Here is a 121,896-nt window from a genome sequence, read left to right as displayed (position 1 = left end):
CTTTTGAACTTGAAAACCCTCAGCCAGTTTTGAGTAAACCGGTTGCTAACGGAGGTGAGAGAGCAACGTCCAATCAGCCTTCGAGTTCCTGAACCGTGAGGCCCGGGCCGTGTGCAGTGCAGACAGTGCCGGGAGTAGCCAATCAGCACTTTGAAAGAGTTCCCGCCTTTTGGATTATAAACCGGTCACCCCACTTTGAGTAAACCGGTTTACCGGAAAGTGGGAGAGCACCGTCCAATCAGCCTTCGAGTTCCACAAACCTGAGGCCTGGGCCGTGTGCAGTACTAACGGTTTTGGGAGAGTAGAGAGGAGACACTCTATCTCGCCCTATCAGGCGAAAGCACGTGAGAGCAATGTCCAATCAGCCTTCGAGTTCAGCACTTTGAAAGCACTTCCGCCTTTTGAATTAGAAAACCATCTTTGAATAAACCGGTTCCTACTGGAGGCGGGAAGAGCAACGTCCAATCAGCGTTTGAGTTCCTCGAACCGGGAGAGTAGAGAAAAGGCGCTCTATCCCACCCTGCTCAGGCGGAAGTGCGCAGTCTCACTTCCGGCGCCAGAGCTTTTTCTAGAACTCCCGCCCGTTAAACTGGCAGTTGAAGGCGCGGCGGCCGGAAGGTGCGGGTGGCCGCCTGAGAGCATGGAGAAGGCTGGCCAGGATAGCCACCCCATTGAAATTGGGGCTCTGGGCAGGGTTCTGGCCCGATGCCCGATACGAGGATTGCCATGCTCGCTGCTGCCGACCACAGCCGCCAAAGACACCTTGGTCACAACTTCGAAGCACGGTGGCCGGCGTCGCGCCCTGAGGGCACTGTATGTGTACAGCGGGAGGGTCCAGGACCGCGAGCTGGAAGACCCTGAAGGGGACAACCCCGAGGCCGGGGCGCGGGCTTGCCTGAGGAAGGCCTGCCTGGCCCACGGGGCCCGCCTTGGCTCAGTGCCCTTAGAGGAGCTGGAGCTCGGCGAGCCAAGCCTGCTCAACGCCTTCTACGCGGCAGGTAAGCCGGGTGGCCGCCCCGACGAGTTCCCACTTTCCTCCCCTCCCCCAGTTGCGGCTCCCCGACACCACTCAGGACCGAGGCCAGCAGGACCTTTTTTTCTTTTTTTAAACTGATGGGAAAGTAGAGACCGGGGCCCTCAGGCGTCGTCCTTCTACTGGCGCTCCCCTCTGTAGGGGCCTTCCAGAGGAGAATAAATCCCGCCGCCGCTGCTGGAGCCCCCTTTTCAGGAGTGGCCCCGCTTTTCCGTCCTCACCTGGGACTGGGCCGCTCCCGCATCCCAGCCCTGGCCACTCTTTCCAGCCACCTGAGGAACTTGGGAAATTTGCGTATCCCCGAGTACCTCAGGAAGACCTTGCTGAGGCGTTTTAATGACGTTCTGGGGATCCCGCCCGGCGGTCTCAAGGGGGCATGCGACGGTCGCGTGTGGGTCCGTGGGGGACCTCTACGGGTCGCGTGTGGGTCTGGGGGCGGCTTCTACGGGTCGCGTGTGGGTCCGCGGGGGCTTCTACGGGTCGCGTGTGGGTCTGGGGGCGGCTTCTACGGGTCGCGTGTGGGTGTGGGGGCGGCTTCTACGGGTCGCGTGTGGGTCTGGGGGCGGCTTCTACGGGTCGCGTGTAGGTCTGGGGGCGGCTTCTACGGGTCGCATGTGGGTCCGCGGGGGTTCTACGGGTCGCATGTAGGTCCGTGTGGGCCCGTTTGGGTCTCATGGCGACCAGTACGGGCTATTGTGAATTGGCGGTTGTGCCTCTGGGTTGCACGTGGGTTCGTAGGGGCCTCTGTGGGTCGTGTGGGGGCTAGTGGGGGCCGCTTTGAATTGGCGTTTAGGTTTCTGGTTCACGTGTGGGTCCGTGCGGGCCTCTACAGGTTGTGTGTGGGTCCGTGTGGACCCCCTGTGGATCGCGTTTGGGTCCGTGTGGGCCTCTACGGGTCGCGTATGGGTCTGTGGGGTCCTCTACGGGTCGCATGTGGGTCTGTGGGGGCCTCTACGGGTCGCGTGTGGGTCCGTGGGGGCCTCTATGGGTCGCGTGTGGGTCCGTGGGGGACCTCTACGGGTCGCGTGTGGGTCTGGGGGCGGCTTCTACGGGTCGCGTGTGGGTCTGGGAGGGGCTTCTACGGGTCGCGTGTGGGTCTGGGGGCAGCTTCTACGGGTCGCGTGTGGGTCTGGGGGTGGCTTCTACGGGTCGCGTGTGGGTCTGGGGGCGGCTTCTACGGGTCGCGTGTGGGTCCGCGGGGGCTTCTACGGGTCGCGTGTGGGTCTGGGGGTGGCTTCTACGGGTCGCGTGTGGGTCTGGGGGCGGCTTCTACGGGTCGCGTGTGGGTCCGCGGGGGCTTCTACGGGTCGCGTGTGGGTCTGGGGGCGGCTTCTACGGGTCGCGTGTGGGTCCGTGGGGGCCTCTACGGGTCGCGTGTGGGTCTGGGGGCGGCTTCTACGGGTCGTGTGTGGGTCCGTGGGGGCCTCTACGGGTCGCGTGTGGGTCTGGGGGCGGCTTCTACGGGTCGCGTGTGGGTCCGTGGGGGCCTCTACGGGTCGCGTGTGGGTCTGGGGGCGGCTTCTACGGGTCGCATGTAGGTCCTTGTGGGCCCGTTTGGGTCGCATGGCGACCAGTACGGGCTACTGTGAATTGGCGGTTGTGCCTCTGGGTTGCACGTGGGTTCGTAGGGGCCTCTGTGGGTCGTGTGGGGGCTAGTGGGGGCCGCTTTGAATTGGCGTTTGGGTTTCTGGTTCACGTGTGGGTCCATGTGGGCCTCTACAGGTTATGTGTGGGTCCGTGTGGGCCTCTACGGGTCGCGTGTGGGTTTGTGGGGTCCTCTACGGGTCGCGTGTGGGTACGTGGGGGCCTCTACGGGTCGCATGTAGGTCCGTGTGGGCCCGTTTGGGTCGCATGGCGACCAGTACGGGCTACTGTGAATTGGCATTTGTGCCTCTGGATTGCACGTGGGTTCGTAGGGGCCTCTGTGGGTCGTGTGGGGGCTAGTGGGGGCCGCTTTGAATTGGCGTTTGGGTTTCTGGTTCACGTGTGGGTCCGTGCGGGCCTCTACAGGTTGTGTGTGGGTCCGTGTGGACCCCTTGTGGATCGCGTTTGGGTCCGTGTGGGCCTCTACGGGTTGTGTGTAGTTCTGTGGGGTCCTCTACGGGTCGCATGTGGGTCTGTGGGGGCCTCTACGCGTCGCGTGTGGGCCTGTGGGGGCCTCTACGGGTCGCGTGTGGGTCCGGGGGGGGCCCTCTACAGGTCGCGTGTAGGTCCATGTGGGCCTGTGTGGGTCGCATGGCGACCAGTGTGGGCTATTGTGAGTTGGCGTTTGTGCCTCCGGGTTGCACGTGGGTTCATAGGGGCCTCTGTTGGTCGTGTGGGGGTGAGTGGGGGCCGCTTAAAATTGGCATTTGGGTTTCTGGTTCACGTGTGGGTCCGTGCAGGCCTCTACAGGTTGTGTGTGGGTCTGTGTGGACCCCCTGTGGATCACGTGTGGGTCCGTGCGGGCCTCTACAGGTCGTGTGTGGGTTTGTGGGGGCTTCTCGGGTTGTGTGTAGGTCCATGTGGGCTTCTGTGGGTCGCATGGCGACCAGTATGGGCTACTGTGAGTTGGCTTTTGTGTCTCTGGGTTGCATGGGAGTTCTTGGGGGCCTCTGTGCATCGTGTGGGGACGAGTGGGGGCTCCTTTGAATTGGCGTTTGGGTTTCTGGATCATGTGTGGATCCATGCGGGCTTCTGTGGGCTGTGTGGGTGCCTGTGTGGCTACTGTGAGTTGGTGTTTGGGCTTCTGGGTTACGTGTGGGTTTGTGTGGGCCCCTATGGGTCACGTGTGGATCTCTGCGGGCCTCTATGGGTCTCGTGTGGGTCTCTGCGGAACTCTGTGGGTCACGTGTGGATCCGTGCAGGCCCCTCTAGGTCCCGTGTGGATCCATGACGGCCTCTATGGATTGCATATGAGTCCATGGGGGGGTCTCTGTGAATCACGTGGGGGTCTGTTTGGGCCACTGTGAGTTGGCGTTTGTTCCTCTGGGTTGCACGAGGGTTTATAGGGTCCTCTGAGTCGTGTGGAGGCAAGTAGGGGTCACTTTGAATTGGCGTTTGGGTTTCTGGGTCATGTATAGGTCCATGGGGGCCCCTGTGGGTCCCCTCTCCTTCTGGATATGCATTGACCCACTTTAAATGTCCATTTCTCTGCTCAAGCAGAAGTGATAGTTGTGTGACTTAAGCTAACTTTTTGTGTGCACAGTGTGTATACTAGCTGCATCTTTTATTTTTTTGTAACCATTTTTTTGCACTCAGGACATTACACATGCAAAATGGAAGGAGTGAACTCTGCTCATAAACCAGCTCTTCACCCCTCAATATCTGTCTGTCTGTCATCCCGTTGTTCATCGATTTGTTTGAGCGGGCACCAGTAACTTCTCTCATTGAGAGACTTATTGTTACTGTTTTTGGCATATCCAATACACATGGGTAGCTTTCCAGGCTCTGCCGTGGGAAATTTTAATCAAATCATTCTTGAACTTGACCTAAAAAGTGCATTGTAGAAATACATATTTCTGTAGCTTCCTATTACTGAAGATTAAAGTGTATACTATGATCTTTATCACCTCCTTGTCTTTTTGTCCATTGTAGATATTGCTATTGCAGACATGAGTGATGTCTCCAGACATTCCTTGATTTTCTACTATCTTGGAGTCCGTGAAAGTTTCAACATGACTAATAATGTGATCCTTTACTACAACGCAGACATTGAAACAGCTGTTTTACTGGAGGTAAACTTACAGTCTCCTTATTATTGCTTTGTTTAGGAATGTAGTTCAGTGCATTTGCAATGGACATGCAGTACATGGGATTGTAGTCAAACCATAATGATATGCTTTTGTCAAAACATAAAGATTTGGAGTCAAACCATAACAAGTAACTTTTTCCCACTCCAGGTTCTAGCACATTTAGATGACTTCGTGACAACTGTGTTGATCATTTGTGCTCAAGATTTTTAGGCAACATGATCATTTCTAGGGAAGAACAGGCAAAAGTATTTCTGTTAATTTCTGTTGAAGCGAACATACCACTCACATTCCCTTAATTGCAGATTTTATCTATATATTGAAGAATAAATTCTTGATGATCGAAGAGATAATACAGGTATTAAGGTGCTTTCCTTGCATGTTGCTTACCTTGGTTCAATTGCTGGTACTGCATTTGGTCCTCTAAGCATAGCCAGGAGTCGTGCCATTCATCACTTCTGGGTGTGGCCCTCACCCCAAAAGACAACAAACAATAACTTAGAAATCACTTATCAAACTTGGATATTAATATGAAAACATTTCATAGTAAGGTAGTTATTCTTAAAAATATTTAAAACTAAGAAATGCAAAAAGATACTTATTAAGACATTTTCTGTAGGGGATGCCACACTTGTGCTCAGGGCTTACTCCTAGTTCTGTGCCCAGGGATACTTCTGTCAGTGTTCAGGAACCACATGTGGTACTGGATTCAAAATAAAGTCAGTCATCTGCGAAGCAAGTTCTTTATCTGCTATGCTATGTCTCCAGCTGAGAAACATGAAGTTTGAATGTATATTATTTTCAATTCAATACTTGTGTTTTTCACTGTGCTTCATTGAACTCCTGCCAAACGTCCCATGATCTAAGTAAGTTCTAATTATGAATATTGTGGAAAACCTTATGATAAAATGGTGATAGGTAGTTGCATCTGCTCCTGAAGAAGCAATCTGCACTTGTAATCAGAAAAAAGAAATTACAGAACATGTAAAGCATATTTTGCAAAGTAGCTGTTTAATAGCATTTTTTTCCTGTGTAGATTGGCTTTTAAGGCATGAATGGTATATATAATCAGGGGCTGTAGAGCCATCGTGATAAGTTAAATATAACTGTTGTCATTGAAATTGAAAATGCCTAGACAGCTATAATGAGGTGTCGTGAATTCTGCCAGCAATACCCCTTCTATAGAAAGGCTGACTGGAGGTATCCTACAGATTTTGGTGTATTGAAGAAATAATTTAAGAACAGATATTGATACTAGTGTTTCTATACTCTTGTTTGCCATCACTGATATTCACTCAGTTTGAAAATATGAGTTGCAGGCATTCAGAGCCCTATACTTGAATGGCAGAATATCTTTAGAAAGAAAGAATTGACATTTGTCAAATCTTTATAACCATATATGCCCCCAATATTATAAAGCTAGCCAGTAGTGGTCACTTTTACTTAGAATGTTAATTTTACAACGTTTAGACGTTCTTCCAGTATGAAATTCTTCGAAGGAGCAAGTTCCTAGTGAGTAGTAACTTTTGCTCTGAAGTGGGTGTTGGACAATAGAGACAGGGATGGGCACACAGCACTTGTTAATGAATATGGAAATGCAGTGGCAAAAATGCAGTGTTTCCAGCAATTCGGCTTCTTGGCATCACCCTCCCCCACCAGACAAAAACATGAATTCAAAAATATACATGCACGACTATGTTACAAAAGCCATGGTATGTAAACAACCTACATGTCCCACAAAACAGATGAATGGATAAAGAAGTTGTGTTAATCCTACTGCTGCTGCCATGTAAGCTCACTACCAGCCCTGTTTCAGAGTCTCATAAAAAATCTCAAAAGAGATCAACTAGCTACAAAAATTTCTTGGATACCAGTTCCAGCTGACACGTATGATATCAAGATGAGAGCAGGTCAAGTTTCTGCCCCACCAAAGCACCAGCAGCCACAGTCACACCCCAACAACTGCCACCATGCCTCTGCAGGACTTGAAACTCTAAACTGTACATCTACAAACTCTACAGTACTAACATCCCAGTAGCACTCCAGATTGGATGGGAATGTAAAGTAGAAGCCAACAAATCTCAATTAACAAAAAACATTAACACAGAAGGCTTAACTAGCAACAACACCTTAGTAAACCCTCAGACTTAATGAGCACCATTAAGTACCACTGGGTACTTAATGTACTCATCATGAAATATAAGAATTTTCACAAATTTTCTTTCACTGAAGTATTCTTTAATCATTCCATTAGCCATTTAATTGTAAAAAGCAATATAAAATAAATTATTGTGAGCCTGCTATGGGGCAGGGAAAATGTTAGGAAAATGAGACAATGTGGAGGGAAGGTGAGAGTGGTGGTGGGATTGGGGTTGGAGTATTGAATGCCTATAGCAAATCCTCATGAACAAGTTTGTAAACCACGGTGTTTAAACAAAATGGGGAGGAGTTGTATTGTAAATGTGTGTGTAATGGAATACTGTATAACAATAAGAAAAGGTGAAATCATGCAGTTTGTTGCTACTTGGATAGAACTATAATATATTTGAAGCAAAATAAGTTATGGGGAGAAGGAAAAATACCAGATGTCACTCATCTGTAGTATATATAGAGATACAAGAAAAGGAATGGAAGATATTAAGTGGTTGCTATGCCTTGGCCCTGGATTTACAGAACTGAGAATGTCAGGTTAGGTGAGGAGTAAATGGGAGGTATGATGAAATGGTCAAGGGTCTTGGACACTCTGGTGGTGGAGAGATGAGGTACATCAAAACCATAAGCATTAACACTGAACATGTGACTAAATTATAATAATTAGATTTTTTAAAAAAGGAGATTGCCAGGGTTGATGGTTGTAAGAGAACTTTGAGACATTGATGAAGGGAATTGACACTGGTAGTAGGTATGAAGTTGGAACATATATTCCTGAGCTTTATTTTAACATTATTGTAAACCATTCCAGAAAATTAATGAAGTCAAAAATTATTTACTAAAAATAAAATGTGAGTTTTAAAAATAGGTGCATTTATTTTTTCTTTTTCTTTTTAGGATTTTGTAACTTGGAAAAACAAAGTAAGTACTACACTTTCAGAATTTTTAAACTTATAGAAGAAAATGTGTAAAATGCTTGCATGAAAATTCCAGAGAGCAAAGCTTATGGGTTGTATTTTTTTATTTTATTTTATTTTATTTTGCTTTTTGGGTCACACCTGGCGATGCACAGGGGTTACTCGTGGCAGTGCTTAGGGGACCATATGGGATGCTGGGAATTGAAGCCGGGTCGGCTGCATGCAAGGCAAACGCCCTACCCGCTGCTGTGATATCACTCCAGCCCCAAAACAGATTTTATTTGGAGGGTTTTTGAAGGTGTGGAGGGGGAGAGAATGAATGGGGGGGGGAGAGGGAGAGAGAGTAATGCGTTCAAGAGAGAACACAGGCTTCTCCAAGGGCAGAGAGAGCCCCTACACACATCCCAGCATTAGACAGGAAAGCATGAAAGTACACATCTCAAGAGGGGAGATGTGGGCGACACGTGTGCTCAGGCACCACATGTGCTCGACTACGGGGGCGCAAGTAGCACACAGGCTCGGGCAGCATATGCGCGTATGGGTTGTATTTCTGAAGGACAGCTGTAGTTACTTTTTCCTAAGTTTTCCTAACTGAAGTTGAGTCTTCAAAATCGTTTCTGTTGTTAAGGTCTAGAGTGTATCACTATGTTTTCTTCTATGTATTTTATGATTTAGGTTCTAAAATATAAATCATTCATTTCAGTTCATTATAATGCTAAACTGTAGTCTAGTTTAAATTTTTTTTGCACTGGCTATGCAGTTCTCTCAGTACCATTTGTGAAGTGTTTTTCCTTTCTCTGTTATATAGACTTGGTTACTCTGTCATAGCTTAATTTCCCATTAAGATGTGGGTTTATTTCTGGTCTTTGCACCCTATTTTATTGATCTATATACTTGCTTTCCCTAGTACTGTGCTTTAAAAATTATATAATATAATATTGTGTGAAGACATGATGCCTCCAATTTTCTTTTCTCAGTATTTCTCTGGCTATTTTGGGTCTTAAGTAGTCCCTGTAGAAATTTAAGAATTGTTCAATTTCCTTGGGGAAAATGCTTTCAGTATTTTGTGTGGATTGATTAAATTTGAACCTTGTTTTAGATTGTCATTTAAAAATGTTTAATCATCCAATCTTTAAACACAGGATATCTTACTATTTCTTTGCTGTCTTCTATTTCCTATAATAATAACTTAAAATTTTCAGTCTTCCACCTCCTTTGTTAGAGTCACTCCCAGATAGATGTTTTACATTTTTTTGGTTTTGGGGCCATGCCTGGCACTGCTGGTTACTCCTGGTCCCGCACTAGGAATCATTCATGGTGGGCTCTGGGGACCATATGGGATGCCAGGGATCAAACCTGCTGTACTCTCTCTCTCCAGACCCAGTGTTTTTACCTTCTTACCTGGGTTTTGTTTTTCTTCTCAATTGCTGTGCTCAGGAGATGCAAAACAAAACCTTTTCTCTGTACTTAAGTAACTCAGCAGTAACTAACTCACACTTAGTGGGACCAATTTCAAAACCAGAATATAAATACTATGCTTACCAACTTAGTAAGACTTTGGTGGCCATGATACTCATTTTCTTTAAATTGAAATATAGTTCATATACCATAAAATTTGCCACTTATCTGTATGATGACTTGGGCATTTTGTGCATCATAGTCCAATATAAGGATATTTTAGAATTAAGCTGGATTACAGTAACAAAAATCCTGTGAAGGAAGGGGAAGGCTATGAGATCTGTCTGACTCTGGTGTCATCTCGGGGCCACTTGGTTAGCCTGGCTAGAATTTGCTTTCCTCATATATAAAATGAAGATATTAGCTGATTTCAGGGTCTGTACCAGCTCTGAAATAATATGATTACTTTATGAGAGCCATTCAGTTTGAAGAAAACAGATGAACACTTAGAATAGTACAGTTGGCACTACATAGCATGTTTTCATCAAGGATATCTTCATTTACCTTTAAAGATCCTATTACCTGATTTTACAATTTAAATTGTTGTCCAGAGTTTGAGTATTTGATTATCTTCTGACCAGGTAAATATAAAAAAGTAGCAAGTAGAATGTTATTCGCATTGACTTTTAAAAAATATAATTGTGGGGGCTGGAGTGATAGCACAGCGGGTAGGGCGTTTGCCTTGCACACGGCCGACCCGGGTTCGATCCCCGGCATCCCATATGGTCCGCCTAGCACTGCCAGGAGCAATTCCTGAGTGCAAAGCCAGGAGTAACCCCTGAGCATCGCTGGGTGTGACCCAAAAAAGCAATATATATATATATATATATATATATATATATATATAAATAATTGTGTTTTCCTTGATGTAAATGTACACTGATTATTTTTCATTCTTCTTTAAGTGACTTTGAGAAATCTGTTAGGCTTAGATCTTGTCATATTGTCATTAGTTTTTTTTGAACAGTATACTTTTTGAACTTAATGAATTGACTGTCAAATGTGAACATAGTAAATACACTTTTAGAAATTATGGTTCATGTTTGCTCATTTACTGCTTAAATTTCTTTGAGAACAAACTTCTGTGCTACTTTCACTTCAGTTTTCACTAGGAATTTTGCAAACCTTTTGTGTTCAAGCTTCAAGTTCCAAAGTACCACACTCTGATAACAATCAAGACATGGTTTTACTACTAAGAAATCACTGTTTTGGGTAGTATTGAACAATCTTCCATTTTGTCTTACATGGTCTCTCATTTTCACTACATGATTTTCTGAATAATTAAATTTTTGTATCATTATTTTATAGATATTTCCTAGGGCCAGAATGATAATACAGCAGATAGGGTACTCGCCTTGCACATGACCAACTAGGTTTGATCCCCAGCACCACTTATGGTCACCAGAGCCTGTTAAGTGTGCGAGACCTAAGCAGTTAGGCATAAGCCCCTGGGCACAGAAAATTAAAAAATATTTTCTATACTTTCTAACTGTTGGAAGTTTCATTATGGAATCTGTTTGGATAAATTCTTCTGCAGTTTATCTTCTCTGAAGCTTGCAGTTTATAAAGTTTTTGCTGTTATTGACCAACTTTGCTGTATGCTGCCAGCATAAGTAAAAGGTACTCAACTAAGCAAGCCATAATCATTTCCACCCTGGCCTTCTTAAGCCCTGAAAATTTTTGTCCTAGGTAACCATAGAGGATCCAACTGAGGGGTGGTCTTAATTGTCCTTGTTCTTGATAAAACCCAGTGAACAATTAGGTTGACATCTTGATGCACTCTGTTTACCTAGATTGCCGGTAAAATACCAACACCTGTTGGTTGACAGCAATTGTATTGCTATTCATGGGTTCTTCATATGTGATGCTCACTGAAGAACCTCTAATATTTTGGGGTTTCAGAATATTCCAGGAGTTCATAGAACGCCCTCTTAGATTTATAGGTTATAGTGCCACTTTGTTAGTGTGATGGAGATTATGGAACCTTTGATAGAATATCTTTTAAGATGTGTCAGTGATGGAGGGATTGCTTGGGATGGGAGATGGGTTGAAAGTAGACAAAGGACCAAACATGGTGGCCTCTCAGTACCTGTATTGCAAACCATAATGCCCAAAAGTAGAAAGAGAGTTAAAAGGAAAGTGTCTGCCATAGAGACAGGGGTGGGGTCGGGTGGGGTGGGGGTGTCGGGAGGGATACTGGGGACATTGGTGGTGGAAAATGTACACTTGTGGAGGGTACATTTGATCTTGTATGACTGAAACTCAATTGTGAAAGCTTTGTAGCTGTATCTCACAGTGATTTAATGTTTTAAAATGCTTAAATTCAAGAGACAGATGACACTGAAATATAGTTAACAAACATTTTTTAATATTTTGTGTTATAGTTTATATGCTTCATTAATTTATTAAGATTAATAGTAAGTCTGAACACTATCAATTTTTGGAACAGTGATATTATAAAAGTGTTTTGGGGGATTTCTGTAGGAACTGTAATGGGATATGAAAATTTTGTGAGTTCTTTTGGTGAAAAAGTTCCAGGTCTCATTCAAAGTACTGTCACATTTCAATTAAAAGTGAATTATGTCAGAGATGCAATTTTTTATTAATCAAGACTCCTAAGAATTAATGGATCCCTGGCTCAGAACTCATGGTCTAGTATAGAACTATCAAATATAACTCATACTTATTGACTGCACATTATGTACCATGGTCATATGTTAGCCTCCGTAACCTAATATCATTGATCGTACTGTTGTCCTCATTTTGAAGATGAGAAAACTTATGTTCAGGTAAGTACTTTTTCATTCACCTCAATATAGGGTACAGTTGGGATTTAGTCCTTGACCATATGAGTTCTCTGCTTTCTTACAGTGCTTGACATGGTATGTTCTATTTCATGTGAATTTTTTTTCATTTTGGTCTTTGGGCCACACCTGACTATTCTCGGGGCTTGCTCCTAGTTGTGTACTCGGGGCCATATGTGATGCCAGGGATGAACCAGAGTCAGCCATGTGCAAGACACTTGTTTTATTTATCCCTTTATTTTTATTTATCCCTTGTGCTATCTCTTTAGCCCTCTAATTTTATTAGCTATGACATTTTTTCACCTAACATAATAAATGTGAAAATAATATTTCCCAACTCTGCTAATGAAATGGAAATGCCCTTGTACACTATAGCTGGAAGTATAATCTGTTCTGTTTTGAGAGCAGCTTGACTGCACATATCAGGAACCTTTACAAACTTTGATGATTTCACTCCTGGAAAGCTACTCTTAGGAAAAGATGGAAGTATAAAGATGCCATATACAAAGTTGTTCATCTTAATGTATAGTAAAAAAAATTTCAAGGGGCCAGTAGGTAACTGAAAGGGCTGTGGTTACTAATAGGCAACTCAGAGGGCTTTCATGCGAAAGTCCTAATTTTCAGTTGCTGGTACAGCACAGTATGGTCCTCAGAGTACCATCAGAAGTACTATGAAGCATCACTAAGTCACTTTTCCGAAAAAATTCAAAATTGAAACCTAAAGGCAAGAGAGATAGTACAGGAGTTAAGGCACTTACGTCGAAGCCAGGCCCACTTTGATCCCCAGTACCATCAGCAGTGACTGCACAGATCGTGGAGGTAGGAGTACATAGATGTGGTTTAAAACCCACCCTGCAACATTGCTAGCTCGTACTTCTCTGCTGTAACTTGCCACTTGGTGATTCAATAAAAATAAATAAATTAAAAAAAAATAAAACCCACCCTGCAACAGAAATTAGTTAGGTAATGGGAGGATAATTCCATGTGCTATATATTCACTAGATAACATATTAGGCATTAAAAATGATGACATTTTACATTATGTAATTAGATTTTGTAATAAAAATTTTCTCTTTTGTGTGTTGGAGATGGAACCCATCTGAAGCATTCGCCCTACCTCTGAACCATATCTACCCAACCCATCTAATGTGAGACTTTTAAAAAGCATGTGTTATTTAAACTAATTGAACATTGAACAAGCTGTTCATGTTTGTGATTTTTAGAGGTGGTAGTACTAGAAATTTCTGTTACTAAAGTAAAAACTAAAACTTTGAAGGAAAGATCCCTCCACTGCTTTCCCCAAGGTATCAGAGGCCATTGGTTTTTACTGTGCTTTCTGATATCTCGTACTATACCAGAATTACCCTTTTGGAAAAATTTTTGTTTGGTTTTTGGGCCAAACAATGTGTGCTCAGGGCTTACCCCTGGCTCTGTGCTCAGTGACCAGTCCTGGCTGTGCCTGGGGTGCTGAGGATTAAACTTGGATTGGGCACATGCAGGGCAAGCACCTTACCCACTGTACTATCAATCTCTAAGGCCCCTCCTTTGGGAAATATTTGAAGAGTATTTGAAAATAAGAGTTTACATATCAGTATGTCTAGGATACTAGTTCTTATACCCTTTGATGTAACAAACTAAATGTCTTTTGTTAATTTTTTAATTAGCTAGATTAAGACATTTTTATAAATGTAACAATTACAGAAAACAATGACAAATAGCCTAGCTGTCTATTTAAATAGTATTATGCTAATCAACGTTTTCCTTTTTAATTTCTAGTCTCCCCACCACCAAATCTAAATTTGTTCTATCATTTGGACATGGTTGGACCTATTTTTAAAAAAAACAATAATTCAGCATACAAGAGCTGGTACTTTTATTTGAAAGTCTATGCATCACTCTGAAATATAGTCATTACCAATGGTACCACCATTTTTTTCTATAAAATTTCTTAAACTTTAATATACTTAATGAAAGATTATTATAAAGGACTCATTTTTACTTTCCCATGAATCCAGATTCATTAGCCTTGCTCAGTTGCTTTCAGACTTCATGAATTACCTTTTTCCTCATTTTTATCTGAGGCTGACTATTTGGTTCAGATTCCCCATGGAATCCTCATCAGCCTTTGCCACTGCTTCTGAATATAGCATATGTTCCTTAATCAGGATTTGAGTAAGACTACAACAAAGTGTGCTTCGTTGCTATATGGGAAGAATTAGTTTCTTTTAGGAAGAAGGTAAACAAGACTTTAGTAGAAATAATTTGTTGGGAAACAATTTTAAGACAATGATTCTATACAAATGGGTTGGATTATTACACCTTTTATGGAAACTCAAGATTATTTGTAAATATTTTAATTATTTCTCTTTATCATGTTTTATTTTTATTTATCTATTTATTTATTTTTGCTTTTTGGGTCACACCCAGCGATGCACAGGAGTTACTCCTGGCACATGCACTCAGGAATTACTCCTGGCGGTGCTCAGGGGACCATATGGGATGCTGGGAATAGAACCCGGGTCGACCACGTGCAAGGCAAATGCCCTACCCGCTGTGCTATTGCTCCAGCCCCCTCATGTATTATTTTTTAAAGAAATTGAGGATAATTGCGGAAATATATTTCTAGAATTTCTGGCATATTTTTGTTATATTAATTAGCGTTATCATCTGGTATTATTCAGTAAAGTTTATAATAGTTCACCTGTACTTATTAAGTAACATGCCTGTACCAGCCACACAGAAAGATCATACACTTTTGCTTGATGATCCTTGGTGATTGATCTCTAAGGATCCATAGTTGGGGACACAAAATAAAACAACGTGATTTATTTCCAATATTTAAAGGCCTAACATCTTTGCTAATGAAATTTAGAAATATCTATTGATCAGTTTAACATTCAACACCAAAGATTTTATTGTCATATATTCCATATGTTAAATGGAACAGTTTCCTGTTTTGTGTCCTCCAGATTTACAATAACATGGTATAATTCATCAACAGACTTCTTCTCCTTCCCTGTCCTACTAGACTTCTGTGCCAATCTTCTGCTCCCCTTCTTCATCAATGACTGAGCATAACGTATGTGTGTTTCTTGTTCTCTAGGTAACTAGCGGAAACTATTATTTCATCCCGTACATTCTGACACCATGTGCTGAATATTTTTGCTGTGAGAACAATATCCAGAATAAGGCTTCTGAGTACCTACAACCCAACTGGTACACCATTCTCAGCCCACTCTGTGTACCCCTGGTGGACAAGTTTTCTAGCCTCCTCATGGACATCCACTCGAAATCATGGTAATTCTAATTAGACATCCACAATCCTGTGAGTTTTGTCAGAATTTTTCCTTCACACTCATGTTAGCAGTATACCCTCAAAAGATCATAGTTCTCCAGGCAGTACATTTAAGTCCTCTTGGAATCCCTTTCTACCTTACTACTTGAGCCACTGAAGCTCAAGTTTGAGGGCAAGTTTGAGCTTGTATCTGGCTGATTCCCTATGTGACCTTGATAAAGAATCTCCTCTGGAATCTAATTTTGTCTAGAAAATAAGTTAAGTCACTAATTTCTCTTTTGGTTTTGCTTTTATTTGGGGGGAGGTTCACACCCGGCGATGCACAGGGGTTACTCCTGGTTTTGCACTCATGAGTTACTTCTGGCAGTGCTCAGGGGACCATATGGTATGCTGGGAATTGAACCCGGGTCAACCGCATGCAAGGCAAACGCCCTACCCGCTGTGCTATCACTCTGGCCCCATAAGTCACTAATTTCTGTACAGTTCCCATTCACTGCTAAGAGTCTTTGTTTCAAGACATTTTAATATGATCTCCCCACTCCTTGACCCCATCCATTGTTGAGATTGTTTAAGTGCCTCAGCAAGATTATTTTGACTTTTAAGTTATTTCTAATTTTATACAAAGCATCCTGACCTCAGGATGTGATGTTTCTTTTATTTACATTATGTCAGACATGTGTGTGGTATAGTGACTCAGAGGTAGACAGATTGCAGTTGGAATTCTAGTACGTGTGATTCCCTCATGGTATGGCTTTGTAAAGTCATTTTACCCCTTGGAACCTCAGGGTTCAAGAAAATCATACCTGAAAATCTCCTAAAAGTTGAAGGTAGAGAACCTGTTCTACCTACCTAAAGGATCCAATTATTTTGCTTGCAACAAAACAAACCCATTTCATTCCCTAGTGTCCCAAATACCCCTAACCACCCCCTGCCCCCATGTAACTCTGTTCTAAAGACAAAATCTTCAGTTTTGCTTATTGTAACAAATTTCTCCCTTACTATGCTTTTTTTGATATCATATTTGGGATGGACCTTTTTTTCAATTGTGGAGGTGGTGACACCTACACACATATAGTGAATGAAGCTAAACTGGAATTTCACAAGAGAATAAATTAATAAATTGATAAATATTTTTCAAAATATTTTGAAAAACCTATTAACTAAAAAACTAAAAACTACGTAAGGTATCTCAGCTTAAACAATTTATGAATAATTCTGTGCTAATACATTTTAAGATTTACATGAAATAGATAAATCCTACACATGCAAAATTAGTAAGAGTGAAGAGAGTTAAGAAAAATTCAAGGGGAGAATCTGAAAAGGCCTATAGAAATATAGAAGTGTTTTATCCTAAGAAGGGTAATATTTGCTGAAATGTTAGTTATTGCAAATGTAAAACATCCTAGCGGGACGGGCATAAACAAATTTGTAGAGGTCAACCAAAAGCACTGAGCGAATGCCATATTCATTGCCAAATGCTAAGGAGTTTGTCTTTCCTTTTGTCTTTTGGGGCGGTGGGCTTTGGGTCTCACTCCACAGTGCTCAGAATTGACTTCTAGCTCTACACTCAGGGATCATTCCTGACAGGGCTTGAGGATTGGGGGCCATTTGGGATCCTGGGGATTAAACCCTGGTTGGACATATGCGAGGCAAGCACCCTTCCCACTGTACTGTAGCCCATTGTCTTTCCTTTCAAAGAATTTCATTTAATGTTTTTTGCAAGACTGATTTTGAGGTTATGAATTTCCTAAGCTGTTGCCTGTCCCTAAAGCTCTCTATCATTTTTTTCAAATCTGAATGATAATCTAGCTGGATAAAACATTATTGGTGATATGTTCAGCTTGTTGAATTTTTGTATTATATACCCTCATTCTATTCTGTCTCATAAAATTTCATTTGATCACTATGAATCTTGTGGGCTTTTGTTTGTATGTAAGGTCCTTTTTTTGAACTTGCTGCTTTTGATATTGTTTTTCTCTTTGCCTTTTGTCATTTTGCGTACTATTGTGGTGTAAGAGTTGCCCAAGAAATTTCAAACATACTTTATTGCCAAATTGAAGAGCCTTCATTAACCTGCAAAGGCTGCCCTGCCTGGAAACAAGAGTCCCATTCTGCTGAACAGCCCCGAGCCTGGGTCTCTACAAGGTTTATGAGCATTCTTTATCACATCCTGTTTTGGCCACATCAGTTGACTTTCAGCTAAAACAAGCAAACAATCAGGCATATCTTTAGTACAGAAGCCAGATGTTTTTGCAGTTAGCCTTGAATGTTTTTTAAAAAATTGAGTGGGGGGCAGCTGAAGAGAGCACTACATACCTATATTGTCTAAATGGAATATGTTTCCATATGTTTCCAGGGCATCCTGTCCCTACATCCTTAGAATGTCCTGATCTGCTTTTACTGATGTCTCCCTGGGTTAATTCATAACATATGTCTTGGAGTTTTCCTATACAAATCTATTTTTTCTGGGACTCTATGGCCCTTTTGGATCTGCATCCCTGCATTCCTCTATTTGGAGACATTCTTATCTGTGATTTCTTTAACTATTGTTTCTTCATTGAATTTGCCTTCCTATTCTTCAGGGACTCTGATGATTCTTACATTATTCCTCTTGAACTCATTCCACGGTTCTGTGGTATACTATTTATTTCTTTCCAGACGATTTTCCAACTTCTTAATTTTCTGGAAATTTCCCTCAATCTCATCTTGGAGTTCCTTTATCATTTTTTCAGCTGCCGTTAATCTGATGCTGAGAGCTTCTATTGAGTTTATTTCACCTACCATACTCTTCATTTCTCCTTGATTTATTGATCTGATTGATGTTGATCTGGAGGCTCAATATTTTATTCAACACCAACTAGATCAATAAATCCTCAGAAAATGACTTTAGAGCCTCCTTTGTTACTACTGTGCTCATTGTGCTTGTTTAGCCTCTAAGAGTCTTCCCCATTGATTTTGCTGTGCTTCTTCTTTGCTGAGGGTAAATTTTTGTAGTTTGTCCCCCTTGGACTCTCTGAGGAATCAAGATAGAAATAACTGTCCATCTTCTCCCAGTTAAGGGATGTATGACTGTGAGCAGTCTAAAATTTGATGAGGAGCTCTTGCGCAGCCACATATGCTGGGGCTCTCCCTGTTGAAATGGTGAAAGTCAGGTATGGAGGCTGTTGGGCCTAGCCAACGGGAAGCAATATCCATCTGCTCCCATTCTAGAAAAGACCTCAGAGTTGTGAGTTGGGAGATCAACCTACCTGATAGGGTGTGGCAAGGAGTGGAGGTTCAGGAGCTGTGGAGCTAGGCCCATTGGAAAGTAATGATGAATTGATTTTAAAGGTGGTGTCCCTTTACTCTGTCTCAGGGCTTTGGTACTTTCACTTGACTCTGAGAATCTCTTACTAGCCAGGGTAGTAACTGTTATATTAAAGTACCTTGTGACTAAACTCAGTTTGAACCATCTCAGAAGATGGAAATAATAGGTAGCTAGTCCTATTTGTCATCTGAGTACGAGTAATGTCTCTCTGAAAGTATTTTCAAGGTTTTCACAAAGTTATTATTTTTCTTTGATACTTCGCAGTTAGTTGCTTTAAAATATGACCAACAAGTATAACATGTCTCCCTTTGGCCTACTATATAGAAGTGCAGATTTGGTCTTAGATCCTCCAAGTGTTAGTTTAAATTGTATCAGTGAAAACCATGTTTGTTAGAGCTACTCAAGTGTCCTGAGTACAGGGAGGTGTTACCAGAGATTTTTCTTTTTCCCCCAGTGCTTACTTCAAACAAGCATTATTAAATGACATCCAGAGAACCAGAGGAAGATATCAAGGTGATGAACTGGTGAGGGAACTGACTCGGATCAAACTCCGCACAGATAGCATGGAGATTCTGACCTCAGACATCATTGATGGTTTGCTGAAGTCCTACCGTGATGTTCAGGTATGGCAATCTCTTGAGATTTTTCCTTGACTTGAGGAATTCTTTACAGGCAATACTTTTATCCAAGCTGTATGGTTAGACAGCTTGGATATTATGGGGGAAATGGACAGGTGGCTAGGTTATTAGGTTGCCCACTGTATTTGTTGGGGTGGAAATATCGGAAATTTTGTTCTGTCACAAAGTCACTCCAACAAAATCTCCCAGACAGTACTGTTCAGTGAAGGAGACATAGAATGGAATGGTTTCTGTGCCCTTCATACAAGCCATTTTCCCAAGCTCTTTGAAAATCCAGTTATTTCATCTTTCCTTTAAGCATGTTTTGTATATGCTCTGATCACCCCTATTTACAGAGAAGATAAGCCACTTTGCAGAGGTTAGATAGCAGTTGACGAATTGCAACTGAGACAACCAGCTCTATCATGCTTGGTCTTGACTCATCTGCTGTGCTACTTCCCTTAGCATAGATCTTAGACTTCTGTCATTTCTTTCTTTGTTTTCCTACCACTCATCAGTGATTGAGAGAGAAGGAGGGGTAGGAGCACATCCAGGATCCAGAGACTGCTGGTATAAAATATAAATATCAGAGACTCCTGGAGAATTCATGACACTGGAATTAGTGGAATATGAAATTCTGAAAGAAATCAATCATTTTATTCCTCCATTTTAAATACCACTAAACTAATTCTTTTTGTTTGTTTTGGGACCACACCTGCTGGTGCTCAGGGCAGACTCCTGGCTCTGAGGGAACACTCCTTGCTGGCTTGGGGGACCATAAGCGTTCATAGATTGAACTGGGTTTGGCCACATGAAAAGCAAATGCCACATGCTACTCTTTCTGCTAGGCCCAGACTATAACTTGCCAACATGCTATCGGCCAGCTAGTTAGGAGCACTGTACTAATGCTCCAGACCCACTTCTTAACTACTTCTAAGAATGTCCTACCTTCCTCCCATTTTGGAGGATGTACCTTACCTGCCAGATTCTGCAAAACTTATGCGCCACTGGCTAAAGACCTCCAAATCAGAAAGGTCACTTAAAACCTCAACTGAGAATAGTCAGTTAGTGAGTAGTAAATCAGGCCACCAGTGCTAAGCAGAGTGTCTATTTAATCAAATAACAGGTGTTATTAGGAATTAGGTCATGGTTTAATCCTGCCCTGTGGGGCAAGAAATGCAGAACAGCGTTTTTTGTGAAGTCTTCCCCTTAAGCTGCTGGCTTCCTTCTTTCTGTTCTTGCTTGCATGCATCAGTTCTTTTTATAACTATATGGATGAATTTCTCCTGCTCAATAGTAAGCCACAAACTTCTGGGAATGTATTGCTTTCCCTTAGCAGCAGCTCCAAGGTGCCGAGCACAAAACAGGCATGGAATTTTGTGGGAAGTCCTTCTTCCCTAATTGGCTGACAGCATGCTGGCCAGTAACGGTCTGGGCCTGGCAGAAAGGGTAGCAAGTAGCACTGCACGCTGGACCCCTCTAAACACTGCAGTAGTGCTTCTGAGGTGATAAGAATTTCAGAGTATTGGTTTTCAGTCAGGAGACTTTTGATGATACCTGGTTCTCACAGGTCTGAGAAAGGGAAAGTGCCACTGACATCTAATGTGTGGAGGCTAGGAATGCTACTCAGAATTCCACAATGCAGAGGCTAGTCCCCAGAGCAAAGGAGCAAAACAGTACCAAGGTTGAGAAACACTGTTTCAGATTAATTTAATAATTCCTTGCAAAATAAAGGTCTTCCTATAGGTGAGAAGGAACTGTAAGATTTTGTCCTGTTACCAGCTCCTTTGAACCTGTATTTCTACTATTGGTGGGAAATCCTGTACACAAAATGTTCCTTATGTATATCTTAGCTGTTTGGCCCATTAGCTTTCTTTTGTGGCCTTTGCCTTCAAACTCCGTTTTGATTCTTTTGTGGATTCTGATGCAGGGAATCTTTTTTACTGTCTCTCGTAGTCATCTTATTTTTAAAATATTATTTCTGTTCTATTAAAGGCTATAAGTAATTTGACAAAAGGCTAGCTATGGAGAAAGACATACATTGAAATGCCAAAGCTAGCCTGTGTTTATAAATGTTCAGGAGAATTGCTTTTTTTGGCAAGGGGTGGGAGGATGCTGCTATTACCTTTTTCTCACCTTACATAAATTTCCCAACAGGACTATGATGCTATGATAAAGCTCATAGAAACTGTGGCGATGAGTTCTAAATGTGACTTGAGTGACCAGAATATTATTAGATTCCACTACGCATTTGCACTGAATAGGTAAGAATGATGATATATATCAAGAGGGGTTTGAGACATGCCATCTGCTTAGTTCTGTTTCCTTCTTTCATTCACCCCTCTTGATGATGAGCCCTATCATATACTCATTGCTAAGATTATTGAAATGGGTAAGGCAGCAACTTGGTCTTCAGGTACTTTGAAAATAGATTCTAGCCTTGGGGTAAATTCCAGTAGGTCAAAATGGTAAATTTTGTATCTTACTGAAAGTGTGTCCAAACTGCTATGGGAGCATAACAGAATCTATTCTGCTTGCATGTCAAATATACTTTTCTGAGATCTTTGGGGCAAGCCCCAAAGATTTTAAAGAGTAATTATCTCCTGGGTAAGAGTGTGTGGGATGGTGGTGGTGGAATGGCCAGTATAGAAGCGTGTACATCAGTATTTTTTGTACAGGGTGTATTCAGAGAATATTCAGTGTTACTAGAACAGAAGAAGTGAATCATACCGTTATGTGATTGGAAGAGAAGGTATTATAGTTCAGAACTTCAACATATAGATGACAGGGCCAAGTTAGAACATTGAGACTCGGAAATTCCTTCCTTCTTGGACACCAGAAACCTCCAAATCTTATACACATGCAAGAAATACTTGCTAAAATGTTATAACACCAAACCCCCAAACGCAGTAATTAAATCTAGCTTGAACTTCTTTTTCCACATAGTCTACAGATGAGTGTACTGGAGGAATAGCTCTAATTATTGAGGAACCTAAGTTCTGATCTTTTTTTTCTTTTTGCTTTTTGGGGTCATACCCAGAGATGCTCAGGAGTTGTTCCTGGTTTTGCACTCAGGAACTACCCCTGACGATGTTCAGGTGACCATACGGGATGCTGGGAATCAAACCCGGGTCGGCCGCGTGCAAGGCAAACGCCCTACCTGCTGTGCTATCGCTCCAGCCCCAAGTTCTGATCATTTCATAGCTGACAGTTTTCCACCTCATAGTTGAAGCTTGATGACCAGTATTCTGGGTTCCAGACTACGAATGAGGGAGAAAGAGTCCAAGGCAAGCAGTTTCCTTTAAAGCAAATATAATTTGCACATACCATCTATACTGCATTCTTTTGGTGAGAGTTTAGTCACATGATCTCCATCTAACTTGAAGGGAATCTGGGAAATGCACTTTCTCGCTGGATAGCCAAATACCCATCCAAAGTTCTGAAATTTTGAAGGACAAGTGTGAGTTTCATGCATTAAATCTCATAAAATTACAGATTCATAAATTTCTTTGTCCTACAATCTCTCTTCCCTCACTGATAAAGTATTGGGAAGAACAGCAGCATTAGGACCATGTCAGGGTACATTTCCTGTTGGGCCTCTTCTCTTTCACAATGAATCATAGTGAGCCATGGAAAAAACTATGGAAGGTACTCAAACTTGGCTTGAACGTTAGAGAGTTCTGGTACCCCCTTACTAACCTTCCTTGGCCAATATCTTCTCAGAGAACGAATAAAGTGAGAGAGATTACCTGAGTTAGCGGACCTTTAAAAGATCTGTTTGCTCAGAGACTGTCAGCATCTACACTAACTTGTCACTAGCTGCATTTGTAGGACAGATATTGACAAATTAGTCTGTGGTTCCAGGAGTCTGCTCATACATATGAAATAACATCTACTTCATTTTAATTTAAATAAAAATGTATAGGCAGTAGAATGTGTAAGTCTTAAGTATTTATCTGTATTATTTACCATGGGAACATCCGTGAGTTTCAGATCCGTGGATTCAACCAACCATGGAGATAGGCCTGTAATAGCTGTGTTAGTACTGAACATGTACAGACCTTTTTGTCATTAATCTATAAATAATATAGTATAAAATTATTTATGTAACATTTGCAACATCTGAAGTATGGGAACTCTAGATGTAATTCACAGGAGGGTCTTCATAGATTATATGAAAATACTGCAACATTTTATAAAAGCACATTGAGTATCTTCTAAATTTGGTATCTGCAAGTATTTAAGTATTTACCACGGGGATATAGGGATGTATTATTTACCATGGGAATATCCATGAGTTTCAAATATGGTATCTGTAGGGATCTAATAGCATGTCCAAACTGGAAAGCTATTTGGTGGTTTGGTTTTTGTTTGTTTGGGTTTGTTGGGGAGTCACAGCTAGTGATGAGCAGGGATTTCTCCTGGCTTTGCACTCAGAGATCACTCCCACCTCACTCCTGGTGGGGGTCAGGGGACCATATGGAGTACCGTATGAACCTGAGTTAGCCGTATGTAAGGCAAGCTCCCTACGTGCTGTCCAGCCCCATAGAAAACTTTGACTTAAATTCTAAAGACAACCAAAGTAAGTGTGGATCTTTTGGAGTTGGAGGCCCATCCTTTTCTATATGCTGTTTTGTTGTCTGTGATTAAAGTATTGTGTAATAGCTGGATATTAAAGATACTTTCATAACGCATACCTATGTTTCTCAGTGCCAGGGATAGAACCCAGGGCCTACACATGCACAGAGCTATACTGCTGAACCACACACCTATTCCATAAAAAAATGCTTGCTCATGCTGAAACGCCAGTTGCCTTCTTTTATTTTTCCTGAGAATGGGACCAGCTCCATATCTTTGGAATAGTAAACTTGACAAATAAGATATATTTTCTTTGTGAAAAATTTCTACAAAGGACTTATATTTCAAGGCCAGAGAGATATTAGAGAGGTTAAGGCCCTGTGCATGCCTGACCCTGGTTTGATCCCTGGCCTACATCTCATACCTCAAGCACTGCTAGAGGTGATCCTTGAGCACAACTGGTGTAGCAAAAAATGAAAAGAGTGAAAGAATAAGCAGTTGGATTTTCTCAAAATGAATACATGTATACTCTTGTATCTTGATTTCAGCTCTCATGATCTAATAACACACTCTCTTTCTTGAAAGTAATAGGAAAATGTTTATTTGATAACGACAAAAATAAAAGAATATTGGTAAAAAAAGAATATTGGTAAATAGCTACATATCTGTTGGACTGGAGTGATAGCATAGTGGGCAGGGCATTTGCCTTGCATGCGGCCAACCCAGGTTTGATTCCTCCGTCCCTCTCGGAGAGCCTGGCAAGCTACCGAGAGTATTCTGCCTGCATGGCAGAGCCTGGCAAGCTACCCATGGCATATTCGATATGCCAAATATAGTATCAACAAGTCTCACAATGGAGATGTTACTGGTGCCTGCTCGAGCCAATCAGTGAACAACAGGAAGACAGTACTACAGTGCTACATATCTGTTAAAAGCAATACAAAATATGTATCATTATTAAAGGTAAATAAGATCTTGAACAAGTGTAAAGTCATACAGAAATACAGGTATGAAAGAAAAAAGCAGTCTAGACACTTGGTTGCTGACCTGGCCATCTTATTCCTGTCAAAGACATAAAATTTCATAGAATAACCAGATGAAGCTCCTCTGTTGCCTTGAGAAAATAAACTTTAGAATAAGAATACTGCCAAATCATATCTGAATATAAACAAAACATGCTATACAGATATTAACATTAACACAAACTCTCTTTACAGGAGAAACCATGGAGGTGACCGTATAAAGGCTCTGCGAGTCGTGCTCCAGATTCTGGAATACTGTGAAAATCCTTCCCCAGACTTGTTCTGCCTGTGTGGGAGGATCTACAGAGACATATTCTTGGATTCAGAATATAAAGATTATGAAAGCCGAGACAGCGCTATTGTGTGGTAAATCCTTACTTAGCCTTAGTCAGTAGCAATACATCTCTGCAAAGACAGAATTACAGAGGCAGTAGGATAGAGTGTGACCAGAAGAAAACCTCCTTTCTAAGGATTTCCAGTTGTAAAAAGGAATCTGTATACTGAGGAAGTAAAAAGGAATCTGTATATTGAGAAACCACATTTATGACTTTTTTTTAATTGCTGGCAATGGGCAGATACAGGAGGGAAGCCCACTCTTCCCCCAAGTTCACTCATAGGACTCATCAGGCTTCTTCCAAATCTGGAATCATCTTTTATCCACATTGAGCCATTTTTTTCTCAGTAAGCTATTCATTTTTTCAATAGATACTTAAAGATCTACTTGAAAAAAAACCTTCTCAAGTGAGTTTTTATGAGAAGTTGGTTTCATTATTTATACTTTTTCCTTCTCTTGTAATAAGCTGACATAATAAGAGTTTGTTGATTCTATAATTACAGGTATCGACACGGTTTTGAGCTTCAGCCGAGTCTTTATTCAGGAACCAACCTTGCAGTTCTACTGATAATTTCTGGGCAGCACTTTGAAAGCTCTTTGGAACTAAGGAAAATAGGTAAAGCTATTTATTATTGCCAGTGTTGGTATTTTAGAAACATAAGTTTAACAATAAAAATTGTAAGAACTGGGTAAATAAGTTGAAGTGCATGCTTTGCATTCAGGAGTTTTAGGTGCGATCCCCAGTGCCACATTGTTCCCCAAGCACCAATGGAAGCCACCCCAAGCAACACTGCAAATGCCCCAGAAAAGAAATATCCCAGGAGCTGGGGTATAGTGCATGTTTCACATGGGTGTTGCCCTTCATTACATCCCTAGAATCCAAAGTAAATGTTAAAAAATTATCTTCACATAACATTACATTTCAGAAGAAACAGTTCCTTTCTGATAACAGGACTAATGCATTTGCCAAAACAAAATGCCCACTTTCCTCTCTATTGAAAAGTCCACAATGTCTTATAGAAATGGCAAAGTTTTTTTATAACTATCTAAAATTCACATTCTTAAGGTGTCCACTTGAACAGTTTGTTGGGAAAACAAGGGAGCTTGGATAAGATGAACAGATACTGGGATGTAGGTCAATTCTTCAAAGTCACCATATTGATCAGTGATGTCGGGAAGGCCGTAAAGGCAGCAGAAAGGTTGTTCACACTGAAGCCTCCAGTCTGGTAAGTTATCTGTGCATTATCAGCACCCATCTCTTATCTGATACTGTTCCAAAATGTTGTCCCCAAGTAGAGAAGATATGAATCCATACAACTGTATTTGTTGTCATGCTTCTCCTGACATTTGTTAAAGCATGGTTAGGGCAGAAAGAAGAGTTTGCAAGCTGATTTGGTTTTATGTGAAGGCAAGGGCAGGCACACACTCCCTGAGAATTTATTCCACCATTCAATATCCCCAAGACTAAATTCTCACATCTTTTTATTATGTATGTATTATACTTTTATGGAAAACATTAGTAAAGCTAAAAACGCACACTGGGAAAATGATAATCTTAATAAATGTAAATTGAAACTACTAGAACTAAAAGATCTATTGTAGATGGTGTCAAAAAATGGTAACAAATCAGTGACCAACAGGTTGCCTATTAGATATCCATTGAAAATATGTGAGAAAATGCTTAAAACATTAAAATAAATATTGGGATTATCATAAATATGAAGAGCCAGTTGTAGCATATGTCTTTCTCTGTAACTGTGATTATAAAACTTTAGCCTATATCACAATCAAACATAGATTACTGTCAGCCTACCTCAGATTTCTGAACCAGATGGAGCATAAGAATTCACATTTACAAATGGCAGGATGATGCTCCCAGTTAGAGGACCACACTTTAATAATGGATGATTTCAATTGACTCATTTAAATTCAAAATAAGTTTACTACATGACTCAGTTAAAGGCCTTGGAAAGGTGGGATAATATCTCACCTCCCCGGGAGACGTTAAGCTTCATTATACTTGTGATTATCTTATTGATTGCTATAATGTCCTAATATATACTCATATATATATATATATATATATATATATATATATATATATATGGGCTGGAGTGATAGCATAGCGGGTAGGGCGCTTGCCATGCACGAAGCCAACTTGGGTTCGATTCCTCTGCCCCTTTCGGAGAGCCCGGCAAGCTACCGAGAGTATCAAGCCCGCACGGCAGAGCCTGGCAAGCTACCCGTGGCTTATTCGATATGCCAAAACCAGTAACAACAAGTCTCACAATGGAGGCGTTACTGATACCTGCTTCAGCAAATTGATGAAATATACTCATAAACATTTGTGTAATGGAAATATAATTGATGAATTTTCTGAAAAATGATGACTAATTTTCTCAAGGATGAATTACTGTAAGAAGCTTCAATCTAACTTTTTCCGAATCACTGTTTTCTAGTATTTTGAATATATATTTGGATCCCTTATGTAATTAAAATTTCCAACTTTTGGAGCTAGAGAGAGAGTGCAGTGGGTAAGGTTCATGCAGCACCAGGATTTGATCTCCAGCATTACAGGTGGTTTCCTCAGTGATCCCTAGCATCACATGTGGTTTCCTGAGCATGGTCTATGGCAATCTCTGAATACAGAGACAGGAATAAGCGCTGAGAATAGCTGGGTATGCCCCTTCCACACATCTTTTTTTTTCATTTTTAACAATTCTGTTTCCGAGAACCATCTTGAACTTCAAGGATAGAAATCTCTTTTGTGGGGCCGGAGCGATAGCACAGCAGGTAGGGCGTTTGCCTTGCACGCGGCCAACCCGGGTTCGATCCCCGGCATCCCATATGGTCCCCCAAGCACCGCCAGGAGTAATTCCTGAGTGCAAAGCCAGGAGTAACCCCTGAGCATCGCTGGGTGTGACCCAAAAAAGCAAAAAAAAAAAAAGAAATCTCTTTTGTTATATCTATCTTGAACCCATTTCTTCCCAGACTAAATGCCTTAATTGGGTGCCCAAACCAAACCTCTCTGAGGTAGAAAGAACAGAGCCATGTTGATACTCCAGCCTTTTAAATGCCTTTCTCTTGAGTCCTGATTTTAAGATGCATTGCTGCCTCTGGATCAGCCAGAGCTGAGTCCATGGAGAAGGGAATGGAAGGTCAGATACATTCTCATTACATCCTCACATGGACTAATTTATAGATTTGGTCCCTATTCCTGAGGAACTGTACCACCTTCCGGTCCATGACTTGCTAGACAGCCTGTAATAACTCACTGTTAGAGTTTATTTCCATAAAAGCATACAGATTAAATTCAACAAAGGCAAAATTCAGGTAGGGCAAAGTCCAGGGGAAGTCATATTGAAGACTCCTCTTGTCCTCTCCAAGTGCATTCTTACTGACAGTACTTAATTATCCCAGCAATACTTACACAAAGTATTGCCAACAAAGAGAGCTCATGAAGCTTTAGAGTTCAGGGGACTTTAAGGAGTCAGTATTAGGCAACATATACTTGGAAGTAAGCTTCCAGAAGGCAGTCAAGGACCAGATCTTTCTTTGTAATGTGCAGTTAGGACAACACAGGCCACCGAGTTAATCCTTTACCATGTTGTACCCAAGTCATTCAGATGATATATAGCTTACATGTTTTATCTTCACAAATTAGTTCCAGACTTTATCCTCAAAAGGCAAAATAGTACTTTGATGCTCTCAGCTGAAGCATCCTTTTCACTACCAAAGAGTTGAGTCCCCACTGCTTGGCAAATATGATTCAAAATTTTATTTCTTGGCAGATGATAATGATGCTAAAGATGATTCTGGCACTGAAAAAAAGTCAGTATATAATATGAATCTAAAGCTTTGGGAAAATTTACATTTGAGAGGGAATAGATTGAATTTTTTTTCTTTAAATACCTAATTCATTGGTACTTGTGATTTTTTTTCCAGCTACCTGAAAACATTATTTCAGAACTTGTTACTAATTCACCACTTTAAGAAAACTGTGATTGAATATTCACCAAAGCAAGAACAGCTTAATTTCTGGTTAGACATCCTTTTTGAAGCACTAAATATAGTTCCCAGTGGACTCAGATTTCCGGTAAGATATAGTCAACCTCTTTCTTTAAAATGAAAAAGAAAAAGAGTATTAGGTATTGAAACTATCAAGTAATTGAATATTCTGAAATGAAGAAAACTGTAAGATAATTGGAGGTGTTATCTTAAGGTTTTCCATTAGTTCTGTACAGAATTAACCAGTTTTAGATCATCTCCCTAGAAAAAAAAAGTTAAGTGTCCTCTAAAAAAGTAGTACTCAATGAATATGTCTCAGAGGACATTTGGCACTGTCTAGAGACATTTTGGCTTCACAGCTGTGAAGCAAGTGTTGTTACTTGTTGCTAGTGGGGTTCAAGATGCCTTCAGACCTTGCACAATGTACAGGACAAATATACATAAACAGAATTATCCAGCCCCAGATATAATTAGTGTGGAGAAATCATGCTTGCAGACAATGCAGTGCAAACTTAGATTTCAAAATTATTTCCTATTGAGCTTTGATTTGCCTCCAGTACCACTATTTAAAAGCAAAATTGCATTTAGCTTTCCACTGAAATTTTGTTTCAATTTTATAACCATCTTAGAAGATGTTCTAAGATTGCCAAGCATCCAGGAGGCTGAACTTTAGGAAATTGTATTTCATACTTAATGCTATGAGTTGATGAACATGCAGTGCTCAGCCATTTCATTAAATAATAAAAGATTAAACCATTTGAATAAAATTTTTATAATTATGATTTTGTTTCTGGGTGGTAAGTTTTAAAATCATGTTTCAATTAGGAAATATTTCAAACCTCACAAAAGCTACAAAAGAATAATGGAACAGATATTCATGTACTCTCTTCACAATTTCTCTGTATATGTTGCTTGACTTGCTTTGGAAATTTATTCTGTCGTCCCTGCCAACTTCTTTCCTTCCCTTCTACCTTCCCCCAACAAAATGAAACATTACTGACAGAATGTCATCATCCTTTCTATTCCTCTATGTTTTATTTTTAAAGACTTGTTACTTACTTGGAGATCATCGATTCTCTTCCTCATTTCTCTCAAAATCTCCCTTCTCTATGTCACCTGTCTCCAGGTAGGCATTGCTCTCTCTGTTATCTTATTCAAAGAACTTTGCTCTCCCAGTTCATTGATGTAATTGTGTTGGCACATGGTGGGTATGTAAGCATTTGTGGAATATCAAACTTCCCACTTCCTCTCTGAAAAGGGTACCCCACATCTTCCAGTGTACTATAGAAAATTGTTCTTCTTCTAGGTTCTAGTGATAGAACATACCAAAGTGTACCAGCCTTCTTATGTCTCTATAAACAATGAAGCTGAGGAGAAGACTATTACTCTGTGGCACGTATTACCCAAGGAAATGGTAAGAAGGAAATCACAAACATCTTTCTTTTCTTTGTTCTGTATGATTTAATCAACAGTTCAATTTTTAAATAGGAGAGTCATACATTTGAAAGAACAGACACCTCGTGGATAACTTCTGAAATGTAGGAAAGTCTGAGAGTATAACAGATGAAAGAAAGAAAAAGGTTTTCTCCCTTGTGTGTATGTGTGTGTGTATATATAGAGAGAGAGATAGATATAAGGTGTGTGCATAAGTATATGGATATTTACATTTATGTATATAATTGTATACTATTGCATATGTGCATATTTATGGATAGGTAAATATATGAATTAATATAAACTTATTTTTAAAGTTAAACCATGAGAAACTGGAAATAGACGCAGGAGAATATCTCTTTAAATACCCGAAACCCAGGGTCCCCATTCTCATGACCAAGATTGATGGATGGATTTTTTTACAGTTCAGCCTTAATGTTTATTTTAAAATATTTTATAGTTTTTATTTGAATAATCATGATTTATAATACTATTGATGATAGGGTTTAATGCAGAGTATTCCAACACTATACCCTCCAATAGAATATCTGCTTCCCTCCACTTCTGCCTCAGGATCCCCTGCCATCCACTCTTGTTGGTTAACTAAGTTCTGTCAAGTTCTGTTGCCCTTGACAATTTATGAGTCCCATACTGTTTTTATAGCCCACATATGAGAGAGATCAGTCTGTCTCTGTCCTTCTCCTCTGACTAATTCACTCAGCATGATACCCTCCAGTTTCATCTACATAGCAGCTTGGATAATTATGTTTTATTTAGTTTTTCCTTATAGCCAAGGCAGTCTTGCATTGTGTATATAGACCACAGTTTCTTTATCCAGGTATCTATTCTTGGACACTGGGTTGTTCTCAGATCTTGGATATATATAGATAGATAAATTGAATCTTATGGGAGATTCTTTGTATGCATGTAAGTTCTTTGTATGTAAGTTTGTATGTAACTTTTTATGTAAGTTCTTTCTTTGATCTTGATGTTTTCACTATTTTGTCTTTGGCTTTGACTTTTGTCATTCTGATTATACTATACCTTGGAATTTTTCTGTTTGAATTTCTTTGGGCTAGGACCCTTTGAGCTTCTTGAATCTGGGTGTATGCATCCCTCATCTCTGAGAAATTCTTAGTTATGATTTCTTTGATTAGGAATTCTTTGATCTCATCTCCATGTTCCTTAGAGACTCCAGTGATTTTATATTATTCCCCTTGAACTCATTTCATAGATATATGGTGTGCTGTTCATTTATTTTCAGACCTTTCCACCTTTTTTATGTTTGGGGGCCACACTTAGTGGTGATCAGGGCTTACTCCTGGCTCTGTGTTCAGGAATCACTCCTGGTGGGTTCAGGGAACATTATGGTGAGCCAGGGATCAAACCTGGGTAGGCTGCATGGAAGGCAAACACCCTACCCACTGTACTACTGCTCTGCCTCCCCTCCACCCCATTTTGTTTTTTAGAGGTTTGCTGCATCTCATCTTGGGTGTTACTGATTTTTTTCATCTTTGTTATTCTGATGCTGAGACCTTCCATTAAGTTTTTTATTTCACCTGTCATACTCTTCAGTTCTGTCACTGTCACTGTCACTGTCATCCCGTTGCTAATCGATTTGCTCGAGCGGGCACCAGTAACACCGCCTCTGTGAGACTTGTTGTTACTGTTTTTGGCATACCGAATTCACTGTGGGTAGCTTGCCAGGCTCTGCCATATGGGCAGGATACTCTCGGTAGCTTGCCGGGCTCTCCTAGAGGGACAGAAGAATCGAACCTGGGTCAGCTGCGTGCAAGGCAAACGCCCTACCCGCTGAGGACTGGACTTCAGTTCTGTCACTTCTAATTTAAATTTTCTCATTTTCTTCATCCATGTGCTTCATTAACTGCTTGTACCACAGGTTTGTTTTTCTTTTTTTTTTAGTTCATTAACTATCCTCATCAGGATGTCTGTAATGTCATTCATTACCTGCATATCCCACCCTTCTAACTACAAGGGACTTTGGGAAATATAGTCTAGCTCTGTGCCCATGAGGGAAAATAAAGTGAGGAACACTGATTAGTGTGTGCCACATTCTTGCTTCTACACACGTTTTCAGTTCTCTCAACTTAGGCAGAATGTTTCTAAACTTAAGAGTTTTCCTGATAGGTTAACAGAAGAGAAAAGGCCACTCATTGTGTTCCTATTGATACATAGTAGGCACATATTGTTGTCTTCTTAAATTTAACTCATTTCAAATTGAGATTATTTACTGTAAACTGGATTAGATACGAAATGAAGTTATATTATACTTTGGAAAATGTTTCTGATGTTACACAGCATATAATATTTCTGCCTATCCTATTTTAATTTTTATCTATAAATTTTTAATATTTCACTCCAATGAGATTAAAATAGCAGTTATTATTGACAATAAAATTAAGCAAAAATTGTTTTGTCTTGTAATAAAATCAAATTACTACTTTTATATCTCCAGAAACAAATCTATGAATGGAATTTCACATCTTCTTCTATTAGAGGACTAAGGTAAGAGCAGAAGAGAAAATGGCAAGCTACCCGTGGTGTATTTGATATGCCAAAAACAGTAACAAGTCTCACAATGGAGACGTTACTGGTGCCCGTGCAAGCAAATCGAGCAACAGGACGACAGTGCTACATGAATGTGCAAAGGATTTAAAGTCATTTAGGCCCTGGGGTCAGTGTGACACGTAGAACACATGTGCTAGGCAACAAACTGTTATCATTTCTTTTACAGATAGATTTTCAAAATATCCTCACTAGTTCCTAGTTTGTATTGTTTTTGAATTGTTTTTAAAGCTATTACTGTTTCAATTGCGTTTCTCATGTAACACCTAACACATGAATATTGGTTAAAGAAATTGCAGCTCCAAGGAAAAAGGTGACTTAGAAACAAGCAAGATAGAGTAGCTTCATTTGTGTAAAGAATTAATTATATGCTCCTTTTCCATGGTGCCATCTAACAAAATGAGAACCATCAGCCCATTGTAGGTAAAGAACTTTCTAGCAGTAGGCTACCAGCAGATGGAGTATGATGATTTTCTGTCAATTGTTTATGTCCATGCTGGAAAAATATATCCTATTTGAGGAGAGCAGTAGATTCAGATCTAGATGTTGAGTGGGGATGAACCAGATAACTTTTTATGCCACATTTTTATGCCGATTTAAATGCCACATTTATTTCTGTTTCCCTTATGTGAGCACAAATACTGTGTCCTGATATTTTTTAAGCCTTGAAATTCCTTTGATATCATAAAAAATTATTTCACAAATAACTTCCCAGTATTTTTTTGTTAAACCATAAACTCCAGGGCCGCAGATCACACTTTGTTGGCTTTTCTCCTTCCCATATTTATCAGTGATCACTGAATATCAATTCCTGACAAGTTAAAACTTATTGATGAGGAAAAATTCAAACCTAAGTCAGATAAGTGTCCCTACTATTTAAATTTCCTAGGGAAAAATGGAAGTAACATTTGGGAGGTATTTTTTAAAACATTAGTCTTTCAAGCTTGTAAGATATTAATATTTTTCTAAAAAGTTTGAAGTTTATAGTAAGACATATAAATATACATTTTGTGTTTTGAAATTCTATAGCATATCCAACGCTGATGAGCGGTGTTGTTTTCTTTACATCAATGATAATGTTGATGACTTTCAAATCTGCTTTTCTACCAAAGAGCAGTGTAAGAGGTGAGTTACAGCTGATTTGGGATTTTAAGTCTAATTATGGTGAGGCATATTTAAAGGACTTTTGTTGTGAAAAATACTTATTTTCTATCCTAAGATTCCTGAAAATTTAATTCATGGAAAATTATTTTATAGCTTTGAAATAAAATTAATATACTGTACACTTTGCCCATTTAAAGGGCATAAATAAAAATTTTATATTTGCAGTTTTGTAGCTATCACAATTTAATTTTAGAATATTTTCATTACCCCCCCCAAAAAAATCTAATATCCATTAACAGTTATCTTCCTTTGGGGAAGGGGCATACATGGCATACATGGCAGTGCTCAGGAGTTACTTCTGGCTCTGAATTCAGAAATTACTCCTGGCAGTGTTCAGGAAACCATATGGGATTCTGGGGATTTAACCCAGGTCAGTCATGTACAAGGCAAGCGCCTTACCTGTTGTACTATCTATTCAGCCCCCAGTTGTTTTACTGTACCTGTTAGCTTTAACAATGTCTCCTGTGTCTGAAGCCAGGAAATCATTGTAGGGGAGGAAAAATAGTACTCAATAAATGGTCAGTGTACTGTCTTAGGGCTGTCAAGGCTAGCTTGCAACCTGGAAAGCAACAGCTTCTGTCTGTGTTATTCTTTGTGACTGACCCTGCTGGACAGGGGCCAGAGGGGCCAGTTTGATTGACTTTTTATGATAAAACACCACAATAATTTATTTTGAGTTCATCTTTGCATTTTATATGAGGTAGAGATCTAGATTTATGAGGACTGCTTTAGCTGAACTATATCAGCAGAATTACATGATACAGTTATTTTATTTTTATATTATGGAGGATATTATGGAGGGGTCACACCCAGAAATGCTCAGTGGTTCCTCCTGACTCTGCACTCAGGGAATACTTCTGGCAGTGCTGGGGTACCATATTGGATGCTGGGGATCAAATCCAGGTTGGCTGCGTGGAAGGCACATGCCCTACCTGCGTTTTTGCTCTGGCCCCGATACAGTTATTTTAATTGAAATACATCATGTTCTTCTCACCCCTCCCCTTATACAAGACTTGTTTCTCACTAATAACTAGAGCGTTTACCACTTGAAAGGTGATATTCCCACAATCCTGAACACCAGTTAGATTACCCTAGGAATGCTGAGTCTCTGGACCAGATTTTAGAATCATAATATGGGGACAAATTTGAAGAATTTCCTGCTAGTGGAATGACTCACAAACAGTTCCCATGGAAATAATGCTGGAACAAGTTTTATAAGGACATAATAGATATATGTACATTTCTAGTGGGCTGCCATATACAAAAGTTATTGATTCTATTTTTTGTTTATTCTTTGGGGCTATACCCAAAAATACTCAAGGTTTACTTCTGGCTCTGCACTCAGGAACTATTCCTGGCAGGCTCAGTGAACCATATGGGTCTGGGGATTGAACCCAGGTATGCCACATGCAAGACAAGCACCCTACTACTGTACTATCTCTCTGGCCCCCCAAAAGTGATTAATCCTAAACAATACATGGACGTAGCCCACATAAGAGAACCATTTAGTTCATTATCAGTGAAGCATTTCCCATAGAACTCTCCAAAGAATAAATTGCCTTGTGAGTTCCCTGTCATTGGACATGTTCAAGCATCAATTAGTTAATCACTGAGTGGAAATACTATATAGTGGGATTCATATGCCGTGTAGGTACTTAGACACTTTAAATAACTTTCAGAGCAGTGTTCTTCAGCCTTTTGCACCTGTGGATTGGCAGCTGTCCTGCAAACAATTTCACGGACTGGCAATTATAACTCAGCTGTTAGACTAGTGGTTATTAACCTTTCAGCACCAGTCTGTTGGCTGCTGGATGGAGAATTCCGCTTTAGAGTACCATGTCAAATCAAGGGGTGAAGTTATAAGAGCTTGCTTTATATTTAATCACAGTCTGATGCATTAAGGTAAAGCAAAAGGGTGATCATAATTCGCATCTTTGTGACATTTGCTGTCCTAGGTTTTACTCGTTAGTCAGAGATATGACAGCAACAGGCCATATAGTGGAGCTGGAGGAAGACATTGATGAAGCCATTGTAGAGGTAAGTCACAGAAAACCTGGAAGATGAAGAAAGTTATTCAGAATGTGTCTTTGATACATTAGAAGATATTTCTGGGGCTAGAAAATTAGTGTGACTGACCCAGATTCAATCCCTGGAACTGCATCTGGTGTCGCAAGCACTTGCCAGGATTGACTCTTGAGCACAGAGCCAGGAATAGATCCTGAATGCCAATGGTGTGGCCCAAATGCCCTCCCCAAATATATATTTTTATGTAACAGTTATTTATAGGCATATTTTAAAAACTCATTTATGAACTAGCACTATAATTCATAACTTTCAAAAATCAAGCTTAATGAATTTATGTAGAAAAACTCATTACTCTGGAATCCTTACAGTCAGAATGTTTTAAAAAATGATGGCACAGCCTACACTGAATTTCCTTTTGTGTGTAACTTATGAGAAGGGTTTTTTCTGAACTAGTTAATGTTTGCCAAAATAAGAGAAATAACTAATTGGAGCAAACTTTTTTCTTTTCATGCTATAGAGGATCAAGTTCAGGTCTTCAGGTGTATATGTGTGTGTGTGTGCTCTACCACTGATCCATATTCCCCCAGCTCATTTAGACAGCACTTGGAATACACAGTAACTGCATATGCTTGGCTAGGGAGTAACACTCTGCAGATTCATTTAAATCTTGTACAGATCTTCAGGTTTGAGTCCTCCTAAAAGTTACAGTTTAATGAGATTTTTACTATTTCAAGTTAGATTGAAATTAATTCCTTAAGGTTTCTTTAAGAAAATAGAAAAACAGCGGGTAGGGCATTTGCCTTGCATGTGGCCATCCCAGGTTTGATTCCCAGCATCCCATATGGTCCCCCGAGCACCGGCAGGAGTAATTCCTGAGTGCAGAGCCAGGAAAAACCCCTTAGTATTGCCAGATGTGACCTAAAAAGCAAAAAAGAAAATAAAATAGCAAAGGGGGGATTTTTTTTGGTTGTTGGGTTTTGGGGAGCAACATCTGGCAGTAGTAAGGGGTTGCTCCTGGCACTGTACTCAGAAATCACTCCCGGCAGTGCTCAGGGGACCATATGGAATACCAGGGATCAAACCTGGATCCAAATAAGGCAGCATGTAAGGCAAACGCCCTGCCACTGTACCAGCGCTCTGGCCCTGCAAAGGGGTTCATTTTAATAATGGATTTGGGGACTCAGACTCTTGGCTTAGATCTAAAATTCCCTGTGGAAATGAACTGAGGGACACATTTTAGAGCTAAGAAATGGGATCACAGAGAAAGGTGTGATGTAAAAAGCCTTTTGTACCTTGCAAGCTTGAGGCCACAAGTTTGATCCCTCACATATCAAATGCACTCCCAGTGGCTCTGCTGTTTGAGATTCCTGGTGGCACAACAGAGTATGTGATATCCAGCAAGTCAGGCAACCAACTGTGTAATCCATCTCCCAGTACCCATTCCCCTGCTGTTACAGAAAATAACAAAGATAAGGGAGGGAGGAATAAGCAAGGTACAGCAGGTCTTCCTTTAACATTGTCATCAAGAAATTGCGACTTTAAAGAACACAATACCTCAAGACAAAATTTACTCTTAATGGGTATCAACAGAAATTAACTTCTTTCAGCATATTTCCTGGTCATGAAAATATCACTTGTATATACAGGGGCCAGAACAATATACAGTGGGTAGGATGCTTGCCTTGTACAGAACCAATCCAGGCTCAATCCCTAGTACTCCATACAGTCCCCTGAGCCCTGCCAGGAGTAATCCCCGAGCGGAGAGCCAGGAGTAAGCCCTGAATACAGCTGGGTGTGGCCCTAAAACAGAAGTTGTATATACAGACCCAAATACCTCTACTTTTCAACGATCATGTGTCTTATTTCCCAACCCGCTTATTCCAGTTCAGGTTCAAGGGTGACCATTGTTTCCTGGCACTGCTTGGGATCCCAACTCTAGACAGAAAATCCTTCCATCTCAGGATACACAAACACTCAGAACACCAAGATATGCCCCCTGAACCTCCTGTGCACATATTCAAGCTGTGGGAGAACATCATAGTATCCCAAGAAAGACATGCAACCCTGAAAATATATACACCACACAGACAGTGGCCTCAGTTTGGAGTCAGTAATTTTTTCATCAATATGAAAATACTGTTGGTGCCCACTCAAGCAGATCGATGAATAACGGAATGACAGTGATACCAGGAAAATACTTCCTTTTCCAAGGACATGCTGTCATTATTTCATGAAATATACATAGCTTAAATATCATGACGTATTCCTCAAACTATATTTTGGTAATTTTTAAAATATTTGAACAGTTTGGGGACATTTTAGGGGCTCTTCCAGCATGAATTGTATGCTTCTTAAATTGTTACTCTTCTTTCTCCAGTACATATATGAACTTGATGCCAATGGCCAACGAATTGTGCTGGGAAAAGGAACCTATGGGATTGTGTACGCTGGAAGAGATCTGACCAAGCAAATGCGAATCGCCATCAAAGAAATCCCAGAAAAAAATAGCAGGCAAGTAGGACACTCCTCCCAGGCAGAGGCTTCAGTCACCACTTCCAGCCCCCCTGATCTGTATCCACCACTGACAGTTACAGGGGGGTATAAAACATGAAATTCAGAATATCCAGATTTTGTCTGGTACTGAGGATGATTGACTTTTGTCCTCTGCATATTAGAAATAGGTTGAAAAAAACAGAAAATCTTCACTTAGAGCTATGTGGCTTGTGGAAGGTCATCTTTTTCTCTTTCTCTGAAGCGGGGCTCAAACATTGCTCAGGGGTGCTACTCTTGGGTGATATTCAACCAGACCAGGTGGTTCAATGCTAAGATCTTATGATGTGATACTGCTCTGACCCGGAGGGCTTGCAGGCTGTCTAGGATATGCCCAATGGCAGTTGAGGGACTGTGTGATGTCAGTTTTGAATTTGGGTCCTTGCATATACAAGGCATACACCTCTGACCCTAGAGAGATAAGATTTTGGAGAGAAAACTCTATTTGTGTTTGTTTATTTTGGGGCCACACCTGGAAGTGCTCAGGGTTTCCTCCTGACTCTGCACCTATTGATCATTCCTGTTTGGGTTCTTGGGACCATGTGGGGTACCAGGGATTTAAACCATGTTGTTCATGTGTAAAACAAGCACCCCACTTGTTGCACTATTACTCTGGCCCCTGAGAAAACTTGATTTTTAATTCTACCCTTCAGCTAGGTAAAAAGTTGTATGTGTTTGTCAGCTAGATGTTTGTGTGTGTATATTGGCTTTTTGGGCCACACTCAGGGTTCTGGGTTTTGTTGCTGCTGCTGCTGCCGTTGTTGTTTTGAGGCCACACCCAGCAGTGCTCAGGGGTTACTCCTGGCTCCACAATCCTAGTGGTTCTCAGGGAACCATATGGGATGCCAGGGATCGAACTTGGGTTGGCTGCTTGCTAGGCAAACACCTTATTCACTGTATTATTGCTCCAGGGCCAGGGATTCTATCTAAATCTGCACTTGGGTTCACTCCTGTTAGTGTTCAGGGGACCATGTGTAGTGCCAGAGATTGAACCCGAGTTGGCTGCTTGCAAGACAAGTGCCCTACCTGCTGTACTATCACGCTAACCTGAAAATTTATCTTTTTTCAATACAGACTTTTATGCAGTGTCCTTCAACGTCACTTGAGATTTAGGGGGCTGTTTTTCTTTTATTCTTCCCCCCTTCTCTTATTTCCCCTCCCTTACTCCCTTCCTTTTAGGACCATCACTACTAACTCATTTCTTCGATATTTTTTTAGGGTCTAATTAAATATTTGTTCCTTTTTCAACTTACACCTCATCTAATTCTAAATGAGAAAATGGCAGATACAAGCATCCTGTGCATCTTGTAGAGAAGTTACAGATCTTAACTCTCTGCCCTGCAGACATGTTCAGAACACGTGTGCTGCCTTCAGTGTAACCCCATGGCTGTGCATTTCGCTCTTCTGCCTGGTGGGCAGTAACTTATTCGTCATGGGTTTCCAGTGATTTCAAACAGGTTTTGATGCTTAATTTATTCATTTTAGCTTTGTTGAGGAGATGGCCTCCCAGAAGTTTTGGGAGTCCAGGATTCATTTCTGGCCAGGGTTTAGCTATATGAATGAGTGTGATCGATCCTTTGGTGATGCTTGGGCCATCAGGGACACACCTGATGGTATTTGGATCAGTCAGTGGTCTCTAGGAGCCACAGGGGGGTAGGGATTAAATTTGGGTCTTCTTTGTGCAAGGCTCCATCCCTTTGAGTCCTCTCCTCTGCCACTGTTCAATCGGGAGGGTTGGTAGGCCCTCATTGGTACTCAGTGGTCTCTCTCTGGGGTGTTCCAAGGTCAATGCAGTATCAATATCAAACTTAGTCCCCATGCAAGTGAAGCTTGTGCTCCAGACTATTTATCTATTCCAGTCCCAGTCCTGATCATTCATTTTTAATGTGATGAAGTATTGTCATATAAGAATGATAAGATCCAAAGTGAACTGGGTTTGTTCAACCAATAATAAAACCAAAACTGAGGAAAATGAAATGAGTTCTCCTGAAGAAGCAAGCCTAGAATCACAGTCTCATGATTACTTGTTCAGCATTTTCTTTTATTCTTAGGGTGGAGAAGGGGTGTCCATATTGAGAGTATATATGGAGGGGGAAAACTGGCAAGTACCACATCCTTCAATTGGTTGCAATTTTTATTTTAGATTTTCATTACTGATTAATATTTCTAGGGTCTTCTCTAAACATATAGGATGATTGTAAAATATTGGACTTTTTCTCTGAGCCACATTATGGACTGGCACTGAGGAACAAAGGATAGCTATGGCACTCCCTTTAATCCAGGTATAGAATGCAGAAACCTTCCAGGGAATCAAAGTGATGGGTGCAGAGTATCTTTTAAGCATAAGGGAGGAATGAATTGCTTTTCCTGGTAGAGTGTGGCAAATTTGAGGATTAAATAATCTTCGAGCTGTTGTTTGAGGGTTGCATAGGATTTTGGCAGAAAAGGAGACCATAACCTTCAAGTGCTGAGGGAAGACCTGATTTACTGAACCACAGAATATGTTCAGAGAATAATAGATTGTCTGTTGTGCTCTGAACATAGGAGTTAGGACCATAAGGGAATTTGAGATGAGGTAAGAAGTCTGAAAGGTGTATTCTGACCTGAGCTGGAAAGAACCTTTGTACCACATTAAACCATGTGGTCTTTCTGTGGATTTCATGAAGGTGTTATGAAGTGTGTGTGTTTAAGAAGGGGCAATAGGATTAAAGAGGCCCCAAGCCCTGGTTTGAGATTCATTCAGTAGTAGTTATTAGAGTTTTCAGAGCGTTACTGGAAAGCAACTGAGGATTGAAACTTCTAAAACAGCACCTGTCATGGGAAGTAGAGGAAAAGGGGCTGTTGAGAGACACAGAGGCTAGTCAGAGAGTTCAGGCCCTAATTCTAGCATTCAAACAGTAGTACTCCTTCATACACACACCAAGCACGCCAGTAAATGCTCGAGAAACCTGGCACACTTGGACTTTTAGCAGCCCTGCATGGCAGGGAATATTAGCTCCCATTTACAGATGGCAAGCTTCAGAGTCTCAGGGAAACCAAGGGAGAGAAGTTTCCAGAAAGGAGACACCAGCCACAAGGAAGGTGAGTGATGGCTTGGCTCTCAGGCTCTGGGGACCTGGCAGGTGACCCTAGATGTGCTTTTCCCACCAGGCTCTTTCCGTCGCTACGTGAGGAGTTACACCTGCACAAGTACCTCAGACACCGCAATATTGTTCAATACCTGGGTTCTGTGTCCGAGAATGGCTGCGTTAAGATCTTCATGGAGCAGGTTCCTGGGGGTGAGTAGTCACTGGTCTGATGCCACACTCTGAAAATCACTAAATGGATAACGAAAGAACTTGATTCCCCATCCCAGCCATTTAAAAGCTGCTGGACCTTCTAGATGTGTGTGTGCATTGGGGTACTAAAGGGTTTGATTATAGACTTTCAATATCTCAGAAATGGCCCATTTATTATTTGTTCCTACATCTGTCAGATAGTCATTGTGGGTCTTTTGGATGCCTGCCACTGAGCTGAGCTGGGGACAAAGAAGCAGTAAGCAATGTCTGCCTCCTCAAAGTATTTACAATCTAGAAGTCTAAAGATGGTTTTAAGAAGAGGGGACAGAGGCTTTTAAAATGACATTGCAAAGTAATATTGACAATGAGACAAAACAGCATTGTTTTGTCAACAAATCCTTAAGTACGGTGACACAGTATAGGCTAAGAGTTCCTCTGATCTGTACCAAACTTTCTACTTTGAATCCTACACAGGTCAACAGCCTGTATGACCTTGGGCAAATTACTTGCCTCTCTGTGACTTTGGTTTTCTAAGTTGCAATTGGGTGATAATGTCCCATCTTGATAAATTGTTGGATAGATTAAACAAAATATGTCAAGTTCTCAAAATGGCAGTTAGTGAACCTTTAGTGTTTATTAATATAGTGATCACTGTATCACTGTCATCCCGTTGATCATCAATTTGCTTGAGCGGGCCCAGTACCGTCTCCTTTCATCCTAGCCTTGAGATTTTAGCAGCCTCTCTTTACTCGTCCTTCCCAACGATGCCTCATTAGAGGCTCTTGAGGGTCAGGGGAATGAGACCCATCATTGTTACTGTTTTTGGCATATGAATACGCCACAGGGAGCTTGCCAGGCTCTCCCGAACCCAGAAATCAACCTGCTGAAAGTGCATGTATGTAGGTTTTTGTTACAGGTATCGACAAGTTTTCTCTGTGTCTACCTTCCCCTATCACCCTGTACTTCCAGAAGTTCTGGCAGTGACATCCAACCCCCAAAGCCGCTGCCCAGTCGAAAATTTAACTCCAACTGTACCATCCAGTTAAAAATTCTGGACTGCCTGGAGCAACATCTCCAAACTCTACAACAGTGATAATCCAGTAGTAGCACACCAGATTGGATCTTGACAAACCAAACAGTGACGGCTTAACCTGTAACAGCATTTCAGTAATCTCTCATCACTATATCACTGTATCACGGTCATCCCGTTGTTCACTGATTTACTCGAGCAGGCACCAGTAACATCTCTATTACACTCAGCCCTGAGATTTTAGCAACCTTTCCTTACTCGTCTTTCCCAACGATTGGAGACTTTTTCGGGGTCAGGGGAATGAGACCTATGCCACCGTTTTTGGCATATCAAATATGCCACGGGTAGCTTGCCAGCTCTGCCATGCTGGCGGGATACTCTTGGTAGCTTGCCGGGCTCTCCAAGAGGTATGTATAACAATATGGAATGCTTCACGAATTTGCATGTCATACAAGTAATCTCTCATACAAGGACTTAATGTCTCCAGGGTGACATACAACAATTTACACTAATTTTCTTCTAAGGAAATACTTTTTGATCATTCAGTTAGAAATTGATAACAAGCAATATAAAATGAATTATTGTGGGCCTGCCATGGGACCAGTTTCCAATTATACCACTTTACCAATGTATACCATTTGTTACCTGGTCTTAGAAGTGAGATCTTAGAAGGTTATGGAAGTGAACATTAAAAGCTAAAGAAACAGGGGCTGGACCAATAGCACAGCAGGAAGGACGTTTGCCTTGCGCATGGCCAACCCGGGTTCGATTCCCAGCATCTCACATGGTCCCCCGAGCACTGCCAGGGGTAATTCCTAAGTGCATATCCAGGAGTAACCCCTGTGCATTGCCAGGTGTGACCCAAAAAGAAAAAAAAGAGAGGAAAAAAAGCTCAAGAAACGTCCATGCTAAATTTACATGACCATGTGAGTAACTTTCAAATATGAATGGTAAAATGTATTATATGGACCAGACGGCAGACCTTTACTTTAGACTGTGGCTCTTTTGTGTATGAGGATAGGGGGTTGGCTGAGGGGTGAGGAAGACAGTGCTGCCACACCTGCCAGTGCTCAGGGACCATATGTGGTACCAGGGGATCAACCCTCGGTTGGCCATATTCAAGGCAAATGCCTTGCTCTCTGTTTCTCCAACTCTGGACTATGGCTCTTAAAAATTTGATTCTAGGAGCTGAAGAGATAGTACAGAGGGTAAGGCATTTGCTTTGCTTTATGGCTAGCCCTATTTTGGCACCACGAGGAATGACCCCTGATCTCAGAGCAGGAGTAGCCCCTGTGCACCACAGGGTGTGGCCCCATAACCCAGAAAAATTAAAAACAAAATTTCTACTCCTAAACACTGTGGTTTGCAGAATTGTTCATGATGATTTGTTATAGGCATTCAGTGTTCCAACACCAATCCCACCACCATTATCACCTTCCCTCCACCATTGTCTCCAATATAGTATTATTAAGTATTATTACCTGAGAACAAATATAAAAGCATCAGTTAGAAATATTTTATACATACATTCAAACAATAGTTATTAAGAATCTACTGTGATATTAAGAGCCTAACTATACATATTAAGAGTTAGGTTGTGGGCTAGATTAAGGATATTGAAGAATAAAGTACAGTTGCTTTTTCCCTGAACTTACTCAGAACCTAGCAGAAAATATGTCCATTTGTTCTGTAGACAACCTTCCTCTGCCTCTCATACTACAAAGACCTCTGAAACAGATGGTTCAAATGCAGTGGTGGTTTTGTGGTTCAGTGTTCAATCGTATGAATGGGAAGGTGGGGGACATTAACCAAGGCAGTCATATTCCTGTAACCTGGCTTTGGGGCCTTCTTTCAATGGGAACAGAGAGACAAAGTTTCTTCCAGTCCTATTGTCTAGCTCCATTCATCTCTGATTTTAAGATAGGAATGGGGAACGTCTGGCCTGTGGACCATATTAATGCCCATGAAATTCTGTGGTCTGACCTTAGTTCATGATGGAATAGACTCATGTGCTTTTTAATCAGCTCCCCATGACCTGTCTTCCTTAATTGTATGGCCCACGATTGATGTTATAGATATTCAAGTGGCTCTTGATAGAAACAAAGACTACCCACCTCTGTTTTAGGGTAAGGTTGAGGCTGTGACTTTGACCAAACCAAATGGTTAAAACTTGTACAAGTTCAAAGGACCTGATGGTGCTCTCACTATTTGGTGAACCTGAACAAAGAATATTGACCCAGTGAATGTCATGGTACAGGCATGTATGGTCAGGCTGGCATGCTGATTGCTACCTGTCCCTGCTCTGGCTGTGCTTGCACATCTGGGATAAAGGGAGTAAAGACAGCCCATTTCATCCAAATGCTATGTAACTAGCGTGAGTGCTTTTGTTCGTTCAGAAACATCTCCTCACTTATCTCCCTGAAATTTCATGATTGAGTCTTCATCACTTTCTCTTTCTCTCTCTCTTTTTCCAGGAAGCCTGTCTGCCCTTTTGCAAACTGTATGGGGGCCCATAAAGGAGCCCACCATCAAGTTTTTTACCAGGCAGATCCTGGAAGGCCTTCAGTATCTCCACGAAAACCAGATTGTGCACAGGGACATAAAGGTACTTGTTTTCCTGAGCTGACAAGACTCTGTGTGTACACCTCAGATCCTTAACTGCTGACAGTGTTAGTCAATCCAGATTGAGTAGATTCCAAGAGGGTAGTGATTGAAGTGTCAGTACTTACAATGCAGTCTAGTATTCTTAGGGACCTGTGACCATTTCTTCAGGCCAAAATGCATTTAATGTCAGCATATTTATATGTCTTTAAGCCCTTGATTTTCTTTTTTCTTAAGGGTGATAATATTCTGGTAAATATCTACAGTGGGGTAATAAAAATCTCTGATTTTGGAACCTCGAAGCGTCTCGCAGGAGTGACTGCATATACAGGGACATTTGCTGGTAAGTGAAACACCTTGGCATGGGAATGCATTGTGGAGTTATAGTTTCTGTGCAGTCCTTGGAAAGTTATTTCTGGGCATTTTTGTAGCATAGACTTGGTGATTGATCAGTCAAGTGGGCTGTGTACTGTTCTCAGTTTGAAATTGTTTTTACTTTGTCAAAACGATACATTCTGACAGCTATTTATGACAAGATTGCCTAATTTGTCTTTTAAAAGTTGGGTTTGTGGGTTGAAGAGATATGGTACAGTCGGCAAGGCTGTACTATATCTGGGTTTGCTCTCTGGCACCATGTAATGGTCCCCTAAGCCCTAAGTCCAACCAGGAGTGGCCTGAGCACAGAGCCAGGAGTCAGCCCTGAGCTCAGCTGGGTGTGCCCCCCCACCCGCAAAGACCCAAATAAATAAATTCTGGTTTGTATAGTGCTCTGCTTGAGGTTTTTGAGTTTCTAATCAACCATCAAAATGACAGTATTCCTTTCAAGTTGACAGCATATTATATAATTAGTGGCAGAGGAGGGAAGGGGGTCATTCTAAGTAATAGTATTCCTCCGGCAACTTTTTAAGATATTTTTGTTGATCTCTTATGAGAAATAGCTAATTGCTTTAGTGAGTTCTGATGCCTTGTGCTTCAGTAAGGTTAAGTTTCAAAGGGATGATAATTCATCCAGGGAATATGACATCCTGAGTGAGTTTGAGGGCCTGAGATATAGCTCAGTGTTAGCAAAACTCATTCTTTGCATACAGGAGCCTTATGTCTATCCCATTACTGAGCTCCCTCCAAAAATAGGTTTGAGGAATTGAATTTTTCCCCATGTATCAATATTGAAATAGTTTTGAGAATTTATATGGGATCTGGAGAGATAATACAGGGGGTGCTTTTCTTATATGTCACTGACGTTGATTTGATACCTGGCACCACATATGGCTCCCTGAGAAATTCCAGGACCCCTGATTACAGAGAAGCAGTAAGCCCTGAGCATTGCTTGGTTTGCCTCCCACCAAACCCAAAATTAGAGGGACTAGATTCAAAGAGTTGAGAAAATTTTCAGGCACCTTTCCATATAAAATCATTCCAATGAATAGAATGATGCTCAAAAGTTCTCCATGGTTTTCTGAATTTTCCTGCTTAAAAGAAAATAGTGGCAAAAATTCTGAATCTTGGAAAGAAGTGTTTATTTTGAATAAATAAGTTTAACGTTCCCTGAAGTATAGTAAAATGATCACAAAATCCTTGCTTGATGCAGTTATTTATGCAATCCTCTAATATAGCTCTGAAATATGTGATGAAGGACAGATAACTGCTCTCCATTCTCAGGACACCAAACTGTGACTGACAAGATTTGGCCTTTATTTCAGTGAATAATGTCTCAGTGTTTCAACACTTAAAAGATTTTTTTCAACAAGAGAGTTGTTGAATGTCAACTACTAGATGCCCGTAGTGGAGATATAATTCCTTATATGAAGGAAATATGTATGCATCAAAATGGTATCTCAGTTGCAAATCAGAGGAAGAGAGATATTTGTTTAAAATGGGAAAATATCACACTAAAAACTGGTCAGAATCTTCCAAAGGAGAATGTATTATATTTTCATGTATCCTTTATGATAAATACACATATCAACACATATATCAAGGTATGAATACATGTGTATGTCCGAATGATCTACTTTGGGGGGGTTGTAGGGTAGAAGCAGACCTGGCATGCTCAGGACTTATATCCTCCTCTTTGGAATTCACCAGTTAGCTTTACAATGTGTAGCGAAAGGGACTCTGTTATGACAAGGAATTATTTCCAGGCATAAACCTCCTGACAATTTATTTCATAATTAGCATCCCTAGAAGAAAAAAATAACAAAGAGAAACATATAATTCATTAGTCATATATCATAATTTTCTAACTCATTAGATTTATAATGAATTATAAATATAATGGCAGAGCCTGGCAAGCTACCCGTGACGTATTCAATATGCCAAAAACAGTAACGATAGGTCTCATTCCCTTGACCCTGAAAGAGCCTCCAATCATTGGGAAAGAAGAGTAAGGAGAGGCTGCTAAAATCTCAGGGCTAAGTGTAATAGAGATGTTACTGGTGCCCATTCAAGTAAGTCAACGAACAACAGGATGACAGTTATACAGTGATTAGATTTACACATCATAAATTTTGCATTGTAAAATAATGTAGGAGTGTTTGGGGTGTAATTAAGAAAGGGTTTCATTTGGGATAGGAAGTTCTGTAAAAAACCTGAATTGGTGGTACAGGACTCTGGTTCTGGGTGGATGAAGTAGTTTCTTTTCTTCACAAGTGCTCCAGAAACTTTAAAAGCCTGAAAGATAATTTTTTCTCTCTGAAACCCTGGCCTGTTATGTTTCTTGTTACTGTAGCTGAAGTACATAGACAGAAGGAAAGCCCTTAAAGTGAGGGTCATCTCCCTTTGCCTCTGTGTTGAGGTATCATTCATATCATAGAATATACCAATTTGAATGTTTTCACCACTCTGAAACTGTTCTGTGCTGCTTTTGGTTAGTTCCCATAACCACCGCACCCCAGGCAGCCACTGTTAGTAGAGCGTTGCCTGCTCTGGAGATTTCACACAAACAAAATTATAGAATGGGTGCTCTTTTGCAAAGCACTGCCTTCACTTGTGAGATAGCAAGTGCCATACTTAATCCCTTGTCTGTCTCAGTGGTATTCTAGTGTTATGAGAGAATTTTGTTTGCCTATCTACTAGATAGTGGTCTTTGCATTTGAAGTTGCCTCCACCTTTTTGCTCTTGTGCATAGCATGTGTTTTCTCCACTATCTGAAAATAGACCTTTCCCACTTACTGTGCTCAAGGAATGCTCAAACATTTTCCCAAATTAGCATGCCAGATCATACCAAATAGGAATGTCCTGCTTTCAGGTGGCAGAGATAACTGGTATTGTTATGAGCATTCATGTACAAGCTTTTCTCTAGAAAAGGATACCCCAGTGCACAGATTATGGTTTGTGGTTGCCATCGTCTTTCATTCAAATTTCTTCTCAGTCAAAATATTAGCTGTGTGACCTTGGTTATATTACTTAACTCTCTGTGCTTCAGTTTCTTCATAAGTCAAATAGATGCTTATAATACCTACTTCACACAGGTTTTTAATTTTGTTTTTCTTTTCTTTGTTTGTTTTGGGATCACACCCAGAGGTGCTCAGAGCTTACTCTTGGCTCTGCTTGGATCACTCCTAGCAGGTTCGAAGGACCATATGGTGTGCTGGAGGTCAAACCTGGGTTGGCAGCATGCAAGGCAAGCGCCCTACCCACTGTATCATTGCTCTAGCCTCTATTTAGAGGTTTTTAGAGGGTTTTACACAGATTAATGAGTTGACACTGATGAAGCCTTTCAACCAGTATCTGGCTCCTAGCAGGTAAAACTGAAGTATTTGTTAATTACAAAAAATATGGATTGGCTATTAGAAGTCATAAGTTCTCAGAGCCAGCAGGATCTTCTGAGAGCATCCAATTTATGGGCATAACTGACATAATGAACCTAATGGCGACCAAAGATCTGATTTAAAACACTGTTATTTTCCCCTCGCAATGCCCTTTATAGTAATCCTTTCTAGGATTACCATTAGAATACTCAGTAGCAAACAGCTGTGTGAATCCAGTCACCGAAAGGGTTGATAACCAGAATCTTTCTAGTCACTGACTGATTGGCAGTTGCAGGCCCACACGTACATTTGGGAGTCTCCCCGCTTGCCTCTCCCTCCCCACCAGCTGATAAGCTGCTAGAGAAGAGGAAGGAAAAGGAAATTTGCTTGGTTGACAGTGCATTGACAGCTGGCAGCACATTAGCTCTCTCCTGCCAGGTTCCTCCAAATGAAAGTCACAAATCTTTTATCATTGATCTTTTATCCTTCACATTATATCCTCTTCCATCCATACCCGGAAAGACACTAATGGACAGAGCTGCTTTTAAGATTACTCTAAGGCAATATTTCTATAATCTGGCCTCCATCTGCTACCTGGGATTTATGTGTTTGTTTTTTCCCACTGTAACGAGGGAGTGGCAACGTCTCCAGACCCTCTGGTTGGCATTCCCCATCCCCACCCCCTCGGACTTTGCTGCTGTAACCTGCTTTTGCTCTCCTGGAACCAATGTTTTGGTCAGCTTCCCTGCTGAACCTGAGGGTAGCCATGAGGAGTGCTGTGAAGGTTTGGGTTAGAAGACACATCACCTCTCACCAAGCCCATTCTGTGGGTCGGGGAACTGGGTAGTCCCCCCAGCATCATGGAAAACTACATGTTACTTCTCTTTCCTGTAGTTTATCAATAGTCCCTTTTGGAACTTTGAACTTTTGACAGTGACTTAGCCTTCATCCACAGCGCAGAGTTGTGTAACATTGTCTAAGAAATGTGCCTGTAAAGTCCCTTTCGAAATGTGCATGGGAATATCCCCCTTCATGTTTTGCCTGAGTGTCTGGATCTTTCCTTGGCACCTTAATGGAAACTCCAGAATGATTATCCCCTGCCTTCCATGTGTTATCCTTACTGATAATTTGAAAGCCCTGCTGGGGTCTTGGAGCACTCAATGACTTTTCTGTGCAGAGGGGCCTGCTCTGTGCCTGTAGTTCACGTGGTCACCTTGTTCTGGAAGCTGTACCACTCTCCAATGTAGAGAACTGGGCTCAGTGACTAACCCTAGTTATTGCCTGAGTGAGCAGCACAGCAGACACACATCATGGGTCAGTGCTGTTCAAGGAAGCATAGAAAGACTAAGAGGGCCTGATTAAAGGCAGGATTTCTGCTTTCAGTCACCCTGCACCCCACATCATCACTTCATTTTTTCAGCAGCAGTCTGCTTTTTGTAGAGCTGACAAGCACTCCTGACATGTAGGCCTCTCATGCTTCAGGAGATAGTTTGAAATAGCATGAATCCATCTCTCTGTTGACTGTTGATTGAGTGGGTAGTTAGACTACCACAGTAAATGGGACAGGTGCCCCATCTTCCCTTACTGCTCTACCCCTCCCCGTTATATTGAGACAAGTTATGTCATGGCTTCGGAAATCCTTTTACCTGATGCTTCACCTTTCCTTCTATCATGCTTCTGAATTCATCACAGGGATCAGCATTGTCCATTTACTGACAGCCCTAAATTTGGTGACAGAAGACTTGGGTTTTCATCTTATCAGATCCTCTAGCTTCTTGGAGTCTCACTTTTCCTCATGCATGAAATGGAAGTAACAATAGTTAGTGCCTACTTTGCCCACTTTGAAGTTGTGCACATCAGCTGACATGAATATGCTTTATAAACCATTGAGTGCCAACTGGAAATTATATGTCATTGCTGGCAGTACACATGATGACCTCTAGCAATCTGCAGGTCCTAATAGTCACTACCTTGTGTAATCTCCTCCCTTCAATGTGGACTAGATTTAGTGACTCACTTCTAATGGGTAGGTTAGGTAATGTGGCATCCCTTTCCTGGCATTCCTTTTAATCTTGGACCTCTCAAGATGAGAGGTCCAAGATTAACATGGAAGGACATGTTTCAGTAACCCTATGGAGGATACTACTTATGAGAAACTAAAGCCTCATACCAACACCCACCTTGGCCCCCTGCCCCCACCATGGCTAAGTTTGGAATAGATCCTCCTGTCCCACTCTAGTCTCAGGATGGTACAGCCCCAGTCATATTTTGTTTGCCTGAGTGAGAAGAGATGCCAAGCCAGATCCACCAGCTCTAATGTTTCTAGATTCAGACCCTTAGAAACTCAAATCCTGTGGGTGGTGGTTTTTATTGGGGGGGTGGGATTAGGGACCACACCCAGCAGTGTTCAGGGCTTACTCCTGACTCTGTGCTCAGGTATCACTCTTGGCAGGCTCAGGATGCCAGGGATAGAACCTGGGTCAGCCACATGCAAGACAAACACCCTACTCTATCCACTGTAGTATTGCTCCAACCCCAATCCTGTTGTTGTTTTAAGCAACTAAAAGTTGGGCTATTTATTATATAGAATGAATACCATTGCTAAGTGTCTGCCCTTAGAAAGGGTTGGTGTATGCTTGGTTCCATATAAAGAAAATGTACAAATTAAAGCATTAATCTTAGGGAAGGGTGTTTGAGTATTGTATAACTGACATAACCCTGAGAACTATGTAACCTTCCACATGGTGATTCAATAAAATAAAAAATTAAAAAAAAAGAGGCAGCTGCAAAAGCAACACCTAGAACAGGTTCCGTGCTCTCCTGAGCTCTCTGATTCTCTGGCTTCTCTCATGGTTCCTGGTGCTCTGCAGAATCAGAGAAGCTTCTCTAGTAATAAACTGTAGAAATGAAAAAAAACAAAAAAATAAAGCATTAATCTGACTGAATCCTCCAGTTAGAAGTGTACTGAGGTAGAACGCCACTTCAGTTTAATTTTGTAGTATTTTCTACTGTTGTGTGACTTTAACAGTTTATTCTTTTTCTTTTAAGAAGTTTTAGCAATTATCTCAGTTGGAATCCAGGGTGGAAAATTGAAATCACCCCAGTTATCTTCACAAGTAATTTAACAGAGATGTCTGTTACTGGGACTGAGTTATCATCAGAAAGCAACCTGCACCTCTGGGTGGTGGGGGCAGCACATGCAAGGGTGGGGTTTGAACCTTTCAGGCAGGGATGCTGCTGCGCTACAGCAGGTAACTGATGAGAGAAAAGGAAAGCTAGTCCTGTATGGTTGGGGGGACCAAAGACAAGGCAGAAATGAGCCACTGCTATTGGACGCAGCTGAGGGCCTGAGACCAGTTTTCTCTGACATACATCTAGGAGACAGGAAAAAAGCAACTAACCTCTCCTTTCTTCTAGCAATGGCACCAGGCAAAGTCACAGTATGGCATTTACATCTCTAAGACCCAGACTATACTATAGCTATAGCTTTAACTGACCTGGTAGAATCGAGTGCATAACTTTCTCTGATCTGGTAGAATCAAGTGCTTTTCCACTGATGTCCTCAGAGGCTTTTGTGTTCATCTCTGTTACAATACTTGTGATTTTGTATGTTCACCACCTCCATCATGTGGGTCTCCACTAAGCCAGCACCTTTTGGGTTGGGCATCTAGGTTTCTTCATACCTTGCAGACACAAATAATATGCGCATATTGATTATAATTGAGTCCATTCTTCAAGGGGCTGTGCGATCTCAGTGTGAATAGAATTGAAGGAGACCTGTTGAGAGTTTCTGATCAAAGATAAGAGGCAAAGCACATTTATGAACAGAAGCAAGCTCCACCCGTCATTGATGAGAGTGTCAAAATTCTGCACCTGTTTTCTAGTGGGCCACTTGAATTTGAGACCACACACTAGCTTCATATGGTGCACATCCCCTAGCTTTGTTTCATTTTTTCCTTATAGGCACGCTTCAGTACATGGCACCTGAGATTATCTATCGGAGTCAAGGATGTTTTGGCTCTGGCGCCCCAGCTGATATCTGGTCCCTGGGTTGCACCATAATTGAGATGGCCACTGGAAGGCCCCCCTTTTCTGAGTTAGGCATGCCACAGGCAGCACTGTACAAGGTAAGATGCGGGGATTTGGGTTGCTGTGTTGGGAAAATAGAATGAAAATCAAAATTTCTCTTTGTAGTCCAGAAACCTCTCCACAAAGGTAGAAGAGAAGTGGTTTTATTCTTGAATGAGGTGTAAATCAGAGTGGGAAGAGCATCATAGGCCATCTGCTCAAAGGTTGCAATCAGGAAGAACTCTCATTCTTTCTCATTTTGGGGGCATTTGCTCTCATATTGGGTATGACAAATCAAGGTCAAAGGCCTTTGTCAAAGGCCAGGGATGGGGTGTGGTGGCGGGGGGGATGGGCAAATTGTTTTTGGAGAAGGTTCTACTTGGTGTGGGAGAGGAGAGACTTGAAGTATGAAATCAGGTATCCTTTCCCATTCTAAAGTACTTCTCCAGACAAGTTGACACTAGTGGAGGGTTCTTGCCTAACTGGGGATGCTGAGCCCTTAGGACATGTTGCTCAGTACCTCATAGGAAGCTGCTCCCAGGACAGCTCTGTGTGTCAGATCTGGTTGGCAGCTGCTGCTGACTGTGTGCTTGGACATGTATACAAAGGGCTGTAGCCTTACAGACATGCATATGCATGCTTGGTATTTTGGGTACCCCATTTCTTTCCTTGGTTATCTCCAGAAGGTCCTTGGAGTTTCCTGTCCTTGGAGCTGCCAAGCCAGGCCCGCATGGGGACAAGCAACGTTCGCACCTGTATTCCCAAGGTCCTGCTCACCAGGGCTGGAGGAAAACAGTGACCTTCCTCTGCCCTTCAATTTCTTTCCTTGATGTAGTCATCTGGGACTATTGATAATAATCCCAGGTCTGGGAGGAAGAAGGAACTGGGGCCATGTCTATCTGTGTTCCCTTCTGCATTAAATTTTCCACAAAGTCTAGGGAACCACATAAAGGCTCTGGGCTTTCTTGATTCAGCCATAGGGCGTAAGCAAAGTCCCCACTCCTCTCTGCCTCTTCTTTCTGCTTAGCTTGTTAGCACTTTAGGTTCCAGGAGGATAATGTAAGCTTTAGGGATGTGTAGGGAGGCAGCTTGCGTGGCAAACTGCAAAAATACTATGGGATGCCACATGTTGTCTTTACACAGACTAGAAATGACTTCTGGGAAGGACTCCTAGAGTCCTTCAGGCGAAAAATGTGAGAAATTCTGGACAGTGTTGAAATAAAGGGAACTCTTTTCTCTTCCCAGAGATACTGGGTTAAGTTGTGCCCCCTGAAAAAGACATACTTAAAGTCTTAGTCCCTAGAAGCTCAGAACATGACTATCTAAAAACAGGATCTTCACCGATAAGTCCAAATGAGACTGTCGGACCTTTTAAAAAGAGCAAATTTGGACTTAGAGACAGACACTCCTCACAGGAAGGAGGTGATGTGGGGAGACAGAGAAAGGCACAAATGGAGTCCTCATCTGAAAGCAGAAATTGCAATACTGTACCTACACCAGGTGACCCCAAATATTGCCAGCAGCCCCCAGAAGCCAGGCAGCAAAGAAAGTCCCCTGTAGGTTTCACAGGAAGCTCTGGTGGTTGGCACTTTGATATTTTTGGGTTTTTTGTTTGGGGAGATACCCACCTGCAGATTCTCACGGGCTGTTCCTGTGCTGTTCCTTGGGGCCATTCCCAGCAGTGTTTGGGGACCATATGATGAAGTGATGGAACTGGGAATCATGCAAAGCCTGTATTCAGTCCGCTGAATCATCTCCCCAGCCCAGCTCTTTGATTTTTGGACCTGTGGCTTCCAAAACTGAGAGAATTAATTTCCATTGTTCCAGGTCACCCGTTTGGGCTTCTTTGTTGGGACCACATGAATAGAATAATATAGGGGGCCCTCGAACATCCCCCAAAAGTCATGTACCAGTAGGATATCAGGAACACTCACATTTGCTCTATCCTTTCTAAGAACCAAGGGTTAAGCTTCCTCTTTCCTCTTTCAATTCTTGTTCTGAGTGTTTATCTCTGGACACAAGACAGTCATCTGAAATGATCTTGGACTCCATGCAGCCTTTAGGTGCTTTCGAATCCAGTTTGGTGTAAAAAACGTTTCTTGTGATAAGAAGTATTCAGGTGAGGAATGGTAAGCAGATTCTCTGAAACCTGCAGCGAGGCGACCCTGGGCCCATGTTGAACAAGAGGTCTCAGAATTCAGTCACCTGCCTTCATTGACATCTTGAGTCTGAAGACCAGTAACTCCCCACTTGCCCCGGCCCCAGAACCCCTGGGTCCTATCTGGGTTGGGAAGCTGGACGCCAGAGGGGGCATTCTCCAGAACAACCAGATCTGACTGGTTGAGGGGCACAGGGGTGGCCGCACCACCCCCAGAGTTATCGAGGGACTGGGAGTGGGGTGAATCTGAAAGGCAGGTTCCTACCCTGGCTTACCGAGTGGTCTTGGGAAAGAAAAAGAGAGATTCCAACCCTGCCCCCAGAGGACAGTGGGACACCTCTGCTCCCAGCACCTCCTGAAGCTCCGGGGACAAGAGGCTCTGGCAGGATCGTGATGAGCTGGCAGAATAGGAGCTGAAGCAGAAGAGTCCCAGGACAGGGACAGGGGAGCGGTAGTGACCTCGAGGCCTACAGCTTGAGGGTGGAAGCTTGGTCTGGGATTGCCTAGAGCAGGACCCCTTTGGGAATCAGACAAATCACAGATGCTTGCAGTCATCGTGGATATGGGAGCCGTCCGTTCGCCTGTGGGCCAGGTCTTGTCTCAGCTGCCTCCAGTCGTGGAGCAAACACCACACAGAGCCCCAGACGATGAACGGTTATTGGCTGTCTTTGGCTCCTGCACCTGCCCCTGTGTCCTGGCGGTCCTCTGGCCAGGGCAGGGCACTCACCAGCCTCTCCCACTCTACCCTTCCTCCTGTATGGTCGCACCCAGGCCTCTTCTGAAATCCCCCAATGTCATGATCTCTCAGCATAGTTCCCAAAGGCCAGTCCCTGGAGCTGTGCGTATCCATTGGTCCCCAGCCCCTCCCAGGACAGCAGGTGGGCCAGTGACAGCCTTGAAAACCTGCATCCTGTAGATACAAGGGCCAGGGGGATTGCCCCATAGCTGGAAGCCTGCTTCATGAGCAGAGGGGAGGAGGCAGATGGAATAGAGAAGGGATCAATAAGAAAATGATGGCTGGAGGAGCCAGTTGGGATGGGAGATGTGTGCCGAAAGTAGATAATGGTCCAAACATGATGATCTCTCAGTGTCTGTGTAGCAAGCCATAATGCCCAAAAGTAGAAAGAGTGAGTATGGGGAATATTGTCTGCCATGGAGGCAGGGGAAGGTGGGTGAGGGGGGGTATACCGGGGATATTGGTGGTGGGGAATGTGCACTGGTGGAGGGATGGGTGCTTGATCACTGTGTGATTGTAACCCAAACATGAAAGCTTGTAACTATCTCACAGTGATTCAATAAAAATAAAGAAAACCTGCGTCCTGGATTCAGCTGACACCTTGCTGTTGCTTTGCTTGCTTCTCCATTAAACACAGGTGGGGATGTTGAAGTGCCATCCAGAGATTCCAAAATCTCTTTTATCTGAAGCCCAAACCTTCCTTTTGTCCTGCTTTGAACCTAACCCCAATAAACGCCCCACTGCTGCCCAACTACTCAAAGACAAGTTCTTAAAGCAGGTGAAGAAGACCAAGAAGTACCAAATTACTTTCAAGCCACCAGGTGAGGCTACCTGGAGAAGGGTGGCAGGCTGGGCCTGATCACATGGCAACCAGCTTGTGAAAAGTGCCCGTGTGAGGGGCCTGGTGGGACTAGGTGTCTGTCCATGTCAGAGCTGGGGCATGACTTGGTTCTTGGCCTACTGCCCTGTGCTGTTCCCAGCCTTGGTTCCAGGGAGTCAGGGGAACTGGTCCTGCTGGCCACTGAGGCCAAGCCACCCCTCTGTGACTTGGTAGACCTGAGAGGGGGTGGTCCTGTCTCCTGAGGTCAGTTGAATAAGTAGCCAGAACTAGTGGTTCGACATTTCGCTCAGCGTCACCCTCAGCCTGTGCTGCAGGCTGGTTAGACATGCATCTCACCAGCATCCCTGCAGAGGGGTGCCCTGTTAGAACAATGCAGACCGAAGACCGCCTGGTTTGTGGGACTCTTCCCCTTTCCTGTCTGAACCCCCTCCAGGCTGCACCACTCCACAGGATACCCTGGCTGAGCCCACCTCGGGTCCTCTCAACAATGAGGATCGGCGGGTCCCTTCGAACTTGGATACCAATCCAGAGGCATTTTTCGACACGGCCTCCATGTCCAGGAGCCAGCAGGATGACCTGGCCAGGTACTCACTGGGGCATGGTCCCTGCAGGGCCACCCAGGTAGCAAAAGGGGCAGCATGCCTCCTATTGCATCCTTCCCTGCCTCTTCCTGCTTCCCTCCTCCACCCCACCTCTCTGGGCCTTGTTCCCTCTTCCTTCCTTACCCCATGCTCTTCCCCTTTTTCTCTCCTTCTTACCCCTCCTCCCTTCTGATAATTGCATCTTTCAAGTCAAACAAATAATGGGGGCTTTTCTACCCATGCTCTTTCCCTCCCCGTTCCCATGCTGGTGTTGCAGGGGTGAGAACCACAGAGGGTTCAGCTCTTGGCCCATTCCTTGGCATCCTAGGGAAGCTTTTCTCTAAATGACTGTCACATGTGATTGTCCACAGTATGACAGATGACAGCTTGGAAAAGCAGGACGTGACCATGTACCTGAAGCCCAAAGGAAGGGAGCCAGGCCATTTCCTGATGTGCAATGACAATGACCATCGCATGACCCTGTTCAGAATCCTCAGGGATGAGCAGAGCCAGATGGTATCCAACCTGCAAGAGTACTTGGCTGAGGTACGGACTTCGGGCGACTCCCACTCTGCTGGGTTCAGGCCCTAAGGGACATGGAAGTTCATACCACCCTGAGACACTAGTAGAGTTGTTTTAATCTTTGTCATTATTTCTTATTGTCCCTCTATCCAGCAAAACAAAAACCGCAAACCTAAAGACTCTGCAGAACCTTAATTAGTGGGCATGGTGCTGCCCCCTGGCGCCAAGTCAGTGCCATGGTCTCAGTCCTTCTCAGTCCCAATGCTGAGCCCTGGAGCCCAGTTAATGCCCAGCTGAAGGACACAGGATTTGGCCCAGATGCTAGGAGAATGGCCACTTAAGAGAGAAGGGTGATAGGTGAAACTATTTAAGTTTTAATTTATTTTGGATGAGGAGAGGTTCTTTCAGAACACCCCATATGAACATGACGGTTTTTTAATGAATCACCGTGAAGTACAGTTAGACTTACAAACTTTCTTGGTTTCATTTCAGTCATACAATGATTGAGTACCCATCCCTCCACCAGTGCCCATTCTCCGCCAGTGTTCCCAGTATCCACCCCCACCCCATCCCCCCACCCCCCTCTGTGGCAAGCGCATTCCCTTTTACTCTCTCTTTTACTCTCCCTTTGGGTGTTGTGGTTTGCAGTACAGGCATTAAGTGGCCATCATAATCACGAAAAAGGAGTCATTTGTACAGGGGATATAACATATGTCTGGAGGTGTAGGGAATGGGGGAAACGACGCTAGCCAATGGTAAAGAGCAGTGTTATCCATAGATTTTCCCATACTACTTCTTGAATTTTCCTGCACTCTCTCTAACTTAACGTAAATATCTTCTTTCGTGGTCACTGGGGGAATGCAGAATTCAGAAGAGCCATATCTGTCAGTTGGCTGCATCAAGAAAATCATTCAAACCCTGAGGGACTACATCCGCTCACAGGACATCAGAATGTTGGTATCCACAGTGTCACAGCTGAGGCTAGACGTGGACTTCGACACCGAATACATTGACCAGATCCACTTGGTTTTCTTTGGATTTCAGGATGCTGTAAGTGTTCCTTTGAACTCTTGAGAGTGTGCCAAAAGGCATGAAACCCTTGGGCAGGGCTCATAGTCAAGGGCAGGGTGTCCAATTACCATCTTCGTCCATAGTCCCCATCTTCTCTCACTGGTTTGCACCGCAAGTCCCGATCTCAGGGAGTACTTCTGAGAATTGACTGCAAGTTCAGGTGACCCACCTGCCCCCATCTAAGAACCAGAGTATAGAATTTGGTAACAGATGGCATCTGACATCCATTGGATACAGCTGAGGGTTTAAGCTTCTGGGTCTTCCCAAACAGGTGAGCTGTTCCAGACCCAAGACCATGGCTTTCTGTCACAAGACACTACACAGAACTGACTTAGGCAGGGAGGCAGCTCTGACAAGGGCACACAATCTCGAGAGCCCAGTTGGTTCAGCTGTAACTGAATGTGGGGGTAACGGGAAATTTGACAATAGTAAAAGATTTCTTGATACGCAGTGACCAAAAATTCAAAATCAAATGCATAATGAATCCAAGGTTTTTCCGGCAGGGCTTACCTGTGCACATTTCTTGGGTGAAAGGGGGTTGCAAGTGCAGAAAGTTTAAGAAGCCCAAGTCTGCACCCCCAGCATAGCTTTTGGGGTGCTTAGAGAGGATGATGACTCAGTCCAGAAGAAATTAAAGTGTGGTAGAAATCCAGAGCAACACAGTTAATCCTTTATCTCTGAGTTGAGGTGAATTGGATTAAGTAGAAACTTCTATTTCTTAAGAACTTCTATTTCTTAAAAGCATAATGGACCAAAAATCTGGATTCTTGTGAATTTTCAGGTAAACAAAATTTTGAGGACCCACTTAATTAGGCCCCAGTGGATGTATGCAATGAACAACATAATTTATCAAGCTGTGCATGCTTCGGTCTCCGTTCTTATTCCAGGTTAGTACCTGCTTTTTGGTCAAGATCAGCTTAAGGCTTTGGGTTCTGTGATTCTGGTAACAACTTTTAAGAGCTGTACATGCCCACCACACCCCACCCCCACTGCTCCGGGGACAGAACCAAGGCAGCTGCAGAGCAGACACTTCGGAGCTAGCAGAGAGTATGGAATTGGAAGACCAGGCATCTTCTTCCAACATGACCTCTATGTACGCTCAGGAATCCCTGAGTATTGATGGTTGATGAATTCAGTCGCCTGATCCCCTCTCTGATGATCATATAATGACTCTTCTTGGCTTTTATAACCTTCTGAAATATTCAAAACACTTATTTCCCACATCCTTGCTCCTGTGGTGCGTGAACAGCCCTGCCATAGACATTGCCAATCCCTCCCTGCCCTCTGCTTCTCTGAAGGCCCCGAAGCCCAAGGTTAATCTCCAGGAGAGGCTTGTTAAACCCCAATGCTGAATTCCCACCAGGAATTACACTCCAGGCAGGCCGTTTTCACTAGGAAAGCAACCAAGTGGTTGCTTGAAGCCTACTGGTACCTTTGTAAAACTGTCTGGCTAACTGCCACCTTCAGGCCTCAGAACCCCCACATATAAACTGGGCGTGCGCACCTTCATAGACTGGTGCGCACTATCTCCTCTCCAGTTCCAGCTAGCAGTCCTGTGAGGATACACTGCTGGCCAAGCCCTGGCCTTGCTGACCAATATTCATCTCTCCTTCTCTGATCGTATAGAGCTGAGTACCCACCAAGAGCTTGTCTCTGACACTGAGGATGAGGTGGCTGAGGAGTATCTCCCAGCAGGCCTGCTGGACAGTGATGACCAAGGAACCTATGGAGGGGCCACACAAGCTTCAGGGTTTTCCCTGGAGCACCCGCAGAAAATGACCTTCCAGCTGAATGAGATCAGGCAGGAGACCAACAGGTGAGCAGAGCCAGGGAAGTGACCTGGCCAGCAAGAGAGCTGGCCTAGTTGCCAAGTACTTCACCAGGGTCTCAGGAAAATTTTGACTGGAGGAGTGGGGGCGGGGGACGCTACGAGACTACTTCTGTCTTTACTGTTAGGAATGAGAGCTGTGAGTGCCTTTCCACGGGCCACACAGAAGCCAACCACATTAAAAGCAGCAGCATTTCCAGTTTCTGTGTTTTCCATCAAGAGAGGGCCTGTGGAAAGTAACGGGGTAACCAACACACGCAGTTGATTTGGAGGGTGGGTGAGAGGGAATCGATGTTGAAGGGGTGTGGTGTTGAAATTATGTCCATAAGAAGATATAACCCAAAGTTACAGCAAAGTAGTTGGTTGGTGTTTGTTCTAAATGATACCTTGCTGTTCCTGACCAATGGTTATGCTAATATTGCTTTAAATTTTATTGATAAAATAGTTAATAATATCTTGGAAGAAAGTTGGGTGCAGCCCTAAGAATCTCCTAAGCTTATTTATATGGGACCACGCGCAGAGCTTACTCCTGGATCTGCACTCAAGGATCATTCCTGGTGGGCTTGTGGTACCATATGGGGTGCCGGGGATCAAACCCTGTTCAGTTGCGTGCAAGGCAGACCTAGCTGCTGTACTCTCTCTCTGGCCTGGATCTCTTAAATTTAATCTTAAGCAGATCTCATCCTTTTAAAAAAACCCTTACATTGTAATTAATTGGTAATGGTGGTAAAGTTTTAAAATGTGGGACTAGTGAGATAGCTCAAGTGGTGGTGCCCAGGGTCAGAGTGATGGCTCAGAGGACTGGAACACACTCTGTGTTCAATCCCCAACACTACATGGGCCTACAAGCAACAACCAGGTGTGGCCCAAAATGTACCCTGCATACCAAAAAAATTGGGAGAGTGCGTCCAGAGCATGTGCAGGGTCCTGAGTTCCAACTCAGATGGCCAGGTGCTGCCAGGAGTAGCTCTGGCCTACTTTGGAGCCCACCTTGCGCAATAACCACAGTGAAACTCGGTAGTATACTTAGTATTCCTTTTTCTGTTTTTTTGGCTTACGGGACATAGCCAGAGGCTATGAAGGCTTATCCTTGGCTCTTCACTCAGGGATCAGAATCTGGCAGGGCTTGGGGGATTGAACAGATGTACAAGGCAAGTGCCTTACCTGCTTGTACTGTCTAGCCTGCTTTTTCATTTCTGCTAAGGTTTATAATAACTAAAATCCTGTTACTTGTGGGTTCAAAGATTATTCTTCACCACTGTTGCTACTCATTATCACTTTCAGTCACACTAGAATTAGTGCCAGCCAGCATATGCTTCCTACAGTGTGTCCGTCCTTGGGGTCCTTAGCTGTTGCTGAGGAGAACCAGAGGATGGCACTTCCTGCCCAGGGTGACGTTGAAGCTAGTCAGCCAGTCCTTTCCTCCCTCCTCATCTGCAGGCAAGATGTCAGAGGCAGCTTATCCTTGAGGCCCAATTAAGCCTTGTCTTGTCCTAGGAAGGACCATGCACAAGAGTGGGAGTCAGAAACTGCCCTAGTAGGAGTCCATCCTGTATGGGTGAATTTACTTTGAATGCCTTAGTATAATCTCAGCTAAAAAGCGGTGTAAGAAACAGGTACTTCCTAAAATTCAGTAAGGCATAGTGAATGCATAAAGTATCTTTTTCTTCACCCCTCTTCTCCCTTCACTATTCCACCAGGAGCAGGGCTCCTCTAGCTCCTGGGCTTAGTCCCCTATGAGGAATGAGCCTGATCATTAGTTGAATGATTCAGAGACATGCTAAAACGTCCAGATCATCCTACTGGTTGGGTTCTACTGGTCATCATCAGGTTATCTTTGTTGCGGGGGTGGGTCACACCCAGTGGTGCTCAGGGATCACTCCTGGCAGTGCTTGGGGGACCATGTGGCGGTTTAACAGGGATCGGCCACGTGCAGTCTGTATGATCTGATCTCCTGATCTCTCCAGCCCAGCTTATCTTTTGAGATAGTTTGAGACAAACCACTTATGCCCTGAGCACTGGACTTCCTTTCCAAGAAAACACAAAAGGTGTGATGTGCATGCTGGAACCTGCTCACATTTACTTCCCCACTGCACTGACCTTGGACTATGCCACCGTTTTTTTTTTTTTCAATCTTGAATGTTCAACAGATGTCTGAATGAACGGTATAAGGCTCTTCTCTGGATAATGACTTTTCCTTTTAACCAGACTTTTGAAAGCCCTAATGGAAAAAGAGAACGAGTACCAGAATCTTAAACAGCAAACTGTCCAATGGAAAACTCAAGAGCATCAGCTTCACTACCAAAACAGCACTAGCAGTGAGTTATTTTCCACTTACTCTGAATTACCTCAACACTAAACCCCATTTCCTCATGAATCCTAAGGCATTGTAAGAACAAGGAAATTAAGCACATGAAGTGGTAGGCATCAGATTCCAAATTAAAGCTATTCTATAACTAAAAATTATTTCTGTCCCTGAGAAATGAATCCAACAACTATGGACTGTTGCATAATGTGTATTAGGACAGCTGAATGGACAGAGTTCATTCATGTCACACAGGAATATTTTATTTCATCCAATTTGTTTTTGTTTTTGAAAAGCTACACATTAAAACAAAAACATCTCTAATCATTATTGTTATTACAGAGAATCCAGCATCCTCTCCTAGGTCCAATGGGCAGAGAGCAGAAAAAGAACTTGTAGAGTGGTTACATATGCAAAAACTGGATGCAAATACAATTGAAAAGGTAAATTCACAACCCCCAAAATTCATTTGTATACAACTCTTCCAACACAACTGCTAAAGTACTTGATTTTTGTTTCAGGTTGTGGAAGAGGGTTTTACACTTTTTGATCTCCTAAATAATACCACTAAAGATGATTTAAGATACATCAGACTACGGTAAGGATAGCCTAAAACACTTGTGTAACAGAAAAATGACTTAAGTGAATTGTGCTTTAAGCACAATGGAAACAAAGTAATATACCATTTCTCCCATTACTAAAATTCATTACCTTTCCTATGACTTTGAAAGCAAAACTCTATTCCAAACTCAAGTTTTCATGTCAAAGGTAGAAAAAACGAAAGAGGGAAGGAAGCTAAGGCATAGTCAGAGAAAAATGGGATTGTGAGACAAGAACCATCCCTTATCTGGTTGGAAGGAGTGGAGAAAAGGCATGTTATGCCATGCTACACCACAACCTTCCTTCTAATGAAATTTGTGGTCTCACGTCATCCTTAGCTAACTGCCGTATACAGATCACCCAACATAGCCCTCAAGGTACAAATGTCACCTCTCTACAGGGAGACAATTTTTTTTTACTGTGCTTGGGACTGCAAACCTAAGAATTACATATACGTAACTTTAGCCAGATGAGCTCCTCATAGGATTTTGTGTTTATTTTGCAGTGGTACCTCCCTCTGCAGGCTGTGGACTGCAATTTCCCACTACAGAAGAGATGTTCAAGGATCTTCAGAAGTGCAAAATGCAGCTTAATTATCAACTTCAGTAGTGCTTCAAGCACTCTTCTTACGGATGGTTTTACTGCATTAACATGTCTTAGGACTATGCCTTATATATTTTGAATGTATAAGCTATTTGCCTATTTGAAATGAGTTTGAAGGAGTGTTATTTTAAAATGTAGTTGTCTTTTTTACCCTTAATTATAATAAATTGTTCTATTAAAGAAATACACTTCATTGCTCATGCCACTACAAGCGGTGGGCATACAAGGAATATACATACATTGGGTTACAATCATTATAAGCAAATCATAAGTAGAACCCTCTAAAAAGACCACTGAGGAACTTTCAAACTATTACCTATTTTTTAGATCTAAGTGGAAAAATGAGAACACAAATAACCCTCTGAAAGTGTAAACATCTTAACTAATAGACTTATACTTGATCCACTGATTTGCACCACGAACTTCAAAAGGTGGCTCGCTGCTATAGATGTGATAGCCCAGCTCTTCCAGAGGAGGTTCTGGATCAGCAGTGGCAAACTGGGCAGCATCCTCAATTTCTTTCCTCACTTCAACATCAATTTCCTAAAAAGAAGATTACAGTTCAAGAGATTTTTGAAACAGCAGCAGTTCAGGTACATAACAGTACTAAGTGGCTAAATTCAAATATTTTTTTTTCCTTAAATGATGCCATGACATACACAGGAATATTTGGGAATACCAGGCTTCAACGTTAAAAAAACCTTTGCGGGGCTGGAGCAATAGCACAGCGGGTAGGGCGCTTGCCTTGCACGCAGCCGACCCAGGCTGACCCAGGTTCAAATCCCAGCATCCCATATGGTCCCCTGAGCACCGCCAGGAGTAATTCCTGTGTAGAGCCAGGAGTGACTCCTGTGCATCTCTGGGTGTGACCCAAAAAGCAAAAAAAAAAAACTTTGCAAGGAAATATCTATGAATTAAAAGTCCAGTGTTTATTTTTAAGATGAAAGAATTATGCTAGCATACTTGGTAGTTTCCCATTTACTAAGGAAGCTTACCTAGGACTAGCAAAAAAAATTTTGTAGAGAAAAACTGCTTGAAAAGGTGAGCCCACCTTTAAAGCCAGACTTTGAAAGCATTCAGGACTGTACCTTTAACTCTTCAACACTGGCAAGATTGTTGTTCACCATTCTGTCCTTGAGAAGCATGATAGGATCACTCTTGCTTCTTACTTCCTGGATTTCTTCTCGTGTCCGATAACTAAAAGGAGAATGGGGTTAGTTACGAATAGGTGAGGCTAGTTTGTTCAGTATAATACAGGGCCAGGTGTTAAAACGGTATTCTGACAACAGGGACTAGATACAAAGGCATGAAAATGGTGGAGCCTTTTTACACAGTTAGGTAGTGGAGAGTTTCTGTGTGGTGAACAAAAACTTGAGTAACAGATTCTCTAATTCTGTAATATTTTTTCCCTGACTAAAAAATTACAAGGGTGGCGTGCGCTGGAGGGGGAGATGCGATGTTGTGTCCTGTCGTTCTGTTGTCCGCGGGCACTCGGGGCAGCTCGGCAGCTCTCTCTCTCTCACGCACGCACCGCTCTCATCCGGTGTTCCCGTGTTCCTGAGCCACTGTGTAAGGACGGGATCGGGATGGCTCCTCCTTGTGCTCTACTTCAGTGTGTGCCACTGTGACCTCTTCAGTCTGTCTCTCTGTCTCTGTCTCTGTAGTCTCTCCTCTGCTCTCTTCCGACCTCTCTCTGTCTCTGTGTCCTCTCATGTGTCTTCTTCTCTGTCTCTTCTGTCTTTTTCTTTTGTCTCCCTCTGTCTTCTTCTTCTGTCTCTCCCAGTGGCCCCCCCAGTCTTAGTTTATATAGCAAATTACATAGGGTGGTGACACAAAGGTGGATTTAACATTAAATCAGCAAAGAAGGGTAAGACCATTTCTGGAGGAGATTAACAAAATCTCATCTAAAGATTTTGATGAGATTACTAGGAGATCCTCTCAAGGGTGGAGTCCAAACAAGGGCGTGTCAGGGTGTGTCTCTTTTTTCCTTCCTCAGCTAGTAGTTTGCTTAAATAGTTTCAGTAAATTTACTTCTAATATTTCTAGCAATGTCATTCTCTATGAGCACAGTAAGAGATACAAACTTAAAGTTTGGTTCTTCCTGAGGACATCTCACTATATATTCCAGACCACAGTCCTCAGGCCAGGTTAGTCTTCCTAACCCCAGCAGGGTCCTAGTCTGGTCGTTACTTTTGGATCATGACAGCATTTGTCTATGACCATTCTCTCAACTTATAGTTGAGTATTGTGGCACTTTGGCCTGGCCCATTTCAATGCCAGGGTAGCTCACAGCTTGCCCTGGGTCCATTCCGTCCCTCGTTGGGACCCTGCTTTGGGGGTACTAGGAACTAAGGGCAACTGATTTGAGAAAGCAGATGCCCGGGAGTAAATATTATTGGAGTCAATCAGTTCCCAAGTTACAAAGCATATTATTAACTGTCTTCCTGTGTCCATACAGAAAGGACATTGCTCTAAGGTAAAGTAAGTTCCCTGTGGCAAGGCTAAAAGGACAAACCCCATGTTATACTACACCTGACATCATCTGAAAGCCACTAAAAGGAAAGGCGCTACCATTTAAAATAATTTGGGAGACATACCCATCAGTGCTCAGGAAACCATATGTGATAGTGGGGATCGAACCTCGGTTGGCTTTGTGCAAGGCAAGTGTTCTATCTCTATTTTAATAACAATGATATAACAGATTTATTTTTATTCACTAGCATTTTTCCTTAGAACTCCAATCTACACATAAAGGCTTGTCGCCTTATATACCAGAACTACTTAAAAGTACAAGTAAAACTCCGAAGACCCTCTGTGTTCTTGTTCCAGACAGCCAGCTGAACATTTTTCTATTCTGGCTCTTTACCTATGTTATGAGGGTATATCAAATAATGTCCATAAATATTTTACATAAAATGTAGTTTTATTTAGCAACTTCTCTGCATTTTTAAGTGTAACTGCTGATACTAATGTTGCATGCTCTATGATGTAGAGATTTTCAGAGTGCTTGCTAGAGTAGGAAGCACTGCTCTGAGACTAAGACTACTTGACGCCAACTTCACTAATTGAAAAAAAACAAACCAAACATTGAGATGCTTTTTTTTCAAGTGGGTTGTTGCACATTCAAAGCCCACTCTGGATACTTCACTGGTTTCTCACAACCATACCTGACTCCAGGATCACTCATGCTGTGTCCATGGTAACGGTAAGTCTGTAGCTCCATAAGTATGGGCCCCTAAAACAATTCAAAGGAGAGGCTAGGTTAAACTAGGGCTGCTTAAAACTTTCTCACTGCAGAAATTTTTACACGACCCCAGGTTCATAGGTATGTAAATCAAACACTGTTAACAAATCATAGATATTTATTTCGAAACAATTTTTTTGGTTATGGGTCGCAAACTACAGTTTAAGAAGATAGGGGTTAGAAAACATGTAGAGCTCACGATAATAATTCATAAAGTGCAAACACCCTATTAGGAATGGAGATAATGTAATATTCACATACATCTATAGGCCAGCTGAGTTAAGAATTCATTGGTTGGTATTTCTGAATTTTAATACCCACTTATTGCTTCTTTCATCCCTTCCATCCCTTGAGGGCTGCTTACTCCCAACGGTGCTCGGGGGATCATGCAGTGCTTGGGTATTGAACCCGGGGCTTGATTATATACTCCAGCCCTTTAAGCTATCTCCTTGGCTGCCTTTCAGTTCATTTTTTTCTCCCATTTTGAAGATTTTTACTTGGCTTTAATAATTCTCACCATACTTTTTAAAAAATTTTATCACCATGAGATTCAGTTACAAGGTTGTTGATGACTGGGTTTCGGTCATACAATGTTCCAATACCCATAAGAAATGTACGTTACTTATATACACCAGTGTACATTTCCCACCACTCTCCACACCTGCCCCTCCCCCACCAGCTTGCCTCTATGGCAGGCACTTTTCTTCTTTTTCTCTTTTTCCTTCTAGCATTATAATTTGCAATATAGGTTCTGAGAGTTTATCATGTATATCCCTTTACCTAATTTCAGCACGCAGTTCTTGATCCCTTTACCTACTTTCAGCACTCAGTTCTTTTCCAGAGCGAGCATTTTCAGCTATCATGGTCTTACTGGTCCCTTCTCTATCATAACGGCCCTCTCACTGCCTATCTGTGACAGGCTTTCATCCGTGGACCAGTGTTGGACCAGAGGACTTTCATTTTTAAGAAGGAATTGTCTATTTCGTCAGCATTGCCTTTGATATGTACTCTGATAAGTAATCCCTTAAAAACAGCTTAGATCTCATTTTTTTAAAAAACCCTATTAGCACGAAATGGCAGCCAGAGAAGGTATAGCTTTTATCCTTAGGGTCAAAGGATTAGCCTTTCCCACAGTCAATAGAACACTAGTAATAACTAAAAGGCAAACCTCGGGGTGTTGAATGTGCACAGTCTCGAGAACTAAAGCTACAGGCTGGGAGATAAATGTTCACCTTACACTCATTTCATGCAGTGTTGTCCTAGGAGCTGGCAACCTCTCCTACTGCATACAAATGTGCAGGTCAGCAGGCACAGAGGGCCCGCGGTACTTAACCCCGTGGTTCTGCCTAGAGGTCGGTACTCCTGTCATACTAGCTCTCTCCCAGAAGATTACTTAGAATGCTGAGTCCAAGTGCCTGGGTTCTAAACCTGGCTCTGACCTGTTCTTAACTGCTCTGTGCTCATTGCCTCATTATTACTATATTACTACAAAAATAGACCTTGAGAACTGGATTGATAGCACAGTGGGTAGGGCGTTTGCCTTGCATGCAGCAGACCCGGGTTCTATTCCTTCGTCCCTCTCGGAGAGCCTAGCAAGCTACTGAGAGTATCCTGCCCGCATGGTAGAGCCTGGCAAACTACCCATGGCGTATTTGATATGCCAAAAACAATAATAACAAGTCTCGCAATGGAGACATTACTGGTGCCTGTTTGAGCAAATAGATGAACAATGGCATGACAGTGCTATAGTGCAGTGCTACTACAAAAATAGTAATACTGACAAATCTGCAGACTGAAAATGACAATGCATAGAAAGGACTTAGCACTTAACTATTATTTAAAATTAATTAAAAATTACCTGATACAACAATCCCCTCACAACTCACCTCACTTCTGCATTCTGCTGTTATTCAGTGGCCACTTGTTTGGAAGCTGAGGGATTCTAGACCCTCCCCTAATGCCCAGATCAGGATTTGATCTGGTGGGAACAGTCAGCACATGCCATAAACCTGTTTGCACATAGTGTTGGCCCTTCCCTTATTTTTGAGGAACTAGATAGGAGAGAGATGATGCCCACTGGCACCAACACGCTATCTCAGGCATGCTCATATTGCTGCTTCTAAGATTTGGCTTACTCTAGTTCCCCTCTCCACTGCCAGAACTGAAGGGTCAAGATTATTAGGATAAAATACTCACATTCTATGTTTAACTTATAGATGACCAAAGGGGGAAAAACCCATACTGATACTGAATGCCTACTTTAACAGCAGAAGTGGGGGTGCCCAATCTGTTCATTCAAGGGGCCTATAATTGATGGGGATGGGATCTGAAAGCACACAACCAAAGCTGAAGGTAAAAGAGACATACCTGTCACAATAAAGACAGGCAAAATCCTAATGAAGAACAAAAAGATTTATCCTAAATGGGGGCAATATAGTAACTTTCTCAAGAGGTGAACTACTGAAACCCCACACAGTTTATAAAGGGACCCAAATAGTTGGAGGGATACACGACTTCTACTTTCATCATTTTTCATCGACCTCAATCGCAGTTACCTACTGAATAACTAAGAAAGGTATTTCTTTCAACTTACAAGAGATAAATGTCATCAGATGTTGAGTCTTACCTTTCCAGATCTACAATGAGCAGCTGCAAACTTTGTCGCCTCCCGGACACATAAGACATCCATTCCATCTACCTATTAATATACAGGAAAAGAGCACAGCTTAACTCATACCGCCAAAACCATCTTAATTTTATCTGACCTGCACTCATACGCTAAGAAAATAGAGCTCTTCAATCTGAGAGCCGAGCACAAATAAGTAAGAAAGCAAGGCACGAGGGTCTAGTGCCGACTCTGACAGGTGTCCTCACCCTCAGTCCTGGGATGAAGTCGCCTCTCTTGTAGTAATCGGTGCTGGCCGCTGCTCTCTCGACAGATGTTCCCATACCATAGCGGTTATTTTCACAGATGAAAATACAAGGCAATTTCCACAAGGCTGCCATATTGTAAGCTTCAAAAATCTGACCCTGGAAATAGGTACAAGACATTCGCGTGACTTTATTTTACTCTTTAGATTCCTACATGGTCCATAATATTTGCTATTCTATGTGGCAGAGAACGATTTCATAAGGAATCAAAAGGTTTGTCCTCTATAACCAACCTTTTGATGGTGAGGTAAAGTAGTTGGCGCTAAGGGTGCTAGGAAGCACTGCACTTTGTTTTTTTAATTTTTTTAATTTTAATTTTAAATTTTTTAATTAAAAAATTAATGGATCACCATGAGATACAGTTACAGACTTACAAACTTTCATGATTACATTTCAGTCATACAATGACAGAGTAAGCATTGCACTCTTGCGACTATGGGAAAATGACAAACCAGGAGTACTGCTGGGGGTGGAGGGTGGAGCCAAGGCATGTGACTACTTAGTTTTATGCTTATTTTTTAACTTAGTTTTATTTGTGATTTATTATAAATTATAACTTATAATTATAAATTATATTGGACTGACTACAGTGCTATCCACAGTCTGGTAAACACTTGGACCATAATGGGAAAAAGCACAAGTAACAGGGCTCAGGCAGTAACAGAAAAATTGGGCAACACCATAGTATCTAGAAAATAAGTTTGCATATTATACTACTGGTTTAGGAATTGACCTGCCATGGGTCGAAAGGTAAAAAGGTCCTACACAGGGGCTGGAGAGATAGCACAGCGGGTAGGGCGTTTGCCTTGCACGCGGCCGACCCGGGTTCAAATCCCAGCATCCCATATGGTCCCCTGAACATGGCCAGGGGCAATTCCTGAGTGCAGAGCCAGGAGTAACCCCTGTGCATCCAGGTGTGACCCAAAAAGCCAAAAAAAAAAAAGGTCCTACACAATAGAGTTAGAAGAAACTGAGGTATAGAGCCCCTACAAAACACTTGCAAAACTTGACAAGAGGCAGATTTCCAATCTGGCTATAAAATGAAATTTTAGGGGCCAGATAGTATGGCAGGTAAGGTCCTTGGCTCTGCACGCAACTGACCCAAATTCGATCCCCCAACACCACACATGGTCCCCCAGGCACAGCCAGGAGTGATCCCTGAGCACAAAGCCAGGAGTAAGCCCTAAGCACAGCTAAGTGTGCCCCCAAAAAACCCAATAAACAAATTTTAGCTTACATATGAATGCCTGTCAACTTTACTAGGCAATAAACTACTTCTGTGAGTGTTTATATAGTTTTAAACTTTTTTAAGAACCGCGATTTACAAAGTTGACAGTTGAGTTTTAGACATAGAATGCTATAGCACCAATCCCACACCAGTGTCAAATTCCCTCCAACAGTGCTCCCAAGTTCTGTAACACCCCACCACCCTGCTACCTTGGCGGGCATATCAATATATTACTTCTTTACAAACTAAATTAGAATTATTGGTTACTTTAGAAATACTACTACAACCAATAGTGGAAAAGAATTCCACTCACCTGATTAGCAGCACCATCGCCATATAAAGTCAAACAGATCTCATCTTTTCCATTATACTTACAGGCCAGTGCAATCCCAGCTCCCAAGGGCACCTAATATTAAGGACAATTGAAAAATGAATCACTGAAATCCATGAAGGAAGAAACAAATGCTTTGAATTTTAACTGCTGACCAGAATCTGAGAGAGCAGTTGCTATTCTCTATATCCCAACCCTATCCCTGCTTATCACATCCCCAATATTTTAAACAAATCAGTCAACAATTATGACATTCTATTTCAACCCATTAGGCAATAACATTTGTGCAATAAGAGACTCAACTATTAATCCTAAAGAGGCAGAAGTGAAAGTTACATTAAAAAGTAGATTCTTAATATATTAGAAAAACAAACAACTCAGATAATCAGATGAAATGTTATACTACTGGTTTTGTATTATCCATGGATTGATGGGAACAAAACTATAGGAGTTAGTTTCAAGAATGCCCGAGAACATGACTGGATAAAGAAAATGTGGTATATATACACAGTGGAATACTACGCAGCTGTAAGATGAAATCATGAAATGTGCCGCTACATAAGTGGAACTGAAGAATAATCACGGTGAGTGAAGTTAGTAGGAGAGAGAGAATACTGAATGATCTCTCTCATGTGTGGGCTATGAGGAAACACAGTAAGGGGGTAACAGTGGTCAAAGGCAACAAAACCTGAGGTCTGTAGAATTGAGCTTACTACGGGCAGTGAGTGCGAGAAGACTCAGACAATGGGATGCTATATGCATGAAATCCTACCATTGAAAATCATGGGGCTTCACACTTTTAAAAAATTAAAATTGCTTTATAAAGGAAGCTGGCTTCAGCTTCTGGGTCCCTGAGAGCCTGATCACATTCTCCACTAGCAGCAAGAGTGTCTGAAGCAGGGTACATGGATATATAGATGTGTGTGTCCATGCACCTAGTCAGTATACTAAAGTATCAACTTATGGGGCTGGAGCAATAACACAGCGGGTAGGGCGTTTGCCTTGCACACGGCCGACCCGGGTTCGATTCCCAGCATCCCATAGGGTCCCCCGAGCACCACCAGGAGTAATTCCTGAGTGCATGAGCCAGGAGTAACCCCTGTGCATCACTGGGTGTGACCCAACCCCCCCAAAAAAATAATAAAAAATAAATAATCAACTTAGAAGGTGTAGTACAGTACCACTCCTAGACACTCTTGCTGAATTACTAAAAATAAATATTTAAAGAGAGAATAAGTTAAATCATGTGAATCCACTAAGTCAAATGCAAGGATATGAAAAAAGATCATTCAAAAGCAACCAAGTCCCCAACTAAATCCTTTATCGGGAACTTCAATGGGTGTCAGCTACTTGAAAGACACAGGCCGGAGCCAAATCTAGGAAAGTACTCAATCCTCCTCCCCTACCTGGGCTCCAACGATGCCATTGCCCCCGTAGAAGTTCTTAGCGTACATGTGCATGGAGCCCCCTTTTCCTTTAGCACAGCCTCCTCTTCGACCTACAAGAGGCAGAAAACACCGATGGCTCAAAAAACAAGCACAGAAACAAAACAATGCCCCAACTCTTGACTACAGGCTCAAAATAAGACTGAGACACCAACTGCACAAGCACGTCCCCTCTGTACACACATGTCCTCCTGGTCTCCCCACCCATTGCTAACAAGTCGGACAACTGGCCTGGCCCTGACTTTTCCTATCCTACATGTCCTGGCAGCATTCCTTCAGATGTTAACGTGTTACATAGTGCTTCTGCAGGCCAACTCTACACACTGTCCAATTTCGCTTATGCTAGCCCACTAAATAAACAGTTCAAGTGTCAATGGGGACAAAGGCAAAAAGAAAGAATTATGATTCCTAGAGTTAAACTGTTTCCAATGAAATGACTCAATTTACATTCCCAGACTGCTAGATTTTTGTTGGCATGCTTAAGTGATAAATAGTAGTTTGGTCTTAGAGCTAACTTTATTGTCTTGTTCTGGCTTTTGGGCCAATGCTCAGGGCTTATTCCTGGCCCTGCACTCAGAGATCACTCCTGGTGGCCTTGGACAACCAGGTGTCGAACTCTGGTCATCCGTGTGCAAGGCAAGTGCTCTACTTGTTGTATTATTGATCTGGCCCTAAAACTAACCTTTTATTTTTGCTTTTTTGATCACACCCAGCGATGCTCAGGGGTTATTCCTGGCTCTACACTCAGGAAACACTCCTCATGGTGCTTGGGGGACCATATGGGATGCCGGAAATTGAACCCAGGTCATCTGCATGCAAGGCAAACACCCTACTAGCTATCCTATTGCTCTGGGCCCTAAACTAACCTTTTAAAAACTTTTACCTGAGGGGAAAGATTACACCCAAATCATTCAATTACTCAAAAGCACAAGAGTACCAAATAGAAAGAGTGGTTTGGGGTGGGGGTTGTTTTACTGAAAAAGCTTTTACCTAACTCATAACATCATCTTAAAAAAAGAGATTTGAAAACTCAGCTCACTAATTCCCCGTTTATAAAGAAACAGCAAACCTGTAAGCTCGGCAAGAATCTCCCTGACAGTAAGACCACGAGTTAAGGTAAAGCCGTGAGCCCGATAGGCCGTGATAAGATGGTCTGTAGGGTTTATGCCAGCCTCCAAGCCCACACAACAAGCTTCCTGCAAGAGAGGAAGAAGCAGCAATGAGTCAATCCAATACACATTTCTGGATAAAAGGTTTTGCAGAATATTATAAAATATTTAGCCTACTGGAAGTTTGTAGGATAACATTGGCTTGTCCTTTCTCCCTGGACGCAAGGAACTTGGGTTTGTTGGACTGCACCCATTCACAGTGCTCCCGAAGCACTCCCATTCCTCTGTGTTTATCTTTAACCTCTTCTCTGTGCTCTCTTCCCCAACCAGTTAATCACCATTTTCCCCTAAGCAGTACTGTGACTTGTAATATCAAATTCCTCAGGAACCTCTGGATTTGTATTTATAAGTGAAATATTGCTTTCACCTTCCCTTATGTCCTTTTGCATAGTTTACTTCAGAGCAATGTCCTTTTTGTATAAACACAAGAAGACAGTTAATGCTATGCTTTTGTAACTTGGGACTTAATAAGACTCCGAATAATATTCACTCTGGGACATCTGTTTTCACATACAAAAGCAGGGTCCCAAGGAGGAACTGGATGGACCCAGGTCAAGCTGTGAGCTACCCTGGCACCGAAACGGGCCAAGCCAAGCGCCATAATACTTACGTATAAGTTAAGGGCACAATCATGGACAAATTCTGTCATGATCCACAGAGTAACAACTGGGTTAAGACCTGCTAGTGTTAGGAAAGACTAATCTGGTTTGAGCACTGTAGTCTGGAATCTATAGTGAGATGTCCCCAGGAGAGCCACCCTACAAGCTTAATGTATCTCTTACTATGTCCATGCTGTAACACTGTAGCACTGTCATCCCATTGTTCATCAATATGCGGGCACCAGTAACATCTCCATTGTGAGACTTGTTCTTACTGTTTTTGGCATATCAAATACACCACGCGTAGCTTGCCAGGCTCCCCGAGAGGGACAGAGGAATTGAACCTGGGTCAGCCGTGTGCAAGGCAAATGCCCTACCCGCTGTGCTATTGCTCCAGTCCATACATACTGTGTCCATACAAAATGACTAATATTAAGAAGTAGAATTAAGATGAATGTTTAAATGGTTGTTGGACTAAGGAAAGGAGAAACACACTTCTAGACTGTATTTCACCCTTCAGTGGCAAAATACAGAAAGGGCTTTCATGAATTGATTGTGCTACCAGACCTGTGTGGTAGCGAAGGCATTGAGGGGCAGTGTGAGACCGGAGTGGGGAGCCAAGTGAGACTGGAACAGGTGCGTGGGGAGAACAGAATAACCAGCAACTGATCACCAACCAGCCTGGCGGCCCTGTTTCCTCCTTCATGCCTCTGTTGGCAGCGGCTGCAGGCCGGGGTGGGGGAAGCGGCTCGTGGCCACCGAATGCACGTGGCGGGGGAGAGAGACCGCTACCGCCCGACCCGCTCACTAATTTATATCGTGATTACACAGATGTCTTCATTAACAGCTGCAGAGAGTAGATTTATTTTTCAACAGAAACAGAGAGGAGGGAAAGGCCCAAGCCTGATGCTATACACTTGGCAATCCACAGGCAGGCTGTTCCCTAATGTCTATAAAATGATTCAGAGAAAAAGTCTTGAATCAGTTGTCAGCAATAAAATATTGTGGGAATTTTACATGAAACTTGAAAACTCTGGCTTCTCTTGAGGAAACAAAGACTAGGAAACTGGCCCCGAGTGGCCACGGGCCATCTTCACACTGACACCAGCTGTGCCGTCCCTCTGCCTGCACCCAATCCCCACTCACTTGTTCATGTAAGCATGTTGAATTTGAGACCCTTGGCCTAAACTCCCCAAACCGAAAACCTTTATCCCCAAAGCGTACCCTCAGTAGGTGATCACAAATCCATCAAGATGGAAAACAGTCAACTTCTAAGAACAAAATGTAGAAAATGAGCAAGGGGCTACAGGAATCGATTCTTTGACCTCAGCTTCCCAGCAAGTTTTGACATTCTCATTTTTATTCCAACGCCAGCCTTGGTTGAGACCTTCTGACACAGCAGGGACAAAGCTCAACACACAGAAACCATGCTTAAGTTCCTAAATAACCAGCTTATGACAGGTTCACCACTCACCTGCCCATCATATAAGTGACAGAAGCCACGAATAATCTTCTGCTTGTACAGCTGATCTGCCTTTAACTCCATTCTGCGCACAGTCTGCATCATCCTGTAGTACTTGAGCCCTTCCTCCCTGGTGAGCACTGTTGTTTCAGGAGGACCTTCCTCCAGACGGTGAAGATCGCATTTCTGAAAAGGATTCAACCAGTCAGGCATCTTACAGCCACTACACTGTCAACACTGCCAACTCATGCTGAGGTCTGAGTCCGCTGGAAATAACATTTCACTAAAAAAAATACTGGTGGGGCTGGAGCAATAGCTCAGTGGGTAGGGCATTTGCCTTGTGCGTGACCAAGCGGGGTTCAATACCCAGCATCCCATACGGTCCCCTGAGCACTGCCAGGGGTGATTCCTGAGTGCAGAGCCAGGAATGACCCCTGTGCACCGCCGGGTGTGACCCAAAAAGCAAAACAAAAAACAAAAAACAACTGGAGATGTGAACCAGAAAGCTGCTTGTTGCTTCAGACTCTTTAAATCATAAACCTCACTGACTAATAGGGTGGGATTTGGAGGAAGGAAAATCTAATATGATTGTCAGCGAAAACCCCTATAGTCAACTGAGTTACAGGTTAAAAGACAAAGATGCGAAGAACCTTTTTTTTTCTCTTTTTGGGTCATAGCCGGTGATGCACAGGGGTTACTCCTGGGTCTGCACTCAGGAATTACCCCCAGCGGTGCTCAGGGGACCATATGGGATGCTGGAAATCGAACCCAGGTCGGCTGCATGCAAGGCTAACACCTTACCCACTGTGCTATTTCTCTAGCCCTGCGAAAAATCTTCTTATTCCAGTTTCACTAAATCATATCATAAACTTTGGAATTAATCTCAATGTCTTTCTGTTCCCAGCACCGCCCACGCCCCCCAAAAAAAGCAGGAAGTGGCTAAATAAAGTAAATTCTAATTTTTTATAAACTTCTCTGAACCCCTGATCCTAGAACACTTGGAAGAAAATGGTGAAAAAACATGAGTATCAAAATGTTTATCAAAGAGCATCTGGAAAACCCAAGGTGGAAAATGAAACATGCCTTACCTTAATTTCAAACGTAGCATCATTTGCAAAATTACGGGATGCCACCAGCACTCTGCTTGCCTTGAAAGATCAAAACATACAAAGAGATCAATGCTTTTTGACAGATCTTCTTGAAAACTACATTCAAACTAAACAAAGGTTAATCTTAGCACTGGACTGTATCTTTGTGAGAAATGTGAGATTAACCTGCTTGCTAAATGTACCGCCATGTATACAAGCAGGAATGTGTATTCCCTATGTGTATACTGCAGGAAGTTTTTATCTGCCTATCACTTTACCTATGGGTATACTTATGATACAGCCAAATGGTAAATAAAAAAAATAAATACAGTGGCACTGCTGGAAGCGAAATAAAAAAAAAACAAACGAAAATTTAGTGGTCATAAAGCACAAGGGTTAGGTGCTTCCCTTGTATGTGATTGATCCTGATTCAGTGTCTGGGACCACGTATGGTATCCAGGTTTTAGATTCTGATTCAATCCCTTCAGACCACATTTGATCTCCTGAGCACTGCTAGGAGAAAGCCCTGAGTACCACTGGGTTATATCCCCCAAATGAAAGCAAGAAGAAAGTTTAAATACTAGAAATCAATACTTGAACAAGATGAAGAGATATCCCATTAAAAAAATCTAAGAGTAAATGAAGAAAACTGAGGAATGTGGTAAGAAGTAAAGCTGAGGTAGATGAGAGGTAGCCAAAAAAAAAAAAAGATTGTTTGGCAATCATGAAATAGACATGCCATTTCTGGCAATTTTACTTTATGGGGCCAAAAGTATTTCTTGCTTTGTGAGATTAATTTCCAGATACAGCTACAAAGACTGGTTTTTTGGAAACATTTAAAACTAGACACCAAACCAGCCAGGCAACAATAACTGAGAATAGGTGAATTTTTCTTTCCCCATGCTAAAGAGGAAACAAACAGTACAAAACAAACGTTAAAAAGGAGCAGGAAGCTAGGTCAAAGACTATGACAAAGAAAACTGCTTAGACCTGTATTGCAAACTATAATGTCCAGAAGGAAAGAGAGAGAAAGAAGAAAAGTACCTGCCATAGGCGGAGGTTGGGGGGGAGGCTGGGGGGGAGGGGATATGGCAGAAGGGAAACAGGAAAACTGGGGACATTGGTGGTGGGAAATGTACACTGGTAAGGGAGTATTGTAAGACTGAAACTCAACTATGAACACTTTGTAACTGTGAATGAAACCCAATCATGAACGACTTGTAACTTTGTAACTGTGTACCTCAGGGTGATTCAATGAAAACTGCTTAGCTACCTTCTCTCTTTTGTAATTTTTTTTTTGCTTTTTGGGTCACACCCGGCAATGCACAGGGGTTATTCCTGGCTCTGCACTCAGGAATTACCCCTGGCAGTGCTCAGGGGACCATATGGGATGTTGGGAATAGAACCCTGGTCAGCCGCCTGCAAGGCAAATGCCCTACCCACTGTGCTATCACTCCAGCCCTCTTTTGCTATTTTGATGCGCAAAAGAAGCTTAACTAATATAACAGGTGGAAGTAGCTGAGCTGCTGTTAAAGAAGCTAAAAGTTGTATCAGAAGTGTGACTACATCCCCATTTCTAGCTGGTGAGAAAAGCTGACTGTTTCTTTTCTCTGGGCAGTTCCACAAAGCTGCACTGTCAAGTGGACTTGCACTTGCTTTCTGTGAGACAACTGATAAATTCTTTCCAATTCAGAAAAATTAAAACTTAAAATCCCTACAATCTTGGCAACCATTCAAGTGAAGGAGGGAAAACATTTCAAGCACTCCAGATTCTACTAGTGTACATTAACAATCTTACTTACTACTGAAAATGTCAAAATGCTGGCAGTCAAGAGCTCACCAAAGGCATCATAATGAAAATACAAACAATTAAATGTTTTATATGAAATGCAACTTAAACCTCTGTGAAGGAAGAGCTGTGACAACTGAACTTCATTCAAAGATGCAGTCGCAGGCATTTAGTTCACACTCTGGGCAACACAAGCCACACTATGCAAACCAGCTTTCAGTGTAGACTCGCTGTCTCTGAGTGCCAACACCTAGTTTCTGAAGATGACAGCGGGTTGCCTGGAGTGTTAGGCACTGGACAATGTCACAAGGCTTCTCCTCAGGCCAGCTTCCCACAATCCCAAGATTAGGCACAGCAACATTTTCACCTAGGTTTTCCAGGTAAAAGCTATCTCGCCTGCCAAAGGTGATGTGGCTCAGTGGGGAAGCACCGACCTTGCATGGGTGAGACCCTGGGTTCAAGCCCCAGCACACACACACGAAAGAAAAAGTGGTTTTTTTCCCAAATTTTTTAAAAAAACACAGCTACTTTAATCTCCACAATGAGTTTCTTAAAAGAGGGGAAAATGAATGCTTTAAAGTTATTTGTATCAGTTTTGCTTAGACAAATAGTGGAACATTGTCTTTATTTTTAAGATACTCTTGCAAATCAACATAGAAAACTTTTCAGCTATTAAAAAGGGCCAGAAAGATAGTACAGAAGATAAGACACTTGCCTGATCTGTGGTCTACCTGGGTGTACACAGGGCTTTTTCCTGGCTCTGTGCTCAGGGATCACTCCTGGCGGTGCTGGGGGGGACCTGAGCACAGAGCCAGGAAAAAGCCCTGTGTACACCCAGATGCAGTTCAAAAGGCAAACAACATGAAGCCTGGGGCAGGAGGGAGCTGGAGAGAGTACAACACAGCGAGTAGGGCGCTTACTTTCCATGCAACTGGCCTGGGGTGCAAAGAATGAAGGGAGGGAAAGAGGAAAGGAGGGGGGAAAGAAAGGAGAGGAGAGGAGAGGAGAGGAGAGGAGAGGAGAGGAGAGGAGAGGAGAGGAGAGGAGAGGAGAGGTGAAGAGAGGAGAGGAGAGGAGAGGAGAGGTGAAGAGAGGAGAGGAGAGGAGAGGAGAGGAGAGGAGAGGAGAGGAGAGGAGAGGAGAGGAGAGGAGAGGAGAGGAGAGGAGAGGAGAGGGAGAGGAGGGGAGGGAGGAAAGAGAGGGAGGGAGGGAGAGAGGAAGGGGGAGAGAAAGAAGGAAGGAGAAAATGGGGGGAGTAAGGGAGCAAGGAAGGAAGGAAGGAAGGAAGGAAGGAAGGAAGGAAGGAGGGAAGGAAGGAAGGAAGGAGAAAGGGAGGGAGAGAGGGTGGGAGCAAGGGAGAAAGTGCTGGGCATAAGGCACTTGCCGTGTATGCTGCTGACCCTGATTCAGTCCCTGGCCCCACATATGATCCCTAAGTACTGCCAGGAGGGGTCCTTTATAGAGCCAAGAGTAAGCCCTGTGCACCAACAGGTGTGCTTCCCACAAAAATAGAATGAAATCTTACCTTTGGCAACATGGATGGAACTAGAGGTAATGCACTGAGTGAAATAAATCAGAAAAAGACAACAAACGGCTTCACTCATATGTGAAATAGAAAGAAACAATCAACAAAGCTCAAAAGTCATTCTGAGACTTGAACAAAACGGTGGCTACCAGAGAGAGGGAAGGGAGGGGAAGGGATGGGGAGTAGGGGGAGGGGAGAAGGGAGCAATTTCACAGTGCGTGCCGAATGGTGTTAGAACTTTAGTGGTGGCTGCGGTGTAGTTTAGACAGTGATGGAGGTGGGAAGCTATATAATCCTGAAACCTATGCAGTTCTTTTAACTAATGGTCAAGCAACAAAAAGCCTAACTAAACATGATCCAAATTCACTGGAAAGCAGTGGAACAGGAAATCTGTCCAGTGTCTGACGGTTTCAGTGTTTTCCTTCAAATAACATCTTTTTTAGCACTAAGACCGACATGATTTTAAACAAGAGAGCACGGAGGTCTAAAACACACCATCTTGAATGTTCTAAGCAGCCCGTATTAACAAAGCCAGAACCTGATGATACCTGAGCCCCTTAGACCCAAGAACGGGTGGGCCTGGGGCCCCGATGGCAACGCTGGTGCGCTCATCTGCTGGGGGCGGGAGGGCGGGAAACTAGTACGCAAGCTCTCAGCCCAGACACAGACCTAGAGTTCACACACAATTCTTCAAAAGATGATTCACTGTGCCTTCATAAAATTAATGCTACAGACACGGGGACGGTGCGGGGAGAGCAAAAGAGCCCAAAAGTGAATGACTTAAAAGAAAGAACCCTAAGAGGCAGGGAGAAAACTCAGGGGTCAGGCGCACAAGCCCCACATGTACAGGGACCGGGCTTCAATCCGGGCCTGAGCATTGCTTGCGATGCCTCCCACAGTCAATTGAAGAACAGTTGCACTAGCTCACTGTTTTTCATCCTCATCAAATAATTTTTGTTTGTGGGGGGGGGCACAATCAGTGGTGCTCAGGGATCAGCCCTGGGAGGGCTGGGGGATCATCTGGGGGTGCCCGGGATGGAAATCAGGTCAGCCACATGCAAGGTAACCCAGGTGAAAACCACATGTACCATCTCTCTGGCCCCATCATCAAAGAATTTTTAAGAGAAACATGTTATGTCAGGAATCTGTTTCCGCTGTCATAATCTTTCTTTCTCTAATTTTTTTACTATCTGAAGTTCTAACTCCACTCTATCTTTTTAATCCAGTTAGCAAAATCATTCCAATCCTGAACTCAGTTCATCTCTATTTGATTTGGGCTGCATTAAGATTTGGGGGGTGGGGGCCACGCCTAGCTGTGTTCAAGGCTTACTCCTGGCTCTGTGCCAGAGAACCATTCTAACTGGGGCTGGCCACATGCAAGTGCCTTAACCATATTATAATTTCGGATGAAAACCAAATTGTACTGAAATGAAGAAGAATTAATTTGTATTTCATGCCAGCATGCTGAAAGACCATACAGAAAGCACAACCAAGAGTACTATAAACTGTTGAGGGAGTGACAGGCTAATTTTAAAGATGATCTCTCTCCGTTAGGGACAGAGAAGAGGCAGGAAACTGAAACACACGTACACAACGCCTGTTTCCTGCAGGACCACCGCCGAGTCTAGTCATCTTTCTCTTAATGCCGTCCTTCAGCACAGAACTAAGGCCCCGTTCAATGCTGCAAACTTACCTCCGTTCAACTAAAAACTGAAAACGTGGAAATTAAATGAGAAAAGCACGTCAAAAATACCTAGCACATCTCAAGAGCTCAGTAAATATTGGCTATAGCATGTGTATCAGGAGCAATCCCTAATGGAGAAATGTGCTTCTCCTTCAGGTGGTCAAATGCCGAGGGCTGAGTCATCAGTTTGTGTCTGGTGGTGTTTTCCGTCATGAGCTTCCAGGATGGGGCCCCATCCTACCCCCCCGGATCTCTGCCCCAGACCAAGCGGAGGTACCACCAAGTCCCGCGGGACTGAGCGCCAGAACTGCCAGTCAGAACCTGGCCGCAGTCCCACCAAGTAATACGACCTCGCGGTGCCTAGCGGTCAAGGCCTGAAGCTTAGGGCGCATCTAAAAGCGGGTGCCACACATGGGATTAACCGAACCCCAACACTTGCAGGCGCCACTACTTTCTTGAACCCAACGTGTGTGTGTGTGTGTGTGTGTGTGTGTGCGCGCGCGCGCGCGCGCGCAATTTAAGGGTGCAATTGGACAGAGCTGAGCACATGGAAATAAAGAAGATTCACACCCAGGACCCCCCAAGTCCGCACCGGAGCTCGCGGAATCCTAACGGCGGAACCCCGCGAAGCCCTAGGAGGCCGGCCACTGCTGAAAGGAGGAAACACAGCAGCCTGGTATTTCCACTTAAAAACCACGTCGTGCCATGGTACACGGCGAGGCCGGCGGGCTGACTGCAGACGGGATGCTCCCGGTGGTCGGCCCGGCACACACGGCCTCGGGGCCAGAAGGCACCCAGTCCGAGCTCGGGGCCGGGGCGTTGCGTGGAACCCGACTTCCCGGCAGACTCCGCAGCACCCGCTCGCCTTCCCCAAGCCGGCGCCCACGGGCCGGGCAGCAGCTCCTCCCGAAGCGGGCACCCTCAGCTCCCCCCCCCAAGGCCGTGGAAACGCGGTTCCCGGGTCCGATCCCCCCCCACCTTTCGGGGCCGCCCGCCCTCGGGTGTCGCGCCCGCCCCACCCCGACCCCCGCGCACGCCTTACGGGCTTCGGGGAGGCGCCTGACAACACGCGGAAGACAGCGGCGAGCATCTTCCTCATACAGCGTGGAGCGCAGCGGCGGCACAGACGTGTCCCAACGACCCGGGCGGCGCTGCCGGGCTGTCCCCAAGTCTCCTTCAGGTGCCCGCGCTCAGGCCACGCCCTAGTCCAACGTCACATCACGCGCCGCGCACGGCGCCGGGCCAACCAACGCGGCTCCCCGGGCCGCTCCGGCCCACGGCGGGCGCGCGGAGACCGCCGGGCGCGGCCGCCCATTGGACGCGATCGCCGGTGGGGCGGGACTCGCGGGCCCGTCGGCGCCACGCGGCTGGCTCCGGGGCGGCCGGGACTCACGTGGCACGCCCGGGCCCCGCCCCCAGGGCCCCGCGGGAAAAGGGGCCGCTTTGGACCGAGCGTGCCGGAGCCGGGCGGGGTGGGGACGCTTGCGGGCCGGCCCTGCCGTCCGGGCCTTCCGGGGCTGCGGCTCTGCAGCGGGCGCGCAGATGCACGGAGGAGGAGGAGGAGGAGAAACGGCGCGGTCGGCGCCAGCGGACAAAACATCTGTCGCCTATAAATGGTTCTGCCGGGAACTGGTCTGGAAGAGATCATGTAACAGTTGTAAAGTGCTGCCCTGTGTACTCGAGTCCGAATCCGAAAGTTGATTTCCCAAGTAAATAAATGTTGAGAGATCGGTGAGAAAAAGCCTTCTGGCTCTAGTTCATGGTTCCCAAGCTTGCTGAGTGAGCCGCGGAGCACGGCCGAGGGGGAGACACGCTAGGCAGCCGCCGCCGAGGCGGCTCTGGACTGGACTCGGAGCAGTTCCTAGCTCCAAGGTGTGGTTGTGCGCTGCTCGTGGGATTGGACCTGACATAGTGGGCTCAGATCTGGACTCATATCTCTGGGGGCGGGGACCTGGGAGCCTCGCAAGGAGTGTCCACAGCATTAACCGGTGGTGCTTGGAGGACAGTGAGGTGCTGAGGATGGAATCCAGATTTGGGAACGTACAAGGCATGTGTATTATCTGCTTTTCCCAGGGGTCCAATATCTTAAACAGATAGCCATGTCTTACTGCCAAACAGGAAATAAACTCAGGAGACTGTGATCAGCGTGGTCTTGTTGAGAAAGATGGGGGGTGGATGGGGGCTGAAGTTGTGACTTTGGAAGAACAGTAAAGGAGTTAGGGGGGAAAAGACAGACAATTTGTGGGGCTAGCTTCGGTTTTATTGTAACCCTTCACAGTTTAGTCATTGCAAGAACTTAAAGTGACTTAAGTCACCTTGCTCATACTATACCACTCTTATGACTTGGCATGCTCAGCAGCATGCCGTCTTCACTGTAGAAACAGATGGAGCAGGCTTTTTATGGCTTGTTTCATTGAGAATGAACTGATTATCAAAGTTTTTACCCAGGGGTTGGAGAGGTGCTACAGCAGATGAGGCACTGGCCTCAATTTGATCCCTGGGATCTCATGTGGTCTCCTGAGCTCTGCCAGGAGTGACCCCTGAGCACAGAGTCCTGGGCATCGCCCAACTCCCCTCCACCATCACACACACAAAAGATCTGAACCTTCTCCCCAGAAGTGATGGGTTACTTCCTCTCAGGGTCCTTAGCTCCAACATCTGAGTTCATCAGGGTGAAGAATAATTCTTATTCCAGGAGAGATGACAGAAAATTGGTTGACCCATAAAATCACAGAGAATTTGATACAGGTTTCGAACCTTTTCAGATCCATTGTTTTCCCAGAGGAGGAGGCAGTGAATGAATGAATGTGTGCTTGAGTAAAGTAACTTTATTCAGAAAAAGAACTTTCCTTTTTTTAGAGACATTTTATCCATTTTATTTTTGTTGAACCACCAGAAGATACCTAGTTACAAAGTTGTTCAAGATTAGTTTCAGTTATACAATGTTTCAACATGCCTCCTTTCACCAGCGTACATTTCCCACTTGGCTGGAGCGATAGCACAGCGGGTTGGGTGTTTGCCTTGCACACAGCCAACCCGGGTTCGATTCCTCCGTCCCTCTCGGAGAGACCGGCAAGTTATCGAGAGTATCCCGCCTGCACGGCAGAGCCTGGCAAGCTACCCGTGGCATATTCAATATGCCAAAAACATTAACAACAAGCCTCACAATGGAAATGTTACTGGTACCCGCTTCAGCAAATTGATGAACAACATTTCTCACCACCAGTATCTGCAATTTCACTCTGGCCCCTTACCCTGGCCTGCTTTTACTGCAGACTTTCTTTCTTTCTTTCTTTCTTTCTTTCTTTCTTTCTTTCTTTCTTTCTTTCTTTCTTTCTTTCTTTCTTTCTTTCTTTCTTTCTTTCTTTCTTTCTTTCTTCCTTCCTTTCCTTCTTTCCTTCTTTCTTTCCTTCTCTCTCTCCCTCCCTCCCTCTTGCTTGCTTGATCACTCTCATTCTCATAACAGAATATTCTAATGCTAAGTTTTTTTTTCCAGTGAGGTAGCCCCCGGCTATATGACCCAAACTATCTAAATCAAACTTTTCTTTTTTTTGTCTTCCATTGGAGGTGCTCAGAGTTGTGTTTTACATTCGGAGTTGCTCAGAGTTTATTCCTGGTTCCGCACTCAGAGTTTATTCCTGTTTCTGCATCCCTAGTGGGGCTCAGGCGGATCATATGTGGTGCTGGGGAATGAACTGGGGTCCACCACATGCAAGCCAAGCATCTTACCCACGGTACTATACCTCCACCCCCAAAGCAGAAACTTTGACTGGCTGTCAGAATGGCTAGAGAAAGGACTGGCACAGCCCCGATGGAAAGACCTTGTTGATTCCTGCCAGTTCTATGGCCAGGCTGCAATGAGAGGAAGGCTCTTAAAGAAGGACCAGGAAAAAGCAGGGCTGGAGGTGAGATCTATTGCAGAGAGGGGCAGCTGCACAGAATGCAAGAGGGGAGGAAATGAACTGAAAGCTCCTGATGTCACAGTCATAAGAAGCTGTATGTTTGAGACATGTTAACCTGAAGATGCCTGTGGAAATGCTATTTGAAATGGTTCCTCCTGAAGTTAGAGTTGAACTTCTAGAACATATGGTTAGAAATAAAAATGCATGCATTTGGGAGCTCTTTGTGAAGGGTGGTTTGGTTGCATATGTCCAATAACATTGTGGGAATACAGACATAAGTTTAGTTATTCACTTATTTGTTCAACACCTGTTTACGGAAAACCAATTAGGTGACAGTGATGTCGATGAGCCCCACGGGTGACTTCTGTGGGGAGGAGAAAGAGGGTCACTTTCTCCAGATCTACTCTGCCACCCAGGACCCAGGGTTACTGGGTTCTTGTTTCGCTCACAGAAAGGGAATTTCAGGAGTAGACAAGCAGTGAAGTAAAATAGATTTTATTTGGAGGGTTTCTCATGGAGGGAGGGAGAGAGAGAGAAACGCACTCAAGAGAGAATGTGGGCTTCTCCAAGGGCAGAGAGAACCCCTAGACACATCCCAGCATTAGACACAAAAGCTTGAAAGTGCACATCTCAAGAGGGAGATGTGGGCAACACATGTGCTCAGGCACCACATGTGCTCGGCCGCCTGGGCGCAAGCAGCACATGGGCTTGGGCAGCTTATGCTCACGCTTCCTTTGTTCACGGTGGCTTTTATAGGCTCTTCGCGAGTTGTCTTGATCTGGAAGTTCTAGAGTTTTCTTGAGGCTAGATCACATTTTAATCAGATTAAGGGAGAGGTCTAAGGGTTTGAGGAACTTTATGGGAAGGGGTCCAACCTCTCAGGGTGTGCTGAAGGTCCTATCAAGTCTGTTTTCTGTATCCACAGCGTGGCTCAGTCTTAGGATTTTCCACCCAGAAGTTGTTGACCTAAGTTTTATTGCCGAGGGCCTTTCCCTGTCTACCTGCCTACATCAACAGGAGCTATGCCAGGCACTGGAATATAGGTAGAGACAGGTAAGGGTAGAGTGGAAACTTTCCTCCATCTTTCTGGGTTCTTCTTGGGCTGGATAACTTCAGACAAATTAGTAGGAGGAAAAGAACACATTTAATTACATGCCAATGGAAATGTGCCAGGATATAAATTGTAAAGCAAGTTATATAACATAATAGTATTTAGCCTGAGCTGAGGAATGAGGTACATGCCTAAAGTTTAAGGAGGAGGAAATTCTCATGAAGTAACTCACTACTGGCCGTGCCATAGCAAAAGATTTCTCTGATCAGAAGGTCATTTCTGGAGATGATCCTAAGTCTGAATAATATCCCTAATTCATTCTTCCAGGTAGTTAAGGGAGTGGTAAAAGATGAAATGATGGAAATAGGTGGGGGTGGGATCACCATTTTGCAAAGATTACAAAGGGCTGGAGTTATAGCACAGCGGGTAGGGCTTTTGCCTTGCATGCAAAAGGGGGTTCGATTTCTCCGTCCCTCTCGGAGAGCCCGGCAAGCTACCAAGAGTATCCCACCCACACAGCAGAGCCTGGCAAGCTCCCCATGGTATATTGGATATCAGTAGCAACAAGTCTCCCAATGGAGACACTATTGCTGCTCGAGAAAATCGATAAACAACGGTCTGACAGTGCTACAGTGCTACAGTAACAAGGTTCAAGGTCCTGTACGGAAGCTGAGCTTAGTGGGTGAAAGTCTAATGAGAAACAGGATGTTATGCATGATTTCAAAATCCCTGTTAATACCAGGTGATTTCCATGGGTTAAAACTGCAAAACTGTAACTGTCACAGTGGGAAAACAAGGGAATCCAGTTTGTAGAAGCTCACATGTTCCATTTGCACTCCTCTTATTGTCAGACAGTTCAAAGGCTGAATTGAAAGTAACCTTGAAGATGAAGGATGCCTCTGGCAATACACAGAGCAATCCACCTCATCCCTATGACCTATGGGGTTGACATTAATGAACATAAGAAAGGATGTGAGTCTGGAGGAGGAGAGGCCAGGGAGGTGGAGAAAATATTGCAAAAGGCAGGAATTGAAGGAAGAGAGTCTAAGTGGACTGCTGAGCTGGGGTAGAACTGGAGAGAGGAAATGACTCATACGCATACACACCACCTACTTCTTGACCAGCTTCTCTGAGTGAAGTCAGAGTGTTTGGTTAGAGTTCCTAAAAAATGCCTTTTGATCTTCCCTTTGCAAATCCCCCTGAAATACTCCTTTCGGCTGAACTTGGGGGCAAAGCAAAGTCCTTAAGGCGAGTGCTTGGGGCTTTCTTGGTGTTCCAACAGGACAATCATCTACAGATGCCAGTGAGTATTTGAGAGTCTTTGATGTGCTAACCTCGTGCTGGCCAAAGATTTATAGCTAGGGGCTATTTTGACTTTGGAACCAAGTAAATGTTTCAACCATAAGAAAGATGGGATGAAATGGAGGGATTCAGTACAACAAATAAATTTAACTGTGCACAGAGTTGACATAACCCCAGAGAATAATCTCAAGTAATTTAACCACATGGAAACAAAGTAAGGACAAGAAGAACTTCCAAAATCTCTTTTGGGGGTGTGGGCGGTAATAATACCCTGTGGTGCTCAGGGGCTAGCTTGGTGCTCAGGTATCACTCAAGGGATGCTCCCGGGGTCATGTCCTGCCAGGGATTGAAGGCAGAACCTCTTCAGGTAGCACATGTGCTCCAACCGTTGAGCTGTCTCTCTCCTCTGGGCCCAAACATCATACACTGTCTTCAGTGTCACTGATTTTGAAGATTGCACACACGCAGACACCTGCATTGCACATATGAATAAACTAAACACGTAATTATGCCAATGTCACAAGATCTTTCAGCACAAAAGAGACACAAATATAAAGCTGAAGAACTAAAGAGCCTGGAATTTGAACAGAAAATATCAGGATAAACTTCTGACTATTTTCCCCTTAAAAATAGACCTCCTTGCAAAAAAGCACAGTAGAAATGACATCTGCACCTGTATGTTCATTGCAGCACTGTTCACAATAGCCAGAATCTGGAAACAACCTGAGTGGCTGAGAACAAACGCCTGGTTAAAGAAACTTTGGTACATCTACACAATGGAATACTATGCAGCTCTTAGGAAAGACAAAGTCATGAAATTTGCTTATAAGTGGATGGTCATGGAGAGTATCATGCTAAGTGAGATGAGTTAGAAAGAGAGGGACAGACATAGAATGACTGCACTCATTTGTGGAATATAAAATTCATAATACAAGATGAACACCTAAGGACAGTAGAGGAAAGGGCAGGAATATTGCCCCATAGTTGGAAACCTGCCCCATGAGCTGGGGGAGAAGGCAGCTGGAATAGAAAGGGAATCACTAAGTCAATGATGGTTGAAGGGATCATTCGGGATGAGAAATGTGTGCTGAAAGTAGATAAAGGACCAAACATGACAACCTCTCAGTATCTGTATTGCAAACCATAATGCCTAAAAGTGGAGAGAGAGTATTGCGGAAATCATCTGCCACAGAGGCAGAGGGAAGATTGTGATGGGAGAGATACTGGGGACATTTGTGCTGGAAAATGTGCACTGGTAGAGGGATGGGTGTTCGATCATTGTATGAATGAAACTCAAACATGAAAGCTTTGTAATTGTATCTCATGGTGATTCAATAAAAAAAATTAAAAATATACCTCCTGAGGCAAGAGCAAAAGTACAGTGAGTGTACCACAGCTTACCTGGGTTCAATCCCTAGCACCCCATATAATGGTCTCCCAAGCCCTGCAGGAGCGATCCATGAACACAGAGCCAGAATTAAGTTCTGAGCACTGTAAGATGTGGCCCTCAAAGCACCCCCCAAAAAATATATCCAAATATGCATATATATGTATATATATGTGCCACATATATATACAGCCAAAGACCTCCAGAGCCTAGCCACAGCCATGCTCAAGGCCCCTCTCCACACGTTCGGACAAGCCTCACGCATGAAGGTACCGACATAGGAACCCAGGTGTGTGGAACCCAGAGCTGAGACCTCCAAGCCTGCTTGGATCGGGACTGGGCCACTTCCGCCCAGATTTTCCATTTTCCAGTAGCTAGTCAATCACACCCAGGGACTGCCCCCAGCGCCATGTAATTCCACCAAGGGGCCACATCCAGAGACTTACTTAAAACCAAGCTCCTGGAAAACATCTTATAGCCTAGTTCTTCCTCTGGGAGAACCCTGCTAGCTACTGAGAGTTTCCTCCCCACATGGGAGAGCCTCGCAAACTCCCCATGGTGTATTCATATGCCAAAACCAGTAAAAATGCTGTGTCTCATTACCCTGACCCTGAAAGAGCCTCCAATGTGGCATCATTGGGAAGGACGAGTAAAGAGAGGCTTCTAAAATCTCAGGGCTAGGATGAATGGAGATGTTACTGAGACCGCTCGAGAAATTCGATGATCAACGGGATGATGATGATGATGATGATGATGATGATGATGATTATGTACCACACACACACACACACACACACACACACACACACATACACACACGCACCTCCTGGGCTGGAGAATGGAACTTAGAATCAGAAAAGTGCATACACACATCATAAAGAACAAGAACAACCAGTGTTGGTGCAGATGCAGGGAGAAAGGGACTCTCATTTATAGTTGGTGGTAATGCTGACTGGTCCAGCCTTTTTGGAAAACAATATGGACATTCCTAGAAAAACTAGAAATTGAGCTTCCGCATGACCCAGAAACACCACTTCTGGGAATATATCCCAGGGTTGCAAATAAGCACAGTAGAAATGACATCTGCACTTGTATGTTTATTGCAACACTGTTCACAATAGCCAGAATCTGGAAACAGCCCGAGTGCCCAAGAACAGACAACTGGTTAAAGAAACTACAGTACATCTATGCAAAGGAATATTATGCAGCTGTTAGGAAAAACGAAATCATGAAAGTTGCTTATAAGTGGATGGATATGGAGATTATCATGCTAAGTGAAATGAGTCAGAAAGAGAGGGACATACATAGAATGACTGCACTCATTTGTGGAAGGTAAAATAACATAATATCAGATTAACACAAAGACAGTAGAGACAAGGGCCAAGAGAATACTCCATGGTTTGGAAGCCTGCCTCATGAGCTGGGGAGAAGGTAGCTGGGATAAAGAAGGAACCACTAAATCCATGATGGCTGGAGGGATTATTTGGGATGGGAGATGTGTGCTGAAAGTAGACAAAGGACCAAACATGATGGCGTCTCAGTATCTGTATTGCAAACCATGATGCCCAAAAGTAGAGTTAGAGTAAGAAGGAAGATACCTGCCACAGAGGTTTCACGTGGGGTGGGTTGGGGGTGATGGGAGGGATGATGGAGACATTGGTGGTAAAAAATGCACACTGGTGGAGGATAGGTGTTTGATCATTATATGACTGAAACTCAATCATGAAAGCTTTGTAACTGTATCTCACAGTGATTCGATAATAAATAAATAAGTAAAAGTAAAAAAAGAAAAGTGCGTATCCCTGGGCTTACCCTAATATCCATAGTATTTCCCTGCCTCTCCTGTGTTTTTTTGTGTGTATGTGTATGTGCATGCACACGCTTGCCAGAAGTGGTATATATTCCCAGAACTGGTATTGTTGGATCATATGGAAGCTCAATTTCTAGTTTTTTGAGGAATGTCCATATTGCTTGCACACACACACACATACACACACATCCTAGCTCTCTCCAATGGAAAAAAACTAGAGCCTCTCTATAATAATTTTTTTAATGATAAAGGCAAATAACAGGAGATCTAATCTAACCTGTCTGTTTTTTTTTGAGGCCTGAATTGCCAGTTAAGCAAGTTATTGACCGGGGACATTCTTTATAGAAATTTCCAATAGAAGAGAAAGAAGGAATCTTAGGGTTTTAATGTCCCAGTCTTGCAAATCCTGAAGATAATGGATCATTAAGTTAGCCCTCAGATACCTTGATAATGTGAGGTGGGGGTGTGTGAGTGAGTGAAATAGATTTGAACAGTCAGATGCTCTTGATATATAGCACACACACATATATATGTGTATATATATGCCTGTTATGCCTGTTGAGCTTTCTTGTCTCCAAATAAAACTGGAATCGGGATCCTATCTAACCTCTAAATTTCTACCAGCATGCAGGCTATAATCTACCCTTGGCCTGGGATTACAAAGCTCATTACAAGCACTGGGGGAGGGGCAGGGGAAAGAAGAGGCGGACTACAGGTGACATAGGACAATGGTGGAGGGTCCTGGGCACTTTGGTGGTGGGGTGTAGTAGCTGTACATCAATAGCATAAATGTTAACATCATAGCATAAGTGGGTGTGTCTAATAAACGAATGGCAGGGTAGATGATGGAAGATGGTGGGACTGTCTAACAATCTATTGTTATGACATAAGGGAGTTAATGACTAAAGTCATCTGGGCATCCCATTTGGATTCTAAACAAACAGACTAGGGTGAGAGGGAAGGAGGGAGTGAGGGAGGAGAGGGTGAAGAAAGTGAGGGAGGGAGGGAGGGAGGGAGGGAGGGAGGGAGGGAGGGAGAAAATCCAAAAGATAGCTCAATGGCTTTGAGCATTGCCACAAACACCTCAGTTTTTTTCTTTTTTTAAGTCTACTAAAGTTCAACTTTATTCTCTTTTTTAATGTTTTTATTTTTATTATTGTATCCCCATGAGATACAGTTATAAGCTTTCGTGTGTGAGTTTCAATCATGCAATGATCAAATATCCATCCTTCCACCAGTGCACATTCTCCACCACCAATGTCCCCAGTATAACCCCCCTTTCTAGCCCTCCCCCTGCCTCCATGGCAAACAATTTCCCCCATACTCTCTCTCTATTTTTGGGTATTATGGCATGCAATACATATACTAAGACGTTATCATGTTTGGTCCTTTATCTACTTTCAGCACACATCTCCCATCCCGAACGATTCCCCCAACCATCATTGATGTAGTGATCCCTTCTTTATTCCAGCTGCCTTCTCCCCCAGCTCATAAGGCAGGCTTCCAACTATGGGGCCATATTCCTGGCCCTTGAAACACCTCAGTTTCATGCCACAGTTGATTTTGAATTCATTGATGGCTGTGCATTCAGAAGGCTTTTGTCATGCAAATATTTTGTAACCCCCTCATTCAGTCATGTGACTGACCCACCATTTTGAGAAGCTTGCGTCCAAGGCACTTGCCCAGCAAGTAAAAGGCTCAGAGTCCTGGCAGCAGCGAGTTCAAACTCCAGTATCACCTGCAGACACTGAGGCTATCTTGGCATCCCTGGTGCAAGAAAAATAAACAAAGTTTAAAAAATGATTTACCAGATAGTGGGGGCAACTCAACCCCTGACCAAATGTTTAATAATATTAAAAAATTGTTTAGTTATTTCTGACCTCACTTCTGTATGGAGTCTGAAAACAAACAACAAACTCATAAACAAATTTGTGGATACCAAGGATGAAGGTGTATATGCTGGATGGAGGAGATAAAAAAGTCCAACTGTCTAGTTATAAAATTACCAGGTCATGAAATGTCATTTATAGTGTAGTGGTGACAAATAACACAGTATTGCACATTTGAAGGTAGCTAAGAGAGCATATCTTAAAAGGTCTCGTGACAACAGAAAGAGCTTTGTAACTATGCACGGAAACAAACCTTAACTAGATGTGCTGTGGTGATCATTTTGTATTTTATATACAAATAGTGACTCAATGTTGTGCTTGAAATAGAAATAAAAAGAAATGTTGGCTTGGGAGGTAGCTCAAAGGGCAGGTGTCCAGGCTAGATCCCCAACACAGCATGGTCTCCCACGTACACATCCGGGTATGGCCCTGAAACAAAAAATGAATGAAAGAACTATTGGGGTGTGCAAATGATGTTAAAATAATACTTTAAAAGAATATATACCTTTTATTGTTTTTTGGGGGGCGGGGGGCCACACGTAGCAATGCCCAGGGCTTACTCCTGGCTCTGCACTCAGGAATTACTCCTGGTATTGCTTGGGGACTGGAGTGATAGCACAGCGGGTAGGGCATTTGCCTTGCACGTGGCCGACCCAGGTTCGATTCCTCCGTCCTTCTCGGAGAGCCTGGCAAGCTACCGAGAGTATCCCACCTGCACGGCAGAGCCTGGCAAGCTAGCCATGGCATATTCGATATGCCAAAAACAGTAACAAGTCTCACAATGGAGACATTATTGGTGCCCACTCGAGCAAATCGATGAACAACGGGACGACAGTGACAGTGACAGTGACAGTGCTCGGGGGACCATATAGGATGCTGGAGATCGAACCTTGATCAAACCCGGTTGGCCTTGTGCAATGCAAGCACCTACCCGCTGTACTATCACTCCAACCTCACTGTTTTTTTTTGGGGGGGTGAGCCACACCCAGCAGTTCTCAGGGGTTACTCCTGGCTCCACATTCAAAGATAGCTAGTTGCGGAGATGGAGGATCCTATGAAATTTCAGGGACTGAACCTGGATCAGCCGCGTGCAAAGTAAGTGCTATACTATTATATTATACCTACTATGCTATTGCTCCAGCCCTGAGTCCTTAAACGTTTTATAGTGTTGCAGGATTTCGACCAGGTTGAACTGAAAAACTACTCACTCGTAAAGCCTTAGTAGAAATAGAATTTATTTCTACTTATGCGAGAGCTCCTGAGCTGGGCCCAGAACAAAGCCGAGAGGCCAATTTTATAGAGTATCTGTTAGGGACGGGACATTTGCAGGCAGCAGGAAGGGAGAGGAGAGGAGCAGAAATTCCTAAGCACGTTGCTCACTTAGCGAGTGGGCACCATCAAAGGACACGCTGTGTCCATCCTGCCACCACAAGGCAGAGGACACTCATCTGGAAGTGGGCCTGTACACCTGGAGTTCACGCCATTTCTTTCTTTCTTTTTTTTCTTGGTTTCAAGTTAAATGATTTTTTTTCTTCTTCTTTATTTTTTTAATTAATGAACTGTGATTACAAAGTTATTGATTACCTGTGTCAACTTCCCTCCTCCAACGTTCCCAGATTCCTCCCCAGCACAACTCCCACCCCGTCCCTGCCCGTCAACTTAACAGTCACATTACAGAGGTGTCTCCGATGATCAGGTCCCACTGCCAAAGGCAACACAATGAAAAACGAACAGATGAACAGATGGGACTACATAAAACGAAAAAGCTTCTGCCTGGCAAAAGAAACAAGGGCTAAAACTAGAAGACAAGTTAACTGAATTGGAAAAAAAAAGTTTGCGTTCAATACATCAGATAAAGATTTGAAATCCAGGATATATAAAGTACTCACCGAGATCAACAACCAAAATATTTCAAAATCTCTATCTAAAAATGTAGAGAGGATATGTGCAGACACTTCTCAGAGGAAGACAGCCAGATGACCAAAAGACCCATGGAAAAATGCTCTGCAGCGCTTATCAGAGAAATCCAAATCAAGAAGACAATGAGACACCATTTCACACCAGTGAGAATGGCACATACCGCAAATAGTAGGAACAATCTGTGCTGGCGGAGATGTGATGAAAAAGGAACTCTCCTCCACTGCTGGTGGGGATGTTGTCTGCCACAAGCCCTGTGGAAAACCGTATGGAGAATCCTCAGTAAACTTAGAATGGAACTGCATCAGTCCAGGCTGTTTTTAACAGCCTTTCATTTCTTCTGCTGCTCAGCTGTTCATGATCGAGGCAGGGGGGGACAGGGGCTTGTTCTCCTCACCGTCACGGGGTACAGCTGTCTATTGTCCTCATCAGTGTTTGACATGATATGATGTCTAGCAGTGGCCTTCAAGTCATCCAGGACCACCAGTGATGTAGCTCAGCGGCAGAGCGTTTGCTTTGCACATGTGAGACCCTGGATTTGATTGCCTTCCTACAAAAACAAAACAACCCCCCCAGTGACCCAGTACAGATGATCCCTAGCAGGCATCTGTGGGAGCTACACAGAGAAAAGAAATTTGGCCCCGTGGGTTATTGTTGTAGCAGGCATAGCTATAACAATGGCAAGTATGGGGCTGCCATATGCTCTTCTCTGCTTCTGTGAATGTTTGAAACCATCTCGTTCCTGAGAGCGCAGGATAAATGTGAGACCGAAGACTAAAAATGATCCTGAACACATCATTACTTGACTCAAGAAAATCTGCATGCTCACTTTCCAGCACTTGCTCATGGAAACTCTGCAGGTTCATGGAGACTTGGCAGACAATGACAAATATTTCTGAATATGCGTTTATTCATTTCACAATCCATATTGAGTATGAGCCAGGCTGTGCAGTGCTAGGCGTCAGGCACACAGTCAACTATCATACGGTTTATGGGCTGCAGAGGGAGAGGAGGAGAATAATAAGCAGATAAATGGCATGGTTGTTATACATATAGTTAATGTATTTCTATTGTCATGAATATCACAGCGCTGATGGGAGGTGGGGGCTTAGGAATGGCCAGGGAAAAGCTTTTTTTCTGTGCAGTCTACTGTCTGAGCTGGTTACAGTGAGGCATTTTGTACATGCAGGAGGTAAGACTGATGAACTTACTTCTGACAGACCAAAGGATATTAACCAAAGTGCCACAGGGCTTTCAAGGAAGATGACATTCTAAAATTCATGCTTAAACATGGGCATAATCATGGGTATGATCGGTTCTTTGTATTAGCCAACGGAAAGGAGGAGGTAGATGAATTCTCAAATCTTCACCATAGAAATGTAAGCATGCTCAAGTCAGAGGGAATGCAAGCATGAAGATCTTACTTCAGGCTCAGGCTGCCTTTGACCTATTCTGCATGGCCGGGCAGGAGCAGGGGCAAACCTTTCTACCTGCTGGGGGTTGCGCCACTCCAGGCAGCCTTGCATCAGACCATAGATTGCACCACCTCACCCCTCCATTTCACCTAGTCTGGCCTTAACAAGTTGCCATCAAACATCTTCTAGAGCTGATCTTCAAACAGAAGTGGCCTTTGGAAACCCCAGAATTAAACTTGTGGTGGGACAGCATAGCATCTGGATTCTGGAACAGGTCAGCTTGGTCTCAAATCCTAGCTCAGTTACTAGCTGTGTGACCTTGGACAACTTGCTTAACCTCTCTGTGCCTGGGTTGTTTCCTTTTAAAAGGAACAAAATGGGGGCTACAGAGAGAGCACAGGAGGCACTTGTCTGGCATGCAGATGACCTAATTTGATCCTCAGTACCAACCAGTACTGCCAGGGGTCACTCCGGAGCACAGAGTCAATAACAGCCACTAAGCACTGCTGGGTGCTGGGACCCAACCCTGTAACCCCAAGTAATACAAAATAAAAGCAAAATAACAGTGCTACTCATCTCATAGGGCTGGTGAAGCTCATAGGAGTTAATATTTATCAAGCACTGAGAACACTGCCTGACCTAGAATGAGCACAATATTAGACTTTGATAACTATAAGTATGTAAATCTTCTCACCTCCTGAGGGCTTGCTCTCCTCAGCAAAGCAACTTTAAGAGTACTCTATCTTTTAGGCATGCACAAAAAATAAATCACTTGGAAACTCAGCAGATTGATGGGGTAATCTCTATAATCAATAGTTTACTGATTTGGAGTCATGCATAAGTGCAACCAAATAAAGAGATGGAATCTATGTCTGTAGTACTTGGTCAAAGGGAGATACGTGATATCATTGATTAAACAATCAGGTCAAAAAGAGGCCAGTACCAGTGGCACTGCTTCTGGTACAGTTTTCCATTCATAAAAATACACTGGGTCACCTCAACTACCTACCTATACCACTGCTCAATCTCAAGGACACGAAATCAGCATTTGCCAAACACAAGGTTGTACTAGCTCTCTAGTCCCTGATTACAAGGTAAGAGCAATTGCAGAGGTCATCAAATAATTCTAGTAAGATTCTTTTACAGAGCACTTTTCTTTTCTTTTTTTTTTTAAATTTATTGAATCACCGTGATATAGTTACAAGCTTTCATGTTTGGGTTACAATCTCACAATGATCAAACACCCATCCCTCCACCAGTGCACATTCCCCACCACCAATATCCCGGGTATACCCTCCCCTTTTCCACCCTCCCCCTGCCTATATGGCAAACAATATTCCCCATACTCTCTCTCTACTTTTGGGCATTATGGCTTGCAACACAGACACTGAGAGGCCATCATGTTTGGCCCATTATCTACTTTCGGTATGCATCTCTTATCCCAACTGGCTCCTCCAGCCATCATTTTCTTAGTGATCCCTTCTCCATTCCATCTGCCTTCTCCCCTCCGCTCATGAAGCAGTCTTCCAGCTATGGGGCAATCCCCCTGGCCCTTGTATCTACTGTCCTTGAGTATCAGCCTCATGTGATACTACCCTCCACTCCACAAATGAGTGCAGTCCCTCTATGAACAGAGCATTTTTCTCATCGATTTATCCCCAATAGTTTTTTTGATTTTTTAGCTAGAAAACAAACAAGGTCAGCCTCTGCTTTCTGGAAATGGAAAGAGACATCAATTTTTTAAAATGAAAATATATTACAGTCATATCACCTGTAGATACCCCTGCCAATCATTTCTATATGACTTTCCTGCTGTTAGACCTCATGCATATCTAAAAATCATATAGAAATACATCAGAAAGTACCTAATCTTTTTCTTTCTTTTTTGGGGTCACACCTGATGGTGCACAGGGGTTATTCCTGGCTCTGCACTCAGGAATTACTCCTGGCGGTGCTCGGAGACCACATGGGATGCTGGGAATCGAACCTGGGTCATCTATATGCAAGGCAAATGCCCTACCCACTGTGCTATTGCTCCAGACCCACCTAATCTTTTTTGAACCCTCTCCTACAGGCAATAACTTTTTTGTTAGTTTGTGGGTCACACCCATAATCGTGCTTACAGTTTACTCCTGGCTTTCTGCTCAGGGATCACTCCTGGCTCTCAGCTCAGGGATCACTCCTGGCAGTGGGGTGCCAGGGATCGAATCCAGGTCAGCTGTGTGCAAGGCAAGCACCCTACCTGTTGTACTAGCCCTCTAGCCCCTGATTACATCTTTTTACTGCTGCCAGACTTCGACCTGGCTGGAATGGGTTCTTCTACAATGGCATTTGAAAATATTTACTATAAAGAAATGGGAAAAAAACAGGGGCTTAACGGGACAAAAAACAGGGGCTGAAGCAATAGTATAGTGCCTTACACACGGCCAATCCAGGTTCGATCCCCAGTATTCCATATAGTCCCCGAAGCACCACCAGGAGTAATTCCTGAGTGCAGAGCCAGGAGTAATCCCTGAGCATCGTTCAGTGTGACCCCAAAAAAGGGGAAAAAACCCCAAAACCACAAGCAGTAAAACTAACCCAAAACCACAAATAGTAAAACTAGTGTTTACTGGAGGGAAAGGTTGGGGTGAGATGGGAGGAATGAGGAGATGGACCCCTATAGGGAATGGGATGGAGTGATGAGAACTACATAGCTATGGAGGGGAGAAGCTAGCTCCCTTCAATTCCATAATATCACAAGCCAATGATAAATCAAAAATAAAAATCACTTCACTTGTATCACTTGTAGTCCCTTTGATCTTTGATTTGCTCGAGCAGGCGCCAGTAATGTCTCCATTTGTCCCTGTCACGTGCTAGTGCAGCCCAATGATATCTGCTTGCTCCAGGAACAGGAAGAGACTCAAATCGTTCATTCAGGGATTTGATGAAGAAATCTGGCCATCTAGTTGGTGGGTGGCCACAAGGTCTTCTGACGTCCCGTGGAATCCAATCAGTAACAGCTCTAGTCCAGCGGTCGTCTCTGAATCGCATTACATGACCGACCCATCTGATTTTTGTTGCCTTGGCAAACGAGACAGCATCCCTGATTTTTGACCGTCGACGGAGGTCAGAACTCCGGATTCCTTCTCTCACTTGAGTGAGACGTGATATTCCCACCATATCTCTTTTGATTCCTCTTTGGGATACCCAAATAGCATTCTCATCCTGTTTACGTAGGGCCCAGGTCTCTGAGGCATATGTTAGTGCGGGAAGAACGGTGGAATCGAAAAGATGTGCTCGGAGTCGGAGGTTCTTCGTTTTCTTAACCACTTCTTCAATTCCATAATATCACAAGCCAACGATAAATCAAAAATAAAAATATATTTAAAAATCCCAAAACTTTGTTACTAAAAGGAGGAGATGAGGGCAGAAGCGTCAGTACAGGGGTTAAGGCATCTCTTTGCATGCTAAGGACCCTGTTCAATCCTCTACACCACATGTCCCCTGAACATTGCCTAGTGTGGCCCTGGAGGACAGCAGTGCATGCTCCTGTTCACCCATTGAACCATCGGCTGGCTTGTTGAGAATCATCAGAAGTGGCCCATGAGGCCCCCTGAGCACCTCTTAGGAGACCTAGATCCCACTGACCCACTCCCTGCAGTCACTGATAGGACTGAGACACAAAGAAAAGAAAAGAAAAGGAAAGGAAAGGAAAGAAAAGAAAAGAAAAGAAAAGAAAGGAAAAGAAAAGAAAAGAAAAGAAAAGAAAAGAAAAGAAAAGAAAAGAAAAGAAAAGAAAAGAAAAGAAAAGAAAAGAAAAGGAAAGGAAAGGAAAGGAAAGAAAAGAAAAGAAAACCTGTTGGCGACCCCTAGTGGCATGCAGGAACATTGTTCTGCTCAGCTGGAGAGTCTTTAAGCCCGAAAAGGCTTTTAAAAAATTTCATTTCATGGCTCTCCACCCAGACGTGACCCCGAGAGGCTGCAGACGAATGGCTCCTCTCTTCCTGAACGCCCTTGATCCCGAAGGCCAACTACTTTCGGCATCCAGCAGCTTCTTGCCGAAATGCCTCTAGACTGAACTGAGCTACGGCCCCATGCCACCCCGGGAGGGGAAAGGTTTTTCTCTCTCGGCCTTTCCCTGGCGGCAGCGTGGCAACTGCCATCTCATAAGGCCCACTAAACAGAGGTATGAGCTTGCAGTGATGCGACTTCTGGCAGAAATTTCTCTGGACTCAATTACTAAAATACCAGAAATCCAAAACCGTGCGCCGACCTCATATGCTCTTGCAATAGAAAACAAATTATCAAATGATGCCTTTTTGGCAGGTCTGATTGTTGGGGGAAAATTACAAATAATAATAGTGAGTTTTCTGTTGAAATATTGAATGCAATAAAAGTAAAGAGAAAGTAAAGTGAAAATCATCAACCATACAGGTGGGGGTGGGGAGTATGGGATGGGGAGTATACTGGGGTTCTTGGTGGTGGAACATATGCACTGGTGAAGGGATGGGTGATTGATCATTGTATAACTGAGACTTAAGCCTGAAAGCTCTGTAATTTTTCACATGGTGATTCAATAAAAAATAAAAAAAAATTCATTTAATGAACAGAAACTTTCTCAAGGAAGAAATTCAAATGGCTAAAAGGCACATGATACAATGCTCTACATTACTAATCATCAGGGAGATTCAGATCAAAACAACAATGAGATATCATCTCACACCACAGATAGTAGCCCACATCCAAAAGAACAAAAGCACCCAGTATTGGCTTGGATGTGGGGAGAAAGGGACTCTCCTTCACTGCTGGTGGGAATGCCGACTGGTTCAGCCCTTTGGAAAAACAATATGAACGATTCTCAAAAAATTAGAAATTGAGCTCCCATTTGACCCAGCAATACCACTCCTGGGAATATAACCCGGAGAGGCAAAAATGTATAGCAGAAATGACATCTGCACTTGTATGTTAATTGCAACACTGTTTACAATAGCCAAATTCTGGAGAAAAAATCCCGAGTTCCCAAGAACAGATGACTGGTTAAAGAAACTTTGGTACATCTTTGGTAAATCTACACAATGGAATACTATGCAGCTGTTAGAAAAGATGAAGTCATGAAATTTGCATATAAGTGGATCAACATGGAAAGTATCATGTTAAGTGAAATGAGTCAGAAAGAGAGTGACAGACATAGAAAGATCACACTCATCTGTGAAATATAAAGTAACACAATGGGAGGCTAATACCCAAGAGTAGTAGAGATATGGACGAGGAGGTCTGCTCCACGGCTTGGAAACCGGCCTCACATGCTTGGGGAAAAGGCAGCTCAGATAGAGAAGGAAACACCAAGTAAATGATATTGGGAGGACCCATTTGGGTTGAAAGATGCGTGCTGAAAGTAGACTATAGATCAAACACAGTGGCCACTCAAGACCTCTATTGCAAACCACAACACCGGAAAGGAGAGAGAACAAAAGGGAATGCCCTGCTGCTGAGGTGGGGTGGGGTGGTGGAGGATGGGGTGGAGGGGGTGGGAGGGATACTGGGAACATTGGTGGAGGAGAATGGGCACTGGTAGAGGGATGGGTAAACGATCATTGTATGACTGAAATGCAAACATGAAAGTTTGTAAATTTGTAACTGTACCTCATGGTGATTCATTAACAAATTTTTTTAAAAAATGTAAAAAAATTATTTCAATTCTCAGAAAGGGTTTGTTAAAAATTGTTTTATTTTTGAGTACATATCCTGATACTCATGGGCTACTCCCAGAATAGTGCTCCGGGTTTGCTCTCAGCAGTGCTCAGGGTAAAAAGGTTTGAACTTGGTTCCTGCATGCAAAGCCTGCCAGTGGGTTGAGCTGGTTCTCTTCCCAGGAAATGGCCCTTTGGGCAGGACTCAATGCACAGAATCCCCAAGGTTGTTTTCAGCCACCTCTCCCACTTGTCATTTGGATTTCCTCACACCGCCTCCATTACAGTGAATCCTGCGCATTCTTGGGCGATGATGGTGTCCTTGAATAATACAAGTTCTTGGAGCATTCTGGCGACTGGGCATGGAACAGGGAAAGAAAATCAGCCCTCCCAATGTGCTTATTCTTAGAAAATTTCAACAAAAATGGGAGATGGGTTTTTTGTTCTTTTTTTATTATTTATTTTTATTGAATCACTGTGACATACACAGCTACAACTGTTCATGGTCAGGTTCCAGTCATACAATGCATTGAGCCCTATTTAATCATATCCTATTGTTCTTTTGACTTACACTCTGGCCTCCTCCAGCTTTTGCTTCCTTCACAGCAAGGTCCCTTGGCACATCTCACCAGGCTCCTGGTAACTCAAGGCAGGTCCAGCCTTGTAGGCATCAGCCTCACTCACAGGACATGTTGTAGCCACAAGAATTTAAATCCAGGGACACCCATGCTCCCAGGACATGCTGATGAGGCTAGTTTGGGGAGCAGCCGTGAGTGGGCCTGAATTCCTTCCACCTAGAATGGGGAAATTTATCCACTCAATATTAAAAGAGCACCAGACTTCGCTCATTTTCCAAAGTGCACTATGTGAAGCATTTTGCTGTTCTCTAAAGGCCATGGAGTAGAGCGCAAGGCAGTCTTCCCTTTTTGGGGGGCCCAGCTGGGCACATGCAACATGGGGAAATCAGGTTCCCACACAATAGCCCACCCATTTGGGAGCCCCACACCTCCTGCCAACTCAGGGCCTCTGCTTTCAAGGGTGAGTGTCTTTGCAGCCAGTGTAGATGTCTTTTCAGAAACTAGGGTCTCAGACGGCAGATTACATTGAAGCAGAGAGGAGAAAGATTGTCACTTTCTCCCCAACTGTCTTTTCCACCCGGGACCCAGGGTTACTGGATTCTTGTCTCGCTCGCAGAAAAGAATTTCAGGAGTAGACGAGCAGTGAAGTAACAGATTTTATTTAGAGGTTTCTGAGGGAAGGAGGAAGGGCTAAGCGTAAAAGAAAAATAGTAGGAGTAATGTGCTCAAGAGAGAACGTGGGCTTCTCCGAGGATGGAGAGAGCTCTACACACATCCTAGCACTAGACATGAAAGCATGAAAGGACACATCTCAAGAGGGGAGATGCGGGCGACACATGTGCTCGGGCACCGCATGTACTTGGCCACGTGGGCACAAGCAGCACATGGGCTCAGGCAGCATATACGCGCACTTTCTTTGTTCAAGGTGTCTGTTATAGGGTTTCTTCAACCTGCCCCCACGTGGGGCTTCTTTCCAGGTAAAAGTTCGTTGCTAAGGAGGTTACCAGGGAGGCTGGGAGTGGTGATGGTCTTCTTTAGGCTGGATCACATTTTAATCAGATTAAGGGAGAGGTCAAGGGAATTCGAGGAACTTCATGGGGAGGGGTCCAACCTCCTCAGGGTCCGCTGAAGGTCTTATCAGATCTGTTTTCTGTATCCACAGGGTGGATCTGTGTTAGGATTCTCCTTCCCAGAGACTTTGTTAATCTGTTTCATTGCCAAGGGCCTTTCCCTATCTACCTGCCTACATCAAGCTTACTGTGTCTCTTTCTGTGTCCATACAAAATGACTAATATTAAGGAGTAGAATTAAGATGAATGTTTAAATGGTAATTGGACTAAGGAAAGGAGAAAAAAAAACCCTAGGTGGCATTTCACCCTTGAGCTGATTTCCTGGCTGCAGGAAGGGCTTTCTTATGTTGATTGTGCTACCAGACCTGGGTGTGGTTTGGAGTTGGGAGAGACTAGAGGAGAGACCAGGACAGCCAGTTGGGGCGAGGAGAAACTAACAAAGAGGACAGGAGGAGAAGAATGTAGATCCGGGGAAGAGAAATCAAGGAGAATCATGGAATCAGGGAGAATCAGGGGATATCCAGGAGGAAAAGAGATTCGGGGAAGGAGAGTCAGAGGACAAGGGAGGCGAGATGGGAATAAACCGCAATTGATACCAACCAGCCTGACCCTTGTTTCTTCCTTTGTCCACCTATGGCATCCGCTTTCGGGGGTGGGGAAGCGGCCCAAGACGATTGAATGCAGGCAGCGGGAGAGAGCCGCAGACTTCTTAGTCGTTTCATGAATACACAATGGAGGGCAGAAGGAAAGACAGAAATACAGAAGCGGGCGAGAACCTAGGTAGGCAGGACAGACGAGGGAAGGGAGTCCGTCCTGCCTACCTAGGTTCTCGCCACAGAGGATCTTTCTTGCCGGACACTGCCTTCAGTTCATCAAGCTGGTCTCCTGGGTGGGGTTCCCAGCACCCTGCAGTGCTGCCGTCCCTGCCCCCCCCCCGCTTTTATACCCTGCACTGCGGTTGGTCCCTGTGACCCAGAGCCCACAGCGCAGCCCTGACCAGAGGCTGCTTCCTCGCTCTTGATTTCTGGCTCTGGGAGAGCCACTTCTCTGAGCAGGCCTGCTGAGAGGCCCATGTGGCGCCTGCAGGCTAGTAAGTGACACCGAAAAGGGTTCGTCTTGTCCCAGTCTGACCTTCAGGTGGTGGCTGCTCCGCCTTTACAGGGGCTGTGACGCCCCCAGAATCCTATCCTCCCGGTCTGCTCTGCTGCGTCTGGCTTCCTAGACCATAGGCAGTCAAGGTTTCTGCAATCACCACTAAGTTTTGGATGGCAACAAATGTCTGCAAAAGCGGAAGAAGATGGGCGATCTGTCTCCCCCACCCCGCCCGCCACCAAATAAACAAGGCCATCTGGGAGTTTCAGGTACATTCCCTTTCCCTTCCTCTCAACTGCTTGGCGACCTCTATTTTAGATCTCCGTGGACCATCATTTCGGCAGAGTAAGGATCATGGTCCCCTGTGGTTCAAATTGCTCATTGTCAAGACGATTCTGCTGTGGAGTCATGCTTCCCACATACTCCCAAGTCTGGGCAGGGGTGTAAACAGGACCTGCCACCCGCACGCCAACTTGGTTCTCTACAGGTGTGCCGGCCTGAGCGGACGGTAGGAAGCTCAGTATCCTACTACTCCTGGAATTCACCTGTGACACCCGGATGGAGGGATGCTGGGCCGGGTGATCTTTGGAGAGGGTATGCAGGCTTTTTTTTTCTCACCACACGTTTCTCATCTGAATTTCAGGATGCAGAAAATGATGCGTGTCATTTTTTCTTCTAGATTCTGCCTGAGAGCTCCTTGCCGTCCCCTATTCTAGGCATAGCAGACAAAAGGCAGCCCATTATCATCTATTACCGACACGGGGTGCTTTGGGACCTTGGGGCTTAATCTTCATGTGGGCTGAGAGAGGCAGGAAGGTAATTGGATTTGAGTCAGGGCATCTTTCTGAAAGAATGGATGGAGTTGTTATATTTTAGAGCTGGAGGTAGATTTACCTTTAGCTAAAGTTCAGGTCTCTTCACAAATGAAAAAAGTCAGGCCAGGAGAGGTTAAACAATTTATCTGTCATCACGCTGATTGCCACAGTAGGTGGCAGAGCTGGGACCAGAAGTGAGAACTCCTGAGTTTTCGCTTCAATTCCATCCATATTTTAGAAGACCTGCAAATATATTAGCTAAATGTGCACCAGGAGTTTTATTAATTCACCTAAGCAGTGTTCGAAATATTTTTTACATGGTGAGATTTGATGGAGGTAGGGTGGCGTGGCATTCAAGAAAGGGCTGCAGTGCTTATAGAAGAGATGAAATCATGAAATTTGCATCTAAGTGGATGGACATGGAAAGTATCATGCTAAGTGAAATAACTTAGAAATAGAGGGATAGACATAGAATGACAGCGCTCATTTGCGGAATATAAAGTGGCATAATAGGAGACTAACACCTAAGGACAGTAGAGATAAGGGCCAGGATGGTCACGCCATGGTTCGGAAGGGGGCCCCACATGCTGGGGGAAAAGGCAGCTGGCATGGAGAAGGGACCACTAAGTCAGTGATGATTGGAGGACTCACCTGGGATGGGAGACGTGTGCTGAAAGTAGACCAAGGACCAAACACAATGGCCTCTTAGTATCTGTACTGCAAATCATAATGCCCAAAAGTAGAGAATAGGAAGGATTGTATTTGTAACAGAGGCAGGGAGTGGGGTGGGGTGGGGGTGGTGGGTGGGACATTGAGAACAATGGAGATGAAAAATGTGCACTGGTGGAGGGATGGGTGCTCTAGCATTGTGTGACTGAAACGTAATCTCACAAGTTTGTAGCTGTATTGGATCACGGTGATCCAATAAAACTTATTAAAATAAAGAAAGGCCTGCAGGTAGGGAGAAAGATGGAAAAGATGAACCAGTTATGAGACTTGGACATGCTGGCCACCTGACACCTTTACATTAATGATCCTTTGGGGCAGGAGCTATGTCTATTCCTGGCCCTGTCCTCAGGAGTGACCCCTGGCTGTGCTCGGAAGACTGTATGTGGTGCTGGGGTTGGCGTTGGCCACAGGTAAGGCAAGCACCTTACCCTGAGACCTATTTCCCTGGCCCCAGATTCATGCTTCCATGTTTGCCTTGCAGGAGGACTCTGCCATCTTAATGGATCTGCCTTGGACCCATGCTTCACGAAAAAGCTTTTGTGGAGCTTAAATAGACAAGACAGGCCCTCCCTTGCACATGTATATGAATAAATGAGTCTAATAAATTTCTATATGTGGCACCTTTTATTTTAAATTTTTTCAAGATACATTTTTTAGGGCTGGAGCGATAGCACAGTGGGTAGAGCGTTTGCCTTGCATACGGCTGACCAGGTTCGATTCCTCCATCCCTCTCAGAGAGCCCGGCAAGCTACCCAGAGTATCCTGCCCACATGGCAGAGCCTGGCAAGCTACTTGTGGCGTATTCAATATGCCAAAAACAGTAACAACAAGTCTCACAATGGTGACGTTACTGGTGCTCGCTCGAGCAAATTGATGAACAATGGGATGACAGTGCTACAGTGCTACATTTTTTTAGAAAAAATTTCCTCCTAAAATACAACTTTGGTTTCTGAATTCTAGTCTGTTAGCTTATTTTAAAAATCCAATTACAACAATTTTAAATTTACAATTTAATTAAAATGTTAAATACAAGGGAGGACTCTTTTCCTCTAATCACATTCTTATACTTCCTTTGCACTCACAATTATTTAATTCTTTTTTTTCATTGAATTACCATGAGATACACTGTTACAAAGCTGTTCATGATTTGGTTTCAGTCATACAATGTTCCAACACCCTTCCCTCCACCAGTGTACATTTCTCACCAACAATGACTCCAGTTTCCCTCTTGCCACTCCTGGCCACCCTAGCCTGCCTCTACTCTATGGCAGGCACTTTTCTTCTCTCTGTCTCTGTCTCTGTCTCTGTCTCCCTCCCTCCCTCCCTCCCTCCCTCCTTCCCTTCTCCCTCTCCATCCATTTTGGGCATTATGGTTTATAATACAGATTCTGAGAGGTTATTGTGTTCTTTTCTTTACCTACTTTCAGCACGCGGTTCTATTCCAGGGTGATCATTTTCAGCTATCATTGCCATAGTGATCCCTATCTCTATCCCAACTATCTTCTCCCCCAGCACCTGAGGCAGTCTTCCAACCATGGAGCAATCCTCCTGGCCTGTGTTTCTACTCATACTATAATCTTTATGTTCCACAAATGAGTACAATTATTCTATGTCTGTCTCTCTTCTTCTACTTGTTTCACTCAGCATGATACTCCCCATATCTGTCCATTTATAAGCGAATTTCATTACTTCATTTTTCCTAACAGCTGTGTAGTAGTCCATTGTGTAGATATACCATAGTTTCTTTATCCAGTCATCTGTTCTTGGGCACTCAGGTTGTTGCCAGATCCTAGCTATTGTGAATAGTGCTGCAAGGTTCATAGAAGTGCAGATGGCATTTCTGCTGTATGTTTTTGTGCCTCCAAGGTAGTTCCCAGAAGTGGTATTGCTGGGTCATATGGAAGCTCAATTTCTAGTGTTTGAGTAATGCCCATATTGTTTTCCCAAAAGTCTGGACCAGTTGGCATTCCGTGGCAACTTTTGCTGTGGCATGATTGAGAAGTTATTGAGAATGGAAGAATTGTTTCTACCACTTTACTGGTGGGATGGGACCAAACAATGTTGAAGATCCGAATTCATTCATGCATCCAACAGATACCTAGAATTTGGGGATACAAAAAATAGATGAACCTCACATTCTAAAGTGATTTAGATAAGTTTACAAAAATGATTCTAAGGAGCTAATGATAGATTTCATCCATCCAAAGGTGTGCTCTGGAAAGATCCCTGAGATTAAAAGTTTCCAATCTGTACAGTTCTTTTAAAATGAGACATAGAAGGGACTAGATAGATAGTAGAGTGGGTAGGACAATTGCCTTGAACACAGCCGACCCGGATTCAGTCCTTGACATCGCATATGGTCCCCTGAGTATCACCAGGAGTGATCTCTGAATGTAGAATCAATAGTAAACCCTGTGTATTACAAGGTGTATGGGGAAAGAGAGAGAGAGAGAGAGAGAGAGAGAGAGAGAGAGAGAGAGAGAGAGAGAGAGAGAGAGAGAGAGAGAGAGAGAGAGAGAGATATCCTGCTTTAGGGGGCTGAAGAAATAGTACAGTTGGTAGGGTGTTTGCCTTGCATGTGGCCAAACTGGGTTCCATCTCGACACCCTATATGATCCCCCAAGCACCGCCAGGAGTGATCCCTGAGCACAAAGCCAAAGTAGTGATCACTGATCACAGAGCCAGGAGCGAGTCCTGAGCACAGTTGGGTGTAGCCCAAAAAGCTAAAAAAGAAAAGAAAACGAAGAGAGAAATGCACTCCTAGGACCTATATCAAATTTCCTGAAGAATAATTTCGGATGAGAATTTGCAATCTGAGCTTTAAAGCTCCGAAGAGGCCACGAGGAACAGTGCAATGACTCAGAGTCCCTGCCCTGTATGCCTCTAGCCCCCAGCACAAATCCCTGGATTCCCACTTGTGTCAAGCACGACCCCAACAACTCTGCTACCTTCAGTTCCTAGTGCCAGAAGTGATTTCCTGCCCCATGGCAGCCCGGGTGGTGTAACCTTCACAAAGGGATGTTGTTCCTGGTGGGCACCACAGTGGAAAGGTGTGTGAGCACTATGGTCAGGAATTGTCACTTCTGACAAGCATTGTGTGAGCACTGCAGTGATTCCTGTGAGCACCTCAAGCATGGCTGTGGGTCTCAACTAAAGAGTGTGACCCTCATCCGGCAGTTGAATATGGAATTCAAATCTTGTGAGTACCCTGGCCATGTGTGAGAACCTTACAACTTTGTGCACCCCCCAGTGAGCACTACAACTAATTGTGTGAGCACCAGCCAGGTGTGTGTGGCCCCAGGGTCAATGTGACATCAACAATTAAACTAAGAGAAAGGGGGTGCAGAGGAAATACATTTTAAAAACTCATTAGGTAATTCAGATGTTAGTATTAGTGTATTTCGTGATGAGGAAAAATTCACCTGGGTAGAACGTTTCCACAATAGAAAACTAAGCCCCACCCCCCGCCCCTTGCAACTTCTAGATAATTACATTAGGTGACACACTTTCGTGTAACAGGAAACCCTATTTGTTCTGCAGCTGCTAGGTAATCTAACTTCTGTAATTATAGGAAAATTCCACAGCGCAGCCTTCTGATCTGAATAGCAGGAAAACCTATGTTTTGCAAACATGATACTTCTACCAGGCTGCATTCCAATTTGAGGAAAGACCTACCTCACATGCAGTTACAGGCAAATTCCACTGGATGGCACGTTTTTTGTGTGCTGGTGGGGGGCTCATGTATGGTGGGGCCTCATACGTGAGGAAACCATTGGCTATCACTGAGACAAATACCCACCCCTTCATTCTTTGTTTAAGCAAAACATTATTTGCATACATGTGGACGAGAATAAGGGTAATAGATAAAAAGAAAAGTGATGTAATGGAGATCAACTACTGGGTAGTGTTTGGATCTGAGTACCCAATAAGAAAAACATCTAATTTACATGAAAAGTCAACCAATTGCACAAAAATGACATTTGACTGATAGAACAAAGCTCTAATCTGCAATTATAGGCAAATTCCAGCTGGCAGCCTTCTAACCACAGGAATACAAAAAACATATCTGTGTGAAATTATATGAAAATTCTACCTGGTGGCATTATAACCAAATTAATGGGAAAAGCATCTCTGCAATTACACGGGTGGTCCAATAGATCACTGTATCACTGTACCACTGTCATCCCATTGCTCATCAATTTGCTCGAGCGGGCACCAGTAACATCTCCATTTTGAGACTTGTTACTGTTTTTGGCATATCGGATACACCACCGGTAGCTTGCCAGGCTCTGCCGTGCGGGCGAGATACTCTTGGTAGCTTGCCAAGCTCTCTGAGAGAGGTGGAGGAATCAAACTCAGGTCGGCTGCATGCAAGGCAAATGCCCTATCCGCTGTGCTATTGCTCCAGCCCTATAGATAGATAGCACTGTAAAATACATAGTAATTTTAAAAAGTCATGCAATTACATTAATTTCCACAAGGTGAAACTATAACTTCTAAAAATAGAAAAGCTAGATTTGTCGTTACAAAAAAATTCCATATGATGATGCTCCAATACAAGAACTGAAATATATATAAATACATATATCCACATACTTCCACTGCATCTACACATATGTCCACTCAGTGGCAGCATAACATAAGAAATAAAAAAAGTACAGCTCTTGCTGTTGCATAAAATGTCCACAAAATGGCACTCCAATATAAGAAATGTGGAAAAGCACCTTCTTTGAGAAGGACTTTGGGGGGTGTTTCAGTAAAACAAAGATATTAAGAAATAAATGGTGATAGATTCATTACGTTCATTGACTTAACAAATCAGGTTCAATGCTTTGGACATAGTTATGCTTAGTCTTTGCTTTTGATTTGGGGTTGCACCTGGTGAGTACTTGGAGGTTATTACTAGCTTAGTATTTGAGGGTCACTCTTGGTGGTTCTCAGGGGACCGTGTGGAGCCTGGAACCTCCAGCATGCAAAGAACATACTTTAACCCATTTAACCTTCCAGTCCCTATTATTTGCATCTTAATGACTTTATTTGCACCCTCCCAACTTTGGCAGGCAGAAAACAAATAATATAAATTTTATACTTCCTTTTCCTCTACTACAGTAGCCGATGATTAGTAGAAACTCAAAAATATATAGTAAACAAGTGAAAGAGCGAATCAAACACATCAGTGAAGGTCAAGTAATCGGAGAGAAGAAACCATGAATAGAATTGAAATCTAAAGTCTTTGAGCTCTGTTCCCAGTGGCAGAACTGATGGTCAAATACAGAAGAAAATGGAATCTTGTCACCGGCCACCATCCAGATTGCATGTCCTTCTCTCCTGGAAGGGAGCATAAAGTGACACTCGCCATAATCATGCCTCTGGACCCCTTGCCAGGCTGTTTTACTTTGGGCGCCCCAGAGGGGGGTGGGTGAGACCCCTCCCTGCTCCAAGGGACCCAGTCTCAGCAGCCAAAAACCTCTAGAACCCAACTGCCGCCATGTTTGCAGCCGCTCTCCACACACTCGGGCGGAGCACCACCCGGGAGTGAATCTATTCCTGGACGGTGTGGATGCATTCGTGGCCGCGTGATACTTCAAACCACACACCCTACCCATACTCCAATATTACCGCACCACATTTGATAGGGTTCAAAGTAGGAGGCAACCAACCTTAGAGGGAAATATACATTTTTTTTACAGACACATACACATATAAAAGCACATAAGGCTCTTATATATATAAAACAACATGTAAGTGATCCCTTATAGAAGGGCTTAATGGCCCCTGGGTGAAATACAATAATTTCCACACTCTTTCCTCTTAGGATACTTTTTTGTAGCATTTTCAGCGGGTTTTTCATAACAAACAATACAAAATATATTATTTCAGTTCTGCTTTTGGGGCACAGATTGGGGCTCGGGATGGAAACATCTGAAACATGGTGGTGGGAAGGTGTAATGTGGTGGAATTGGTGTTTTAATATTAAATGTAATGAGATATTGTGAACTACTTTATAAAATAAAAAAATTATTAAAAACATTTAAATATATAGGAGAAAATGTAATTGAGACCAAATATCAATGTTGTTCATTTAAATGCCTTTTTATTTATTTATTTATTTTTGCTTTTTTGGGTCACACCTGGCAATGCACAGGGGTTACTCCTGGCTCTGCACTCAGGAATTACCCTTGGTCGTGCTCAGGGGACCATATGGGATGCTGGGATTTGAACCCGGGTCGGCCGCGTGCAAGGCAAACGCCCTACCCGCTGTGCTATCTCTCCAGCCCCTTAAATGCCTTTTTAAAAAGAGCTTTTTCACTAAGGCCGCATGATTTACAAAATTGAATTTTAGGCATACACTGTTACAATACCAACCCCACCACCAGTGTCAGCTTTCCTCCTTCAGCGTCCCTGGCTTCCTGTGCCCCGTCCCCCAGCCTCCCTCCTTGATAGGCACATTTTTAATTTTCATATTAAAACAATTTTTTAAATTAAATCACTTTGAGATACACAATTACAAAGTTGTTCAGGATTGCGTTTCAGTCATACACTGTTCCAGAACCCATCCCTTCAGCGTACATTTCCCATCACTAATGTCCCCAGTTTCCCTCCCGCTCCCCCACCTGCCTCTAAGGCAGGCAGTTTTCACATGTTTGTCCTTTTAGCTACTTTCAACACTCGGTTCTGGTCCAGGGTGATCATTTCCAACTACCATTGACAGGCACATTTTAATTTTCATTTTGTACGCCACACCCAGCAGTGCTTAGGGCTTACTCATGGCTCTGTGCTCAGGGATCACTCCTGGTGGGGCTGAGGGACCAGATGGGGTGTCAGGGATCCAACCTGGGTTGGCCTTGTTCAAGACAAGTGCCCTACCCATTGTTATACAGACACACTTTTAAGTTGGTTACTGTGGTTTGGGTCTCTGCAAAAATTCCAGTGTCCTTTGCTCTCTCTCTATACACACACACACACACACACACACACACATATATATATATATATGATGTATATATATATACATCTACCACACCCTTACATCACCCGTGTACCTGAGGCTCCTCCTGCCCCTGTTACCTCCACTTTGCCTCTTTTTACTCTCCCTCAATCTCTTTCCTCTCCTGTCCCTCCAATGCTCTAGGGTCAAGGGTGATGGAGATATCTCCTCTTGAATACTTCACATTCCTTGGTCCTATTGTTGTGAATGATTGTTAAGCTGTTTAACATTGAAATGCCTTTGAAAGTTGAGATTTGAAAATAAGTGAATGAAAAGAAAACTGAGCAACATCTACTACAAAGACTGGAGTTCTGGGAGAAAATGACTTTTGATTGTATCTTCAAACACCACAGAAACTATTTCCAGTATTGAATTGACTTGGTTGTGGAATTCCATGCAGGGTCTTCCTGGGCAGAGGGGCCTGGGAGAAGTTTCTGATGGGGTTCTCTCAGGAGTCACTGGCTGCAGGAGCGTCGTGCTCCGCCCAGAGCTAAGCTGCGCCAGTCAGGGCAGGAGGACTTCGGGCTTCAGCTTCTTCAAATCAGACTCAGGAGGCCAGAGCTTGCCCCAGAAGCAGGAGAAGAATCTGCTGTCACCTCTCTGGCTCCTTCCAAACCCACTGGCAAACCCCAGTCAGGGCTTCTGGTGCCTCAACACTAAGCCTGCCTTCCTTCCTTCCTTCCTTCCTTCCTTCCTTCCTTCCTTCCTTCCTTCCTTCCTTCCTTCCTTCCTTCCTTCCTTCCTTCCTTCCTTCCTTCCTTCCTTCCTTCCTTCCTTCCTTCCTTCCTTCCTTCCTTCCTTCCTTCCTTCCTTCCTTCCTTCCCTCTCTCTCTTTCTCTTTCTATTTTGGGCCATGTTCAGTGATGCTCAGGGCTTACTCCTAGTTCTGCACTCAGGAATTACTCCTGGTGGTCCTTGGGGGACATATGGGATGCTGGGGATTGAACTCAGGTTGTCCGCCTGCAAGGCAAGCACCCTACCTATTGTGCTATTCCTCTAGCCCCAAATCCTAAATATATTTCTAAAGCAAAATGCCTAATCTTCTGTCCTGTAGTGCATCTGGTCACGTTGAAGAAGCAGTACAGCTGCCTTCTGTTTGGCCTCTGGGAGGGGCATTTACACTTTGTCCGCAGCTAAAAACTGAAACAGAAATTTGGACACTATTGTAATCCTGTTACATAAACTATAATAAATATATATGTACATATATATTGATTTGAAAAAATTGAGCCCCCAAAGAAATGACAAGGACAGAGTCAGCCATCAACAGGGATGCTTTTGCAAAGATTCTGGGGATCTTCCTCTCAGCCTCTGAGCCTTGGCCTGGGCTCTGTGCAGCTTCCGCAGCTGGGAGCTCCCGATGCCACTTGGCTTGGACACTCAAGGAAGTTACAAAATGCCCTACTTCCTGGCTGGCAGCCTATTTAAAAATAAAAAAAGGCTTTACAAGTCCCTGGCCTTCGTGCTGTCTGTCATTAGTCACTGCTTCGTTCCCTGGAGCTGTAGTCCAGGCAGCCAAGTTCTCTGCCAAGTTCTAGACTCTCCTCGCTCTCCTCGCCCACAGCTGGCACAGCACCAGGGCTGCAAGGCCGGCCTTTCTCCACAGTCTTCTTCCAGACCATCCCCATGTGTCACCACCTCCACCGCTCCAACCGAGCTGGGCCATCACGACACTGCCTCCCTCTGGCCAGCTGCCAAGTTGAGTCCGTGTACCCATGCAGCTCTTGTTCCACTCCAGGGACCTTTGCAAACACAGAGCCATCAAGGGGATAGTCCACAAGCACCTCCCAGTGCAATCCGAGTGCACCCGCACCTCCTGCGGAGTCCTCTGAGATAGCTGCTGTCCTCCCTTCTTACCTGTCTTCTCTTTGCTATAGCCCAGCCTCTTCCCTTTCTCCTCCTCAAAGGCTGCTTCCTGGCTCCTGCGGGGCTCAGTGCTTTGTAGTCACTGGTCTTACAGCCCTACCTTCCACAGGATCTGCTGCCTTCTGTAATTGTCTTGTTTGCACAGATGTTTTTGATCACTCACTAGGTAGCACTGTAGCACTGTTGTCCCGTTGTTCATCGATTTGCTCGAGTGGGCACCAGTAACATCTCCATTGCGAGATTTGTTACTGTTTTTGGCATATCGAATACACAATGGGTAGCTTGCCAGGCTCTGCTGTGCCGGCAGGATACTCTCGGTAGCTTGCCAGGCTCTACCCACTGTGCTATTGCTCCAGTCCTCCTCACTAGGTTGCCCCCTCTAATGATTTCCTGGCATCCTGAGTACCGTGGGTACCTCTGTTTTCTCTGAGCCTCGACTAGGGTTTGGCATGTAGTAGGTGCTGAATATGTATCTCTGTGTGGAATCTTCTCCATTCAGGTAACATCTAAGAGTTCAACCATTTATGGGTTCCAACCCTTGTATCTCTTCCATCATGTCATGATATGGAACCACAGCTGAATCCCCACAATTGAAGTTCTTAAGAAGTCCTGGGAGAACATTTCTGTTTATCTCATATTCTTCATCCAGTGTGGGGATAGATGGGAAATGAACGGCCCTCAGGGCTGGCAGGTCTTTAACTTTGCAAGGTCGCAAAACCTTCTAGAAGCCAACAAGTCAATGTCTGGGAACCTTTTATTTGCTGGTTTTCTTTATTTTTATTTTAATTTTACACACTTGAGGAAGAGGCTTCATCATCGGGAAGAAATCTTCCTGTAGGTTAAAAGTTGCCATGACGTTGGTTTCTGCAACATGAAAAATACACATATCATGAGAATCTGGAAGATTTAGAATAATCTGACTTCATAGTCATTAACTGCTATAATTACTTTATGACTTGAACTTTTTTTTTTCGACCAGTGGTTTTCAACAGGGCACTGACTTTGCCCCCAGGGGACACTTGGCTGCATCCTGGAGACATTCTGGACTGTTATAACTGACACTGAGAATGTGGGCGTTGCTGGCATCTCTTAGATAGAGGTCAGAGTTACCAACTGCTTCCAGTCCCATGGTGACAAAGGATTCACTATCCATATCACAGCACTGAAACTTTGAAGTTCTGGTAGAAGTCTCTTAGCTGCGCAAACACATCACCCACTGTAGCACTGTCATCCTGTTGTTCATTGATTCACTTGAGCGGGCACCAGTAACGTCTCCATTGTGAGACTTGTTGTTACTGTTTTTGGCATATTGAATACGCCACAGGTAGCTTGCCAGACTCTTCTGTGCGGGCAGGATATTCTGGGTAGCTTGCCGGGCTCTCTGAGAGCCACGGAGGAATCGAACCCAGGTTGGCCACGTGTAAGCCAAATGCCCTACCTGCCGTGCTATCGCTCCAGTCCCTTATAGTAAGTTGGGAAACTAGAGAGAAATCCAGAGATGAGAAGCTGCTAGCAACTCCTTTAGTATTGCAGCTTTTCTGTATTTTGTCTTATAAGCTCTGTGGTATTATTAGTCAAATTTATATGTACCAGAAATACTGTTCTGTAATTCCTTTTTGTTAAATTTTATTTCAGGTCCATATTTATGGTGCTATGAAGCAGACACAGACATCTTTCTACAACATGGAGGACATTTTTCTTTTTTCTTTTTTTTGTGTGTGTGGTTTGGGCCATACCTGGTGGTGTTCAGGACCTACTCCAGGTTTGGTGATAGAGGTTCCTGGAGGTTCTGGGGGACCAATGTGGTGTGGCATTGGAACTTGGGCCACCTGCAAGGCAAAGCCTGGACTCAACCCATTGACCCATCTCCCAGCCCTACTTTTCTAACTTGTATTGATTATTTTCAGTGCACTTATGAGAGAGGTACAGTTTGGGACATAAGTTTGGTGTCCAACATGACTCTTTTTAAAAGATGAACTTTCATGTCTATTTTAAAAACCGGAGAGTGCACCTTGTCGGGAAGACACATTGTACATGCCTTGTAACTGATAGCTCAGGTGGGGGTTACTCAGAAACAGACCTGGATCAGAACATATCCTTTTCCTCCACTTTCTGGGCCACCGGGCATGGGAACCATGAGAGCTTTCAGAATATTGGGAAGGTGAGCTCTAGGGATTCTTTGCTTATCTTCAGAGATATTGAACTTGTAAAATCTCGGTAGCTTTTGCTTTTAAAAACTTAGGAATGACCTTTAGGCGAGAGTCTGTTCATCTCCAAAGATGTTGTCTGGAAGGATAGAATTTTCTTCTCCCAATCCTTCTCCCTCATTCTGGTCTTCCAACCCTAAGAATAGTAGTTTTTGAGAGAACATAGTATTTCAACCCATACATGCTCATTTCCTCTTGGGTTTTTGTTTTTTCTTATTGATTTTCAAGAGCCTTTATATATGCAATACATTTTTACCTGTCTCATAGGTTGCATATACTTTATCCCAGTTTTATCTTTTTGTCTATGTTATCTTTTGTGGTACAGATACTTCGTCTTGATACAATTGCTCTTGCTAATCATATCTATGAATGCTTTTGTATTTTCTGCTCTTGTCTGAGAGGGACTTAGGGAAAGCTCAAATTCGTTTAGAATTTGCATTTGTGTGTATATGTGTACATGTGTGTTTGGTAGAATATCATGATGTGGAAATCTAAACCCTCTCCAAATAGATAGTCTCAGCACAATTAATTTGCTAGGCTATCCTTCCCCCACAGAACTGAGTTAGCACAGTTGTTACCTAATCAATTGCTAAATGTTGATGGCCTGAGTATTAGGTGATCGATCTCTAGTCTTTTCTATCACTCTAATATTTTGTTTTCATGCCAATACTGTATGTAGTGTTTTAAATTATCACTATGCAGCTTGCTCTGCTATCAGTTAGAAACCATTCCATCATAGTTTTCCTTTTAAAAAATTTTCATGGCTATTCTTGTGCATTTTTTTCCATGTGAATTTTATAATTACTTGTCAAGTACCATGAAAAAAACCTATTGCAGTACATGCTTCAGTCAAATTTCATCAAATTCCCTTCACGCGTTCAAACATGGGTGCTGAGCCAACTTCTTGGGTTCTATTCCCAGCTCAAATGCTTACAAGCTGCGTGACCTTAAATAAGGGAGCTAATTGCTTGTGCTCCAGTTTCTTCATAGAGCAAGAGAAAAGAATTATAATGTTGGATCCTTGGCTTTTTAAGAAGATCAAGTAACAAATATATGCAAACACTTATCTGTTTATTATTATTTGTATCTCTTGTAAGACACATTCAAAGATGTTTTATCTTTTGTGTTGCTATTGTGGATGTGATATTTTTTCTATTATAACTTACAATGTGTTACAGCAAAAATATGTGTGCTCATTTTGAATCCAGTTTTCAGTTGATTCTCCTGGAAATCATATTGTCAGCATGTAATCTAACAGTTTTCTTCTCTTTCTCTCTGTTTTTCCAAATTTATATTTCATTTCTCTTCTTTGTTTTAACACCCTGTTAGGCTTCTAGTGAAGAGTTCAACAGTAATAATAGTAGATGCACTTGTCTTGTTCCTGACTTTGCATGGCAGATACTGTCAGTTGCTTCTTGTTTTATTTTACTTTGGAAGAGAGCCTTGATTTTGTTCAGGTCTCAGATCCCTCTAATTCTTGGGGAGAGTGTCATAATTGAAGCCAATCATGATGATTCCATTCTGTTTGCAATTTACTAGTTTAGAATGAGCATGAGAGGAAGTTCTTATCAATTGATGCTGTGAATTAATTTTCCTATATTGAAATCCTAATTCCCAATGTATTGATTTAGGAGGTGGGCCTTTGGAAGGTGATTGGGTCATGAGAGTGGAATCTTTATGATGGGATTAGCACCTTGGTACAATGGACCCAAGAGAACCCTCTCAATTTCTTTCCACCATTTGAGAATACAATGAGAAATAGGCAACTTAGAAGTGGTTCTCACCAGACCATGTTGGCACCTTGAAATCAGGCTTCCACCCTCCAGGACAATGATAGATTTTTGTTTACATCATGCCAAGTTTATAATATTTTTATAGAAACCCAAATAGATTAATAAAGCAAGATCTGGGAGGAGTGTCTAGAGGCTTCTGAGAAAATTTTCTTGACATTTAAGAAAATATAGGAGGAAAGGTTATATCTCCTTCATCAATTCTAATCTATGGAAGATGTTGCATAAGGATGGAGTTCATTTTATTTAATTTTTAGTTAAAAATTACTGAAAAAGATGTGAGAGAAGAGAAAGAGGGGAAATGTGTTCAAGAAAGAACATGGGCAACAAAGATACAGAGAGATAAGCAAATGAGATGTGTGTTCAAGGTAGAACATGGGCCAAAGATGGAATTCTTAAAAGAAATACAGCAGGGGCTGGAGCAATCGCACAGTGGGTAGGGCGTTTGCCTTGCATGAGGCCAACCTGGGTTCGATTCCCAGCTTCCCACATGGTCCCCCAAGCAACGCCAGAAGTTATTCCTGAGTGCAGAGCCAGGAGTTAACCCCTGTGCATCGCCGGGTGTGACCCAAAAAGCAAAAAAAAAAGAAAAGAAAAGAAGTACAGCTGAAGAAGGCAGCTATCAATAACAGCAATGACCATGGGACAGTTACAGAAATGAAGACTGTAATCATCATCAACTTTTTATGAATGTGTCTCTGTGTGTAGGCAAATATCTTCTCCTTTTCCTCTTATCAGATAACATAAAATACATAGATGTTCCATCAGATAGTTTCACTACTGTTGACTTTACATCATACATCTTCATATTTAAGTTACAAGATATAAGGAGAAGAGTGAACATCATCCCCTTCTGGGAAAAGATTAGGGAATTTTTATTTGTTCACAGCATACTTAAATCATGTTGGGTAGAACTGTGACCTTTGTATTTGGAGA

The 121,896-nt window shown here is 43.3% G+C and overlaps 2 protein-coding genes across 2 annotated transcripts; one reads left to right on the top strand and one right to left on the bottom strand.

Moving 5' to 3' along the window:
* Positions 1–640: 640 nt before the first annotated feature.
* Positions 641–64,983, top strand: MAP3K15 (mitogen-activated protein kinase kinase kinase 15). The gene is made up of 30 exons (XM_055120139.1): positions 641–998; positions 4,610–4,749; positions 7,813–7,836; positions 15,198–15,391; positions 19,151–19,319; positions 21,471–21,577; positions 25,109–25,279; positions 25,751–25,863; positions 26,314–26,473; positions 29,193–29,343; positions 30,562–30,669; positions 33,166–33,215; positions 34,305–34,400; positions 36,395–36,476; positions 38,842–38,975; positions 40,300–40,321; positions 42,187–42,292; positions 45,797–45,927; positions 46,161–46,266; positions 53,636–53,799; positions 57,272–57,455; positions 57,909–58,059; positions 58,428–58,602; positions 59,443–59,628; positions 60,431–60,536; positions 61,276–61,465; positions 63,686–63,795; positions 64,008–64,225; positions 64,304–64,380; positions 64,888–64,983. The coding sequence occupies exons 1-30, from the start codon at positions 641–643 to the stop codon at positions 64,973–64,975; spliced, it is 4,071 nt and encodes a 1,356-aa protein (XP_054976114.1). The 3' UTR covers positions 64,976–64,983.
* On the bottom strand, positions 64,030–84,725 carry PDHA1 (pyruvate dehydrogenase E1 subunit alpha 1). The gene is made up of 11 exons (XM_004612226.2): positions 84,523–84,725; positions 78,483–78,542; positions 77,407–77,580; positions 75,234–75,360; positions 74,126–74,217; positions 72,702–72,794; positions 71,104–71,259; positions 70,856–70,927; positions 68,153–68,220; positions 66,074–66,182; positions 64,030–65,528 (listed from the first exon to the last, which is right to left on the bottom strand). The coding sequence occupies exons 1-11, from the start codon at positions 84,577–84,579 to the stop codon at positions 65,364–65,366; spliced, it is 1,173 nt and encodes a 390-aa protein (XP_004612283.1). The 5' UTR covers positions 84,580–84,725; the 3' UTR covers positions 64,030–65,363.
* Positions 84,726–121,896: the final 37,171 nt, after the last annotated feature.

This window comes from Sorex araneus, chromosome X (genome assembly GCF_027595985.1).
Source record: "Sorex araneus isolate mSorAra2 chromosome X, mSorAra2.pri, whole genome shotgun sequence".
In the NCBI taxonomy this organism is placed as follows: Eukaryota; Metazoa; Chordata; class Mammalia; order Eulipotyphla; family Soricidae; genus Sorex; species Sorex araneus.
This window is presented reverse-complemented; position numbering and strand designations above follow the sequence as displayed.

What these genes read in the sequence shown, in the direction of transcription:
- PDHA1 (XM_004612226.2), bottom strand. Translation starts at nt 84,579, where the DNA reads ATGAGGAAGATGCTCGCCGCTGTCTTCCGCGTGTTGTCAGGCGCCTCC. An exon ending in ATGCTACGTTTGAAATTAAG is followed by an intron (nt 77,581 to 78,482) that starts GTAAGGCATGTT and finishes AATCCTTTTCAG; the next exon opens with AAATGCGATCTTCACCGTCT. An exon ending in ATGAGTGATCCTGGAGTCAG is followed by an intron (nt 66,183 to 68,152) that starts GTATGGTTGTGA and finishes TTCTCCTTTTAG; the next exon opens with TTATCGGACACGAGAAGAAA.
- MAP3K15 (XM_055120139.1), top strand. Translation starts at nt 641, where the DNA reads ATGGAGAAGGCTGGCCAGGATAGCCACCCCATTGAAATTGGGGCTCTG. An exon ending in TCTTCTATTAGAGGACTAAG is followed by an intron (nt 33,216 to 34,304) that starts GTAAGAGCAGAA and finishes GAAATTCTATAG; the next exon opens with CATATCCAACGCTGATGAGC. An exon ending in TGCAAGAGTACTTGGCTGAG is followed by an intron (nt 58,603 to 59,442) that starts GTACGGACTTCG and finishes GGGGGAATGCAG; the next exon opens with AATTCAGAAGAGCCATATCT.